The 119,922-nt window shown below is 42.9% G+C and overlaps 1 protein-coding gene across 1 annotated transcript; it reads left to right on the top strand.

Annotated features, from left to right (window-relative positions):
* Nucleotides 1-13,646: 13,646 nt before the first annotated feature.
* Nucleotides 13,647-115,589, top strand: SPPL3 (signal peptide peptidase like 3). Its single transcript, XM_058158691.1, has 11 exons — nucleotides 13,647-13,780; nucleotides 80,624-80,701; nucleotides 86,789-86,877; nucleotides 89,961-90,080; nucleotides 91,483-91,561; nucleotides 94,646-94,758; nucleotides 103,295-103,401; nucleotides 104,798-104,961; nucleotides 105,154-105,353; nucleotides 108,052-108,161; nucleotides 114,804-115,589. Exons 1-11 carry the CDS (start codon nucleotides 13,758-13,760, stop codon nucleotides 114,873-114,875), a joined length of 1,155 nt encoding a protein of 384 aa, XP_058014674.1. The 5' UTR covers nucleotides 13,647-13,757; the 3' UTR covers nucleotides 114,876-115,589.
* Nucleotides 115,590-119,922: the final 4,333 nt, after the last annotated feature.

Consider the following 119,922-nt stretch of genomic DNA (forward strand, 5'->3'; position numbering starts at 1 on the left):
CGGAAGATACCGGAGGAGGAGCTTCCGTTGTCTGCTTCAAAGCTTCAGGAGGCCAGTAATGGCAAATAGAATCTTGTCATGGAATGTTAATGGCTTGAATTCAGCTCAGAAAAGAAGGAAAATATTTCACTACTTGAAACAATTTAAAAATGATGTGATTTGTTTGCAAGAGACACATATAAAATTATCAGACCAAAAATATTTAATTAATTCAAAATTGGGTAACCATTTTGTTGCATCAGCTTTGGAAAAGAAGCATGGAATTGTTGTATATATCAGGAAGGATATACCAGCTAAGCTAATTGAGGCAGATATTCAAGGAAGATTTATTGCTATTGAACTGGTGATAGATGCAAAAAAGACTTTGTTGATAGGTATTTATGCACCTAATCAGCAACAAGAAAAGTTTTACAAAATGTTACATGAGAGGTTGACCCTCTGGGATTATAGTTCGTTTATTTTATTAGGAGACTGGAATGGAGTAATTGATACAAGAAAGAGAACTTCCTCCAAGAAGATACCTATACATGCAAAATTACCAAAATCTTTTTTTGAAATGATGGAAGACTTTGAGTTTAGAGATATATGGAGGTTACGGAATCCAGATGAGAGAGATTTTACTTTTTTCTGATAGGCATCAATCTTTTTCACGCATTGATTTTATTTTAATTTCTAATGACTTGCTTTCTAGGGTGAAGAAAACGAAGATATTTTCGAGGTGTTTAACTGACCATAGCCCAGTATGGATGGAATTATTACAAGGGAAAAAAGGTGGTAGAACATGGAGGTTGAATGAAAATCTGTTTAGATATGAGGATAATGTAACTTATTGTAAGAAACAGTTAAAAGAATTTTTTGATTTTAATATGTACAAAGGGACACCTATAGGAACTGTGTGGGAAGCGAGCAAAGCGTTTATTAGACGGATATTGATTTATTTGGACAACAGGCAAAGGAATAATAAACAAAAGCAGCGTAGATATTTGGAAGAAGAAATTCAAAGGAAGCAACAGTTATTAATTCAAAACCCACAAGATCATAAACTTAAAGAGGCTATAAAAATATTACAGAGTCAATTTAATATGTTAATGGCAGACCAGGTGGCAACGAATATACAATATGCTAAACATAATACTTTTGTAATGCAAATAAACCTGGGAGATGGTTGGCATATAATTTAAGGAAGAAACAGAAAGCACGTGTCATACAAAAATAGAATATAAAGGTAAAGAGACATATCAACAGGATAAAATTAAAAGGCATTCTCAGAATTTTATACTGCACTATATGCAAAAGACAAAATATTGGATAGGGATATTTATGATTATTTGAAAGATTATAAGGTGAATATTCTAACATTAGAACAGAGGAGGAGCTGAACCGCCGATAGCTACTGGAGAAATAGTGGAGGCAATTAAACAATTAAAATGGGAAAACCCTGGTACAGATGGTCTTACAGCAACTTATTATAAAAAACACAGGATGAAATATTAGGCCCACTTAAAGAATTATTTAATCAGATACAATTAGGGTGGAATACCCCGTCATGGAAAACATCTTTTATTTCACTGATACCGAAGAGGAGCAAGACTGCTCTAAACCTGGTAACTATAGGCCGATTTCACTTTTAAATAATGATTATAAGATTTTGTAAAATAATAGCAAATAGATTAATGTTAGTTTTACAACAAAGAATTCATACTGATCAATCTGGTTTTATAAAAGGGAGGCAGATGAGGAATAATGTTAGACAGATTATTAATATATTGGAATATTTGGAAAGAAGAATACTTCAGCGGCACTTATTTTTTGGATGCAGAGAAAGCCTTTGATCGATTGCATTGGGATTTTTATTTAAATTAATAGAAAATGCAATTTGGAGACTGTTTTATTAGAATAATTAAAGCAATTTATGGAGAGCAAACAGCACAGATTATAGTAAATGGTAGTTTGACAGAAGTTATTAAGATTGCGAAAGGAACAAGACAGGGATGTCCCTTATCACCATTATTGTTTGTTTTGACTCTGGAACCATTATTAGATAAAATACGAGAATTAATGAAAATAGAGGAATTAAGATTAGACAATATGAGTACAAAGTTAGAGCTTTTGCAGATGATGTAGTGGTTACGTTAATGAATCCTATAAATTCAAGTAGATTTTTGTTGGAAGTAATTGATAAATATGGAAAGGTATCAGGATTTAAAATAAATCAGAAATAAACAAAAGTGATAATTAAAAATATGTCTATACAACAGAAACAAAAACTAGAGGAAATGACAGGATTTGAGGTAGTAAAAAAGGTTAAATATTTAGGGGTCTATATTAGCTCATCGAACAAGAAACTTTATAAGAATAATTATGACTTGCTATGGCAAAAAGTTCAGAATGATATGAATGGCTGGAAGAAATTGCAGTTATCCCTATTGGGAAGGATTGCGGCTATTAAAATGAATGTGTTACCTAGATTTTTGTTTCTGTTCCAGATGATACCTATAATTAAAAAGGATAAAAATTTGGAAGATTGGCAGAGTGGGATTAATAAATTTATATGGCAGGGTAAAAAGGCGAGGGTTAAAATGAAAATAATACAGGATTCACGGGAAAGAGGTGGTTTAAGAATGCCTAATTTTAAACTATATTATGAAGCAGTAACCCTCTCAGTAATAAGTGACTGGTTTAACTTAACAGAGGAAAGAATTTTGAATATAGAAGGTTATGACTTGTTATATGGATGGCATGCGTACTTATTTTATGGAAAAAAAGTGGATAGGGCTTTTAAGAATCATGTGTTGAGAAGTGCTCTTTTGGGGATCTGGAATAAATATTCCTATAATTTAGATTATAAGATTCCTATATGGGCGAGCCCTAGACATGCAATAGAGAATATAAATATAGAACAGAAACAGGAAATGATTACATATAAAGAACTTTTGTATGCTGAAGGAGGTAGATTGCAATTAAAATCATTACAGGTATTAAATGAAGAAGGGAGGAATTATACTTGGTTTCAATATGGGCAAATAAGTGCTAGATGGAAAGAAGATCAAAAATTGGTATAATGCAAAGGAGGAAAATTTAATAAAGCAAATTAGAAATCAGACCCAGGAGCATATAAAGAGATTGTATAATGTGTTGCTTGAAATAGATTCGGAAAAGGATTTGGTAAAGGATTGTATGATAAAATGGGCACAGAATATTCAGGAACCAATAATGTTGGAAACATGGGAGAAAATTTGGGTTAGAAATGTTAAGTTTACACAAGCACAGAATTTAAGGAAAATTTTTATAAGATGTTTTATAGATGGCATTTAGATCCCAAAAAATTATCATGTATGTATCCTAATATCCAAGCGAAATGTTGGAGGTGTGATTGTGATGATGCTACATATTTTCATATTTGGTGGACTTGCAAGAAAATTAAGGTCTTTTGGATAAGAATTTGGTGGATTATTCAAAATGTACTGAAGAAGAAGATAAAGTTCCTGCCACAATTTTTCCTTTTGGGAATTATAATGGATTGTACAGGGATTGAGACTAAACTGATTTTGAACTTAATAACAGCAGCAAGACTGTTGATTGGACAATACTGGAAGAAGAAGAATACTTCAGCGGCACTTATTTTTTGGATGCAGAGAAAGCCTTTGATCGATTGCATTGGGATTTTTTATTTAAATTAATAGAGAAAATGCAATTTGGAGACTGTTTTATTAGAATAATTAAAGCGATTTATGGAGAGCAAACAGCACAGATTATAGTAAATGGTAGTTTGACAGAAGTTATTAAGATTGCGAAAGGAACAAGACAGGGATGTCCCTTATCACCATTATTGTTTGTTTTGACTCTGGAACCATTATTAGATAAAATACGAAATTAATGAAAATAGAGGAATTAAGATTAGACAATATGAGTACAAAGTTAGAGCTTTTGCAGATGATGTAGTGGTTACGTTAATGAATCCTATAAATTCAAGTAGATTTTTGTTGGAAGTAATTGATAAATATGGAAAGGTATCAGGATTTAAAATAAATCAGAATAAAACAAAAGTGATAATTAAAAATATGTCTATACAACAGAAACAAAAACTAGAGGAAATGACAGGATTTGAGGTAGTAAAAAAGGTTAAATATTTAGGGGTCTATATTAGCTCATCGAACAAGAAACTTTATAAGAATAATTATGACTTGCTATGGCAAAAAGTTCAGAATGATATGAATGGCTGGAAGAAATTGCAGTTATCCCTATTGGGAAGGATTGCGGCTATTAAAATGAATGTGTTACCTAGATTTTTGTTTCTGTTCCAGATGATACCTATAATTAAAAAGGATAAAAATTTGGAAGATTGGCAGAGTGGGATTAATAAATTTATATGGCAGGGTAAAAAGGCGAGGGTTAAAATGAAAATAATACAGGATTCACGGGAAAGAGGTGGTTTAAGAATGCCTAACTTTAAACTATATTATGAAGCAGTAACCCTTTCAGTAATAAGTGACTGGTTTAACTTAACAGAGGAAAGAATTTTGAATATAGAAGGTTATGACTTGTTATATGGATGGCATGCGTACTTATTTTATGGAAAAAAGTGGATAGGGCTTTTAAGAATCATGTGTTGAGAAGTGCTCTTTTGGTCTGGAATAAATATTCCTATAAATTAGATTATAAGATTCCTATATGGGCGAGCCCTAGACATGCAATAGAGAATATAAATATAGAACAGAAACAGGAAATGATTACATATAAAGAACTTTTGTATGCTGAAGGAGGTAGATTGCAATTAAAATCATTACAGGTATTAAATGAAGAAGGGAGGAATTATACTTGGTTTCAATATGGGCAAATAAGTGCTAGATGGAAAGAAGATCAAAAATTGGTATAATGCAAAGGGAGGAAAATTTAATAAAGCACATTAGAAATCAGACCCAGGAGCATATAAAGAGATTGTATAATGTGTTGCTTGAAATAGATTCGGAAAAGGATTTGGTAAAGGATTGTATGATAAAATGGGCACAGAATATTCAGGAACCAATAATGTTGGAAACATGGGAGAAAATTTGGGTTAGAAATGTTAAGTTTACACAAGCACAGAATTTAAGGAAAATTTTTATAAGATGTTTTATAGATGGCATTTAGATCCCAATAAATTATCATGTATGTATCCTAATATCCAAGCGAAATGTTGGAGGTGTGATTGTGATGATGCTACATATTTTCATATTTGGTGGACTTGCAAGAAAATTAAGGTCTTTTGGATAAGAATTTGGTGGATTATTCAAAATGTACTGAAGAAGAAGATAAAGTTCCTGCCACAATTTTTCCTTTTGGGAATTATAATGGATTGTACAGGGATTGAGACTAAATTGATTTTGAACTTAATAACAGCAGCAAGACTGTTGATTTGACAATACTGGAAGAAGAAGAGATACCTACAATAGAAGAATGGATATTGAAAGTTATTAATTTGGCTGAGATGGCTAAAATCTCAGCGTTTTAAAAGACAATACGCAGGAAAGATATTTAATTGAATGGAAAAAATGGATTGATTATCTACAAAACAGATATCAGATTAAGAAATATCAGATTGCCTTTGAATAATTAGAAAGTTATTTTATGTAATGGGGAGGGGGTTGGGAGACGAAAAGCTTTGGATGTGGTTATTTGGATTGGACTTTACCTTGTGATTGACCCGGGAAGCCGGGGGTGGGGGAGGGAGGGGGATGTTTTGTTTTTTTTTTTTTTTGGGAGGGAGGGGGAAAAAAGGGGGAAAATGTTTTTGTTTTTTTTAAAACTCTTTCAATAAAAAAAAAAAAAAAAAAAAAAGTTGCTAGGGTTGAGAAGCCCCTCGCCAACCCTTCTTAAACTCAGCAGCTGGGTTCTACGTAGCAAGAAGCCACAACATGTGCTAGTTTCTGCTCATGTGCAGTGTTCTATATGAATATTCAGGGCTTGTTTCACAAAACATAGTTATAACAATAACAATAGCACTTAGACTTATATACTGCTTTACAGTCCTCTCTAAAATGTTTTACAGAGTCAGCCTATTGTCCCCAACAATCTGAGTCCTCATTTTACCCACCTCAGGATGATGGAAGGCTGAGTCAACCTTGATCCAATGAGAATTAAACTGCTGATCTGCTGGCAGCCAGCAGTCAGCAGAAGTAGCCTGCAGTGCTGCGTTCTAATCACTGTGCCACAGCTCAGAGTTTAGTGTTGGCAAAGCCAACCATTTGAATACAAGTAGTTCTCAACTTGCAACCATTTGTTTAGATCATCAGATATCTGTACAGTTAGCACAGCCCCCCCCCCCCAAGGCTGTGTGCTCTCCCCACTTCTCTTCTCTCTGTATGACTGCATCTCTAACGATCCATCTGTTAAACTACGGAAGTTCACAGATGACACAACAGTGATCGGTCTCATTCAAGACAATGATGAATCCGCATACAGACGGGAGGTTGAACAACTAGCCTCGTGGTGCGACCGGAACAATCTGGAACTGAACACACTCAAAACCATAGAAAAGGTGGTAGACTTTAGGAGAAACCCTTCCATACTTCCACCTCTTACAATACTAGACAACACAGAATCAACAGTAGAGATCTTCAAATTTCTAGGTTCTACTATATCGCAAGATCTAAAATGGACACCTAACATCAAAAAAGTCATCAAAAAAGCACAACAGAGAATGTTCTTTCTGCGCCAACTCAAACTGCCCAAAGAGCTGCTGATCCAGTTCTACAGAGGAATTATTGAGTCTGTCATCTGCACCTCTATAACTGTCTGATTTGGTTCTGCAACCCAACAAGACACACACAGACTTCAGAGGATAATTAGAACTGCAGAAAAAAAAATGGCTACCAACCTGCCTTCCATTGAGGATCTGTATACTGCACGAATCAAAAAGAGGGCTGTGAAAATATTTACAGTCCCCTCACATCCTGGACATAAACTGTTTCAACTCCTACCCTCAAAACGACACTACAGAGCACTACACACCAGAACAAATAGTCACAAGAACAGTTGCTTTCCAAACGCCATCACTCTGCTAAACAAATAATTCCCTCAACACTGTCAAACTATTGATTAAATCTGCACTACTATTAATCTTCTCATAGTTCCCATCACCCATCTCCTTTCACTTGTGACTGTATGACTGTAACTATGTTGCTTGTATCCTTACGATTTATATTGATTGGTTCCTGTTTGCTTATTTGTACCCTATGACTATCATTAAGTGTTGTACCTTATGATTCTTGACAAATGTATCTTTTCTTTTATGTAAACTGAGAGCATATGCACCAAGACAAATTCCTTGTGTGCCCAATCACACTCGGCCAATAAAATTTTTTTTTATTCTATTCTATTCTATTCTATTCTATTCTATTCTATTCTATTCTATTCTATTCTATTCTATTCTATTCTATTCTATTCTATTCCAGTGACCATTCCAGATTACAACCATTGAAAAAAGTGACTTATGACTGTTTTTCACACCACCATTGCATTGGTCTATTGTCTATTGTTACGTGATAAATACTGGGATGCTTGGCAGCTGGTTCATATTTATGATGGTTGCAGTGTCTGGGATCAGGTGATCCCTTTTGCAACGTTTTAACAAGCAAAGTCAATGGGGATCCTTGATTCACTTAACAATATTACTAACTTAACAACTGCAGTGGTTCATTTAATAAGTGTGGCAAGAAGGGTCATTAATGGGGCAAAATTCACGTAACAACTTGCTTAGCAACAGAAATTTTGGGTTCAATTGTGGTTGTAAGACAAGGGCTACCTGTACAAAGATACAGGGGTTATTTTTTCATTAAGATTAAAGATTGTTTTGTTAACTGTGCAAGCATAATATAAATGAAATTCATTTAAAAACAACCAAAGCTACTGGATTCTAAATCCAATTTTCCTTTATTCTTCAGTTCAGCTTAACTGATGACAACTGACCACTTTAATTTTTTTGGGGGAAAAACATGAATGCCCTTGACCCATGCTGCATATGTTCTCACAAGCTAGGATGAATGTCTAGATGGAACCATGAGGAGACAGGTGTTCTGCGCCTGATACAAGCATGTTTTCATCTGCTGAGGGCTGCACTTCTTTGGATGTATTTTGGGGTTGTTGAGGGACAGATTCAGCTGGTCAAAAAGATCCCATCATAGGTGCCATGGGATAAGGGTGGTAGTTGATAGTAAAATAGGGAATAATTTTTCCCAGTCTTTCTCAGACATGTTAAGTCTATCTGTTGGCTTATAGATGTCCAAATTCTAAGCACGGCAGCAAATTAGATCTTTTTACAGTGTGCAATTTAAAATAAATGTTAGGTGTTTTTTTTTTAACTCGTGGCCTTTCATTTGCTGCAATTCTTTTCCTTTCCTTTCTAATTCTTTTTAATCTTGCTCCTTTCACAATTATATTTGTCGAGATTATTTGGGATGAATTTGACCCTGTGGCTCTTGAGGACGTGGACAGGTTGTTGGGGAGGTTGAATGCCACCACATGTTTACTGGACCCGTGCCCCTCCTGGTTGGTATTGGAGCTGGCTCCGGGGATTATCAATGCTTCTCTGTTGGAAGGGGTTTTCCCTGCCGCCTTGAAAGAGGTGGTGGTGAGACCCCTCCTCAAGAAGCCTTCTCTGGACCCAGCTGTTTTGGGAAATTACCACCTTCGCTTTGTTGCGAAGGTTGTTGAGAGTGTGGTGGCGCATCAACTACCCCAATACCTGGATGAAGCTGTCTATCTAGACCTGTTCCAGTCTGGCTTCCGACCCGGATATAGCACGGAGACGGCTTTGGTTGCGTTGGTGGATGATCTCTGGAGGGCCAGGGATAGGGGTTGTTCCTCTGCCCTGGTCCTATTAGATCTCTCAGCGGCTTTTGATACCATCGACCATGGTATCTTGCTGCACCGGTTGGAGGGTTTGGAGTGGGAGGCACCGTCTATCGGTGGTTCTCCTCCTATCTCTCTGACCGGTCGCAGACGGTGTTGACAGGGGGGCGGAGATTGACTGCGAGGCGCCTCACTTGTCACAGGGGTCGATTCTCTCGCCTCTCCTGTTCAACATCTACATGAAGCCGCTGGGTGAGATCATCAGTGGTTTTGGGGTGAGGTACCAACTGTACGCTGACGATACTCAGCTGTACTTTTCCACCCCAGGCCACCCCAACGAAGCTATCAAAGTGCTGTCCCGGTGCCTGGAAGCCGTACGGGTCTGGATGGGGAGAAACAGGCTCAAGCTCAATCCCTCCAAGACGGAGTGGCTGTGGATGCCGGCACCCCGGTACAGACAGCTGCAGTTGAAGCTGACTGTTGGGAGCGAAACATTGGCCCCAGCGGAAAGGGTGCGCAACTTGGACGTTCTCCTGGATGAATGGCTGTCGTTTGAAGATCATTTGACGGCCGTTTCCAGGAGAGCTTTTCATCAGGTTCGTCTGATTCGCCAGTTGCGCCCCTTCCTTGACCGGGATGCCCTATGCACAGTCACTCACGCTCTTGTTACCTCCCGCCTGGATTATTGCAATGCTCTCTACATGGGGCTCCCCTTGAAGAGCACCCGGAGGCTGCAGTTAGTTCAGAATGCGGCTGCGCGGGTGAGAGGGAGCCACACGTGGCTCCCACGTAACACCACTCCTGCGCAAACTGCACTGGCTACCTGTGGTCTTCCGGTTGCACTTCAAGGTGTTGGTCACTACCTTTAAAGCGCTCCATGGCTTAGGGCCAGGGTACTTACGGGACCACCTTCTGCTACCAAATACCTCCCACTGTCCCGTACGCTCACACAGAGAGGGGCTTCTCAGGGTGCCGTCTGCCAAGCAATGACGGCTGGCGGCCCCCAGGGGATGGTCCTTCTCTGTGGGGGCTCCCACACTCTGGAACGAGTTTCCCCCTGGATTACGCCAACTGCCTGACCTTCGGACCTTCCGCCGTGAGCTCAAGACCTATTTATTTATCCGTGCGGGACTGGCTTCGTGATTTTTAAATTTTATAATTTTATATTTTTAGAGTTTAATTTTAATAAGATATTGTTTTATATCTCAGCCTATATATAATAAGTTTTTTAATTGTTGTTTTAATTGTATATTGTTCTATTTTTATTATGGCTGTGAACCGCCCTGAGTCCTTCGGGAGAAGGGCGGTATAAAAATCTAATAATAATAATAATAATAATAATAATAATAATAATAATAATAATAGTAATAATAATAATAATAATAATAATAATAATATATCTTGTGTTATAAGACAGAAGAAAATATTCTATTAAAAATTTGACAGATACTTACTTACATACTCGTCCCAGAATATGTGGTAGATACAGATAATAGAATTCAATTGGGCAAGATTTTATCTATAGACACAAAATAATAAAGAACTCAGCTTGGAACAATCACCACTGAATCATCATTCTTGGCTTTGGACCCAACAGAAGATCACTTGGAAGCTGCGCCTTGATTTGTCCATGGAACACAACTGCTTTGAAAGTTGCAATGCTTACCTGTTCGCCTCTGGGAAAAATTCAAAATGAATTTGGTTGTCACCTTTAAAGTGGGTTTGTGCTATTAGATTGCAGAAGGGACTTCATCCAGGGTCCTTCTTTTAAAGAATGTGAGCTACAATGTGTTAAGTCTTGTATTTATCATTGGCCCCATACTCTGAAATAGCCTCAAGATTTGACTTGCTCCAAGCTTATTGGGATTTAAGAAGGCAAACAAAACCTGGCTAGGACTTGGAAAGGAATTGATTTAGAACAAAAAAGATACAATAACATAGTTGGAAGGGATCTTTGAGGTCTTCTAGTCCAACCCCCTGGCTCAAGCAGGAGACCCTAGACCAGTGTTGGCAAATCTTTTCGGCACCAAGTACCAAAACGGGAGCGTGTGTGTGCGTGCTGGAAACTGGAAGTGCAGCTGATGCAAGCTGGAAACCGGAAGATCATCTTCCTGGCATGTACATGTGCACTGGGTGACTGCTCTTCCTGTTTCCGGCACTCCAGCACGCATGAAGACCAACTGGCTGGCCCGCCGGAACCCAGAAGAGCAACAGGTAATGGCTCGCGTGCCCGGAGACATGGCTCTGCGTGCCACTTCCGGCACCCGTGCCATAGTTTTGCCATCACGGCCCTAGACCGTTTCAGACAAGTTGAAGAAGAGACTGGACAGCCAACTTTTGAAGGCAAGCCTGGTTAATTGTTCCGATCTCCTCACAAACAGCAACAACATAAGCAAAGCTGTGTTTATGCATTGGGGAGCTTAAGGGTGAATTGTGCAGTTGGAAGATGCTGGTCTAGGATTCTTTGAAATATTTGGCAAATTTATTTAAGTCATTTATATGGGCACTAATCTTACAAACATGACTTTTGGGGGCTAACCATGCAAACAAATGAAAAAACCCCAAAGTTTTGCAAAGCAGCCAGGTCTCAAGACCAGCAACCTCTGCTCGAAGACCCCGGCAAAGTAGATTTCGCCACTTTGTGTGGAGAGGCTTCCATTGGCTTCCAGCTTGATCCTTCAGGAAGTACTGCCTGATGTCTAGCTTGAACTTGAAGCTTGAAATAAAGGTTTGTACATAGTATGGAACCTTGTGGTCAGTTGTACATGTCGAAGGAAAGGTGAATCAAAAGTGTGACCCCAGGAAATAAATATAACCCCAAACTGGATTGTATCCCTCGATTAGATACCACTCAGACTGGGCCTGTCCTTGTGGCAGAATTCCACGGGCAGAATTCCTGACTGACATGCTTTTTGTGTGATGCACCATGCACAGGTCTGCGCTGTTGCTGTTGTTATCCAACAGGCTGAAATAGCAGGGATTAATATACTGGGTTTTAAACCCCTGTATGGATTGGAAGGTATCATCAATACCAGTTGATGCAGCCTGGGATTGTATTTATTCCCTGGGATCAAATTTTTGACTCACATTCCCTTTGATATGTACAGCTGACCATAAGTCATGCTATATCCATGCCTTTATCTTTTTTCTATGCAAATGCAGGATTTTGCATTTGCTCTTATTGGAATTCATCCTGCTGGTTTCCATTTATTGTTCCAGCATCCCAAGATCCTCTGAATCTTAAACTTATTTTCTATGTCTCTACTTTGTGGCTGATTCTTGACCAAATAAAGAGTACCGGTACTTGTAGCTTAAACTAGATACTGTCTTTTAATGAATCAAATATGACTTCAAAAGAAAGTATCTGGTTCATCTGCAAACCAGATAAATCATATTTCCTAACTCATCCAAGGCATTAATTTATTAAATTGAAGACCTACAACAGACTCCTGTGGCATGCCCTTTGACACTTTTTTCCAGCCTGATGCACAGCAACTGATGTTAGGATAATAATTTTATAAATGTATATACTGTCCAACTCTCAGCGATGTTATAAATGGCTTATCAATGGTTAAAAACGTTTAATCAAGAAAACATTTTTCAAAAGTGCTGTGAGCCATTGCCTACTTCCCAGGGCTAAGGGAGTGAATGGCCCAGTCTCCCAGCTGGCTTTGTGCCTAAGGGAGGACTAGAACTCGCCGTCCCCCAGTTTCTAGTCTGGTGCCTTAACCATTGCACCAAATGGGCTCTCCACATCGACTGCCCCTTAGGCCAAGCAACATTTTGCTGGACTCAATCCAGTAAATGGGAGCCAGCTTAAGACATCATCAGGCTAAAGACTGGGAGGCTGCGAGTTCTAGTCCTCCCTTAAGCCCAGCTGGGAGACCTTGAGCCAGTTGCTCACTCTCCGCCCTCGGAAGGAGGTAATAGCAAAGCACTTCTGAAAAACCTTGCCAAGAAAACTGCAGGGCCTGAACGGGAGGAAAACATGCCAGTCAATGGGAGAGTTGTAGGGGGCTGGCGGGGTATTTTCCTCAGCTCTCCGGCCTGTCTCCAAACAGCCAAAACCCCTTTCAACCCCCATTCGGCATTTCTCCTCAGAGGGGACTGGACTTCAATTCCCAGAATTCCCCAGCCAGCAGGATGAGGAACACGGCTCGGCTTTGTTTGGACATAGGAAGGACGATTCCAGAGGGATCCTTCTGTCCGGAAAGCGAGAGATATCGGAACCCCTGCGTTTCCCGCGCTGGCCAGCCCAATCGGCGGCCCGGTTACGGGCCCGACTCGGCTTCCCCACGATCCCCCTCGGGAAGGCCTGGAAAAATCCACGCAAGCGCAGTAGGCGCCAAACCGGCTCCTCACGGGGCGCAGGCGCAGCTGGGTGGGCGGGGCCTCCTCGTTCCTCCCTTTCTCCGCCAGGCGCCACTGGCTTTCCCGAGGCGCTGCGTCGAGGCACGTGAGCCTGTTTGGGCCACGTGACGCGCCGCCGGCTGGCGCTGGGTGCGTGCGTGCGTGCGTGAGCGGGCGGGCGGGCGACGCGCCTCTGCCCCGCCCCGCGCCCGCCGAGCCCCGCCCCCTCCGCGCGAGAACGAGCGAGCGAGCGGCCTCCCCTCCGGAGCTCGCCCGGCCCGCTCCGCTCCCGCCGCCGCTGCCCTCCCGCTCGGTTATGAGGCGCGCCCGCCGGCGCTGGAGCGCAGCTGGGTCTGTGCGGCGCGGCCACCGCTGAGGCTTTGCCGCCTCCGCTTGGGCGGGGACCGCCTTCCCAGCCCCCGCCGTCGCCGCCGCCATCGCCGCCAGGATGGGCCGGGAGTCGCAGCCGGGCCGCCGCTGAGCGCGAGACGCGGAGGGAGCCGAGGAGGAGCCGGAGGAGCCGGAGGAGGAGGAGGAGGACGACGACGACGAGGAGGAGGAGGAGAAGGGCCGGCGCCATGGCGGAGCAGACCTACTCCTGGTGAGCGCCGCCGCCGCCCCCCCCCCGGCCTCCCCGCCGGTGGCCGAGCCCCGGATCCCGCCCGCCCGTTCTCGGGCCGCCCGGATCTGCCGAGGCGCCGCGCTCCGGTTGGGGGGGGGGTGGGCGGCCCGGGTGCCTCCGGCCTTGGCAGCTTTTGTCCCCCTGAGGAAAAAAAGGGGCCGAGCGACCCCCCCTCCCCCCCCCGGCGCTCGCCTGGGCCTGGAGCGCACCTGGAGGGCCCACCTGGCTGGGCAACGGTGGGGGGGGGGTCCTTGGCCACGAGCGCTTCCCTCTCCCCTCCGCCCAGATCGAGCCTCGGGGCCGAATCGGGGCCTGTTGTTGGCCTAGAAAGTGGGCGATTTGGGGGCGCTCAGTCGGGGGGGGGAGGAGGAGGAGGCCTCGCGCGCGCCTGTGTGTGTGTGTGTGTGTGGTGCCGTGTTGCCAGACCGGCTTGGGAACCCCGCTGGGCGGGCATCTGAGAAAAGTCCGGGATGCTGCCACCGTCTCCTCCGTCCGGGCTTAGGAGCAGCCGAGCATCCCACCTGCACGCACATCGCACCGGGCTGCTGCCTGGCTCCATCGCTCTGCTGTCGGGGCAACGGCTCGGCGCGCCTTTTATGGCAGTCTCCGCGGTGCCTCCTGCCAGGAACAGGTTTGTTTGGGTGGAGAACCCAAAAGCGAGTGGTAGCCGAAGGCCATTTTCCGAGAGGAAAGGGATTAATGGCTTCCCTATTGCCATGCTGATGGGGGCTCCTAGCCACTTGTCTAGTTGTGGGGGCAACCTTGCTTTGCTTGTGTGATGCCTGGGGAATAACGGGGGCTGCAGCTTTGCACGTGTCTCACAATGGCTGTTCTCTCTGAGATCTGTAGTTATGAGAAGAGGCAGCACTGTCCTTTCTGTTAATGCCTTCTTAGGGTGAACTCCACACTAAGCCATAATGTAGCTTAATTTTATTATTTATTTACTAATCTTACAGACTACTATAATCCAACAAAAAACAAAAGAATATTTAGAATATTCCTGTTAAAAGATCAAATTTGGATAAACGGTACAACTGATAAAAACAGTAGGTATATATTTTCATTATTGGATCCTGTAAACCCAAGTATTGGACTTTGTAAATGATGGTATATTGTTTAGCTAAGATCGAGCGGGCTTCATTTGTAAGTGAATGCACATAATATTACATCATGTTTTTAAGTTGGGAATTTGGTATTTATACATAAGGTTCTCACACAAAGCAGTAAATGGAAAAACTTGTGTTAAGTGGTGCTCTTTCATATTCCTTTGGTGATCTTTTTGTAAGGTTAGGATCAGTTATTTGGTTAGAGCCATTTTGGTCTAGTGGTTAAGGCACTACCTGGAGATTGGGAGTTGCCTGAAAGCTAATTTAGTGACTTGGGGCCAGTTGTTCTCTAAGCCCAACTCGCCTCACAGGGATGTTGTGGGGAAAATAGGCAGAGGAAAGATTGTTAGGTATGTTTGTTGCCTTAGTTATTGATAAAAATAAAGGGATAAAAGTAAATAAATTAAACTGATGTCACATGGCTGAAAATTAGTCTAATGTAGGCTTAATTCCAAAGCTGGATGCTTGTGAGGCAATGATACCATTGGCCTGAGTATAATTGTTAGAGTGAATTGTGGTTAGATTGAATAACTAAATACTTAGAAAAATATTTGACTTGAAATGTTATGTTTTGGCCATTACATGCCAATTAAAATGACCTATTGCTAACATCCTAATTGAGGTTTCAGTCCTGACTCCCATGATAACTAATGACATTCGTTATTCAACAAAGGAGAATATTTGTAGCTCAGGGTTGAAACAAGGGGTCCTGGGGCAGTCAGAACTTCTTTTCTTGCAGATGTTTCATTACCAACTAGCTAACATCATCAGGTGATTGAAGGAAACAACCAAGGTTCCCTCATTTCTTTTTCTATTCAATTGTGTCTTGATTCTTGGAGACTGCCTGGGCAAGTCCCTGTGGTTTTCTTGGTAAATTTTTTTCAGAAGTGATTTGCCATTGCCTCCTTCCTAGGGCTGAGAGAAAATGCCCAAGGTCACCCAGGCGACTTTGTGTCCAAGGCAGCACTAGGAATCATGGACTCCTAGTTTCCTACCTGATGCTTTCACAACTACCCCAAATCGGCTCTCAATTGATAAAGTTTAAAAAAATTCTTGAGTCACAACAATATTCACTTGGAAGTTCTTAAAGAATTATTCTTTCAGAAATATTTCTGTTTAAAGTTGACATTTTTTTCCTGAAAACTAGAAAATCATTAACTCCAGGTTTTAAAAGGATGTAGGGAGGAGGCAGGATTGACTGGCATAATATCCTTTCTAAGTAAATGATAAAAAGCATTATTGAAGAGGCAGTAATTAAATATACATACAGAAGAACAAGCTTGCTCTAAAGAACCAACATGGCTTCTACAAAGAGGTCAGCAAGCATGTAGACTGGTTATAGTCAATAGATTGTATATTTGATATTTCAAAAAGCTTTTGTTGGTCTCCCGTATCCAAAGCTCTTATAAAATCTTAAAACCATACAATAAAAGAGCAGGTCCTGCCATAGATGTTCAAAATGGACACAATATTCCAATGCTTTTAATTTATTTGGATTTAGAATTGAGTAGAGAATTGGCCAGTTTGCCAATGATATCGGTTGTAAAATCAAAAGAAGACCGTGGGAACTTCAAAAGGATCTCTCTAAAGTGGATGAATAATGAAAGATGCGGTTCGCAATTGCAAAAAGCATCTGGCACATTTTTTTCCTCAAAAATTTCACATGTGTACAATGATGGGATCCAAACTGGTGATGAGTGACAAGGAAGAGTTTCTTGTAGACAGACATAGTCATTATTAGCCAGAGTATTATGGGTACTGTGAAAAAGTTAAGTTCCAACCAGTAAATTCTTGAAGGAACCAAAAATTAACTAGCCATTATAATGTGATTGGACCACACTTGGAAATTATGTGCAGCCCTGGTCGCCATAATACCTGAAAAATGGGATATTGTATAATAGGAAAAGACACAACAAAGGCATCCAAAATGATTAAGGGGCTGGAACACCTTCCCAGTGAAGAAAGTCAGTGGCCTAGGAGTGAACCTAAGATGTGATAAAGATAAAATTATGGAAGAAGTGAGCATACGTTTTTCCCCCTCGCAATATTAAAGCATATGTTTATCTATTAAAATTAAATATAGGGAAATTCAATATTTAAAGGGGGGATCTGTTTACATAATCCATGATTAAAAGTACAGAAGCCCTTGTATTCTGATGTGATAGCTTGTGGCCTGTTTAGGGGGTTGGATCAAGTCACAGAGAATCAATTATTATTGAATTTATTTTATGTTCTGTTTCCAAAAATCATGACCAACTGATCTTAAATACCAGATTGACCACTGTGTGATCTAGAATGCTAAATTAGATGAAGTTGACATGATTTAGTAATCTCTTCAATTTTTGTGTCAGTGTGCTTAGGACTGCAATCTGAATTTTATAGTGATGTAATTGATCCAAGAGGTGAGAATTCCCAAGCTATAGTGTAGGACTAATGTGGTATTTTGGATAGAGAAAATGTGTTTCAAATTGCTCTTTTAATTAAAAATTGCATTTGGCATCTGTGGACATATATTGCGGTGTTCAGGTTCAGATTTTGAGTTACTCTCATTTCCTTGTAGAAATTTTGTTACTTTTTTTTTTTTTTTTTACTGTATCCACATTAGAACAACACTGACTTCCAAATCAGAAAATGGGGACTTTGTCATTTTGATTCTAGATTGCTGAAAACCTGTAGCTCTTATAGAAATCATCTATACTTAATAGACTTTGTTTGGGTTTGCTAAATTTGGACATTCCATTGTTGAAACATTGCATTTTTGTACATTGTTTTACAATTGTGTCAAAATTATTATGCGACTGAAAATGACCACAGAAGCAGATTCAAACATCAGCAGCTGAATGTCATCAACTTTCTCTCAGTATTAAGCTGCAATACGGGTAAGTCCTTGACTTACGATCAAATTGGAGCCCAGAATTTCTGTTGCTAAGCAAGACAGTTAAGTGAGGTTTGCCCCATTTTATGACCTTTCTTACCACAGTTGTTTACTGAATCACTGCAGTTGTTAAGTTAGTAGCGCAGTTACTAAAGTGAACCTGGCTTTCCCATTGAGATCACAAAAAGGGATCACATGACCCCAGGACACTGCAACTGTCCATAAATATGAGTCAGTTGTCAAACTTCTGAATTTTGATCACATGACCATGGGGATATTTCAATGGTCATAAATGAAAAAATGTCATGTCACTTTTTTCAGTGCTGTTGTAACTTATAAAAATCACTAAATGAATGTCAGTCAAAAACTGGCTGTACTTGTAAATGAAACATTTATTTACTTACATTCGGGATTCTGGGCAAATTATTAACAGAGTACAGATATGAAAGAATACAAAACATTTTATAAAAACTAGAACACCTCCCCCGAATGTTTCAATGGAATGATGGCCTCTGATCCAAAAGGTAGCACTGGGATCACGGCAGAGTTAATTTAAGCAAGGTGAACTCTTTTCTAAAATCACTGCACTGGCCATCAGTAGCACTTGGGGGCCCAAGTCAAAGCGTCATTATTACTACAGACCATAAAGCACCAGGATAGATTCAGCACCTCCTTGCCAGGATGGAAACTTCAGAAGGCCCACAGTGACTCACCCTTCCAACAGAGTTTGGTAGAGAAGTACCAGACAGCAGGCCCATTCTGTTGTGGCCCCCACAGGTCAGAAATCTCAATTCCCAAGTGACTACCCAGCCCCTCCCCCCCATTGGTCCTATGCTGGGGTGCCTTATGCAGTCTATATTAAATAATTAGCTGGATAGTGGTAGAAGCAGGTTGGGTCACTGCTGACACATCTGAGGAACCTGGGCAAAAGTCTCCTTTAACATGACTCCCAAGAGGGCTCCCAAACTGTAAACCAATTCCTTTGGACAGAGGATATCTCCATTCAGACAGACTAGTGGAATCAATATTTCTGGACACTTATTGACATACAGCAACTCAGCCTTGAGGTAATGCCAGACTTAAAATATGGAAGTTTTCCTTGGAACTTTTATTGGCACATTATTATAGATAAGGCTCATGTGTAGCTACTGTTCAGTGCCTAGTTGGAACCTTACATTTCTTTTACTACTAAGGCTTATGTTCCATCTTGCATTCCAAGTATATTAAGTTGGGAGGCAGCATTGACTTAAGTTGAAATGGGTGCATGAACGTACATCATGGCATGATGGCTGAAAAAACTCATAGGTATTGATGAGTTTTTTCCATAGCCCATCCTTGGTCATATCAATTCATCCTATTAGATCTAGTAGAGAAGGCTCTGCCTACACTTGGTGGGTCCCAGTTTGATGGGTGCCTCCTGGAACATGCTTCCCCCCCAAAATGAAATTAGTTCCATCAGTTTTGCCATTTCGGAAATCCCTCAAGATCTGATTATATTGTCATGCCGGGAGTTCCCAGGGAACCAGAGAGATGCTTACATGGCTCTGTTGTTGAAGAGGCCATTCTGATCCTCTCTCCACTTAGGATTTGGGTGTGTGCGTGTATTATAATGGAGATCTTTATATTTTTATATCTGTTGGTTGTTGTATGCCGCTCAGAGTCAGTTTTGGTGAGACGAGTGGCTATACATGTTTGATAAATAAATAAATGAACATTGAGGACAGACTGAGGTGGTTTTACAGGTAGTCCTTGAGTTATGGCTGTAATGAAGTATGCCCATCATGGTCAAATGCATGAGAGTCATAATAACCTTTTTTGGTCATAACGATGATTGTGGCAGTCATTAAGCGAACACCATGGTTGAAGAACAACCACCACAGTTGTTAAGTGAACCTGTGATTCACTATGGGCAGTTTCACCATAAACCAGAAGTAAATCCCGTTTTCAACGTCATAAAACACTGTGATGTGACTGTGGGTTGCTGCAAAAGGCCCTAATCTGTGGCCTGGTAGTCAAGGCTTAAAGTGCAGAACATTTTTATTTTATTTATTTATTTTATTTGATTTTTATACCGCCCTTCTCCCGAAGGACTCAGGGCGGTGTACAGGCATAATAAAACTGACAATACAATATACAAGTTTAAAATACGATTTAAAAAACTTATTTAAATTAGCCCAGTGATTAAAATTTACCATACTAAAAAACCCCGTTTAAAATTAATAAATTTAACATTAAAATCCCAATTTAAGCCAGCCCTGCGCGGATAAAAAGATGAGTCTTGAGTTCGCGACGAAATGTCCGAAGGTCAGGTATTTGGCGTAAACCCGGGGGAAGCTCGTTCCAGAGTGTGGGAGCCCCCACAGAGAAGGCCCTTCCCCTGGGGGCCGCCAGCCGACATTGTTTGGCGGACGGCACCCTGAGAAGTCCCTCTCTATGGGAGCGTACGGGTCGGTGGGAGGCGTGTGGTAACAGCAGGCGGTCCCGTAAGTACCCAGGTCCTAAGCCATGGAGCGATTTAAAGATCATAACCAACACCTTAAAGTGCACCCGGAAGGCCACAGGCAGCCAGCGCAGTCTGCGCAGGAGCGGTGTTACATGGGAGCTACGGGTAGCTCCCTCTAAAACCCGCGCAGCTGCATTCTGGACTAACTGAAGCCTCCGAGCGCACTTTAAGGGGAGCCCCATGTAGAGAGCATTACAGTAATCCAAGCGAGAGGTAACGAGCGCATGAGTGACTGTGCATAAGGCATCCCGATCAAGAACATGACTGGAGGGAGGGCAACTATTAGAATCCAGATTGTAAGTATCCTTCAGGTAAGTCAGTCACAATTTTTAATGGTTGCTAGGCCACTGATCATAACTTAAGGACTACCTGTGTAAATCTCAGAAATCTCAGTTTTTCTAGGAGGACATCCATTGCAGTTAGAGCAAACACAGGTTTCATTCAATGACTATCTTGTTTAGCGATCATTTGCAGTTAAGGTGATGAAAAAGTAACTCGAAGCAATATTGGAAGAAAGAAGACCTACAATTGAAGAATGGACACTTAAAGTTTCAAACTTAGCAGAAATTTCTGTGTATTTGAAAGACTACTCACAAGAACGATATATAGTAGAATGGAGAAAATGGATTGATTATATTCAAAATAAGTATCAGACTAAAAAGTATCAAATAGCTTATGAGTGATGGTAGGGAATGTATTGTATTTGTGTATTTGCTTAAAAGGGGAAAGGGGAGTTAAAGGATCAATGGGGGAGAAGGGATTATGGGTTATGGTTTTTGTAGTATTTTAGCGTATGTTTGTTAGATTATACCCTGTATTTTGCTCTGGGAAGTCTGGGAGGGGGGGAGGGTGAAGGGGGGAAATTTTTTTAAAAAAATTTGTTTGTTGTAAAACTTTTACATAAAAAAAGAAAAAGAAAAAGTAACTCAATGACCAGTCTTCACTTTTTCAGCCAGCCTCCAGAAACAAGAGGAAGTTGAAGTCCAAGCAGAGGTTTTCATTCTTGAGTTGAGAGCTAGTGTCATGAGGTAAGGGGCCTGGTATGCCTTAGTGGATAGAGAGGCCTGGTACCGGCTGCTTTCATCTCTCCACTTAGGGGCTAAAACTCTGCGTGGATTTTGGCAGGGATGATTTTCAGCTCCTGAGTGGAGAGACACTTGTATGAGACCTGTGCCAGGCTTCCCCTGAGGCGCCCCATCCTCCTTATTTGGCACTCCATTCGCTTAACAACCAATGAGATTTTTTTAACAACTGGCTGGGGATTTCTGGGAGTTGAAGTTCACAAGTCTTAAAGTTCCCAAGTTTGGAGACTCCTGTAAATATCCTAGGGACAGCCTTACATCTCCTTTCTTGATAACACCTCAGCTATTCTGGTCATTTTTATGTGTGGTTACTAGTATGAGATGATTATGATTTAGTTTGCTTGGATGTACCAAATTCTGTTATATGGCCTGTAAAATTAGCACACTGATTACCCATCAATCTGCTGTCAATTGCAACATTCTTGTCCTGTTTTGTATTTTTAATTTTAATTTTTATTCTAAAGTGTTTTGTTTAAAACTCTGATTTGTAATAAATTTGGAATGGAAATGGCCTTGAAGGGAATATTCAAAAGCCCCTTACAGAAACCAGAAGGGCAGAATTGAGGAGTTAGTGTTAGGAAGCAGCTCTGGTTGGTTCCTTCCTGACTCAGTGAGGTGTAAGAGGGACAGAAAGTAAACATCAGAATGCAAAATTATGCTACTGTAGCCTATCTCAATACAGTATATTCTTGAATGGGTCCCAACTCCCAGGCCGTAGCCCACTACCAGGCTGCAGCCTATTGGGAACCAGGCAGTGGGTGCTTGCGTACAAAGCTCAATTTCTGTGTGCCCCTGTGCAAAGGGAGGTGCGCACATTCACACAGGTGCCTGCCACTCCCCACTCACCCCTGTGGTCTGTTAAGCCGGAAAGATTGGGGAGCTGCTGTTCTAGTTTTTCTGTGGAGTCAGATCCGATCTGCCTCGTGAGATTGACAAATCTGCCAAAACTCAACAGTGTTTTGTTTCTCTTAAATTGTTGTTTTTAAAAAGTGAAGGCGCTTTAGCTTATAACATGCCCTACAAATTGCACACAAAATACATGCTCTTGATTTTGTGCCTGTACTGCAAGCACCCTGTGAGGGAGATTATGCTGAGAGGCTGAATCCTAAGGTCCACCAGAGAGCTTCTGTGGTTGAATGTGAGCTTCAATCTGGTTCTTATAGAATATAAGAATATATAGAATATTGTAAGCATTCTATTCCTCACATTTAACTTGTATTTCATTCATTACATTCCTGTTTAATGCTTTTGGCTGCAAACGTCCCTGGTGATACCCTTGGGTATTTGCCAAGCTCTCTGCCACACCTGATTTTAAGATTCTTTTAATTAAAAAAACAAAAACAAAAAATGGAAACTAGTATACTGCAAAGCAAAACCTAAGCTTAATTTATAATCTCAGTCTCCAAGAATTCCTCTGGGCCTGTAACAGCTCCCATATATAAAATATAAAAATGATAAGCGGCTGCTGTCTAGAGTTTTGTTTGGGAGCGTGCCCACCTGCCCAGAAACACAGTAGCTGGAGAAGGAGAGAAGCTGTAGACCTTGGTGAGGAGCAACTTCAATAGCTTGCCTTTGGCTAAATGGGAGTTTTGTGGTTGGCAGTGATCGCTTACATCAACCATTTTATGCAAGTTCCTATACGTTCCTTGCCTCCCAGAGTCATTTTCTGAAATGGGCAGCTATCAAAATTAAATAAATACATAAAATAAGATGGTTTGGAAATTCCAGATGTGCCCACCAGCCTATAAAGGCTGGGGATTCCTGGAGTTGTTGATTGGATGCATTGTTGCGTCACTCGCCCTAAATGCACATACATTTTATTTATTTATTTATTTATTTATTTATTTATTTATTTATTTATTTATTTATTTATTTATTTATTACATTTTTATACCGCCCTTCTCCGAAGACTCAGGGCGGTGTACAGCAGATAAAACAACAATAATCCAGAAATTTTTTTAAAATACAGTACCAAATTTAAAAATCTAATTTAAACACCGTATGTTGAAAATAGTTAAATAAGAAAATTACAGAAAGATAAAAACCCCTGTTAAAAGCCCACTAAAAACCCACAATATTTAAAATCAATCAGGCCAGCCCTGCTTGGTGAAAAAAGAAGGTCTTGAGCTCGCGCTTAAAGGTCCAAAGATCAGGGAGAAGATGGAGTCCCACCGGCAGCTCGTTCCACAGGGCCGGGGCCCCACAGAGAACGCTCTTCCCCTGGGGGCTGCCAGCCGACATTGGTTGGCCGACGGCACCCTAAGGAGGCCCTCCCTGGACGCACCAGACGATGGGAGGTAACTGGCAGCAGCAGGCGGTCCCGTAGATATCCCGGTCCAATGCCATGGAGCGCTTTAATGGTGATGACCAACACCTTGAAGCACACCCGGAAGACCACCGGCAACCAGTGCAGCCTGCGCAGGAGAGGTGTTACATGGGAGCTACGCGGTGCTCCCTCAATCCCCCGCGCGACCGCATTCTGTACCAGTTGGAGCCTCCGGGTGCTCTTCAAGGGGAGCCCCATGTAGAGAGTAATTATACTTACTTTGCCATCAAAACAGATTTATAGTTAGCAGTCGCCATAGTAAGCCCAATTTAAGTGTCATCAAGCTGTTAAAAGTCTGTTATTGCCAAAAGAATTTTATCGCACCTTTAAAGTTACTAATGTATTAAATCTTAAGCATGTCCTTCATCTGATGGGAAATTAGGGTTGATTAAGGAGGGGAAAGCAAATAACCATAATAGGCAAAGTAGTTTGTTTGGTTTACTTTTCAATTTAACATACTTAGAGGGAGAGGACATCCCTGCCAGGGACAGAAAAGACTTCATGGATTACTATATCTTCATGTAAACTAGTCTATTAAACCGCAGAACGCTTCATAGGTTGAAACATTTGACTTCCAGATTATTGTTTCAGGCATCTATGGGGAGAGATGGTTCCTTTAGTGGTGGTCTCCTCCTCCTCCTCCTCCTCCTCCTCCTCCTCCTCCTCCTCCTCCTCCTCCTCCTCCTCCTCCTTTTATTCTTATAGAAGGTATTTATGAGATGAGTCCTTGCAAAAAATCACTATCAGTTGAGGTAGATACTAAAGGTTTGAATGTATGATATGTATGGGTGTATAATCAGTGGGGAGTAACTGGTGGGATGAACTCTGACGATGTCATTCTTGAAAATGGATGTATAAAATCTATATCGTATTGAAATAAATGACTTGCATTGTTTTTAAGCTATGTATAAATATAATGTAGATTGTGGAATTAACATGATTTAGGAACTCTTTCTCTAAAATTTCTCTAAAAATGGTGCTTTCTGAAATATTTATTTCATTTATTAAACATTTATTTAGCCACCCAACTCACACAAAGTGACTCTGGGGAAATTCGGAAACAATTTTTTAAAGGACATCTGGGAAACTGGCTTATGTTTCATACTAGATTCTTTAGAAGTATCATGCAAATACTTGCCACCTTCTTTTTTGAGATTTAAATCACTAGCAACATTTGCAGAAGTGGAAACTTGTACCATGTTCTGAGCCAATTTGGGATTTCACTTTTGAATTAGGTTTTGTTTTATCCATAATGGGGTTTAGTAAGCCATAATTCCTTGCAAATCTCACTGAACTAAGTTTAAATATCATGCTAAGCTAAAACCAGACAACCCACATTTCCACCTAATGTATGTATGTATGAACCTATAAATCATTCATTCCCATGATGGAGGTAGTCGTTTTATACGGAGGTACTCTGTGGCCAGTAATAAGCCATATTGTTGCAATCCATGGTTCTAGGACTTTATAGTTTGTTTTCTGTTCTGTCTCGCATGAGAATAGTTGTGTGCAAGTACCTAATTCTAGCTTTAAATTAATCATAGTTCTGTGAGTTTGGAATGTCACTGAGATATATTTAATTTTAAAATTAGAAGCAGATGCTTCCAGTTTACATGAGATATAAAAAAATGAGAGCATTTGGGATTGTCGCTGTATGTTGTTTTATTCCTATATTGAGAAAAATCAAGGGTTCAACACCTCAAAATATTCCAGCCTAATAAGGGCTGTTTTCTGTATTATAAGTTATAAATAGAACGTGATCTCAAAATGAACTTGGTTGTTTTGAAGAGTGTTATTCCAACAGTCTTGATAATATAAAATATCTTAAAAATTGAGCTTTTGTTTTGAGCTTGAAATAAATGCAAATAGTCTTTGATTTATGGCAGGATGTTAATTGCTGTTTGCAGTTATGGCTGCCCTGGATAAGGCATTTTATGGCTGTGATAAAATATTGCCCCCCAGTCACATGATCACATTTGGGTGGCAACCTGTTTGCATTGACTACTGATTGCCAGGTGCCCTTCAATCATACGTTTGCCATTTGCAGTCTTCTCTGCTAACTTCCCTAGAAAGTCGGTGGAGAAGCCTGCAGGGAAGTCGGCAAGTGGACGGGATGGTGGAGTTTATTTTTTTATTTATAATTGCATTTGTATACCGCCCTTCTCCCGAAGGACTCAGGGTGGTTCACAGCCAATTAAAAAATACAATAAATGCAAGTTAAAAACAGACTAAAATTTATATAAATAGTTGATGTCTCCCATCTGCTGGAGGAATGGACCTGAAATCTGGTAAAAACACTAGTGGACCCCAGCATTCTGGAAGCCCAGATTGCAGCTGTTTGCTATTGTTTCTTCCTTCAGAGAGGTGGAAACGCTAGCAAGTTCTGGAAATGCTAGCCTGCGTTCCGAGCCATCCAGAATGATGGTCTTCATGATCATTCTCCCCAACACACCCTCTCCCTACCCACCCCAGTCTGGGAGGTCTGGGCCCTCTCTCTGGTGCTTGGCTTAGTCACCCATGGGATTGCTTAGGAGTGCAACTGGAAGAGCTGGGATTGTGGTCATTAAGTGAAGTGGTCACATGGTTTCTCACTTTGCATCCAATTTGCTCAGTGACTAAGATTCTGGACCCAACTGTGGTCATAAGTGGAAGACTTCTTGTACTCAAAAAATATTTTTCATGAGACTTCAAGTTTTGTTCCGATGGATCATTAATATGATGATAGTGCCCTGCGTTATTTCAGGCTTGAAATAAATCAGATTTTTAATTTTGTATGTACTTGTACATGTTTAAACCAAGTTTACGTATGATACAGATAGCATGGTTCCATACTTTATAGATATGTTGATAACTGGCTTAAATGTTTAATTGTGATCGTTTTATATTTGGCTATGCTGTTTGTTGTCTTGAGAGTTTAAAAGCTGCCCTAGTAATCTGCTTACAGCATAGGCTGGCTTTGTGATGGTGTAGTTTTTAAAGCAAATGAAGACTGGATTAGCCTGGCTGGACACATTTGGATTCTGTCTCTGTATGCTTGCATATCTCTCCAGACATATTAAATGTTTTATTAAGTTTAAATGTGCCTGGGAAGAATTTGGGTGTCACTTATACTTGTGTTTCCTGAATTGATCAGGAAATTAATGTTCCTTGACTTCCATATTGATTTTTTTCTTTACGTATAGTTATTGCTTGAAGTTTTTTATTTGCAATCATGTCCATTATATTTTTATTAAATTGTGCTGCATTTGAACATGCCATGAGGGATATTGCTAGGCGAGAAGGTGTTCTAAACATCCAATTAGTAGTAGTAATAATATTAGCTGCTGTTAGTTCTGGTATATCACAAGGGAGGCAGTAGAGCCGGTCTCCACTTTTACACCATATCCAGCAGAAGAGTGGGAAGCTTATGCAGAAACCATAATCACGGCTATGTTTCTGTATGTTTCTGAGGAGCAAAGGAAACATTGGTAAGCTCTTCAAAAAGAAATAACTCCTTTCACCTAAAATGCAAAAAATGTGTTTCAGAAACCATATGAAACAATGGGATAAATTCATTCTGAACACTAGATGTAGGTGAAATTGCTGAAATAGCTTTTTGGAGTCTAAAACCAGATTATGGCAACATGGCTCCCAAATACAAACAAGATAGTTCTGTACTTGTTTCCTTTGCAGTTCCCCTTTTTGAAAATTTAACATGATCAACTCTGCAGCTATAAGTAATGTGGCACCTTCTGAAATTAAAAACACAAGTTTGTTTGCATAGTGATTTTTAACCCTTTCTGTAATGTTGGAACATGGCATAGGAGCTTTTTCATTATGGATATTTATCTTCTGTATCAAGAAAAACACAGGAGGAGAATAAAGGAAAACCAGATCAATACCCCAAGGATGTCTTTCCCAGTTTTACTGATCATTTACACTGCCAGAATGCATTCATCCCCAAGAGAATTGCATAGGTTGCAGTGGGACTTACTACACAGTAATGCAGAAGTTCATGTTTGCTTTCACAGTGTCTATAGTTTGTCTGTTTATGAACTTGTGTGTTCAAAAGAGAGATTGAATATTGAAGAGAGGCAATATTTGTATTGGCTAAGGGAGCTCAATTAATTTACAAATGACGTGCCTTATTTTATGCAAATTTATTTCAGTTGATTTTTGGTCTTGGTCATTTTTTTAGGTGGGTGGTAGGGTTTTGTGTCTCTGTGTGTGTGTTTGTGTGTGTGAGAGACAGAGACAGAGACAGAGAAATGGCCAGTCATGTACATATTTGCCTGCCCACCCATCTATCTGTCTGGATCACATGTTCACAGTTGTTCCAAAAAACAATATACAGGGTAGGTTTCTTTGGAAATTGACAACCATAGCTAGCAAGGGAAATTGGACAGAGTACAGAATTTTTTAAAAATCCGTTTATAACTTTTTTTGTTACTGTTAATGAAGACTTAAAGACAGGAGGGTTGTCTTAAATTCAGAGTTATTTTTTCCTTTGTGATAAATAAGGTGTGCGTGCAATACAGTATGAGTATTGAAATGGTTCTTCATAGTGAAAAATGTAGTTCCAATTATCTGCAAGTGAATGCTGGTCTATGGAGAACAAACATGCATGTATCTGACTTCATAGCTGATGCATATTCATAGGAAAGGTGCTATGTATTGTTTGCATTACAAATTGCTTCTATGGCACAAAATACCCTTTGTTGGCATAGGCTGGTAACTGTGACCCTATATGAGAATGCAGAGAGAACCTTATACAAAGCTTGGTGCAGACCTTGTCCACTCTAAGTATCTATTTGTTTTTGGCATGAGCACTTGGCCTTAGGCTCTGGTGACATTCAACTTGAGAGCACTAGTCTCATATGGCATTTTATACATGGACTAGCAATATCTCTTAGCATTTCAGCTAGGTTAATGGAACCCAATAAAAAATAAATGTTAAAAAGATCTATGTTCAAATTATATTTTTTAAAAATCAGATAAGACCCGTGGTGGCGCAGTGGTTAGAATGCAGTACTGCAGGCTATTTCTGCTGATTGCTGGCTGCCTGCAATTTGGCAGATTGAATCTCACCAGGCTCAAGATTGACTCAGCCTTCTATTCACCCTTCCAAGGTCGGTAAAATGAGGACCCAGATTGTTGGGGGCAATAGACTTACTCTGTAAACCGCTTAGAGAGGGCTGGAAAGCACTGTAAAGCGGTATATCAGTCTAAGTGCTATTGCTAATGCTATTGGGCCCGTATAGGCCCTCAGCTCACAGCCAGTCACAGTTTGATGTGGGATCCTGCAGTCACACTGAGGGGAGGATGCTTTGGCCCGTTTATACAGAATCCTGTTCAGGATTGTCCATTGCTGACATGATAGTTCAAAGCCTAGCACCCCTTTTGTGGGGTCATATGTTCTTCCTAGAACTAGGCATTCAGCAACCCATTTGGCTTGAGATCACTATAATGATCTTTAAAGATTGGTAACATGCCATGGTTATTAGAAATTATTAATGGGAGTTGACAGTTCTATCAGGATATATTTTCTTAAAATGTATTCCAAAATCTGTAATTCTTCACCTATTAGAGCTTTTGTAGTCAGAAGCACACTTTTTATAGAATACTCTCATTTCTGAAGAGCAGCAGAAATCTGAACAAAGTGCTTAGATTTTTTTTTTTACTAAAAGTATGGCTAAAAAAACAAACGAATCCAAAAATATAAATTTTATCTTAGTGCATGCTGCTGAGAGACAATAACAGTTAGCAGTTTAACAAGCTCAATAAGTAAATATAGTGCATGCATTGAGAAGTAATCAGATACCATTTGGAGAATTTCCATGCCAGCAAGACGCCACGGTTATCCTTGGAAAGACAGTATTGATCTATTTTATTGCCGTGCCTGGTAATTACCACTTATATATAACAAAAGAATTATCAATGATACATAATTTTTGATTAAAGGATTTTGATTACAATAGTAAAAACTAAGACAAAAACAAATACCAAAAAGAGCAAGAAAAAAGAGAGAAAAGGAATATGATAAAGAAAACAAAAGTATATAAAGAAGTGACTTCCAACTTCCATTACAACAAATGTAGACAAGTTTATAAGATTATAGGTTACATATATGTCTTCATCCCTTATCTATAAAGAAACCTATAAAATATCAACTTTTCAATTCTGTCAGCAAAAGGTGCTAAAAGGTTCCCAGAACTAAATATCTTAATTTAACCTTGATAAACCTGTATTTCTTCTTTTTACTTCTAACAGTCTAAATTATAGTTCATCCAAATATTGTTGTAGGATTTAATTTCTCTTCAATTATTTACCCCACCACAGACTTCTTCAAGAGATTAACAAGCCTCTTTTTTGAATCCAATAAGAAAACATTTTCCTTTGGTTTGGCATTTGTATTCCCACTTTAATTTTTAAAACTTCAGGCAATTTCTTTTGTATATTCAGTAAAGCAAAGCACCCTTTTCAAAATCATTATTTTGGCCTGTCATTTGTAATTTCACTTTCAGCAGTTTATCTTGTCAGGAAAAAAATGTTCCATAATCTGTCATTCCCTCATTGAATTCTTTTGGACATAATCTATCCATAGAATCAGACCTTATTACTGACACTAGGTTGATATTGTAACTTCTAATTTCTTCAAAGTTCTCCTTTAATATTTCCCTTGTTAATGATATTTTGTGTCATTTTGTAAATCCCAACTAACTGACATTAAAAACTGGTTTGTAATCCCCCCCTTCTTCTTAGAATTTTTAATTCCTTCTTAACGTCCAGTTTCTAAAAAATTTAAATATACTTATCTTTGCTTTGAGCTAAGGTAATTAAAATAAGTCTGCTTCCCATGAGAAGGCTATTTTTTATAGTTAATTCCAAAATCTTACAATAAAGGTAAATATTTCAAATTTAGCTGGACCTTTAATCCATTTGTAGTTTTCTTAGATCAAAATCTTATTTACCTTTTTGCTATTGGTTTTATTTTTTATGTTCTTAAATTTGCAATTAATTTTTCTTTTGTTCAGCGTTGAAGCTAAACTCACTCAGATGACTTATTTCACACTTACTGTTCCAAATAACTTTAATTTCTAAAAGTGACTAGAAGATGAAGCTTGTGAACTTAGTGTCCGTCATGGCCCAGAACTCAGACATTGAGGAAAAGGTGCCAGCAGAGCTTTTAGGATGTCAGCCTTAGAAGACACAGTACTAAGAATAATCTGAGGCTGATCAAACACAGGAGCAGCTGGAGGATTCAGGTGAATTTCATGACATCAGAACACAGCCCCCCTAGAGGGAAGAGCAGAGTGACATCATTCTATTAGTCTTCTGGCCAAGCAAGAGAGTAAATCTTTGATTGATAACAGCTGGTTGCAGCCTCATTTAAGAAGCAGTTCTGACCCATGTTCCATTTGCTTGGAAGCAACATCTGGTCTCTGGCTCATTGCTTATTTGTGTAACAAACCCTGAACCTGAACCCCTGCTCTGACAACTGGCAGACAACTCTGACCCAGCTCTCGGAACATTAGATTGATTCTGGACTATTTTTTTTTGTGCTCCTATTTGAAAGCAATTCATTCAAGCAAGCACCAAGACTCTTGAGTTGGTTTGCCTGTTTGTTCTTTTGACTTTGAGCAAGCTGAAAAATAGCATACCAATTATGTGTGAGTCAATAATTGAAAGAAACATTTGAACAATTTAGTTCAAACAGTTGAACTGAAGCAAGACAATTAAAGCAGGAGTCCTTTAAAAAGCCTCTGCAGTGGTTGTGAGCAAGATGTCTCCTGGCACTCAAGCCCATAGAAGACTGATGGCCTTGTGGTCTCCTCAGGAGGAGGAGCTGCCTAGAGTGGGTGCAGTTATCCACTGCCCTCTCTTACCTGGAGAAGATTCCCCAAAACTTGTCTATTTATTGGGTCTTTGGACTTTGCCACAGTTGTCAGCTCTGCTTTTCCAGAGGCATCTAGTTCACCATGTGTTCTCTGGATGGCTGTAACATAAGAATGATCAATAAATGTATTGTTAAGGTTTGAAATGATTACAGTAAATGACATTTTAACATCATAGAAATAGCATCAGATTAGTATCCTAAGCCTATTTCTTTTGTGAAAGAAAATAATACTATTTAGAGAATCTGTCGGAGAACAAACTTTATGCTCTTCCATCAAAATGATTAGGTATACTTTTTGAGAAAAACATATTTTTAAGACACTTTAATATTCCAAAGCCGTGTTCTTCTCTTATTATCTATATATGTCAAATGTCTTTCCTCATATTAATTGAAAATGTGAATTTGTCAATATCAAGTCCAGATTATCCCAGAAAGTTCTGATTTTTAAAGATGTGTTCCAAAACGCATGCGTTCCAAAATGAGGACAGGTACAGAAACTCTTCAATTGCTTATTTATTATTCAAATTTTTATTATTATAAATTTTTATTTATTATTCAAATTTGCCTCCCACCGACCCGTACGCTCTCACAGAGAGGGACTCCTTAGGGTGCCGTCCGTCAGGCAGTGCCGACTGGTGACACCCAGGGGAAGGGCTTTCTCGATGGGGGCCCCCACCCTCTGGAACGAGCTTCCCCCAGGACTTCGCCAACTTCCTGACCTTTGAACCTTCCGCCGCGAGCTTAAGACACATCTATTTATTTGTGCAGGGCTGGCCTAGGGTTTTAGTTTTAAATTTAGTTTTTAAATGGGGTTTTCTACTATTTTAACGATAGTTTTAAATTTGGTCTAATTTAATAAGTTTTTTAAATGCTGTTTTTAACTTGTATTTATTCGTATGTTTTTATTAGGCTGTAAACCGCCCTGAGTCCTTCGGGAGAGAGGCCGGTATAAAAATTTGAATAATAAATAAATTGCTTATGAACAAATTATTGGAAAAAATGTGCCAAGTTTTAGGGCAAAAATGGTGGCTTGACTGAAATGATTCCTGTCATCATGTCTCTTACAATACTTTGCTTTCCTGTTAAAAATAACCCAATTTGCTCTTTAATAAAATGTATGTATTATAGTGAAACACATTATGTCTGCAGAATGTAAGTCCATTCTATATTAGCAGAGCTTGCATTTAGGAGAAAATGTATTTCCTCTGTAATTTGTATAACTGGATGTGAAACATCATCAGTTACCTCCAATCTGGGGTATACAATTTGTCCTGGCCTTCCAGTTTTACAACCGTTGTAAATTAAGTGTGAATGCTTTTAATGAATCATGCACAGGGTTCCTGCCAACAAACTGGGTCCAAAGGGGAAGCTGGTCAGTGAAGCAGAGATTCAAGATTCCCAGTGATAGACTTTGCATTGTAATCATGGATTGTGTGGCAACACAGAGACTGCTCAAAACCGCATCCTGTACTGTAAAGCTGAACAAATTCAGTAGTCAAACTCACCATGAACTGAGGTGTATGAGAGCAAGTTGTAGATGGAAAGTTTTTCCAGCATTTAATGGCATGTGGGCAAATCTTTGTCTAGCCAAATCTAATGCCTGCCTCTTTTCTTCTAATTATTATGGAGCCTGGCATTTTCACACACACAATTCATTTCTTCTAGCTAGTAATATTTCAGTGGATTACATGATCTGATATCTAATTTAAAGTCAGATCTGGTAGCAGGGCCACATCGCTCTTGGAACAATGTTCTTTTGAGCTAGCAGAGCCCAGGTATATTTGCCCGGCTAGTGCTGTAATTCCTTCAAAAAGGAATGATAGCTGAATCAAGGGTGAAGTGATGGATCATTGAACCCACTGGGATTTGTATTTATACATTCACGAAATGACCAAATAATATTTGTGGGTAGACTACTGTATTTTTCAGAGTATAAGACACACTTTTCCCCTCTCTAAAAGAGGGTGAAAATTTGGGTGCGTCTTATACACCGAATGTAGCCCCGCCCACTCTTTGGCCTCTGCCTCCCAGCAATTTACCTCCTTGCAGCAAACAGCCCGTTTCAGCTTTAGCACAGTCTGATTAGCACAAGCAGTTGATTGTGGTTGGATCAGCCTCCTGACCCTCAGCTGTTTCAGACTGCAGGGATTGCCATTGCCTATTGCCGCGTGGGCCTCCGCTGTTTGCTGCAAGGAGGCAAATTGTTGGGAGGCAGATTTTTTTTCTTGTGCTAAACAGACTGTGCTGAAAATGAAGATGAAACTAAAGCAGACTGTTTGCTGCAAGGAGGCAAATTGCTGGGAGGCAGAGGCAGATTTTTTTTTCTTGTTTTCTTCCCCAAAAAAGGTAGGTGCATCTTATAGTCCGGAGCATCTTATACTCCAAAAAATACGGCAGTTATGTTAATTTTGTTGTTAATAGATAATCATCCTCTTGGCAGCTGTTTTGTGAGCATTTCCCCCCCCGGCACATTTTCTCATCTGCTGAAAATGTCTTTAGTTGTCCAGGTACAATAGTTTCAAGCAAACGGCCAAGTATTAAAGTAAAATTTCATTGAAATACTTTGCTGTTTGCGCTCATGTTAAAAGGTAGCAGATCTCCCACAGAAAGCCAATTAATTGAGAATGAGAGACATTTCATGAAACTGACTGACTTGGGAATAGCAGAACAATACTTTCACATGGAATGTGCATGTTACCACTGCCTGAAAGATTTTTTTTTAAAAAAAATCAACTGCTGCAATTTGAATTAAAAAATGGTGAAAAAAGAGTTTATGTAAAATCCAAATCTTCCAATACAGTAGACCTTGACTTAGGACCATTCAATTTATCGGCTGCCCATCTTACCACAGGGTAGCTCTAGAGCAGGGGTCTCCAACCTTGGCAACTTGGACTTCAATTCCAGAATTCCTTAGCCAGCAAAGCTGGCTGGGGAATTCTGGGAGTTGAAGTCCTCCAGGCTTAAAGTTGTCAAGGTTGGAGACCCCTGCTCTAGATGGCTTACATTTACCATTTGAGGGCTTCCCAGTCAGCTTCTGACAAGCAAGGTCAATGGGGCAACCTGGATTTGCTTAACAACCATGATGATTCATTTAATGACCATATCAATTATCAACAGAAAGTTCCAGCCCCATTGTGGTGGTAAGTCGAGGGCTGCCTGTAAAAAAGATGAAGCAGACAAGGGAGAGGAAAGTCTTCGCATTTTACTGTGGGAAATAAGGATTTTAGGACTAGGTCAGATCTGATCAAAGAATTAAACCGAGATTGAATGGCAGAATGGAACATTAAATCTTTAGAATATAAAATTTTAGTACTCAGAGAAAATAGCTGATAAAAAAACCGGTAAAAGAAACAGTGAATCAGATTATATCAAGAAGACAGCAGACAGCAAGGCAGGCGTCCAGGGCTCACTGCTTTCCCTGGTCATGGAAGGCATCCATTCCTCTGCATATCTAAAAAGTAATCGTAATCTGTCAGGTTTACATTGTCAGCTGTTTATCTAAGCAGTAAGTAGCCTAGAAAATCAAAGCTTAGGCAAATCAAACGCCAAAGCCAATGTGGGGGGGGGGAGAGGAAGATTTCTCGCTCAAATGGGTTTTTAAAAGGAAGTGGGGAGAACCAGTTCTGTGTAGCAGTGAATCAGGCTAGAAACTGGGAGACAGTGAGTTCTAGTCCTGCCTGGGGCATGATAGCCAGCTGAATGACCCTGGGCCAGCCCTTCTCTCAGCCCTAGGAAGGAGTTAAAGACTTGAAAGGGACCAAAAGGGAGGGGAGCCCCCCGCATTCTGTCCTTGTTTTTTGCTTTTCCTGGGAGGAATGGGAGCATCTCTTCCAGGCTGGCTTAGGGCCAGGTAAGCAAAAGCCACAAAGCCAGAAATCTCAGGGAAGGCAAAGCTACTGTATTTAGGGCAAGAAGAAGCTGGATGCAGGTTGGCATGTTGATTGTTCAGTTTCACTTGTTGCTCTTTTGTTTTGTCTTCGGGGGGGGGAGGTTGCAGGTGAGCAGAAGGAGAAAGGAGGAACAGAAAAAAACCCTTTAGGCGTTTTTGTTATTTTCTTGGTATATATATTAAAGAATTGTACTGAATTGGCAGTTTCATTCTGAAAAGGTTTGACTTTAGCATCCGCATCTTCCTCTGCTCAGCTAAGTTACAAAGCAGGACATAAAAAGAGGAGGAAGTAGCAAGTGAGTCATTTAGCTTCAGAGAAGATTCCTCCAGGGCAAAGTAGCTGGTGGCAGCGGTTGTTGAAGTCCAGGAAAGATTATGGGGGTGAGATGGACAGATTGGCTGTATTCCTTGATTTATTAGATCTGTTACAAGGACTCTATTTATGGATTATTCACCATGGACGCTATCTGTCTATTTCCTTTGGGTTTATCATCTTTGTCATCATGTTCCAGCCGTTATCTATTTCATCTGATAACTGGACATCCATTGGAGGTTCCATTGGAGGTTCCATCATGTATGACTGTTCTGCCAACCTGGGATTTTATCATCTTATCGTCTTTCGCTGATTCTCATTTCTTCTATGCATTACTCTGCACATGAACTCTTGTGCCTGCGAGGTGCCCCCGCCTCGCAGGAATGGCCCGCTTCGTTACCAAGGGCCGGCCTCAATGATGGGTCTTGGGACCCACAGAGGTGGCATGCGTCGAGAAAGAGCCTTTGGGGTTTTTTAAATAGGGAATTTTTAAGGGGAGGGAGGGTTAGAGCGGGTGTCGGGGGAAACCCGTCGGGGAGGGTATGTCCAGTCCCAGCGCGTGCTCACGGCATTACTTTAGTTGGTCTGAAGTCAGGGGGGGAGGGGAGTGTTCAGAGCGTAGAGTGTCATTCCATCTGTACGGTAAGTGGGAGAGGCAGATATGGCGGAGGCAAGGGGCCGTATCGTCCTTTGGGAGCACGTGTTCGATGTTTAAATGCGATCACGTGCTCCGGCCCCTCAGTCCTTACTTGTTCCCCAGATGGTCAGGACCCTCAGGGCCTGGGTCTTCGACTGATGCTGTGCAATGCCCAGTCCGTGGCTAATAAGGCTCCCCTGATTTGTGATCTTATTCAGAGGGAGTCCGCGGACTTTACGGGCATTACGGAGACCTGGTTGGGCACAGAGGGGAGTGTACCCCTGGTTGAACTGTGCCCTCCAGGTTTCCGTGCATTCCATCAGCCGAGGGCCCAAGGTAGGAGTGGGGGGGTGGCGGTTGTGATTAAAAGAAAGCCTAGAGCCGAGGGAGTCCACTGTACCTCAGATAGCTGGTTGTGAATCCCTCCTTGTGAAGTGGGGCCATAGGAATCAGATGGGTCTGTTGATCGCGTACCTGGCTCCTTGCTGCGTGACTACAGCCCTGCCTGAGCTACTAGAGGTGCTGGCCGGGATGGCGGTTGAGATCCCCAGACTTTTGGTCATGGGGGATTTCAACTTGCCATCGGCCGGCTTGTCATCAATGGTGGTTCAGGAGTTCCAGGCTTCCATGACGGCCCTGGACCTGGTTCAAGTAAATGATGGCCCTACACACATTGGGGGAGGCGCACTAGACTTGATTTTTATCTCTGGACAGTGGTTTAATGATCTGGAATTAGGAGATTTAGTGATGGAACCGGTGTCATGGTCAGATCATTTTCTCCTTCGCCTAGACTTTCGGACCGCCGCTCACCACCGCAGGGAGATGGAGTCAATGCGTTGGTTCCGTCCCAGGCGCCTGATGGACCCTGAGAGGTTCCGGACGGAGCTTGGGCCATTTCCTGAGGATCTTGCCCACGGCACGACTGAAGAACTAGTTGCGGCCTGGGAATGGGCCGCGGCTGGGGCTTTGGACCGTGTCATGCCTTTGCGGCCTCTGACCCGGCGTGGATCTCAACTGGCTCCTTGGTTTTCCGAGGAGCTGAGGGAGATGAAACGCCGGAGAAGACGCCTAGAGAGCACCTGGAGGTCTAGCCGTTCCGAGGCTGATCGGACACTAGTGAGGTCTTTTACTAAGACCTATCTAGTGGCAATGAGGGAGGTGAAACGTTCTTATGTTTCCATCCTCATTGCATCGGCAGATAACCGCCCGGCCGCCTTGTTTCGGGTGGCCTGGTCCCTCCTTCATCAGGAGGGACGGGATGACCCCTTACAGGGACGTGCTGAGGAGTTTAACGGTTATCTATACGATAAAATCGTTCAGCTTCGGGATAGTCTAGACCAAAATTGCGATGTTCCAAGCGAGATGACGGAGTCACGTCTTGTTGAGGTGGTTTGGGATGACTTTGATTCTGTGGCTCTCGAGGATGTGGACAGGTTGCTGGGGAGGTTACATGCAACTACATGTTTACTGGACCCGTGTCCCTCCTGGTTAGTGCTGGCTACTCAGGAAGTGACACGAGGCTGGCTCCGGGGAATTATAAATGCTTCATTGCTGGAAGGGGTTTTCCCCGCTGCCTTGAAAGAGGCGGTGGTGAGACCCCTCCTCAAGAAGCCTTCCCTGGATCCAGCTATTTTGGGGAATTACCATCCAGTCTCCAACCTTCGCTTTGTCGCGAAGGTTGTAGAGCGTGTAGTTGCATGGCAGCTTCCCCAGTACCTAGATGAAGCTATCTATCTAGACCCGTTCCAGTCCGGCTTCCGGCCCGGTCATAGTACGGAGACAGCTTTGGTCGCGTTGGTGGATGACCTCTGGAGGGCTAGGGATAGGGGTTGTTCCTCTGCCCTGGTCCTATTAGATCTCTCAGCGGCTTTTGATACCATCGACCATGGTATCTTGCTGCGCCGGTTGGAGGGATTGGGAGTGGGAGGCACCGTTTATCGGTGGTTCTCCTCCTATCTCTCCGACCGGTCGCAGACGGTGTTGACAGGGGGGCAGAGATCGTCCGCGAGGCGCCTTACTTGTGGGGTGCCTCAGGGGTCGATTCTCTCGCCTCTCCTGTTCAACATCTATATGAAGCCGCTGGGTGAGGTCATCAGTGGTTTCGGGGTGAGTTACCATCTGTACGCTGATGACACGCAGCTGTACTTCTCCACCCCGGACCACCCCAACAAAGCTGTCGAAGTGCTGTCCCGGTGCTTGGAAGCCGTACGGGTCTGGATGGGGAGAAACAGACTCAAGCTCAATCCCTCCAAGACGGAGTAGCTGTGGATGCTGGCACCCCGGTACAGTCAGCTGCAACCGCGGCTGACTGTCGGGGGCGAGTTATTGGCCCCAATGGAAAGGGTGCGCAACTTGGGTGTCCTGGATGGGCGGCTGTCGTTCGATAATCATCTGGCGGCCGTCTCCAGGAGGGCCTTTTACCAAGTACGCTTGGTTCGCCAGTTGCGCCCCTTCCTTGACCGGGATGCCTTATGCACGGTCACTCACGCTCTGGTCACATCTCATTTGGATTATTGCAATGCTCTCTACATGGGGCTGCCCTCGAGGTGCACCCGGAGGCTGCAGCTAGTCCAGAATGCAGCTGTGCGAGTAGTAACGGGAGCCACTCGTTGCTCCCATGTAACACCACTACTACGCAGTCTGCACTGGCTTCCTGTGGTCTTTCGGGTGCGCTTTAAGATTCTGGTTATCACCTTTAAAGCGCTCCATGGCTTAGGGCCCGGGTATTTACGGGACCGCCTGCTGTTACCTCATGCCTCCAACCGACCCGTACGCTCACACAGAGAGGGTCTTCTCAGGGTGCCATCTGCCAAACAATGTCGGCTGGCGGCCCCCAGGGGTAGGGCCTTCTCTGTTGGAGCTCCTACGCTTTGGAACGAACTTCCCCCTGGTTTATGCCAAGTGCCTGATCTTCGGACTTTTCGCCGTGAGCTGAAAACGCATTTATTTATCCAAGCGGGACTGGATTAAAAGTTTTACTTAACTTTAACTGGGGTTAGTTACCAATTTTTAGGTAATGGGGTTTTATCATTTTAATTGTAATTTTTAAATTTTGGCCTATTTAAATAAGTTTTTTAATTAATGTTTTACCTTGTATGATATTTGTATTTTATCGGGCTGTAAACCGCCCTGAGTCCTTTGGGAGATAGGGCGGTATAAAAATTTGATTAAATAAATAAATTAAATAAATCTAGGGTTAGATGCCCCCTCATGGGACCCTATTACATTCCAAGTATATATGCATTTGCCTACTCAGAACACTGACAGAGAATAATGGTATTGGCAAGAAAAAGTTTATAACACCAGATTTCCCATGCTTTAAAACAGTGATCTCCAAACTGCCAACTTTAGGACTTCTGGACTTCAAATCCCAGAATTCTCTAGCCAGAATTCCCATTCTGGGACTTGAAGTCCAAAGGACTTAAAGTTGCCAAGTATAGAAGTACAAAACAAAATTTATAGATAATGTAATTTATATGGATGGAGTTTGTTTAATTATTATTTATTTATTTGGTGTATGATGAGAGTTTATTTAATAAAACATTTCAGGAAATAGGAAATAAACTATACGATAGAAGAATTGATTGAGTTGGGAGACAGTAAAGCAAATTTTAGACACACATTACCAAACTAGGTAACCTCATCATTTCTACTAAGGAGGGGAGGTTGCTCTTATACTGGTACCCTATCAGGGTGGGAGGGTTCCAAGATTCAGGTATTGTTCCACCCAACCTGTTCATGCTTATTTATTTAGGTAAATTAGCACATGTCAGAAATGTTAAAAAGCACACAATTACATTCTCAATGAGTAAACATGAAACTGTTCTATTCACAAATTCAAAGATAGACTATATAGTCAATACATGATGGAGTTTCCCTGATGCGCTCACAGGGCAAAGTTCCACAATACGTCGCACTGTCTGCTTTGAAGTTCGACCAGTTGCCAAGCACCCCGATCACCATTCCCCAACCTTCCTCGCTGGTTTGCTCAGAAAGTGAACAGGGAAGCTAACGGGGACATTACACAAATCCCTGGGGTAGGTCTCCCCAACCGGCACATCCTCTCCCAGGCCTGGTGCCAGTCTAGCCATATACGCACATGCACCAATCCCCCCATGTACCTTCTGAACCCTCCCAACCTATGTGCTGCTTCTTGTTCACCCCCTTGCCCCCTCCCCAACCCGTGCCTCTTGTGCACTTACCTGCACTGTCTGCAACCTACATGGTGCCTCTTGCGCACACTCATGAACCTGTTGTGGTCCGCCAGAAGCCTGCGCAGCTGGGAACGGAGTTGGACAGCGATGAGGCTGAGGTGAGGCCAGGGCCAGCAGAGAGTTGAGGTGCAGACTCCAGTCTCCAGAGACTGATAGTAGTGAGGCAAAGGAACGGGAAGAGCCTGTTCCTAATGCACGCATGAGAAGAGCTGCCGGAAGGCAAGAGCAGCTCAAGCAAAGAGGACAACTCTGGAGTAGGGCCAAGAGATGATTGGCCTCTCCCATAAGGCATAAAACTCTGGAGGCTTTGCCGGAAAACAACATTAGTAGCTTTGTCTTCTGCTTCGTCTACGTCTTGCATTTATTTTTGTGACTTCTGAACGTTTGCCAAGAAAGACCTTTGACAGTTTGCCTAATTAGACCAAGGTTTGTGATAGGACTGAGGAATTTGTGTTGGGAAGAATTTGTCTTAATTTAGTTGAACTATGCTGGAAATGAAGTAATTCTCAGCTTTTCGAAGTAATTCTCAGCTTTTCGAATAAAGTTTTTTCCCCCACAGACTGAGTTTCCTACTACCTACTTGTGCTTGGGTCACAACAGAACCCTTCCCGAGCCTCTTGCTCCCTTCCCCAATTGGCATCAGCCACGTATCTTCCAGGGGGCCTGGGATTTGCAACTTCCTGCTTGTTTCCCCATTCACTTTGGTTTGAGGAGATGGTCTTGCCTAATGACTGTGGGATTCAGTTAACGATGCAAAGGGAAGCCCTATCTGCAGCATGCAGGCAGCGCATGGAACCACGCCCCCTCCGGCCTGCAGAAAAACCTCTCCACAGAACCGGTCCCTGGTTGGGGGCCACTGAGCTACACAATAGATGGTGTTTTATTAAGTCTTGCTGGAAGTTTTCACAGTAATGCATTAAGATCAAGCTGAGAATTTGAAATTCCAGCCGATTAATGGTGCAACAGTGCAAAGATACATTGATAAAAAGAATAATTGATATTGAGGAACAGCTTCTCCAATACACAGCAAAACAGATCTTTCTGCATTTGAAGAAATCCATGGTGATGAATGCTGCATACTACTGCAAGAAGACTTGTTAATTGATTAAAATGCCATCAATCTGGATCAGTTCTTCGTGACCGCAGGATAGATTCTCTCCAGGGTGATCTGTCTGCAATTTGATCTTCACGGTTTCTCACATGTGGACATCCATTGACAACGTAATTGAGTCTGTCCACCATGATCATTCTTTTCTTCAAATTTTCCTAGCAACTTAACGAGGAAGCTAGGCCTTCATGTAATAGGTCCAAAATATGATCATTTAAACCTGGTCATTTATGCCTCAAATAAAAATTCTGTATTGATTCATGCTGTGATGCACGTTAATTTTTCTAACTGCTCTACAAGTCTTTTCCAGCACCCGAATTTGAATGCATCAGCTCGTTCTCCCTCCCTCCCTCTTTTTCACCATGCTCCTTGATGTTCATTACTAGACTCTCTAGATCACTGGTGTCAAATTCAGTTTCATTGAGGGCCGCTTGGGTGGGTGTGGCAAGCTCGGTGTCACTCGTGTCAGGGGTGCCTATGGTGGCCTGAGCCTATGCCACCGAAAACGGGTTCCCGAGCTCCATTTCCAGCTGTGGCGACCTCCTGCAACCCTCTGCCAGTGACAATAGAGCTTGGGAGAGCTGCACACGGCCTCCCAAGCTCTGTTTTTGCTGGCATAAGCCCCACGGGCTGGTCCTTCGATGTTTCTGTGGGCCAGATCTAAGCACCCTGCGGGCCGAATCCAGCCCCTGGGCCTTGAGTTTCACATCCCTGTTCCTAGATAATTTGCTTTCATGTTTCTTCCTCTGATCCATGGTTATCTTGTAGTCCAGCTTCTCTCAGTGCATATTAAAAATATTGATTGACCTAATAAGATGATAGTATATAGCTGTGATGGTGAACCTATGGCACGCGTGCCCCAAGTGGGACACCGAGCCATGTCACCTGGCACACTTGGCATTGCCCATTCCACTCCGGGGTTTCTGACGCGCATGCACATGCAACAATCAACTGGCCTTTGTGCGTGCAGCAGTGCCAGAAACCGGAAGAGCTGGTTTTCCATTTTCTAACATGAACATGCATGTTGGCCAGCTGATTGGCGCATAACAGGAAAAGTTTCTGACAAGCGCGCATGCGTGCGCAGGAAACCAGAAGTACCTCATCCAGGATGCTCCTCTTCCTCAGTGCCAAAAAGGTTGGCCATCACTGGTATATAGGTTTGTCTCACTTCTTTGCTGGCCTAGACTTGGTTTGTTGCACCTGGACATGGAACATCCTGTCCTTTATGTAAATTTTGCATGACAATAGTGGTGATGTGAGATTCCCATTTTTCTAAGTACATCTCACAGTTTAACATGGTTCAGCCGAAGTTACATTTACTGTAGTCATTGAAGTACATATTGGCTTATTTGGGGTATTCTTCGGCTTTTTCAGTTATCCAGCGTGATCAGTAATGTACTAGTGGCGTTTTCTAAAGCTACTGTCATTTCTCTTTCTATGTAAGGCTCTAATCTGTAAATTAAAAAATCCTTAATATTAATACAAAGCAAGAATTGGTGTTGCCACTTTAAATGTATCCTTTTAAAAAAGCATCACAATTCACACTCTTAACTCACAGCCACAACTCAGCCCAAAACAAAACAAAACAAAACAAAGTTTTCAAAGGCAGTTGTTAAGTGAGCTTTGTCCAAAGCCCAAAGGCAGTTGTTAAGTGAGCTTTGTCCAAAGCCCAAAGGCAGTTGTTAAGTGAGCGTCTTATACATTTTATGACCTTTTGTGCCATAGTTAAGTTAATTGTGCAGTTAAGGGAATTTGACTTTTCTTTTCAGAAGTCAGTTGGGAAAGTTGCAAATGGTGATCACATGGGCTTTGGAACAGTGCAAACGCCATCAATACATGCCAGTTGCCAAGTGCCCAAATTTTGATCAAATTTTGCTGAGAAACAGTTTTGCTGAGGTTTTTCACAAAAGAACTTCAGCACGATAACAAAATACTATGGATTTATGGCAGTTTTGAAGAAGGAGGTTTGAGATGGGTTTTTCCTGCACTCAGTGTATAAATGTACAGAGACATCTTTTTGTAAAAGATATTTCTTTTTTGTAAAAGATACAAGTCAGCTATTTCATTTATTTTGTTAAGATTACGATAAGCATTTTGATAATTTGTTATTGCATCCAGATGTTCGGTAGCTTTCTCAAAGTGATTGTTTGACACATTTAGTAGATTTATAACAGAAATCAAATACACTTGAATTTCAAGTACTACAAACAAAATTGGCATCTGTAGAAAAGTTTTAAAAAATGAAAAAAATATGTTTTATTTGACAGAAGTATCTAAGTAGCTTAATAACATTAATTTCATATTTAGTTACACTTACTGATTTTTATCTCTGTATTTTTTGACTATTCAGGCAAGAAAATTCTGTCAACTATTCTCAAGCAGGTTAAAACTGCTGACATGGAGAAATTTAGAAACCACTTAATGTGCTCTGACAATTGACAGGAGGGCTGAGTTCAATGGCCTAAGAAATTTGAAGGGTGATGGTAAATACACTCAGGGAAAACTGTGCCACAATGACAAATGAAAGCTTAGTGTGTTCAAGGTAGAAATTTATAGTTTCAGCAGCAGCCGCCAGAAGCCGATGCTCTTTAGCCACAATTGTGGAGTAAACTTTAATTAAAGCTGCCAGTTTTACAACTTTGTACTTAGTTGAATCAGGTTCCAGTGCAGTCAATCTTTTTACAAAGGAAACTTATTTTGGACTTATCTTTTTAAAATAAATAATATGTTTATGTGAATAATGAAAAAGTGTTGTTGGTATGAAAATTGATTTGATAGCCACTAAAGAGAAACTCTTTAAATTAAATAAAGCTTCACATGATTTACAAAACTGAAATGTCACAGGGGAATGAGAGTAGTAACTATTTATAAAGAGGTATAAAAACCAGAAGTGTTATATAGGTGGGTGATAAAATCTATTGCAAGCGTAAGAATATTGAAAGATGGGGAGCTGATTGAAAACGGATTTTGCACTTCATCGCACTTAAGCATCCAAACAGGTATTTATTTATTTATTTATTTATTTATTTATTTGATTTTTATACCGCCCTTCTCCCGAAGGACTCAGGGCGGTGTACAGGCAACAATAAAATACAAACACCACAGTATACAATTTAAAATGCAAGTTAAAAAACTTATTATAATTAGCCTAGAACTTTAAAATTTATAAAACCAAACCCCATTTAAAATTAGTAGAAAATTTAAAATCGATAAAATTTATATAATTTAAAATTTAAAATTTAAAATTTAAGCCAGCCCCGCGCGAATAAAAAGGTGTGTCTTCAGTTTGCGGCGGAAAGTCCGAAGGTCAGGTATTTGACGTAAGCCTGGGGGAAGCTCGTTCCAAAGTGTGGGAGCCCCCACAGAGAAGGCCCTTCCCCTGGGGGCCGCCAGCCGACATTGTTTGGCGGACGGCACCCTGAGAAGTCCCTCTCTGTGAGAGCGTGCGGGTCGGTGGGAGGCATGCGGTAACAGCAGGCGGTCCCGTAAGTACCCAGGCCCTAAGCCATGGAGCGCTTTAAAGGTCGTAACCAACACCTTAAAGTGCACTCGGAAGGCCACAGGTAGCCAGTGCAGTCTGCGCAGGAGCGGTGTTACGTGGGAGCTACGCGAAGCTCCTTCTATCACCCGCGCAGCTGCATTCTGGACTAGCTGAAGCCTTCGAGTGCACTTCAAGGGGAGCCCCATATAGAGAGCATTACAATAATCCAAGCGAGAAGTAACGAGCGCATGAGTGACTGTGCACAAGGCATCCCGATCAAGGAAGGGGCGCAACTGCCGAACCAGGCGGACCTGGTGGAAGGCCCTCCTGGCGACGGCCGTCAAATGATCTTCAAACGACAGCCGATCATCCAGGAGGACACCTAAGTTGCGCACCCTATCCTTTGGGGCCAATAACTCGCCTCCAACAGTCAACCGCGGAGATATTGCCTATGGATGGGAGTTGGGTGGCATATAAACTTAATACATGGCAGGTAGTCCTCGACTTACAACCACAACTGAAACCCCAAAATTTCCAAGGCGTTCGTTGAGTGAGTTTTGCCCCATTTTTGCCCCAGTTGCGAAGCAAACCCCTGAATCTGGCTTCCTCATTGCCTTTGCTGCTTGGACCTTGGTTGGGAAGGTTGCAGATGGTGACCACCTGAAGCGAGGACCGGGCGGCTGCTATAAATACAAGGAATGCCAATTGCCAGCATCTGAATTTGGATCACATGACCAAGGGGATGCTTCAGGGATCATAAGTGGGAGAAATAGTCATAAGTAACTTTGAACGGTCACTAAATGAATGGCTGTAAGTCAGGGACTACCTGCATAATGCATTTTTATTACAGCTGATGCTTTAAAAGCCTCTCTTGTATTTAGTGTGAATTCTATGAATTTCAACCCCGTTCTTGTTTTGCTGTCAATAGGCAAGGCGTATGGTAGCCTTTTAGAATTAGAATTAGAATTCTTTATTGGCCAAGTGTGGTTAGACACACAAGGAATTTGTCTCCGGTACATAAGCTCTCAGTGTACCTACAACAGTAGTGACAGATTATTATCATAGTATTGTAAAAATACATTCATCATAAAACATTAAATACAATACTTAATGATAGTCATGGATACTAAATAAGCAATTGACATAAGCCATACTAGGATACTAATTAAACCATTTAAATAATAAGATACAAGCAACAAAGTTATTGTCATAAGAAGATAAGGTGACAGTTAATAGGAAGGATCAGAAGAATAATAGTAATACAGTCTTAGTAAATAGTTTGACAGTGTTGTGGGAATTACTTGTTTAGCAAAGCGATGGCATGGGGGGAAAACTGTCCAAGCGTCTAGTTAAGTGATGGCGAACCTTCGTGCAGAAATATCAGGTGCATGCGCACCAGGGTCGAACTCCAGAAAAGCCGAAATTCTGGGTTCTAGTGCGCATGCGCACCCGACGATTAGCTGGCAGGTGCACATGCACAGGCCGGTTTTCAGCACTGTTGTATGCGCAAAGGGATTGCACTCTGGAAAAGCTGAACTTTCAAGTTTTGGTGCTCATGCTGTGCGCGTAAAGGACAGCTGCATGCACGCCAGAAACCCGGAAGACAAACAGGCAAGGCCGTGCATGCCAGGGGACATGGTTTCATGTGCCACTTTGGGCATGCGTGCCATAGGTTCACCATCACGGGTCTAATTGTTCTAACAAGCAGTGCCCTATAGCGTCATTTTGAGGGTAGGAGTTGAAACAATTTATGTCCAGTATGTGAGAGGTCTGTAAGAATTTTTACAGCCCTCTTTTTGACTCGTGCAGTATACAGATCCTCAATGGAAGGCAAGTTGGTAGCCATTGTTTTTTGTGCAGTTCTAATTATCCTCTGAAGTCTGTGTCTGTCTTGTTGGGTTGCAGAACCAAACCAGACAGTTATGGAGGTGCAGATAACAGGCTCAATAATTCCTCTGTAGAACTATATCAACAGTTCCTTGGGGAGCCTGAGTTGGCGCAGGAAGAAAATTCTTCATTATGCTTTTTTTGATGATGTATTTGATGTTAGGTGTCCATTTTAAGTCTTGAGATATTATACAACCTAGAAACTTGAAGGTCTTTACTGTTCCTACTGTGTTGTCTAGTATTGTGACTGGTGGTAGTGTAGGAAGGCTTCTCCTAAAATCTACTATCATTTCTACAGTTTTAAATATGTTCAGTTCAAGATTGTTTCGGCTGTACCACAAGGCTAGTTGTTCAACCTCCCATCTGTATGCAGATTCATTGTTGTCTTGAATGAGACCAATTGTTGTATCATCTGTAAACTTCAGAACTTTAACAGAATGATCCTTTGAGATGCAATCATTGGTATAGAGCGGGTATCGGCAACCCGTGGCTCCGGAGCCACTTGCGGCTCTTTCGTCTCACTGCTGTGGCTCCCTGTCGGCTGAACCCACCACTGGCTGGCCCCCGCCTCTTGCCCTTCCTTCCCAGTCATTCCTTGTCTAGCCTTAACTGTTCTGTGAGCTCCTTGCGCAGCCCAGTTAAATTTAGCGTGCTTCACAATGGGGGAGACGTCATCCCCTCCTCCTGGAGCCTATTATGATGTGGAGCATCGGCCACAGCTGGACCGGGCCAATGTCTTGGGGCGGAGAGCAAGTCACGCGTCTCCCTGAGTGACCGAAGTGCATGCAGCACCAACAAGTAGCGCCCGCAAGAGGAGGCAAGTGCAAGGATGCTTCTCTCCTGCTTTATAATATGCAACAAATCTCCATCCCCCGCCATCACCTTTACCTTCTCAGGCCAGGCGAGGAGTGACTGGGAGGAGAGGAGAAGGGGTGGGGCCAGCCAGTGGTGGGTTCAGCTGACAGGGAGTCACAGCAGGGGGACAAAAGAGCTTCATTTATCTGGGAACCTGAAATGACTCTTGATTTAAATCATATGGTAAAAAGCACCCAAAGAAGAAGACATAACATCATCAGCAAAACAAAAACAAAAACCTTGCCTGTTTTTGGAAATGGTTCAAGAGGGAACACACACACACACACACACACACACACAGAGAGAGAGAGAGAGAGAGAGAGAGAGAGAGAGAGAGAGAGAGAGGAACGAGAGACAAATGAGAGACAGAGAGATATGAAAGAGAGATCAGAGAGAGAAAGAGAGACAGAGAAAGAGACAGAGATATCCATTTCCCACAGAAAAGAAAACACTGAGAGCCACAAAGCATGGGTAGGCATGGCTGGGTGGGGTCCTGTGGCTGGATGAGAGTGAGTGATGTTGAGTTAGCCAAGCCTACCCAGGTTTTGTGGCTCCTGGTGTTTTCTTTTCTGTGGGAAATGGATCCAAATGGCTCTTTGAGTGTTTAAAATTGCAGGTCCCTAGTATATAGAGAGAAGAGAAGTGGGGAGAGCACAGGGCCTTGGAGGGCCCTGTGCTAATTGTACAGGTATCTGATGTGATTCTGCCTAGCTTCACCTGCTGCTTCCTGTCTGTTAGATAATTGTACTTGTGTCATGTGCAGCCGAATATGCTTTAGGCTTTTCTTTCAGGGTTTTCCCCCCCAAGCCCTTTATCCTCCTGCTTGCTTTGCTGAACTCTTTCACACTTTTTTTTTTGAAGGGTGCTGCCAAAAATGGGTCACGCTGGACTTCGATCTAACCAATGCAGAGTTTCCTCTCATGCTTTGCTTGCTGTTCATGAAGCTCAAGATAGCCATGGACTTTCCAGGGTTGCTCCACTCTCATTGCTCGTTCAGCAGGTGATGTGTTCCTGGCTACTTCTCACACAGAAAGTAGCCATGTCACATTTCTCCAGTGTTAAATTGATGCATTTGAACTTCCCTGTCACATGCAAAGTTGTTATGGTTAAATTTTGTATTATGTTCAAGCATGTGGGATAATCCAATTCCCCTATTTTGGCCATTGATAAGCAACACATCCGTTTGCATTGTCTGTTACTTGTAAATAGGTTTTAGTAGGTAGAGATGGAGCCCCAGGGGACCCTCAGAACCGCCTTACAGTATGCTGAAGAAGCATTTATAAAAACGCTTTGGGTGCCGTGGTATAAACCGGCGCAAATCCATGGGACTGTGATTCTCCATAGGAGACGTTGATCAAACATTGCATCTGTACCAATCCCTTGCATGTTTATTATGGAAAGATACAGATTTAGGCTTGCTCGGTTTTTGTTGTTGTTGAAAAACAGGTGCTGGTTCCTGGCTCCATCCCGGCTGTATTGCTGATAGTGTGTTCTAGTATTCCATCAGGGGCAGCTGCTACCGGTGTCTGTGGTTCCTACTGGCTCTTTTTGAATAGTGGAAGTGCTCTTCTCCGGTCTTCTGGCACTTCACCAGTTCTCCGAGAAAGTTCAGTGATGGTCTTTCCATCATTTCTGGTATCTTCTTCAGCATCCTGGGATGTATAATTCGTCTGGTCCAGGATACCAACTTGCTAAGGGTAAAAATTCAGCTTGCTGCTTGAATCCTTGGATTCTCTTTCTTTATACAAGGAAGTTTAAAAGAGCTCTCCTTTTCTGAGAGAAGAAAATAGCAATAGCATTTATATACCACTTCACAGTGCTTTCCAGCCCTCTCTAAGCAGTTTACAGAGTCAGCCTCTTGCCCCCAACAATCTGGGTCCTCATTTTACCCACCTCGGAAGGATGGAAGGCTGAATCAGTCTTGAGCCTGGTAAGAAATGCAAGGAACGTACTATGCCTTGTGTATTCTCTATTAGCACTTCCTCACTTTTTCTGCCAACAGATCAGCTTCCTTGACTCTTATTTTAGACATAAACTCTCCCTGCCTCTTACATTTATATTGTGACTGTTGTTATCTTCAGATGATTTTAAGTTTTAGCTTTCCAACTTCATCCTTACAGCATCGACTCTCAGTTTGGCTTCTGAAGCCTGGCAGTTGTTACTGTGCGCTGAAAACACACATGCAGGCCTGGTGCTTGATGGCCCTTGTTTCTGGCAGCTCAAATGTTTGTCTTTCAGGGTGTCTCCAACATATATTATTGACTAAGCTGCCCCAGATATTAATTAATGCTGTAATGCTTGTAGGAAGTGATTCTACTTTAAAAGAGGCACTTGGGTTGCTTGAAGAGCTCTGTGATTTGGAACCAGATCAATCCATCTGTGTTTTGCTACTTGTACTTGAAATATCCTGGGTTGATTTGGGAAATGATAAGAGTTGTACTAATCCTAAAAGTGCGAAGTTGTTTTCAGAAGTTGCTCCAGGGGATTGATGTTTGATCGCTTGACTTTTTATGCAGCTTTGTATCTTCTAACATTTGATGTTATGTTTTTCAGTGGAATTGTACAACTTATATGTTATATGAAAGGTGGAAAGATTTCTGAAGTGATTTATCTTTGCATTTTGTTTTATACATCAAAAATGTAGCATTTTAACAGGGGTGTGTAGACTTTTTATATCTACTGTACAATGTTGCTTTTTAACAATCCTAAAACTATACTTAATAAAAATTTGATGGTGGAATTAAACAGAAACTATCGTGCATTGGAACAACAATTTCACGTTTTCTTCATTGGCTGCTGCCTGTTCATGTTCCTTCCCAGTTCTGGGTGCAAATGGCCAAATAAGCTTTTTGACTGTTAGAGTCACTTAGTAGATGCTTTTGATTCTGGTCTTCCTGCTCTTGAGGTGAAACTAATGGGACCAAAAATGGAATGTTTTTGCTGCTATGCACTGTCTTTAGTGAAATTATTTCACTAAAATCTTGAGTTTCTACTTTGTTATCTTTCAGGCAATGTTTTTTTCTTCAGTCCTTTTTCTAAGTGCAATATTGTTTCTGTGCTTTATTATGTGCTGTTTGTTGCTTAGATATAAACCACCTTAGAGTTAATTGATGGGAATATACACATTTCTAAAGTAATAGCTTTTTTGAGATACAATTGGTTGAGATTTCTCCTTATCTGAAGAAGCAGATTGTCTTTTTTACACCTTCATTTTTTTCTAGCAGAAAGAAAGCTTTTAGCAGGATTTTAATCTCTTCAGGATTTTAAAAATTGTTTCAAATTGCCAGCTCATTGTTTTAAACTGTGTTTTTCAGTTTCTGTTCTTTCATTGTTTTATTTGTTTAGTATTACACCTCAGTAGTGTAAGAAATAAATCAAGTGATGTTTACCAAAGAATACAAAAAGGCACTTCTTGTTCATAGGTTTATAATCTGAAAATACACAAAATGGGAGGAACAGGAAAAAGACAAAAGAGATACTAGTTCTTAGGGCAACAGAGTTCTTGGCATGTCTCTCTGCTGCACCTGACGGCAAGTAAGGTAGGAATTTTGGAATTGGAAAAGTTAACAAAAATTCATCTGATGAAATATTTATATAGATTGTGCTTAATACAGCTGTTACACACAAATCTGCATGTTCATGGAATCCTACAGTGGAATTGAAGGAGTCCATTTAAATCGTTGAGATCAAACTTTTGGCTCAGTTCAAGAAGTCATATTAAACTATCCCAAACAAGTGGTCACCCCAGCTTGGTTTGAACACATCCTCTGAAATGAAGCCATCACCTTTCTGGCATTCAGTTGGAGGCTGCCTTAAATCCATTATTCTCTAATGGAATATTCTGGGAAAAAAGAGAACAAGCTTCCCAGTCTTGAATTAAGCCACCATCTTGCTTGGATTTTTCCACGTCTAAATCCTGACAGCCTCCAGGCATCGAATCATGACTTCTGTTGTAGTTCTCATTGAGGTCGGGTTGAAATGCACAGCTAGGTTTCATTAGCGTACAAATGATGCCTCACACCTAACCAGAAGATGACTGTCCCAGCAGCTTCATGGAGCTGCTGAATGGACCAAAACATGATCATCCATGAGAATGACCAGAGAATGACCATCCCTCCGACTGCAGCTGAAGCCAGACTGCCATAAATCAAATAATCAGTTTCTTCTACCTGTTCTCTATAATTGCAGTGACCCTGCTTTTTTTAAACGATCTTCTCTAAGAAGAGAATAGTGGGGAAGGAATGGTAGGCTGCATGCTGTCCTGGTTCCTGCAAAGTGGGCAGAGTGGCTGGAACCTTACCTTTTCTCAGCTCCAATCCGGTTCTCAATCCCTTCCCTAGCTGCTTTCAGTAGCCAAGTGAAACAGGAATCCAATTCACAAGTGACGGAAGAACTGAGATCCCAGAGCCCTGTCCATTTCCTCAAGATTTCCAGTCTCCAGCACCTTCCACAGGGTGTCACCTCTATCATCTTGCTAGATTCTGTCCACTTGTTTTTGCTCCGAGCCAGAATGGGAACGATTTTATTCAGAAAGTGTCTAAGCAGATTATGGCAATTTAACCTAATAGGTTTTTCCAGTCTATCTTTTCTTACTAGGGATTAGCACACTCTAAATAGTAGTGCAGCCGGCCAACATTCCACAGATGCAGCAAGGGCAGAGAACTCATTCTGCTTGGCCACCCTGATTGCCAGACACAGGCTCAGATTTGAGCTCAGAGAGGTGCTTAGTCACACTTCTTTCTCATTTATACCAGTGGTCTTTGCCCACTTTATTTCTCTGAGCATCTCAGAAAACCAAGGAAATTTAAAAACATTGGTTGTAGAAGAGTTTGCTGGAAACAGCTCAACTCCTTTTTCACTGAGTAGGAATGCCCCCTTCCTCAGATTAAAATATTCTTTATTCTTAATATTAAAAGAAGCAGGATAAAATATTTCCCTAAAGGAGAAATGGAGAAACGGGTTCTTAAAGGCAGAAAGCAGCCCCAGTCTTCCTGCCATAGGAAAACTGCCTCAAACAGAAGAGACTGGTCTTTGGAAATGGAGATTTGGTATCCATTCAGGAAGACTGGATCAATCTATTCATAAACAAAATGCATAGACAGAAGGTTGAAGCTGATGAGATTAAAATCTGCATTCCCCACCCAAAATCTAAGGACAGGATATGACCTCTAGAACATAATAGGATTAACCCACTGCCATTAGAATAGCAAGAGGCACAAGGCTCACTACATTGCACAACCCCCTGGAACATCTCAAATCAGAACCCTATAAAGATCCATCTAACTCAGCCATTTGGTCAGCTTGCTTTCTATTTGTATCAGTCTAAAGCAAAGGTCCTCCAAACTTGGCAACTTTTAAGAATCGTGGACCTCAATTCCCAGAATTCCCTAATGAGCATGGTTGGGGAATTCTGGGGGTTGAAATTCACAAGTTTTAAAAGTTGCCAACATTGGAGACCCTGGCCTAAAAGTTTGCATGGTATAAATCCTTTGCTGAAGTCAAGGCTTCTTAAGTCCATAACCTTCCCTCCATTTTTAAGAAAATTAGTGGGATGGATGTATATAAAATTTGGAGATTCATTAGATGATTCATTTGCAGACTCCATGCAGGCCCGGTATGACATTGGTGAAGTGTATTATCTCTGTAGAAAATTAGCACCCATCCCTCTCCTAGAAGAATGAAATATTTTAGGAAATATTAAAAAGGCAGAATATTATATTTCCCTAAATAAGAAATAGAGAATTATGCTTTTAAAAAGACAGAAAACAGACTCAGTCTCCCTCCTCCCAGCAGATATTTTGTGTCCATTAAGAAAGACTGGGCCAGCCTATCTACAAAACAAAAGACCTTCAGCTCCAGGGTGAAGGGATTAAGACATGACCCTTCAGGACATAATAGGATTAACTCACTAAGACACAGAGCTCATTACATTGCACAATCTCCCAAGGACATTGCATCACCCTCCAAACGTCAACCAAACTTAGCTCAGACAAACATGATCCCTACATGGCCCCATCGGAGTATGACAACAGCCAATAAAATACATGTTCTTGCACAAGAACAGGAAAATCAAATATGAAGCCCAGAGAAAGTATAAAAGCCACCCACTCTCAACTCCATCTTGTCAGCTGGCCAGAACCATGTGCTTGAACCATTAAACCATCTTTCCAATCAGCCTCCAGTCTCCATTTTGTCTCCAGTGCCTTTCTGCTGGCTTGGAACTGAACCAGATGGATATTTCTTCCAACAATTGTTATGTACCATAGTCAGAATGTGGATGGAGGTATTAGCAAGATTATTCAAATTTACTGTTATCCTTTCCTCTTAATCCATTTGGGATAAATGATAGATCCAGAAGAGATCTTAAAAGAATCTCGAAACTACAAGGTGTAGGAATGTGAAGGCACAGATAGGGGTTTTTCCCCCAACCCTGTATCAGACCTTTATCAGACAGAAGCCTAGAACCCTGTATCAGACCTGTATCAGACAGAAGCCTAGAAGTCAGCAAATGGCTATGCAAATAAGATCATTCAGAAGGACTTAAAGTGACAGTGGTTTATTTCCTTGGAAGAGGTGAGATATAGCTTGTAAAAACAGAAAAGAAAGCATTTGGCAGCATCTTATCAGTCTCATCAGGAGAGATTTCAACCACAAACAAAGAGGCTGAGTGGCAGGGACCCAGAACCAAGTTTGCAGCCAAGCACGGAGAGCACAAAAGGGCATCATAAATGGAGAAATGGGAAGCCAGGATGGAGGCTTCTTCATTCCTTAATAAGTAAAAACTTGGTTGGTTTTATTTGTAAATTCAGTAAAAGTCAATCTTTTTCCATATCACTCTTGTAATGTGGCATTTTTAATCTAAATCTCAAACAGATTAATTCTCAGTTGTATCCTCTTTTATCTACTCTTTTAAACGCATTTTTATGGTATCAGAAAATCTTAAAGTTTATTAGTAGTGCATTGTTCCCAAGTGTCCCTGAATTTCTCTATTCTGTATTAGTAAATCTTTCTTTAATTATAATCTTTAGTTCTTTCTGCTTGCCTCTAGTGTCCAGCCTTCAAAGTTTTCTCTTATCATGTTTTTCTCTAAGCCACAAAATTTTCCCACAGGAAGGTTTCTTACACTTAAGTTCAAAATCTTCATATTTTTTAATGGAATTTTAAACAACCCACAGGAAGTATTCTTATAATGAATTTCAAAATCTTATTTCTAAGCTATCTGCCCTTTACTCCAAAATCAATGCCCTAATCATCAATTTTCTGTTTATTTCAGAATATTGTGTTAAGTTTTTAAAGTTATATAAAACTTCTTTTGCCGACGATTGATGGAAAATCACTCGGTGATGGAATGTGCAGCTGGAGAAGGACTTTGAGGAGGGGGGAAGAATCTCAGCAATCCCACCCTGGTTTCCTAGGGTCTAACTGCACAGTCCCTTCCTTTGACCTGATGGTCCTGCCAGAAGAAGTTCCCAGACATGTACACTGAACTGGGTAGCCCTCACAGAAGGGCTGCTTTAACGTTTGGAAAGGAGGGTCTTCATTTGGAAAAGCGGTCTTTGGGAGTGCCCTCTTTCACAACTTTTTCTCATTGTACATTGAACAATGTAAATGTAAGAAAGAAAATCAGATCCTGGAGGAAGTTTTCTAAGGCATTATAATAATTAGGACAAAGAGTGGGTAGGCTGTTATCTTGTGTGTTTGAAGTTATAACAAAACAGTACCTGCCTCTTGAGACTCTTCTGTAGAGCTGGATGGCTGCCAATTAGGTTCGGAGGTTTTTCTTCTTTTTCTGAGAAGTGAAATGCTGGGATCCTGAACCTGAATCCTGCACTGTGGTCTTCCTCCACCTTCTTCTACACTCTGCCAGCTAAAAGTTCAAGGAACCGGCCTCCTGTGCAGCTTCTGGCCATCTGTTCCTTCTCTTGGGATGTCTCATAGGGCAGTAGAATAGTTGAACAGAAAGACTGACGTGGTTCCATTTCTGGAGCACTTTCAAGCGATCTGGAATTGTTGCTTGGAAACTATAACCGTCTGACTGTTTATTCCTTCTGCATGCCTTGCTTGGGATATTGCTTTTTGAACCTGCTCTTCTCCCTGCACCTTTCACATGTATGGAGACGCGTGTTTTGTGTCCATCACTGTCTTGAAGTGGCAAATGGCTTAATTATTCATGGTAACTGGCCTGATGGGAGATCCCTGTATAATGCAGAACTAAGTTGCAGGACATGGTGACCTTGGAAATTTGAAAAAAATTAATTGAGCAAATAAGACCCACATTTCCGGAGACGACTTCCGGTATCCAGTGGCAACGGACGTCTGGAAGGTTTCTCCTGCCTCCAGCGCCCGAATCCGGCCGCCGCCGAGGCCCTCAGGGGCCAGGTGTTCCGAAAAGGACACCTGCCGTACGGACGGCTCGCCAGGGGTCTCCCAGCCGACATACAGGACTGTGGGGACCGATGCTGGCGCGTCCTAGGCTTGGCGGGGTTCGGAGGCCACAGGCCGCGGCCATTATTTTGGTCGTCGCCTGGGCCGCTGTGCCCGGTGACACCGGGGCATTGGATTTATAACTGCAGCAGCCTGGTGGTGAACAGGGCACGGAGAAGAATTGAGGAGGAGAAGGAAGGAATATCGGTGGCGTGGTGGAGTGCTCCGGAGTGCGGGGGTTTTCTCCCCTGCGGTTGGAAGGAGCACGAGTTATTCTGGAGAGAGGAGAACTTAAAATAAGAAGATTACGGTTTTGTGGAGCTCTGGAGAAGAGGTGATGGAGAAATTTAGGAGGGGAAGGTTTGAGGCCCCCCCTCCTTCTGGGGAACAGTGGTGGCGTCCAGCTTCCGCCTTCACTATGAGAATTTTGATGACATCACTTCCCTTCGGTTTCCTGGTTGACTAACTGTACTCTGGACTCGTTGCTCCTGTGAGTGCCCCCTGGTGGATCGGAGGAAATTACAAGGATACTGTGCTTGCCTGAGGATTTTGATTCTTTTTTTTCAAATGGCAAAGGTCAGAGACCAACTGCTGGAGAGATGGAGAATTCTGGAAAAGTTATCCAATATGGACAAGAAACTGGATGATTTGCAAAGAGGCCAAGCGGAAATAAGAGAAGAAATTGTGACTATCCAAAAGGATTTAAAGGATACTCAACAAGTCTCAGCAGAAAACAAGCAGAAAGTGGAAGGTCTGGAGGGTGAAATGCGGGCAGTGCAGAAAGAGAGGAGGCGACAGGCAATGCTGTGCTTGGACTACAGATGGATAAAATGTCTTATTTCCTTAGGTTTCAAAATTTGGAAGAAGTGGACCAAGAAGACTTGAGAGATGTTGTGACTAAATTGTTGGGAGAATTTCTTGGGAGAAGTGTTGATTTCATGAATTGGGATGTGGATCGAGTTTATAGAGTTAATTAGCAATATGCACGCACGCATGCAGTTCCCAGAGAGGTTCATGTCAAATTTGTGAGAAGAGGCGAGATGAAATTCTTAGAAAACATAGGAGTGGGGCACTGATTTACAGGGGCAGGAGATAGCCATTCTGAGGCAGATTCCCAGACAGGTGCGTGAAAAAGAAAGAAATATTATTTTTGTCAAGCAAATTGTACCAGAAGGAGTGGGCTTCAGATGGCTGATGCCAGAGGGATTGATGATTTTCGGGAGGGCATTACGAAAAAAATCAGTACAATTGCGGAGGCTACGGCCTATGTGGAGGAACACAAAGCCTTCCTGGAATCAGATGACCCAGGAATTGAAGAAGGGGAGGTTATAGATCATGGGGCTGAGCGGCTGCCGCTGTTGCGCCCTGGAGTTAGGTCAGGCTGAACCCAGAGTTCTGAGATCCAAAACTAGGAAGTGATAAAGATATTTGGGATTGTGTTGGTTTTCCTTATTCTCTTTGTACGATATTCTGTTTATTCTTGACTCTTCTTTATTACGTATTTAAAATTTGCAAACTTTGCTACTTCGTGTCACCTGCTTGCCTTATGGCTGTTGTATGTGTTAAAAAATTTGAGTAAAATTCTTATTTTAGATAAGAAAAATGAAAATTTACCATACCTGATATGTATTTGTATAAACCTTTTTTGACTAATAAAAACTTTTGAACAAAAAAAAAAAAAAGACCCACATTTCCTAGATGCGACTTCCGGTATCCAGTTCTCCTGCCTCCAGCGCCCGAATCCGGCCGCCGCCGAGGCCTCAGGGGCCAGGTGTTCGAAAGGACACCTGCCGTGCAGACGGCTCGCCAGGGTCTCCCAGCCGACATACAGGACTGTGGGGACCGATGCTGGCGCGTCCTAGGCTTGGCGGGGTTCGAGGCCACAGGCCGCGGCCATTATTTTGGTCGTCGCCTGGGCGCTGTGCCCGTGACACCGGGGCATTGGATTTATAACTGCAGCAGCCTGGTGGTGAACAGGGCACGGAGAAGAATTGAGGAGGAGAAGGAAGGAATATCGGTGGCGTGGTGGAGTGCTCCGGAGTGCGGGGGTTTTCTCCCCTGCGGTTGGAAGGAGCACGAGTTATTCTGGAGAGGAGAACTTAAAATAAGAAGATTACCGGTTTTGTGGAGCTCTGGAGAGAAGAGGTGATGGAGAAATTTAGGAGGGAAGGTTTGAGGCCCCCCCTCCTTCTGGGGAACAGTGGTGGCGTCCAGCTTCCGCCTTCACTATGAGAATTTTGATGACATCACTTCCCTTGGGCTTCCTGGTTGACTAACTGTACTCTGGACTCGTTGCTCCTGTGAGTGCCCCCTGGTGGATCCGGAGGAAATTACAAGGATACTGTGCTTGCCTGAGGATTTTGATTCTTTTTTTTTTTCAAATGGCAAAGGTCAGAGACCAACTGCTGGAGAGATGGAGAATTCTGGAAAAGTTATCCAATATGGACAAGAAACTGGATGATTTGCAAAGAGGCCAAGCGGAAATAAGAGAAGAAATTGTGACTATCCAAAAGGATTTAAAGGATACTCAACAAGTCTCAGCAGAAAACAAGCAGAAAGTGGAAGGTCTGGAGGGTGAAATGCGGGCAGTGCAGAAAGAGAGGAGGCGACAGGCAATGCTGTGCTTGGACTACAGATGGATAAAATGTCTTATTTCCTTAGGTTTCAAAATTTGGAAGAAGTGGACCAAGACGATTTCAGACATGTTGTGACTAAATTGTTGGGAGGATTTCTTGGGAGAAGTGTTGATTTCATCAATTGGGATGTGGATCGAGTTTATAGAGTTAATTAGCAATATGCACGCACGCATGCAGTTCCCAGAGAGGTTCATGTCAAATTTGTGAGAAGAGGCGAGATGAAATTCTTAGAAAACATAGGAGTGGGGCACTGATTTACAGGGGCAGGAGATAGCCATTCTGAGGCAGATTCCCAGACAGGTGCGTGAAAAAGAAAGAAATATTATTTTTGTCAAGCAAATTGTACCAGAAGGAGTGGGCTTCAGATGGCTGATGCCAGAGGATTGATGATTTTCGGGAGGGCATTACGAAAAAATCAGTACAATTGCGGAGGCTACGGCCTATGTGGAGGAACACAAAGCCTTCCTGGAATCAGATGACCCAGGAATTGAAGAAGGGAGGTTATAGATCATGGGGCTGAAGCGGCTGCCGCTGTTGCGGCCCTGGAGTTGGGTCAGGCTGAACCCAGAGTTCTGAGATCCAAAACTAGGAAGTGATAAAGATATTTGGGATTGTGTTGGTTTTCCTTATTCTCTTTTGTACGATATTCTGTTTATTCTTGACTCTTCTTTATTACGTATTTAAAATTTGCAAACTTTGCTACTTCGTGTCACCTGCTTGCCTTATGGCTGTTGTATGTGTTAAAAAATTTGAGTAAAATTCTTATTTTAGATAAGAAAAATGAAAATTTACCATACCTGATATGTATTTGTATAAACCTTTTTTGACTAATAAAAACTTTTTGAACAAAAAAAAAAAAAAAAAAGACCCACATTTCCTAGATGCGCACTGCTTGATGGGGCTAGCAGAGGCTAGTCTGATCTTGGTGATTTGAGGAGTACTTGAATGAGGGATCACCAGCAAATGGCAGGTCTACAGAGTAGTCTGGGAAGTGGAAAAAACTCTCTGAAGAAGACAGTGGCAGCCACTTCATTGCTGTTGCCAAGAAACAAGACAGCCGCACCCGCTGGTCACCTGGAGTTAAGGAACTCTTTACATCCAGAAACAGAGCCGCAGAATCAGTTCTCACTTTCTCCTGCCATGGTTTTTCAGTTAACTTGCTAGGCAAACTTTGTTTACAGCTGCACCTGTGGTTTACTTGGTGGGGGGTTCTTTTGTCCTATTTGTGTATTCAGTGTGCTTGTAATTAGTTTCCTTTGTGCTTGCCTCTCCCTCCCTGCTTTTGTGTCTTCAGTGTGTTTCTCATTCTTGCAATCTGCCCAGGCAATCAGTGGTTTTGCTTAAGAGAGCCAGTGTGATCTAGTGATGAAGGCTCCAGGCTAGAAACTAGGATACTGAAAGCTGGAAGAGCTGAAGAAGCTTCTTGGATGAGAAGCAAAACGTCCTCAAACAAAATCCAGAAAGTCCAGTTGCCACTTGAAAAAGCACCTTTGGGACAGGAGACTGGAAGTTCTAGTTTTGCATCAGGCGCAAAAGTTAGCTATACTGGTTTTGAGCGAGTCCCTCTCAGCCTGATTCTCAGTCTCAAGCAACAAGTTGGTTGATCAATTCCTATTGCAACCAATGGATCAATATTCAGTTCATCCGAAAATGAAAAAGGATCTTGCACTTGTGGGAAAAATACCAAGTTTAAAAAAACCCCAATGGTTTCTCTCAGCTGGCATGTGATGAAAAGAAGGTTCAATAGAACTCTCCCCTTACCTATCCATTTGATCTATTTCAGGAGAAGCGCAGTGGAGGTGAGCTTGGAAAATATGTAGAACATGATTTGCACGTTGCTGTCAGAAAATAGGAGGATCTTAAAGCAAGTGGGGGATGAAGAGTCTGGTTGCCATGCAGGCTGAGCAGGCATGTTACATCTCCATGACCAATTATAAACCACCAAACATACACACACACACCCCTACCTGTTGACGGGAAGGAGCCCAACATTATGTCTTGACTAGTATTTGACTAAATTATAATGAATAATAATGGTGAGTTCTCATTCAGATTATTACTCACTCTGCATCTGCACATACGTATTCCTTTGCAATGTGAATTTGAGTTGCTCTTTCATTTTAAAATTCCATTTTGTATAATTTATTTTGTTTCTCGTTTAGAAAGCTAGACTTTCCAAAGGAGCCTAAAGAAACTCTGAACAAAAAGTTCATTCTTTCTATATTTATGATATATTTGTTAAGTGAGTTTTGCTCCATTTTGCAACCTTTCTTGCCTCAGTTGTTAAGTGAATCATTGCAGTTGTTATGTTAGTAATACAGTTCCTAAGTGAATCTGGTTTTCCCATTGACTTTGCTTGTTAGAAGGTTGCAAAAGGTGATCACATGACCCTGGGACATTGCAACCATCCTAAATATGAGTCAGCTCCCTAGTGTCTGAATTTTGATCATGGGGCCATGCTGCAGTGGTCGTAAGTGTGAAAAATGGCCATAAGTCACCTTTTTCAGTGGTGGTGTAACTTCGGTCACTAAATTAAGTGTTGTAAGTGGAGGTTTTACCTGTACCAATTTCCTTGTAATTATTATTTAACTACGCACTTTATTTTCAATTTACATCATATGTACTATTTGGATATATAATTTCAACATCCCCCACCTCAAATATTGGGGAACTGTGCATACTTCCTTCCCCCATCATGACTGTGATCCCTCTTTGAAAAGCATAAGTAAGAAAAATATTGCCTGTAAATTGGAAGCCTTTTGCAAGCAGTATTCAAAAAGAAGAAACTGACTTGGAGTGTATGTGAGGGTCCATGTCACACATGTTGCACTGCCTTAAATCAGATGTGCCTTTTCTTGAAATCCCATGACTGCTGCAGTGTAAGTCCAGGAAGATGGGCGGCATGTCTAAGGAGTTGCAGTAGATGTAACCTTCTTGTTCATATACATACTGAATCCCCCTTTCCTTGCAGCTCAGCTCCCCATTTGTCAAATAGTCAGATCTCTTCTGTCAGTCAAACAGTCAGAACTCTCTTCTGTTTTTCTGTAGTGTTTTTCACCAATATTCTTGTTTTTTCTTTATTTATTTTTAGACCTGCCACCTCTCCATATTCTTCTATTTGTTCTAATAGTTTAGGACCTGTTGTTTGAGGTTCCTTCAAAATAAAAAGTAAATCATCTGCAAAGGCTTGTAACGTATTCTTCTTTTTTAATTTTCATTCCTTTTATGACTTCATTTCGTCTTATATTTCTATTTAATACTTCTAGTATTAAACAAATAATAAAGGAGATAACTGACATTTTTGCCTTGTTCCTTTCATTATATTAACTTTTTCTGTCATTTCTCCATCATTATCTTTGCAGTTGTTATAAATTGTTTTTATCATATTTATGAATCTCCCCCCAAAGTCCATCACCTGTAGTTGCTTTATCATAAATTGCCAGTTCACATTATGGAAGGCCTTCTGTGCGTCTAGAAATATTATCTTCCAGTTTCTTTTGTGTTTATCTTTTCTTTTTATTCTTTTTTTCAAAATACGTTGTTGCCAGGCCTCTAATATATGCTTTCACTGTGTCCTATACATTCTGAAATGATGTATCCTCCTTTTCGTTTATTTAAAAAAAAGTCCAATTCTTTTTTCATAAATTGTTGAAATTTTTTTTCATTTAAAATTGTTTGGTTCGAAGTCCATCTGAGCTTTTTCCTTTGTCCTTTCCATATTATTATAATTGGGTTATGATCTGCCCAAATATTTGTTTCAATGTTTACTTCTGATACATTGTCTATTAAGTCTGTTGACATCCATATCACGTCTATCCTAGACCATGACATGTGCCTGAGTAAAAAGTATATTGTTTTTCTTTCAAATGTCTATTTCTCCATACATCTTGTATGTTTTAATTCCTCTATCAATGTGAAGAAAGTCTTCAGAAGTGTTTTTCTGGGTTTCTTATTTAATTTTGTCGTTTATAGTCCAAATCAGCATTTATTACAGCATTAAAGTCATCCATTATACATATATTTTCATATCCGAGTTCTAATATTTTTCTGCGTAGCTTTCCATAGAATTCTTCTTGTATATCATTTGGTGCATATAGTGTTACCAAAAATACTTGTTTAAAGTTCACCATTACTTCCGTCAAGAATCCTCCCTTCTTCATCCACAAATATTGGCTTAGGTTATAATTTTTCTTTAATGTATAAAACCACACCTCATTGTTTTGTTGTATCAATGAGGTAAATAAAACTCCTAATTTTGAATATTCTAATAATTTTGAGTGATGTTTTCTAATATGTACTTCTTGTAAACATAAATTTCCATGTTTAATCTATTTAATTTATTTAAAATTCTATTCCTTTTTATTGCCGAATTCAATCCGTTTACATTTATTGATATTGCTTTTATTTCTTCTTACATAATTTACTTATTACTAACTTTTGATCTTGTCGCTCTTGTCTTTCTTTGTTCTTTTGCGTCTTTTGCTCTTGCTCCTTCTCTTATTGCTCTTTCTTCCTATTCTTTTGTCCTTCTTTCTCTTTTGCAGTTTCTTCCTGATATCCAGTCTCTGTTGCTTCTCCCAGTTTTTCATCATCTAATGGTCCCCAAAATTGCTCATAGAATAATTTCGCTTTTTCTATAGAATCTAATCTGTGTCTTTGTTCTTGCCATGTCACCAGTATTCCTTCTGGTATTAGCCACCTAAAACTCACTCCTTTTGTAATTAAAAGTTTTGTTAAGAAATGATATTCTTTGCTCAGATCACTAACTCTTCTGGGTATTTGTCTCAACACTATTATCTCTTCATCTTTATATTTCATTGCGGAATTTCTTGTTATTTGTAATATCACTGTTTTTATTGCTTTCTTTGTAAATCTTACATAAACTTCTCAGTAGTTTATTTCTCATTGCGTAAGTTGTATGTAGTCTGAATCCACGTCAATCTCATTTAATATCTTCTCCTTGGGTTCTTCATCACTTGCCAACATCTGTGCCATCACATCTGGCAAATTTTCCCTCTTCTCTTCCTCTATGTTTTGAAATCTTAAATAATAATCAGAATGATCCATCTCCAAGGCAATAATTATTCTCTCTTGATCCACTGATGTCAATCTTTCTTCTAGTTCTCCCACTTTTTTTCCTGTCAAATCTGCTTTTTCCTCTACTTTCTGAATTTTTTCTTCTTCTCCTGTGCATTGCTTGTTGAGTCCAAGCATGGGTTTTCTAATCGTCTGATTGGCCAGAGACTGAGTTGGAAAATCTTTGGCTATGCCTCTTCCTGCTGGCTGAGCCTCAATTTTTTCAACTCAGTCAGCCTAGAGAGACGCAATTGAGTTTCCTCTTAGTGTTTTGAGTTGAATTGACTTTGATTCTTCAAAGTTTTCCTGGATTTGGTTGCTGAGCTTGTTAGTAGGCCGGGGAAAGTGTGCCTTGCTGTAGGTAGAGCAAGCGGCCCAGCAGTGCTCAGATCACTGTCAGAAAACCAGCTCTGATGATTACAGGACCGGCCATTTCCAGCATACAGTCCGGATCAGAGACGGCGCACTGAGCGAAGTTCTCAAAAAGACCGAGGCTTCGGTCTTCCGTGAGTGTGGGCCGACGGTCGGAGTGCTGAAGAGCCATTTTGTCAGCTCTGAACCATCTAGGGAGTTTTTCCCCTGTTTTTGTCACCATGTTGTCGGTCTCATGCTGCTGGTTGGAGGTGTGTAGAAGCCATTTTCCAGCTAGGAACTCGAGACTCCAGGCATGGGGTATCACTCTGTCTTCTGGCTCTATGAACTGGGTTCAAACTGTAGAGATGCCCCGTCTTGATGACGCTCTCAGTTTCAACTCAGTCCTGAGCTCGTTAGGACTTTTTCTGGGGTTCTCTTTAAAATTTATTAGAGCAATTTGGCAGAGGATTGTGAGCAGGATTTCTGAGACAGTTTAGGAGTCTGGTGATGTATATGAATTTTCACAGGTTGATTGGAGCCTTTTGGTGAGATTTGCTTTCCCCATGGTTTTTTGTTTTTTTTTTAAATAAAGGAGCCTTCCCTGATCCTTGTATTAAGGCTGCCGGTGTTTTGGAGTGTTCAGGAGTGTTGGCTGCCGCCTATCAGCTGTAGAGCAGCGTTTTTTTCCACATGGCAAAGAGGCACGAGGTGTGGAAGCCTGGAGGCTGTTTATAGAGTCTTCAGCCTGACTCTTTTCCAGGGATCATGAGTACCGGAGGAGGGTGGTAATTGGCAGCATGGAGCCTGTGAACCGTAAGGAAAGAAAAAAAAAGTTTTTGTTTTGTTTTGGAGCCAAATAGATGAGGCTTTTTGTGGGGATTGAAAAAATGAAATGAAATAATGAAATGAGATGAATTGAATTGAAATGAAATGAAATGCAATGAAATTCAAGGCAATGCAAGGAATTGCAAGACAATGCAATGGAATGCAATGAAATGCAGTGCAATGAAATGAAATGCAAGGCAATGAAATTCAAGGGAATGCAATGAATTGCAGGGCAATGCAATGCAATGCAATGCCATGCCACGCAACAGGAATGGAAAGCTGTGATAGGGCTCGGTTCTGCAGAAGATACTAGGCTGCAACAAGATCTCAATAAGATTATAGTAGCAGTTCAATTTTCGGCCGACGCTACATTGCATTCTGCTTGGTTTGCCTCCAAGTCCATGGCATTTACTGTGGAGATTCGCCAATTACTCTGGTTCAAAACTGGCAGGCGGATACCCACCATAAGTGACATCTTGCTTCTGCCTCCTTTACCGGGGAGAAATTGTTTGGTGAGGCGCTGGATCCGATTCTCATGGAGATAAAAGACAAATGGAAAATCTTGCCTTTCACTCAACACAGGGGGGAGACCCAATTTAACCCACTGATACGTCGTTCCCAATTTAGGGGATCCGATTTGGAGTTTGGGTTCTCCAGATTCCAAGGGGGTTTCTCCCCAAGACAGAGAGGACACCTGGACAGGTCCACGAGAGGTAGACCCTTTTGATGGAAGTTGTTTGTTCAAACGTCACAGATAGATGCATCTCCGATCCTCCCATTGGTAGCAGACTGACCCTATTTGTTGACTGATGGGATGAGATTACATTGGATGCTTGGGTCAGGGACACTGTACGATTTGGTTTGTCTCTTGAATTTCTCTCCACCCTTCGGAGATTTTTTTTATACACTGCCCAGGGTCTAAAGACCGGACAAAAAGGGCCCTCATGGATTTGGCAGTTAAACATCTCCTAGATATCTAGGCCATTCAGCATGTGCCAGAGGATCAGCTTGGCCAGGGGTTCTGTTCACTTGTGTTTCTAGTTCCCAAGTCTTCGGGGGGGGGGGTTTGGGGGTGGAGACCTATTCTAGATCTAAAGCAGTTGAACCGATACCTTGTGTATAAATGGTTCAAATGCACTCTCTTAGATCCATTCTTGAAGCCATCAGGAAAGGTGACTTTCTTACTTTGATCGATTTGACTGAGATGTACCTGCATATACCGATTCTTCCCTCACATAGAAATATCTTATATTCTATTATGCAGGTTGCCGCTATCAGTATAGGGCATTGCCCTTTGGGCTTTTCTCAGCGTTCCACACATTCACTAAAGTTCTTGCAGCCTTTGCCGCTCACCTCAGGGCTCGGCCTATTCGTTTCCGATGTTACTTGGGATGATACTTTAGTTCTCTATTAACATAGAGAAGAGTCAATTGACTCCTTTGACCTGATTACTTCACCTTGGAGTGGTGATAGATTCTATTGAAGGCAGGGTCTATTTGTCACAGGAACAGCTGGATAGCCTCAGGGAGTTAGCTAGGTGAGTTCAGAGAGAATGTAAGGTGTTCTTGTTCTTGCTCTCACAACTCATGGGCAAATGGTTTCAACCATTTCCATCGTTCCATGGGCGCAACTTCATACTAGAGACCTTCAATGGTTTCTTTTGCCTTTCCAAAGAGCGGGCAGAAGCAACTCTCCTGCCAGGGTTCGGGTCTCCACGGCAGTCCTGCAATCTCTCCACTCGTGGCGATCTTCCAAGAGCCATGTTGACTAGTGGTGACAACGGACGCCAGTCTATCTGGTTAGGAACCCTACTTTCAGTCGCAGATGGCCCAAGGCACGTGGAGCGCTTGGGACCGCCAGCGAAACATCAACTGGTTGAAGCTGTGAGCCCTTCTCCAATTTCACCAATCTATTTCCAACCGCCATGTTTTGGGGCTCACTGACAATGTGGCCACAGAGGCTCACATAAATTGGTAGGGAGAAACCAGGTCCAGGTCGCTGATGTTGGAATCCAAACATCTTGGACTCTGGGCGGACTCTTGACAGCAGAACACATCTCAGGTGTGTCAAACATACAGGTGGACTGGCTCAGTTGTCAAGTCATCGGCCATGCGGAGTGGCACCTGCATCTGGATATCTTCTGGACTCTGACAGACTGGTTCGGCAGACTGGAAGTGGATTTGTTTGCCACACCTGCAAATTCACAGCTCCCAAGGTTCTTCTCCCATTTTCCAGCGCAGGGAGTGGAGTCAGTTGATTCGCTCCACAGTCCATGGCTACCAAGCCTCCTCTATGCATTTCCTCCTCTTCCCCTCCTACTGAAGGTGATTCGCAAGATTCTGGACGAGCGGGCAGAGGTGCTACTGTTGGCTCCACATTGGCCCAGACGGCCATGGTTTGCTGCCCTCAGGACTTTGTCAGTGGCTCCTCCATGGCAGATTCCGCAGGGAGTAGCGTTGCTCAGCCAGGGGGCTTTGATCCACCCGGACCCTCAATGGCTCCAGTTGACGACCTGATGCTTGAGCGGCGCACTTTGAGGGGCTGCAAATTCTCTGCCAAGGTCAGAGCTTCTCAGAGGCCTTCCACAGAGCGGATTTATTCCACCACATGGTAAGCCTTCTTTGAATCATGTAAAGGCTCTGGGTTTGATCCTCTCAAGGTTTTAGTTCTCCAGATCCTGGACTTCCTTCAAGCGGGATTAGATAAGGGATTTTCCCCTAACACTCTTTATAGGCAGGTGGCAGCCCTCTCATCAGTCCTGACTTGTGGTTCTCTGGACTCGCTGTCTCAGCACCCCACTATTTGCAGGTTTCTCCGAGGGGCTACTAATTTATGCCCTCCAGTGGTACACAGGTACCCTACTTGGGACCTGTCTGTCTTGCTGAAATCTCTCACTGGAGCTCCATATGAACCCTTACAGTCTGCCAGCTTAAAACTTTTATCATGTAAGTCACCTTTCTGGTGGCAATTAAATCTGCTAGGCAGATATCTGAGATTGCCGCTCTTTCAGTGTGCAGTGATTTATGTGTGTTCCATGCAGATTGGGTAATTCTCCGCCTAGATCCTTCCTTTATCCCTAAGGTTAACTCTGCCTTTCACAGGATGCAGGAACTGGTCTTACCTAATTTCTGCCTTAATCCTTCACACCCATTGGAAAGGTAATGGCATACACTGGACGTGCGAAGGGCTCTTCACATCTATCTTAAGTGAACAGCTATATTTAGAAAGAGAGAGTCGTTGTTTATTTCATTTTTCCTAGCTTCCTTAGATTATAGGGTTACGCCCTCCACGATTGGCCACTGGCTTCGATAGACGATTGCTAAGGCGTATGAATTGCGTTCTCTCCCAAGACCTTCACATGTGACAGCACATTCGACCTGGAGTACCTCGACGATGGTGGCGTGGGCTACTCAGGCATCGCTGATGGAGATCTGCAGAGTGGCCACTTGGACCTCTCCTTCCCCATTTATTAAGCATTATAAATTAGACATGTTTGCATCTGCAGAAGCAGCATTTGGATGCAGAGTTTTGCAACGAGTACATGCAGAGGGAGAGTCTTTGGACCAGCCTTGTACCCACCCGTAATTCTGGGATAATGGGCTTTGGTATGTCCCATTCCTGGATGCTTTCTCCACCTAGAGGGAGAAGGGGTGTTGGTCTTACCTGATACGCACCTTCTTGTCGGGTGGAGACAGCATCCAGCCCCACCCTTATGGGCCCCACCCTTATGGGCCTGCCAACAAGTCAAGTTTGTTCTTCGTCTTCGCCAAAAGCTGGAACGCCCTGGCAAGGGGGCGGGATTTAAAGTTTAACAGATTCAGTCCTTCATCTGAATAGACAGAGTACAACCCGTTCCTGGATGCTGTCTCCACCCGACAATAAGGTGCGTATCAGGTAAGACCAACGCCCCTTTTTCAATACTTTTCCAGGCCGTTTTCTGGGCCTGAAAACACCCCAGAAAACGCCCCCAACAACGGCCAAAAAACAGGTATGCATGTGCCAGCCAGCTGGTCTTCGGGTTTCCGGTGCTCCGGCACACGCAAATGCAAATGCAACGTGCGTTCCGGTTTGGGCAGTCAGTGCCGAAAAGATTTGCCATCACTGCTCTATACAAAAGGACAGACAGAGGGGTGAATGCAAAAGCTTCAGTGCTTTTGCATAATCGGTTAAATATGCCTGTTGAAGGTTTTGACAAAATTATTATTGAAAAGTCAGGAAATGTAAAAATCAGAAAACCATTGGGAAGGGCCGTGTCACGCTGAGGGAGCGCAGATCAGACATTTGATCTTCAGCGAGTTATTTAGAGCTGTGTGCTGATGAAAAATAAAGTTTACTGTGTACTTGAAAAATATTATATGCTAAATTGAATTGGCTTGAGTGGGTCAGTGTCAGACTGCCAGACAGGCTCAGATGGTGTCCTGCTGGGCATTGTGCCTGTAGATTGAGCCCTGGCGGAGCCTTCCCCTGCCAACCCCAATGCCTCTTCAGGATCCTCATTGGCCAGCACCCTTCCCTCTGGCTAACATAGTGCCAAGTGGTGGGGAAATCCCCTGGACCAAGAGTGCTGTATCCTGTCAAATTGAGCACCTTGTGAGTAAGCAGCCAGTTGCTGGCCCTGCAAGCAAACTAAGCATTTAATTAATTATTGGCAGCTGCTGAACAAGGGAAGCTTTAGCTGGGTGCATTCAGCGGGCAGAGGACTGCCTCCAATCGCTGGAAGCAGCTTTGGGGTCTGGCTTTGTACTTCAGGATTTCTTGCTCCTGGCTCTTATGGTTTTGGCCAAGCCTTGGCCTCTTCCACTGGCCTTTTCCAAGAAATGGTGTGTTTTCTGATTATGGACCAATTGACCTGGTTTATGCCTCCTTAGCCTCTATTAAGCTAATATGTGCACAAATGTTCCTTCTTAACTCTACTCCTGTTTTCTCATCTACCCACATTGGTACACTCCTCATGCCTCATCTTTGCCCTCCAGTTGTGTTTCCACCAGCCAGATTCTCCTGACGCTTCAAAATGCCTCACTGGAAATGCATTGTTCTCATTGTACATATATGGACTCTTCCCTTGGCTGTCCTTGCTTCTCTGCTGCCCAGTTCCATCTTTGGAGTCTGTTCCCACCGTAGCCCTTTTGCAAGGCCTACATGTGGCTGCTTGCACTGTGCCTTTATTTTGCCTGCTAATTCCATGGGTGTTTTGCACCTGCTGAAATTAGGATGTGAAAATGTTCTGCGTAAATATGGAAGTAGAGCATGCAGGCAGGAGATGCTTAGTTCAGTACCGAATGGGGAATAAGACTTGAGAAGGTAGATGAAAGTGGGTTGGCTGTCTTAAGACTTAATCTTCACCACCCAGGAGGATTAAGCTAGCCGATGAAGTAAAGGTAATTGTGATAATGCTGTCCTTGAATTTGTGATGTTCAGAGGAGGAGTAATTAAATTTGTATACGGAACTTCAGAAGCGCAGTTGTTGATGAACTCCCTGTAGTTTGGATACAATAGCTTGAAATCCTATTTTCAAGGAGAAATATGTCCAGAAAAGATAGAATATCCTATGGAAAGAAATTCCACAACCCCATGGAAAAAGCACAATCTCTACAAGAAGGAAGATGAGAGGACTCTGCATGAAAGAGCTCAGCCTGAAAGTAGGTATTGCTTGTGGAAATGATGAAGAGAAAAAGGAACAAGGACAGAAAATGGAAGGGGAATATAACCCAAAAAAGACCAGAAGGTTGTTCCCAGAAACTGTAGGAGCTGTCTCTGGGAGTTCATGCTCATTGCACACCAGTGGTGCGACACAGCTGCTCAAAAGCAAGTTGCAATCTTAAGGTTCGTTCCCAAGAGCACAGGGCCTTTTGATCACAAGAAGTCGTTTGATTCTACTCTGTCCTGCTCAGATCCACAAGGAGTACTGGCTGGCATGTCAGTTCAAAAAGGATCATGGGAAGGGTTTTTCTCAATCAACTGTTTGGTGTATTGTTGAAGCCAAGGGGGTGCACGTGTGCTTATATATTTATTAATATGCGGACCATCTCAGTATCCAAAGCAGGTCAGAATAAAGTAGATATTTTTTCATATAACCTTTCCCATTGATCCACACTTTGAAATTTTGCATACATTTTATCATGCAATTTTTAGTCCTGTTTCCATATCATATTTCAGTAAGTTTGTGAATACACTATAATGAATGATCTTAGTTTTATGTGAATGCTTCAGATTCTGTCATTTTTCTCAAATTCTGATTATTAGTATTTTGCCTACAAGCATCCGTCAAAGTCAATGTGTCCATGTGTTGGAAGACTTTTTTTGTGTTTGTGTGTGTGTGTGTGTGTGTGTGTGTGGATCTTTCCTCCCCGCCTCCCGAAGTGGTTTATCTAAATTCAATCTAGATCTCCATTCCTGTCTCTTACAGAGGGGTGATTTCCCCCTCTGCATTTCTACCAGCATGTGGCAAAATCTTGTATGAAATTATTAGGCAGAGCCCTGCATGGTTAAGTACATAAACAAAGCAAAGGAAAGGCCCTATAAGTGGCCCAGCCAGGATTAACAGCTGAAAAATAAGGTGCTGGTGTCATCTTAGAAATTTAATGGCTTTGTTAGCAATTATAAAATAAGATAATGAAAAATATGATTATGTGAATCAAAGTTTTCTAAGGCAGAATTTTGAGAATCACCTGTTTTATATTTACTGCTAAGTTATGATGAGGTTTGCTTGTTTTTATTTAGCACTGTCAGAAATGTTCTCTTCTTCCCACACCCAAGCTGTGGTTTAATATGATATGTGAATCAGGTTAGTAGTCAGCCCATGGCTTAAACGATTCTGATTTAGCACGATATGCGAATGCCTTAGTCTGGTTTTCTCAGGCTTGTTTTGATTGCAGCCTTGGAATTCTTCCCTCCCGCCTGTTTCCTGCGGTGCACAACTGCTTTGTCCTCTTTATTGAACCTACTTCTTCATGCTCAGCCCTGTGTTTCTCAACCGTAGCGACTTCAAGTGAAGTGTGGACTTCAACCCCGGGAGTTACTAAGTCCACACTTTGTAGAAGTGACTCCGTTGCCAGCCTTTAATTGATATGCAGCTCAGGATCAGGGCAATTGCTTCACTTACAGTAAGCTGCCTGTTTCCAGCAATTTGGCTTTTTCTTAATGTCTCCTGGTGCAGACAGATAAAAATGAGTTATGTCACCTTTTCATCTACTCTCAGCCCTCTCAGGTAAAACAGCAGGAAACAACTAGATGAGCTAATTTTATTTTATTTTATTTTAAAAGTACATTAACAGAATCTTTCAAGACTGAAGTCCTGCCATCCCTTTTAACTGTCTGATCCATTAGGGCAGGACCCAAAGTACAAAAATAAACTTCGGACTTCTGATCTGAGTTACACTTTTCACAATGCAGAAGGATGCAGTCTGCTTGAGGAGGAAGGATCCTGTTGTGACTCGTCCTCCCTTTTCTCTTCAGCCGGGCCCCTCCGGTCTCCAACCGGGTCTGTTATCAGACTCCGAGTCTGATAATGAAGATGAACGGCCTGTCATGCCTCCAGCCCCCGGCCCTGGCCCCATGCCCGGAGACAATTCCAGGAGTGAAAGGAGTAGCTCAATAAATCTCACTCATACAGCATGTGTTCCTTTGGCTCAGCCCTCAGAGCAGGAAGCCAGCCAGGTATTGGAATTGCTCGGGCCTACTCCTTCTGACCCCTCCCTTTCCCAGACAGCAGATTTAGCTGAAAACGATTCAAAGTGGGAGGAGCCTTGCTTCCGGAGATCTGAGAGGCGACGCCAGCAGAAGGAAGGGAGGGGCAGGCCTGGATAAATGCTGAGTCATGGAGCCACACCCCACAGCCTATATAAAGGACCTGCTTTTGGCATTCCAACCTTGAGTCAAGCAAAGTCTTATCGAGTTTGCTGATACTGGACCCTATCGCTGAAGTCACAACTTGGACTCCTGCCTGCCCTGATAAACCTCGAAGGAACTTGGCAAGCTGCAGAGCTTCGTTGACTCGTTCGTCGGAGTGGGGGGGTGGGACACGACAGATCCCTAGAATTCAGTTTGAGCAGTTCCAACTGAAACTAGCTTGACCGATCAGTACAGTACAGACAGCAAATTATGACATGGGTGTTTTGTGCGTAGGACATGCAGTGCTTTAATAAGTAATTTCACTTCTGGGATAAGGAAGAAAATATGAAAATAATTTAATTACTATTTTTTTACATACCCTTCTTTGGGTTAAGAAACAAATTTATTTTGAAACATAAAGCGCAGATTTACTTAACATTTAATAAATGGTTTTACATTGTTCCAGAATTCAAAACACTATGAATTTTTACTGTGTATTTTAAAAATTTGTGACGTGAACAAAACCTGCAGCAGTCATAAACATTTAATTGAGGCAGATAAACCTTTTCACACAAGGGAAACTGAGCAAAAGAGAGTACTAAGCTGCATGACACCTGTAATTTAAAATGTTCACCTCATAAAAGTCAAACTCTGCAACAAAAGTTTGCAAGTCTGACCATAAGGCAGACGTGACTCCATTCCAGGATTTCTTCACTGCTTTGAAACTGGTTATCTCCTTCAACCAAGCACTTATTTCACAGGAAACAAGTCGTTGATTTCCCCAAATCATTCAGAAATTAATTTATCTTAAATGAATTGTTCTTCAAATTAATTTCCCACAGATTTATTACCTGAATAAATTACTGATTAGCTATCTCTCAATATAATCATTTTCTTTGTGGCTGCCAACTCATCTTTCCCAGCTTGCTTCTCTGTCTGTCTGTCTCCCTCTCTCTGTTTGTGTGTGTATGTGTGAAGCCATGCTATTGCATCTTTTGAGAGAGGAATGCACACTCCTCAGGTGTATGTAGCCACCTCATCATCTCGGGGGTTCAAACCCTGCGTCGGGAGTTGAGCTGAAGGGCTGTATGCAATTTAGGCGACAATATATAGTAACATCCATCTCTTTTTCTGAGAATTTAAAGAAGGAAGTGAGCGGTATATACCATTTTAAACTCCCATAAAATGATCCGCATACATTTCCTCAGTTATTGAACAGATACTTTAAAAGAAGTATGTTCTTTTGATGTGAAACTTCCGTGGTCTGCTTTTATTCTTGGCATGGAATCCATCCGTTTTCTGCAGACCCAACTAAGTATTCAAATATGCTCTAGAGCAGGGGTCTCCAACCTTGGTCCCTTTAAGACTTGTGGACTTCAACTCCACAGCTTTGCTGGCTGAGGGACTCTGGGAGTTGAAGTCCACAAGTCTTAATGGGACCAAGGTTGGAGACCCCTGCTCTAGAATGCCAAACAACCTTCCCCAAGGGGTGTACACTGAAGTGCAACATTATCCCTAGTGGCAACAGTGGCTGAGCTTGATGGGAATTAAGTTCCCACCCAACTGGATGTTGTGAGCTTGGGAAAACCTGATTAAACTAGCACACAAACTCTTCTACTATCTCATCCGCACAGCAACATCTTCAGTTTCATTTGTCTTCTAGTTGGTCTTGTGTATAGGGGGCAGTTGTAAGCAAGAGTTTCACAGGGCTGGAAGGCTGAAAATGTAAATAAGCCACTGCCAGGCGCACCTAGTGTGAGAAGTGGAAAGCAGGATTCCCATTAAGTGATGGGAACTTGTAAAGATACTTAGTTGTGGATTTTTCAGGAATAGGATTTGGCCAAAAGGTTTTGTATACAATACAGAAAAGAATAGCTGATCTGCTGAAACAGGTTGGTGATATGTTGATGAAGATTCTCAGTCATTCAGATACAGTTATTTGAAGGTTGAGGCATGGCGACTGGAATTATGCTTCTTTTTAGTTTGAGACATTGCTCATCCAAGCAGCAGCTAGTTAGTTAGGCAGAGAGTTCTTGGAGATACCAACTCCTCACGGATAAACCTCAGGGGTTTCTTCCCCAAAGTGCATAGGTTGATTGAGGGGAAACCTTTGAAGTTGATCAGCCAAATGTCTCAAACTAAGGAGAAAAATAAGTTCAGTCCCCATGATTGAACCTTCAGATAAGTTGCTGATGAGTGTCAGTGTTGGATTAGCCATTTTTTTGGGGGGGAGGGGCAGAGAATGATTTGCAAGCATCTGATCAAAGATTTGGGACTTCTCAATAATAATTCCCCCCTTCTTTTTTTCCTTGCTGCTAATTTTATGACTATTGATTTCGCTGATGCCATGCATTTGTACCTTTTTTTATTTGTGAGCATTGTATTTCTACAATAGGGTACTTTTTATAAAACCCTACATGGACAAGCCAGGCATCAACAGCGAATTCATCTTATTCTGGATCAGAGCTCGTATCATTAAAAAAAATATATATATTTTTACTGCTGCAGTTAAAATCTGAGCTCTCCCATGTAGCAAGGGGTTAAAAGATATATTTCCAATATTATTATTTTAGCTTATACATTTTATAAAAATTATGTTTTAATACTGTTTTTACAAATATTAACTGTATTAGTCAGCAAGCATTGTCAAAAGTTAGCGTGAAAGAGAAAATGTCTAAACGCATACCTTGCCACCTGAGTCATTTCATTTCATTTCATTTCATTTATTTGATTTTTATACCGCCCTTCTCCCGAAGGACTCAGGGTGGTGTACAGGCAAATAAAAACAAACAAGACACTATATATAAAATGTAAATTAAAAAACTTATTATAATTTGCCTAAAAATTTAAAAATATATAAAAACTAAAACCCCGTTTAAAATTAATAATAATCTCTAATGTCATCTCTAATGTCTAGAAAGCTGTGCTTGTTACATGCGTGCGGGCTTGATTTTGATCACGTGACGACAGTGGTGCTGTAACAGCACTGATTTTGAGCCTGGGTCAGAAGTGCCTTCACTCGGCACCGTTGTAACTTATTGCAGTCGCTGAACCAATGATCCTAAGTCAAGAACTCCCTGTAGTCCTCCGTCTGTTGCTTACATCCATGCAGATGTGTCCTCCAGTGTTTTCCCCAGCTGTTCTTATCATCCCCCCCCCCCCGTTTTACTATGCCAAAAAGCATTTTGGAAAATGAAAATGATGCAGCACGCCATCATTGTTAACATAGCACAGGCAAAACTTTGCTGTACACCAAAGAAGCTATCATGAAGAAGGCAAAAAGCCGCCGCATGGGGCCTCCAGGCACCAGAGGGAGTCTGGGGATGTTGTGGAATCTACTGGTGATGGGAGAGTGGCTCTAGTCACAGAGGCCATTAGGAGATTGCACGTGTTCTCTGAGCGGGAGATGGGCGGTTAAGGAGTGTGAAATATTAAATTCTACTTAGGGTCTTCATTTATTATTTGTTTAGCACAGGGGTGTCCAACTCAAGGCCTCCAGGCTGGATCTGGTCCCCAATATGGTTAGATCTGGCCCGCAGGGCTGCTGTGGAAACACGAGGGGCTGCCTCCCGCCCCCCTGCCCCAGCTCAGCTGGGTGCTCCCCTAGGGTGCGTGCACAGGAGGCAGAGAGCGCACAGGGGGACTGGTGGTGTCTGGCAGCAACTGCAGCAGCTCATTAGCCCCACTCCGTCTCATCCTGCCCAGCCTCGCCTTGCCCCGCAGTGGCACCGACCGCAGCAGCAGGCCCGAGGAAGAGGGAATAGGGCTGGGCTATGGGATCCCAGTGCCCCAGGAGCTCGAGAGCCGGCCACGCTACCTGGCCATGTCTGCCTCATAGTCTTACTTGCACCTGGCCTCAAACCATAATGCTGATGTGACCCTCAATGAAATTGAGTTTGAAACCCCTGGTTTAGCACATGGTGTCTGCAGAGATCCTCATTTAACGATTATTCAACGACCATTCAGAGTGAATGGAACTTACGCCCGTTCCTTGAAGTTTTGGCTGTTTCAATGCCCCCACAGTCACATGATCAAAATTCAGCTGCTTGGCAGTCCACCCACATTTATGACCAGAGGGGCGCCTCAACTTCCCCCACAACTGTATCTCCCCCCCTCTCTCTCCTTTTGGCTACGCTGCACTCCACCACAATTGCAGCCCCAACTTCCTCCCATTACTGAAAAGGCGTGCCAGCCTAGCCCTATTGGACGCAGCCACTGGCCGTGTGAAACTTCAGAATACAGAGTAACAGAGTTGGAAGGGACCCTGGAGGTCTTCTAGTCGAACCCCCTGTTCAAGCAGGAGGCTCTATACCATTTTAGACAAATGACTGTCCAGTTTCTTCTTGGAGCACCCACTTCTGGAGGCAAGCTGTTTCACTGATTAATTGTTCCAACTGTCAGGAAATTTCTTCTTAATTCTAGGTTGCTTCTCTTTTTGTTCATTTTCCATCCATCACTTCATCAGCCTTCTGGTGCTTTGGAAAATAGGTCCTCCCCCCACCTTCTTCCTCAGCCTGCCACGGCTGCCTTGAAATTGTGTGAGGCCTTTGGCATTCTTATGAGGGTTTGTAAAGGCCATGCATCACATCTCATGAGCACTGAGAGGAGGAGGACGTAGGTCATTTGGGGGTGGCAGGCGATGGAGTGCAGGGTGGGTTGTGCACTCTCCTGTCCTCAGCAGCAGCCACTCCTGGCGGAGCTGCACCCTACCTGCCACTTACCTGCCTGCTGGCCTACTTATGAGCCTTCCTGGACTCTCAACTTCTGCTGGCTTTCTCCATAATTTGACTACTTGTAAGCAGGAACTCATGAGGTTGCTTCAGAGACCTGAGTCCTTCCTTAACAACATCAACACAGAGTGCTGTCACTAATTACCATGTTTCCCCGAAAATAAGACCCGATCTTATTTTCTTTTGGGCCTCGAAATAAGCACCAGGTCTTATTTTCGGCTTAGAGCCGAGGTGGCGCAGTGGATAGAGTGCAGTACTGCAGGCTACTTCAGCTGATTGCTAGCTGCAATTTAGCAGTTCAAATCTCACCAACTTAAGGTTCACTCAGCCTTCCATCCTTCCAAGGTCAGTAAAAGGAGGACCCAGATTGTTGCGGGCAATAGGCTGACTCTGTAAACTGCATTATAAAGTAGTATATAAGTCTATCTGCTATTGCTATTCAGGGGATGTCTTACCTGCTTTATTTATTTTATTTATTTATTTGATTTTTATACCGCCCTTCTCCCGAAGGACTCAGGGCGGTGTACAGGCTTACCTTAGGACCACCACAGCCAGGCCTCCCAAACCCTGATACCTGTCACGCTGCTGCCTTACTTCTGCAGCTCCTTGCCGGTGCCACTGCTTACGACAGGAGGCTGTGTGGCGCATCGTGCTCTTCCGCGCACGAATGTGAGCATCTTGTGATGTGCCACGCAGTATACTGCAGCGAGAAGTGCCACTGGTGCCATGAGCCACACATGGCACTGGCAACGCACCACACAGCTTCATGTGGTGAGCGGTAGCACCACTGCACATGGCATCTGGTTGAAAGCAGCCACAGAAGAAGTCAGCCCACAGCACAACAGGTGTCGGAGCTGGAGGCCTAGCTGCAGCGGTCCTAAGGTAAGCAGGTGCAGGGAGCTTGATTTTTACGCATGTGTCTCACCCCCACCTCGTACAACCAGATGGTGGGCAGGGCTTAACTAGTGCTTATTTTTGGGGGTAGGGTTTATACAGTAGAACCTCTGGTCACGATCATAATTCATTCCATAACTTTGGTCGCATCCCGAATTGCTCGTGACCCGGCCCTAATTTTGGAAATTTTGCACTTACCAAAAAAAAAAAAAGGCACGGAAAGGGAAATCGGCCGCAAAAACAATTTGTGCATTTTTTGTTGGGAACCCAATTTGGTCATGGTCAGAAGCATTCGTGACCAGAGGTTCTACTGTATTCAGCCCAGGCGTGAAAATCAGGCTAGAGCTTGTTTTTGGGTTAAGTTGTATTTTCAGGGAAACACCGTAGCATGGTCATGTGATGTCACACTTTATGACTGCATCATGTAGCATTGGATATTCCAGTCCTAGCTACTGTCATTACCCAAGGACTACCTGTACTTAAACAATTAGAACATGGAATAATAGGTTTCAAAGGGACCTTGGAGCTCTTCCGGTCCAATCCCTGTTGAACTTCATGTTACCGTCTAATAGAATTGAAACAGGAATATGCAAGTGCCCTTGGCTGAAGTCTTTACCACTTCAAAAGTGCCACAGCAGGAGCCCATTTTAGGGGTGCGCTGAAAGCATTTTTTTTGCTTTAAACCCCCCCCCCCTGTAATTTTGGTCCCACCTGCTCTGCACAATACAAAGGTGCTGCTACTTAGGGTTGGTTACCTTTTTAATGCTTTTAAATCTTTGATCCGCCTAGTAATTGTTATCGCATGTAGAGGTTGAAAATAGCTTGGAGTAGTGTTTCTCAACCGTGTCAACTTTAAGAGGAGTGGACATCAACTCCCAGAATTCCCCCAGCCAGCCCCTTTTAAAGTTGCAAGTTTGAGAAACACCGACTTGGAATATTTCTGTAGCCTTTAGGTTTGTCTCACTGTATAGGCCAACCAGTTAATAAAGGTGTGGTTCTTCAGATTCTTCTTGCTCTGCTGTGAATATGTTTTCTTAATGATATTTGTATATTAATGAGTTATTGTGAATCACCCTGGAGATACTAAATTGAAGAGCCAAACAAAACTATTACCTGGCATGAGGAAGAATTAAATATTTCAGCACTATTTCCTTTTTTAATTGAAGATGCTGCAGAATTGGGTCTTGAGCTGTGAAGTCCAACCTGAAGCCGATTGCATAAGTCCTCCGTATTGTGACACATTTTATATTCTGAATCATGAAGTGGTACAGCTGGAAAAAGGCCATTTAGGGCATTGTGTTCAGCTTTGTACTTGGTGTAAGATTTCAAATGACAGCATCTGCAGTGTTGAGCCTCTGCTTCGGCAGACAATAAAAGAGGGAGCCCAACTGTGGATCAGTTGTTCCCATGGCAGAATTGTTTTTCCGCAACACCTAATGAATCTCTTCCTTCTTTGTCTCTGTATCTGGAAAGATAGCGAATAGTTCTTGGCTTTCTTCTCCATGGCAGCCTTTAAGGTATTTGAGACAAGTCCCCTATCCCCTCCACTCCTCTGGTCTTCTCAAAGTGAAGCCTTTGAAGCACCTTCAATTTTCCCTGAACGTGGTCATCCTTGTAGCCCATCTCTTCCAGCAATAGTGTTCTTATAGTTCTCTTGGGCTGCCCACATTTGGAGTCATAATGTCTGGTAAATGGGTGAATGTTGAGTAGCTGAAATTGTGCCTCACACAATTTCAAGGCAGCCGTGGCAAGCTGAGCAAATAGACCCGCTAGATATTGCAACAGGTGCTTTGAGGCTTATTTTGAATCTTCAATAAACCTTTTGCCCAATTTTGGAACGATCACATTTTAGATTGGAATGGTTCATTATTGTAATATGCTGTGTCTCTCTTACCTTTCAGGGCTTATTCCCTTGTGGATTCCAGTCAAGTATCCACGTTCCTAATTTCCATTCTTCTCATTGTTTACGGCAGCTTCAGGTAAGGCCATTGGCTTTTGTATATTGCCACTCCTCCCCCTCCCCCCCCCCTACATCAGGCCTATAAACCTAGCAGTTCTGCTCACCGTGTGAGCCCAGGAGGAGATAGGACGGTCTACCATTCAGGTCTCAGTGGGCCGTTCTTTCAAGTAGGAATGTATATTGATGCTATTTCCCTGAAATGTAGAATTGCAAAGCAGGCCAGAACTGAAGAGCCGGTCATTTAACATGTTATTTGTTCCTGAAAGCTTTCATGGAAGATTTTTTTTAAAGGTTGTGAAGAAGCAGTTACTTTTATTGTGACTTATTTAAAGGTGAAAATTGAAGCATTTGTCAGTTTATTCCTAAGGCTCATTTTAATCCAACCTGCAATAAAAATTGCAATCTGGCTCTTTTATCTGAAACATGCCAGATAATTCAGGGAAAGAGTGACATATTTCTTGAATTTCTAAAAAAAATAATAAGCAAAGACTCTAGAGCTGTTACAGAAGCCTGGGAAATCTAAAAATAACACAGTATTGTGCAGTTGCTGCTCTTCTTCAGTCTTGTTTTTGTTAAATTCACAGAGATTAGATACTTTGGGGAAGAATTGAAATGTTCTAAAATTGCTATTCTTGTTACACTGAAGAGGAAGGAAGCTTACAGGGAAGGTAGGTAGGTAGGTAGGTAGATAATTTATTGATCGTTTAGTTTTATGACCTGTTTTAAAAAATAAAAATAAAGATTAAATACAAGTTAGGCTTCCAAAATAAAATAGGTAAAAGCAAATACAATAATAAGATATGTGCTAATTACAAACTATCAACATTAAAAGTATAGTAGTTTAATATAATTTAAATGCTGCTCATCTCACTCTACAAAGCAACTCATCACTTTTACATGATACCCCGATCTGTTTTATTTTTTATTTTATTTATCAAATTTAGAAACAGTCTATCTCCCTTACAGAGGACTCCAGGCAGTATACGAATAAAATATTAAATCCTAAAAAACAGTATATACTCTGATCTGTTCATTATAACAAGTTCTTAGCTGAACTGCCTTGTCTATCAACTTAGCAGTTCTGTTCACAATGTGTACATTAAAGCCCAGAAGGAAATAGGACTGTCTACAATTCAGGTCCCAGTGGGGCTGTCCTTTCAAGGTGGAATTTTAAGTATCTAAACCTAAAAGGCATACAGCTGATAATCAAATAAAACACAAACAATATCTATGATGGTTGGGGCAATAAATATACACATCTTTTCATGATATCACAAGTAATAAAAATGCTCCTATTTGGCCATGGAATTCAACAACTGAAATCTTGCTCTAGAAAAGGTTTTTCTTAGCTTTGGGTAAAACTTATTGACTGGTGTTTTTCAGTTTGGAAAGTGATTTTGTTTTTAGCCAACCAATTTAAAGATCAATTGTTTGCCAATAACTCTGTGTCTGTTTAGAAAATGATAACTAGGACTCTGTTTAAAAATTGCCTTTGTGTGGGCAGCAGTTTTGAGATGGCATTGGATGGAAAACCCATGCTGTAAAATAACTTTAGTATGTTGACTTACCCAGGAGTTGGGCTGAGTCATACTTACGATGAGGAATGGCAGGATTTATATTTTTTGCAGTCATTTACCCAACACAGGGTCATGGGCAAATCATTCTAAAAAAAGCTCAGTGACATAGGTACCAAAAATCATCTATGGAGATTTTCAGTCATCTAGGATCTCCCAAAGGTGCGTTTTCTGTATTGGGTAAAGATTATTCCTAAATAGATGAAAGAATTCAGTTGTCCAAGAAGTTTCCCACCCAGCAGCCAGTTATATGTCACACTTTTAGTTTTTGCTGAATAGCACCACTTTAGATTTTGTTTTAGTGATGTTTAAAGAATTGAGCACACAGTAGGTTTTTAGCTTCTGCAGCATTCTTCTCAGTACTACTTGGGAATGTGCCACCAGAAATGTACTGTCAGCATATAAGAGTATATTAATAAATTTATCATGCATCCTTGACATATGAGTGTCTAGAGCATATAGGAATCCTGGGATGATGTTGTCATAGAGGCTTAAAAACATTGGGGCTAGAACATTACCCTGTCTAATATCTTTATTAGAGTAAGCCTAGTCTGAGTTAGAGAACCATTTACACCAATACACACTGGGTGTTTGAATACAGGGCTTTAAGCTGGAGTAAGAGTTAACTCCAACTTTTATGTCTTGATTGATTGATTGGTTGGTTGATTGATTATGGGCCATTGGGTCAGTTCTTAGCAACCACATTCAGAGATTCTGTCCACAACCTGATCCTTTAGGTCTGATGTAGACGTGGCTGCTCTATCTGAGGCCATGCTGGTTGTCTTCTTCGCTGTCTTCCTTCCATCTTTCCAAGTATTATAGACTATTCCGGAGATCTAAGTGTCCACACAATGTGTCCAAAGTGTAATAACAAGTAAAAACTTTGGATTAGTTTGCTCTTACTTTTGCAGAAAAGGAAGAACTTTTTTCTCATTTTAGGTCATGTGTTTTAAAACAAAAGGGAGAGGAAAAAGAAGGGGAAAACATTAAGACAAAGAGGAAGAAAAGAAGCCCCCAAACCTGCAGATATGCAGGGATGCCAAGTAGGGACAGAGAGATCATCTCAGCTGGCCAGGCAGATTAGTAGAAAGCAGCTTTTTTACCACCCTGGGAAGTTGGGGGTGGGGGCATTTCCCCACTTCTGCCCTCAGGTGAATACAGGGTGAATGAGGTCAGCAGAGAGTTCCAGATTTGCTTCCTCCTTTCTCTTTACTGAACTGGGTGAACTTCAGGCATCCCTACTTAGGAGGCCCAGGGAAGGCCAGGCTTCATATTGAGACCAAGTGCCCGGTCCTTCCCTCCAGGTCGAAAGGAATAACCAGGTCAAAAGGACAGTTATGTGATATGGAAGATGGAGACAGTATTCAGGCACATAACTTTCATAAGCTGTTTAACCTGGATTCCTACAGCATGGTAATCAAAAACCCAACAAGAACCTGAAACATGGATTCTGAGAACGCTTACCAGTAGCACCAAAAGGACCAGGGGGAAGTCAGCTGCCTTCCCTCTCTTGTCTAAACTGTATCTAAAATTTCATGATGATGACGGTGATGATGATTTTGCCAGTAAAATATGGACAGAACCCATTTCTGTTTGGGAATAAATGAATAGCTATCCTAGCACTGACAATCCCATTAGAGCCCTGGTTGGTCTCCAAGTCAATCATCCAAAGATGGTCTCACCCTCCCAACAGAGGGCCGGAATAGCTCAGGCTGGTAAGAAGCCTGTTATTAGAACACAGTAGCCTGCAATTACTGCAGGTTCAAGCCCGGCCCAAGGTTGACTCAGCCTTCCATCCTTTATAAGGTAGGTAAAATGAGGACCCAGATTGTTGGGGGGGCAATAGAATAGAATAGAATAGAATAGAATTTTATTGGCCAAGTGTGATTGGACACACAAGGAATTTGTCTTGGTGCATATGCTCTCAGTGTACATAAAAGAAAAGATACGTTCATCAAGGTACAACATTTACAACACAATTGATGATCAATATATCAATATAAATCATAAGGATTGCCTTAAGTTGGTAAGTTGACCTTAAATTGATAAGTTGACTTTGTAAAAAAAATATACAAATAGAATGAGACTATTGCCTTATACACTGTAAGCCGCCCTGAGTCTTCGGAGAAGGGCGGGATATAAATGTAAACAAAACAAAAAAAGAGTGCAAAGCTTACTTAGGTGGATACATGAGGCATCATCACTAATTATTAGGGCGATGACCATGTGGGATTTCAAAAGTGCTTTGGATGGCTCCAAGCAAACCAAAACATTTAAGAGAGAAGGTGTTGCTAAAACTCTCAGATCAGTGGAAAAGGTAGAAGATTTGGCTTTGACTCCCCAGCAGTATACAGCCAGAGCCATGACCACCAGAACAGCAGTGCAACATAGGTTATGGTGAGAGACAGTCAAGTGAGAGATAGATCAGCACCTTAGTTGTGGACAAGGTCTCTATGTTAAAGAAGCCGGGGACCAGATCCATTTTGAAAACGAAGGCAAGAAGGAGCCTTCCCTTCAGAAGTTGTGTTTCCCCCATCACTGGAGACTTTTAAGCTGAGCCTGGACAGCCACTTGTCTGAAATGATAGAGGGTCTCCTGCTTGAGCAGGGGGTTCAACTAGAAGACCTCCAAGGTCCCCTTTAACTCTGTTATTCTATGTTTTAAGAGCAGGTGCTGTTTCCTAGAGTTCTAGGCATTATGTTTCTTTCTTACTTTGAGTGAAAGGAAGCGGTAATATTTGAAGTGATATCACCACCCCCCAGTTGAATAGGTGCCTAGAGCATTGGGCTACAAGCAGACCTTACTTGCAAACAAAGATGGTGCTGGATTGGACTTTGTTGTAGAATTCAAAGCAAGACCAGGAAATATGTTCTTATCATCTCCCTTCTTTCAGCTGAAAGAAATGAAAAAATGTAAGGGAGAAATACAGGTAGTCCTCAGCTCTGTCACTAAATAATGCAGTCATTAAATTACACCTGATTTTATAACAGTTTTGCTGTAGTTGTTAAATGAAACATGCAATCAATGACAGGTGCAAGCAACCCAAGCCGCTTGTAAATAGCTAAAGTAAGCAACTTTATTGTTCCCTACCTAAGTTACAAGAATCTCCCCAGGATGCTTGCCTTCTGCTGGCAACAACCAGATAAAAAGCTTCCTTCCTTCCTTCCTTCCTTCCTTCCTTCCTTCCTTCCTTCCTTCCTTCCTTCCTTCCTTCCTTCCTTCCTTCCTTCCTTCCTTCCTCCCTCCCTCCCTCCCTCCCTCCCTCCCTCCCTCCCTAACTCCCTAACTCACTAAATGAATGGTTGTAAGTCAAGGATCTTACAATCTTCACAGAACTGGAAACTCTTGCAATGGAACAGATACTGACCAGGGAAAAGAACTCTGCCCTTATTCTTTGCATGGGGCTGAAGAAGACCAGGGCTTGGAGAGCTTCTTGAAATTCAGATCTGTGAACAACTTCAGAGACATTTATAAGGCAACAACTTGGTCAGGGTCTTTTTCCGTTATGAACCATTAGAGAAGATCACATCCAATGGATGTCTAATTTGATTTGATACTAAATCTTTTTTTTAAATTTGAATTTATATCCCACTCTTCTCTGAAGACTCAGGGCGGCTTACATTGTGTTAAGTAATAGTCTCATCCATTTGTATATTATATACAAAGTCAACTTATTGCCCCCAACAATCTGGGTCCTCATTTTACCTATCTTATAAAGGATGGAAGGCTGAGTCAACCTTGGGCCTGGTGGGACTTGAACTTGCAGTAATTGCAAGCAGCTGTGTTAATAACAGACTGCATTAGTCTGTTGAGCCACCAGAGGCTCCAGTTTGCTACTAAACTCCAGTTTAGCAGTAAAATTCAACTATGTGCATATAAGGGCCAAATATTTAAGACCAGATGTCTCTTCAGATACTATTTTATGAGTCTAGATAGGTGGGCACTAGATCTGTTGAAAATCTTCTTGGATTCCATGATCTGTTAAGAGGTCGTTGTCTTACCATCTGAGCTGAGCTTGTGTGCCCTGAGAGGAAGCATATTTTTTATTAGTGTTGTTCAGCTGCAGAACAATCTCCCTAGGAATGTACAGCTGATCCTAACTAAATCTGAAAATTGAAACTGGCTTCATACTGATTTTATAAGTTATTATGATTGATATTGTTATAATATCTTTATTGTTTTGCTTCTCTTTCTATACAGCAAAGCTAGAAAAAATGTCTTTTGAAGGATGCAGATCTTCAATAAAAACAAAATTAACTCTTGTGCATAAGGATGTTTTAATGAATCATGCTGCTAAGTTTGATTATGTGATTACTAGCATTTACACTGCTAGAATTTCATATTTTTCTGTATTTTTTGTTTTTGTTAATACATCTACTATTTGTGTAAGATGCTTGGAAAATTCTACCAAAAAGTGGGTACAAATTTTAAAAAAACATGTTTTGATTGCACTGATATGCCATTTAAGGACACCAAAGTTCGGGCCCTTCCAGATGTAAAGCAGATATTTTGCATGTGCTCATTTTCTGCAGGTCTCTGAACATGGACTTTGAGAACCAAGACAAGGAAAAGGACAGCAGCAACTCGGCTGGACCCTTCAATGGCGGGAGCACCAATAACAGTAAGAGGCTTCTTTCAAAGGCCAGCTTTCATAACAGAGCTACTTTTGGGGGTAGACTGTGACTAGCACTGGGCGCTCCCCACAGCTGGTCAATCCAACTTTCAATGTAACCTTGCCGGAAGAAATGGGACTGAGGCCCGCTCTGCAAAACTGGGATGTTTAAAAATCTTCCGTTAATGGAAAGGGGTAGGGCTTTCCCAATAGTAATTAAGGCAGGGGTGGGCTGCTACCGGTTCGGCCGGGTTCGGAGAACCCATAGCTAATATTATGGCTGGTTTGGAGAACCTCCAAATCCCACCCCTGGCTGGTCCCTCCTATCCCGCCCTTTCTATCCCGCTCCTCCCACCCTGCCCCTCCCAGGAGTCTCCACGTGGCCCGTTTTGGATGCGAGGTAAGTGCAGGGCCCATGCGGAGGCTCGGGGAGGGGGAAAAATGGGCATTCGGGAAGTTCCAGAAGGCTGAAAATGGGGGCGTTTCCGTTTCCTGCCTCTGGAGGGCCTCCAGAGCCTAGGGGAGGCAGTTTTCGCCCTTCCAGAGACTTAAAGAAAGCCTCTGGAGCCTGAGGAAGGCAAAAACAGCCCCACCCCCTGGCTGTGGTGCAGGAGGCCGACTAGGCCACAGCCACCATGGCCAAGCTCACCCAGCAACCGGGCAGAGAACCCATTGCTGAAATTTTTGAAGCCCACCCCTGAATTAAGGTTAGACTCCACCCCCAAGGTATTTTTTTTTGACTGCAGCCAATCTTTTCAGTTGGGTTTGGAGGGTTCAGGTCTTTCTTCAAGTAGCCTTCAATTTTGCCCATCTCTGCAAAAGTATATAAAAAAGGAAAGTACTCTAGAATCGTTTGCCCAAAGTGAGAAACACAGAACCTACAATATCATAAAACAAGGAATAACTTAGTTGAATGTTTCTTTTTATATACTTCTGGCATATGCAAGATGCAAAAATGAGCTTATTTGTGAAAAGGAGAAAAATAATAAAAGGAAGGCAACAATGACAAACTCCAAAAAAAAGTCAGAAGTAAAGTTAGTTGAATCACAGGTTGTATATGAGGTTCAGCAACTGCAGAAGCAACCACCGTGCCTGTTTGTCCCAGAAGCTCCGGATGAGAAGTTTTTAGGAGGATCCAGACTCCGGGATTGTGAGAGCCGTGGAAGCTTATCTCTTAGTCCTGTGGGGAGAGTAACTGGTTTGTCCAGTTCTGCCATCTGTTTCACGTGTTAGTGATCTAGACAGTAAACCTTAAAATTATTGCATGGCTGGGCCCACCTATAATAAATGACACATTCCAGGAGCATGTTGAGGAATTAAAATGAAATTTAGCCTACTCAGGTTACCTTGCATGAACTAGAAATGTAGAACAATATCAATATTTTATAAATCTTTTACTATCTTTCCTTGTAATAATTATATTCGCCCACAATCAATCTAAAATTATGCATTTTTAATATGTTAATAATGGTTATTATTTCATTTTGAAGTAGCAGTGCTGTTGTCTGTGAAATATAAATGAAATATTTTAAGAAAATTAACCTCAACTTGGAAGTTACAAGTAGTAAAATACAATGCATCTTTACTTTGAAGAAAGGCATATGAAATATAGTGGGATTCATTTCATTTTTAACATTTTTAGTTTAAGAAATGGTGGTATGTAAGTAGGTTAGTGCAAAGTATTGAACTGTCTCCTAATAGGTTCTGAGCTTTTATTTTTTTAATTATTAGAATTTTAAATAAAAGCATTGAAACTACAATATTAACAATTAACAGATTAGAATAAAAATAATCATGGACTTCAAATAATTGAATAGAGTAGAACAGACTGAATTGCGATACCACTTTAAATCCTACCCTTCAAAACGGTCATTCATTTTCAGCTCTCCGAATCTACATTATTCTTGAGGACAAAGTCTTTTAATTGATTCTGAATTTATATCAAAGGGAACAAAACCTTCTCAGGCTGGATTAGCCAAACCGGATTTGCTTAATGATCCCAGTGATTCACTTCATAGTGAAAATGGTCACCGTAAATGAAATTTACAAGAATGGTCATAAAATTGGGTCGCACATTGCTTAGTGACTGAAATTCTGGTCCCAATTGTGGCCATAAGTCAAGGACTATCTATTTTATACCTCTTATTTTTCTCCTCTTCTGAACATTTCCTATTTGCAATTTAAAAATATGCATATCTAGCCTGTCACTTTAGTTTTATTTGTTTGTGTGACATCAAGAGGATCTAAGCCAGTGATGGCTAACCTTTTTGCCATTGCGTGCCAGAAGGGGATGGGGGGTGGGGTCACCCGCGCGTTCCCACAACCATAATTTTATGTGCCCTGTGCATACGTGCGTGACCTCCCCACTTCCTCCACTCCAGTCACGCAATGGCCCGGTAAGCCCGTTTTTCTCTCTCGCCTGACTCCAGAGCCTTCCTAGGAGTCGTGGGGGGGAAACGGCCTCCCCCCCCACCCCCGAAGTCCTTCGGAGGCCGAAAACAATCCGTTTGCCAACTTCCAGTGGGACTGGATGGCCCATATTTTTTTTGCTGTCTCCAGCCTCCAGGGCCTCTCTAGGAGTCTGGGGAAGGGCGAAAACGGCCTTCCCCACATACCTCCAGAGGTCCTCCAGATGCCAGAAATGGCCCGTTTGCCAACGTCCGGACCAGAAGTTGGCAAATGGGTCATTTTCAGCCTTCAGAGGATCTCTAAGGGGGTAGGGAAGGCTGTTTTTGCCCTCCCCAGACTCTTAGAGAGGCAAAAAATGGGCCTCTGGGGCGGGTGGGGAAGGTCATTTTTGCCCCCCCTCCCAGACTCCTAGAGAGGCTCTGGAGTCAGGTGAGAAGAGAAAGATAGGCCTTCCTCACCATTACCAGAGGCCCTCCAGAGGCAGGAAACAGCCTGTTTCCCTACTTCTGGTGGGCCCAGAAGGCTCGAGGAGCTGAGCTCGCATGCCCACTGATATGGCTACGCGTACCACCTGTGGCACGCATGCCATAGGTTTGCCATCACGGATCTAGGCTGATGCCCTTGTAGCTATGGCTGTTATGTGATGCCAAATAATTGTTACCTTTCCTCCTGTTTCCCTGCAGGTATCCAGACCATTGATTCGACACAGGCGCTTTTCCTGCCCATTGGGGCATCTGTCTCTCTCCTGGTTATGTTCTTCTTCTTTGACTCGGTTCAGGTGGTTTTTACAATATGCACAGCAGGTGAGTCTGGCTGTCGCATGGAGAGGTTCCCCATTTGATTCATGACTCAGAAGCTGTTAGCTGTAAACCAGGGGTGTGAAATTTGCGGCAACGTGTTGTCCTCATGTAACGGATCACAACTTTTCCCCCTTTCTAAACCACGGGTGGACGTGGCCAGTGCATGACATATCTGGCCCCTCAGGCTGTGAGTTTGACACCCCTCCTGTAAACTGATTTTCTGGAAGCCCTCATTAAGAAATGCAGTGGTAGTGACAGAAATTGGCACACTTGTTTTATTGATTTGGTTTTTTATTTGATTTTATTTTTTAATTAAGGGCATTTATATGGCTTCCCAATTTACTCATGACTTCAGGCAGCTTAAAGAAATAAAATCCCAATACAGAACCCCAATAAACCTCCACCCACCTCTGGTGACAACAGTCAAACCAACCACTTGATGGATTCTGGGTCCCCAGGCTTTTTCGAATTCCTCAGAGGATCCTGAGGTTCCAAGGAACAGCTTGAAAACCCTGCTGTAATATTTGCCAAAAGTCTAGTTAGCCTTGTGTGTATATCCAAGAGGGCTGAATAAACATATTTATTTTGTCAACCCCAGACACCATGACCAGAAGTGTGTTGCATGCTGGGAGTTGCAGCACAAACTATTTGGGCACAACTAAATTGTCAACCCTTGATTTGGAAGTACTTAGCACAGCAGCGATCCCTCCCCAACCCACCAAATGCCTGATCTCACCTATTTCTGCTATTTTAAGGATCATTTTATGTTTATTGTGGTTCTCTTGTTTTTATGCTGCTTTTTATACATTGCACTGGTTCCGTTTTACCTTTTTACGGACTAATGTGTTTTGGTTTTTTTTGTAAACCACCATGAAATTGAAGGGTGGCCATATACCTGTAGAATAAAACAGTTTTAAAATGAAATAAATAATAGTACAACATAATCTGCTGGGAAGCTCTTTCTAAAACTATATTAAGCGGTTAGAAACTCTGCAAGAGCCCCAGGTGCCAATTTCTTTCAGTGGAGCTGCGGAGAAGAACTTGGAAGATTCGAATCAAAATGTGCTGCTGATGTTGCTAAACTTTCCCACTTGCATCTTAGTCACCCCGAGTCCGTGGGCTGAAAGTTGGGCCCAGTCACAGAAAGGCAACTTCTGGTACACTGGGCACAGTTTTTTGCTCTTCTGCCAAATGTCACGCATGCGTTGCCATTTCAGAAAGTATTTCATGGGTCTAAAGTACTGGATAGCAAGCGCCAAGGGTACTGATATTCTTCTTCAAGAAACAGGACTCTTAAAAACAAAATTGTCTGAGTTAATTGTGGATGTCTGCTTTCCTTGGATTTTTTTTTTTTTTTTGGCAATAATGGTATTTCTCCCCCCCACCCCTTTCTGTTTCTCTGCAGTCCTTGCAACCATAGCCTTTGCTTTCCTCCTGCTCCCAATGTGCCAGTATTTAACACGACCTTGTTCACCTCAAAACAAGTAAGAAGGAAGTTTGGTCATCTTCTGTGTCATTAAGAGATCCTGTTGGACTGGTAGTGAAATAGCTTAGCCATGAATTCTGCAGGGGCTTTTCATGCATGCAGAGAAGGTACTGTGTGCAATCTTTTCTGGCACCAGACAAGAAAACCAAAGTTCCTTTTCCCTGGCGATGTGGGGCAGTGATGGTGCCCAAATAATACTGAAACACAAGAGGTCCTTGATGCTTTCTGAGCTTGGTGGTTTTCTTGCAGATGTTTCATTATCCAAACTAGGAAACATCTACTTGATGTTAACTGTGACCATCCTAGACAAAAGAGACCAAAACACCTCCCCACCAGCAATTAATACCCAGATGAGCATAGATTGACACCAAGAGTAACATCAGGCCAACAATCAAGAAGAGCACAATTTGGCACAAGGAACTGCCAAATAACAGTAACAGTCCAACCAAAGAACCTCCAAGACCACTTCCACCAAGACAGATAGGACAAGCCACTAGAAGATAAATTGAGAGCAAACCCCACACTTCACCATCACTGAAGATGTTACCCAGTTTGGGTCATGAAACGTCTGCAAGAAAACAACTAAGCTCAAGAGCACCAAGGACCCCTCATTTCAGCCCTGAGCTACAAATATTCTCTTTTATCAATACTGAAACAAACATTATTGTCTGTAAGTCAATAATGCTGGTCCAATCCCACAACGTTGTTGTATAAAAACATCTTTATATAAAAAAATTACAGTATGACAGCATAAGTAAAAATGGTTAATTATTCAAATAAAAAAATGGTTAGACATCAAAGGTCTACTGTACTTAAAGGAGAAGGAGCTTCCTGGAGTCCAGGGGAAAGAGAGGAACATGCCTGGGGGACATAGTCACTCATGTGGGGCCCCAATCCAAAAGGCCACCTTCTGTCCACCGCCATGCCTTTAGGGAGAGAAGAACAGCTACAGTTCTACACCATCACTTAGTATTGGCTTCTCCACTTGGGCAGGGACATGGAAAAAATGCCCCAGTCTACGGGATTGATTGGATCCATGCTCTCCTCTGAAAAGGTGCTCTTGGTGAATAGGAAGGAAGGAAAGAAAGAAATAGAAACAATAAATAATAATTTTAAAAATCGAAAAAGCCAGCTGGGTGATCTTAGGCCAGTCACATTCTTGCCCTAACCCACCACCCGCTGTGGAGAAAAGAGGAAGAGGATAGAATTTAGATCTGCCCGCTGCTTTGGGTTATTTATAAAGATAATGAAAATGAGATAGCATCCTGAAGTGGGAGATGCATGACAGATTCTCTGGCCCTGCTTGTAAAGCTACAAATATTCTCTTAAGAGAAAAAGGCTCATGGTGTCTTCAACCCACCTGAGCCTTTCAGAACTGGGCCATGGAAGTGGTGGGCAAGTGTATGTGTATCCCCACTCACACACACACTCCATTTGCACAGACGGGTGTGCGTGCCTTCTGCTCATGCAAATGGAACTGTGTGTGCCTGCCGCACGTAAAAATGGAGCTATGTGCACATGCTTGCCCACCGCATATGCGGAACCATCCCCATCTTCCCCCCTCCCATCCGTCCACAAAGCTGAAAAGCTTGGGGAAGTCTGCTTTACAGCCCTCTCTAAGCAGTTTACAGAGTCAGCCTCTTGCCCCCAACCATTTGGGTCTTCATTTTACCCACCTCATAAGGAGGGATGGAAAGCTGAGTCAACCTTGAGCCAATCAGAATTGAACCCCTGGCTATGGACAGAGTCAGCCTGCAATGCTGTATTCTAATCACTGCACCATCAGGGCTCCTAAAGTTACCAGGCTGTGCAAGTCAGTTCTGTATAGGTATTTTTGCACAATAATTCTTTCATTGCTTATATACAGTAGTGGGGGACTATGGTCCTTTTATGACTTGTGGACCAACTCCCAGTATTCACAGAATGACTTGTGAACTTCAACTTGTGGACTTCAATTCCCATGCTGGCTAAGGAATTCTGGGAGTTGAAGTCCACAAGTCATAAAGGGTCCATAGTTCCCCACCTCTGGCTTATAACGTAGCCAATTGTGTAGCGTGTGCAATACTGTGGGAATTGATGATGCTAATTGGGCTAAAATTATTCTGTTTTTTGTCTTGATCTTATCAGCCAGCAATGTATATCTGTCATTTTATGCTTTTTAAAGTAATGCATAATTAATTTTTAAATTTGGTTATATATCTAACTCACAATGGATTTTCAATAAACTGTACAGAGGCTTTCAGAGTTTAGAATTTAAATTTATTTATAGCTCTTAGTTACCTTATTACTATTTTATTGTAGTAATACATAGATTTTAGATTCATAGTTACTCACTTGAACTTTGTGATTAATTACGTTACTCGCTTACATTATAAGTTGTATTCATAGATATTTTATGGCAAATATATTTTTTACTAACATCCAGCACTGTGGGTATAATATCAATTTTGCGATTAATTTTGTTTTGTTTATTTTATATCTGGTTGAAAACAAATAATTTAAGAGAAGTGTAGTAGAAAGGAACATTTAAGTTTAAGCTTCCAAATTAGTCTAGTAATTTTAATAGTGGTTTTTTTAATTGTAGTTTGCTTTAGAATGTAGATATGGCACCATTATGAGCCACAGTGTCGCAGTGGTTAGAGGGCAGTACTGCAGGCTACTTCTGTTGACTGCCAGCTGCCTGCCATGTGGCAGTTCAAATCTCACCAGGCTCAAGATCGGCTCAGCCTTCCATCCTTCCGTGGTGGGTAAAATGAGGACCCAGATTGTTGGGGGGCAAGAGGCTGACTCTGTAAATCGCTTAGAGAGGGCTATAAAGCACTGTGAAGTGGTAAATAAGTCTAAGTGCTACTGCTATTGCTAGTATACAGTCATATTAATTACACCTTCTGAAAAGCAGAAAACTAATGGCTGATCCAAAAAGAGCTTTTGTGGTTCCCTTTTAGTGCTTTTTGGAGGACTGATCTTTCTGTGGGGCACTTTTCTTATGCTCTGGTGCCCTTGGAGTTCACAGAGATGAGAGTTGGAGATGTTTTCTCTCCTTTTGTTGAGCGGATCTTAAACTTGTGGCCGTATTTTCCAGGATTTCCTTTGGATGCTGTGGGCGTTTCACTGCTGCAGAGCTGCTCTCTTTCTCGCTCTCTGTGATGCTCGTCCTTATCTGGGTCTTAACTGGGCACTGGCTTCTCATGGATGGTAAGTGCAGGAGATGCAAATGAGAAGGCTCAGACCTTCCTGGATTTCCCCTCACCTTTCTCGTGGAGTGGAGTCTTTTATGCGGCATTCATTCCTGGATTGGAATAAACCCTGAACCCTGGATTGGGTTCAGAGAACTTCAGAATCCTTGCACAGACTTGCCTTCACTTGTTTTGTATGCTTGTTCTCCGTTAGGTTTGATGGGCCACCTAGATCAGCCTTTTTCAACCTCAGCAAGTTTATGGTATGTGGACTTTAATTCCCAGCATTCCCGATGGGCGGCTGTTGAAGTCCACATACCATACTGATCTAGAGATATGCAGGCGCTTTGAATCTAACCTATTTCAAACTTGAAATGCCCCAATTCAGCTCTTTCAAGCAGGAAATGGGCTGCTTGCCTCATTCTGAAAGTATTTCAAAGACAGGCCTGTTTCGAGTCTGAGACATGCTATTCTGAACTCAAAACGCAGACTTTTTTAAAAGGACATTTTTAATCTGAAACACTTCTAATGTATATAAACCCCTGGATTACTAGATGCAGAGGGGCAGCACAGTTCAGAGTGCAGAAAGTGTCCCTCTGCAGGCTCAGGCAGGCAAAGTTGCAGTACGTGGGCTTCATTCTTCATTTGTAGAATAGAAACATGAAGCATGCCTACATTTTCAGTGCAGGAAAAGCCATGGCTCAGCTTTCAGAAATCTCTACTTCTCTACTATCCCAAGCATTTGGTGACTTTGTCTTCCAAACAGGGTTTGGATTTTTTGTTAGTACTGACTTATGGCATCCTGGTGATTTCCAGTGACCAAATTCACCTTTAGTGAGTCGTCTTTCTCTCCTCTGGGCCCAACATGAGGAACAAGCGGGCACCGTGGAAAGACAGTTCTTCATAGTTCAACTGCCATATTTCAGCCAGTAAAATTTTAGCTAGTAAAATTGTTTTTATAGCAAATAGTTTGGATTTGGAAGGGCCTGTGGTATAACGTCTTGACCAAATAAGCCTATTGCACCATTGCATGCTTCTGTATTCCTTGCGGAGATGGTTCTTTTATCAGTTCTTCAGCGAATTAAGAATTTCGGGCATTGGGAGCTACCCACTTGCTTCCTGTGAAAATAGTGCTGTTTTATTGTACCTCATCTAATATTTGCATTTCCCTTTAGTTTTTTCTTCTCCAGACACTGCCTGCTGGTGTCTCCAAACATTCTCCATCCATTTTGTTTTGTATGCCTCTTGTTTTCCAAAAGCAGTTGAGTTTGTTATTGTCCTTCTCAAAATCCAATCATCTTGTTTTAATGACCCCATAATCCCTTGCGGGGTAGAGTCTGGCCAACGGATGCCTTTCCTGTCGACAATGCAGAAATATATCCCAGCAGATCTATTCTCATCGTGCCCAGAGAAATATCTGCCTCTACCTAGGATCAGTCTCAAAATCCAACGCCAGAATAGAATCCAATGTTCTTCTAGAGCAGTCTGGCCAAGAAAGAAAACTTGGAGGCTTTTAAGAGGAGACTGGATTGCCATTTGTCTGGAATGGTCTAGGTTCTCCTGCTTGAGCAGGGGGTTGGACTAGAAGGCCTCCAAGGTCCCTTCCAACTTTGTTATATTCTGTACTCTGTTGTTGACATTGTATTTCTCTTGATGCAGCCGAGGATTACATTTGCTTTTTTTTTCTTTATAGTTGCCACACGTTATGGGCTCACAGTCAGCTGGACATGATGCCCTAAGATACCAAGATCCTTTTGCATGTACAACTTTATTAATCATGGTTCCCTCCTCTGTTGCACATATAGTTTTTCATACAAGAATTTGGGGCTCCTAATTAGTCCTTGTTGAAATTCATCTGGCTTGCATTTGCCCAGTGTTGCAACTTACTGTTCCCTGAGATACTTTCCATCTTTCTATTGCTGCAAATATGATACAGGTAGTCCTTGACTTGGAGCCATTCATTTAGTGATCGAAGATACAATAGCACTGAAAAAAGTGACATGACCGATTTTCACAGCTACAACCATTGCAGCATCCCGGTGGTCATGTGGTCTAAATTCAGACTGTTGGTAACTGACTTAAGCTGGGCAGCCCCCAGCCAGTAAGGTGCTGCCCCGTCTCGATCTTTTAACCTCACAGGGTGCGTGGGTTGAAGGTCAAAGCTAAAGCAGATTGATAACTGCACCATGCATCAAATATAAGAAAACTTTAGCCCTAAAGTTGGGCACTTGGAGTGTTCGGACAATGACCCCTGGCCTTTCTGACGATTTACAAGAAATAGGTGACGTAGGTAAGACAGCTGTCATCGACCTGGAGCTGAGCAGATTGCAGATGGACATTGTTGCCCTTCAAGAGACAAGGCTGTCAGACTCGGGATCACTGTCAGGCTGCCTCTGATTATATCTAGGAAAGAATACACCTTGACTTCATTTGAAAATAAAGAAAAGTACTTTTACTAGGTACATCTGGATTGCAGCAGTATTAAATTGAATCTGAGACAAAATATGGCTAACAATCTATAACCCCCCTATTTCTCCCTCCTCTTCCCCAAGAGGTCATCAGGTCTGGTCCAATGCCAGCTCCTTCCCTGGGTCCCGGGGTAATCTTCTTCCGCAGGTCTCTGGCTGTCAATCATATCAGGAATGCAATGTCCGTTAGAGTTCGCGCTCAAACATTCCTGTTGAATTCAAAACATTAATCTCCGCTCCCCCCTTAATTATGTCAGACCGACACTCTTAAAGGGCCCTCTCTACTTAACTTGAATCCAAGAGCTATTTACATTAGAAATAAAATCCCATGTTATCTAACAACTGAATATAAGGAATACAAAGAGATATGAAGATTGGAGTGGAGGCTGACAATCTGTTAAGGAGAGAAACGTCTCGTTCTTCTGGCAGGGAAAACCATCAAATGAGTCTAGGGAATATGGGGTTGGTTTTGCGGTCAGAAACACCCTACTAGGATTCATTACTCCACCTGCTGCAGGAAGTGAAAGAATTCTATCTTTGCAGCTCCACTCATCAGCAGGGCTGGTTACTCTTATTAGTGCATATGCACCGACATTATCATCTTCAGTAGAATCCAAAGACAAATTCTACGACGATCTGGCTGCTACTATCAAGAAAATCCCTGAGAAAGAAAGGCCCACTTGTTTAGGTCAGTTCGGCATCGGGAAGATGAACGAAAATGGCCAATGCCTGCTGGAGTTTTGTTGCTACTATGGTTTTTGTGTTAGCAATACATACTTTAAAACAAAGCCTCAACACAGAGACATCCAAGAGGCTCCAGGTGAGTATCCAGAATCACAGTGTGGATTTTGAGCCAACAGGTCCACTACTGACATGGTATTTTCCCTTAGACAATTGCAGGAGAAATGCAGGGATAAAAGACAGCCACTTTTCATAGCCTTCATAGATCTTACAAAGGCTTTTGACTTGGTAGCAGAGACGGCCTTTCTAAAATTCTCCCCAGGATTGGATGTCCACCTTAGCTCCTCAACATCATCTGGTCCTTTCATGAGGAAATGAAGGACACTGTAGTTTTTGATGGCTTAACATCAGATTCCTTTGACATTTGAAGTGGAGTGAAGCAGGGCTGTGTCCTTGCACCAACTTTATTTGGGATCTTTTTTGCTATCATGCTGAAACATTCTTTTGGAACTGCAACAGAGGGTATCTATCTCTGGACCAGATCAGACGGAAAACTCTTTATTAAAACTCTAGATTGAGAGCAAAGTCTAAAGTTCAACTGAAATGCTTACAGGATTTCCTCTTCACCGACGATGCTGCCATTACTGCTCACTCTGCTGAAGACCTCCAACAACTTACGGGACTGTTTTAGCAAGGCCTGCCAAGACTTTGGACTAACCATCAGCCTGTTGTGTCTTGCCCGCTCTCACCACAGCCGGGGTCTGCTTATCTGCTTCCGAACGCTGAAGAATGTCCTAGCATGCCTCCCGGCCCCAGCCCTGGCTCCATGCCCAGACAGGCTGAAGAAGAGCAAGTATCTCCAGCCCCCAGCTCTGGCTCCATGCCCAGGCAAACGGAGCAACTAGACCCCTCCCCCTTCTCCACAGCATGTGAGCCTGAGGAAGGTCAATTACCAACAGCTGCTGATTGGAGTGACCCTCGCGTCAGAAGACTTGATAGGCGGAGGCAACAGAAGGAAGGGAGGGGCAGGCCTGGATAAGTGCTGAGTCATGGAGCCACACCCCATGACTTATATAAAGGATCTGCTTTCTGGCATTCTCTGAGTCAGGCAAAGTCTAAACATATCTTGCTGAAGTCACTTTCTGGTCTCCTGCCTGCCCTGAGGACTTTGCTAGGACTTTCGCAGAGCTGCAGAGGAACACCTGATTCGGATTTCCCTGACCCGGCCTTCAGCGGAGGAGTGGGACACGACATCGTCTGAAAAAAAGCACAAGTCATGGGTTAGGATATGGATTCACTTCCGTATATTACAATCTCTGCACAAGAACTGGGGATCATCCATGATCTTGTGTACCTTGGCTCAACTATCTCCAGCACTCTTTAGATATTGAGCTGAATAAATGTATTGGTAAAGCGGCCACCACATTTTCCAGACTTAGAAAGAGCGAATGGCTTAATAAGAAGCTGACGGAACATCCAAAGATCCAGGTCTATAGAGCCTGTGTCCTGAACACACTCAGGACAACCCAGCTTGGCGTGGACCCACTGATGTATACTTGCCTGAGATATGATTATTCAGCCAGCCCTGCTCTGCCTTCTGATAGGCCAGGCCAGCCTACATTTGCTATCTTCTCTGCTGGAGTCACACGGGTTGAATGCTTTCCAAAAATTAAAGCACGTTGAGCGGGCTGCATTCCTGGGTCAGCTCAACTGGTGACTATCAGAAAAGGAGATCAGGTTGGTTTGGCAGGATTTACTCTTTGTAAACCCCTACTGGCTTTTGCCAACTGATGCATTCTTCTGTCAATGCACACAAGCCAACTGCTTAGTCATCGGTTCCAGAGTTTTGGCCAGGATTCACATCAACCTGGATGGTGCTTTGCTCTCCATTCTCCTCCCCCTTTTTTTGAATGTGGGGCAGCTTTTGCCTTCTCCAAATTTCTGACGCTCTAACTTCCATGGTTCCTCAGCTGCACCAGAAAATCCTCCAAGACAACACCCACAAGTCCCTTTGTGCCTCTTGGGTGATCTGATTTTGTAGCCCTGAACCTATTTGCAGCAATCTCTCATCATCTCTTTACTGCCTTTTCTTTACCATTCCCTCCTTTTGTCCACCATCCTACTTAGAGCCCTCTGAGTGCAATTCCAAGAAGCCAAGTAGGAATTAGGCCCCCTCCCCATCTTGCCTTCCCCTCTTCCCAGCAGCCCACCCCTTCCTCCTCCTGGTTTTATCACCCCTAGAGGGGTGATGAAGGGGCTTTTATTGCTTTCAGCTTCCCTTGTGAGCTCTGCTCCTTTGGCCCTTCAGGGGTTCCGACTTCCTGCATTAGCTGCTGTCAGACAGGCTTCCTTTGGGATTGACACCCGTCTCCTTGTCCCTTTGGTCAAAAGCTCCTTGGGCATCTTGGGTGGTTTCCTGAGCTGCTTTTTCCTCATTGGTTGCCCTCTTAGCTTTTGAGAAGTTCTCTTGCACTCCCTTTATCAGAGAAATTGTGTCTGCAGGATTCTGCCTAGTATTTCTCTAAAGTTTTTGGTCTCCTGAAATCTAACGTGCATGTATGGCTGTGCTCCCATTTTCTCACTCTGAAATATCTTGAATCCCAAAATGGTGTCATTTCTGCCCAGATTTCCACTGTTTTTTCCTCTTCTGCCAACTCTTCCTTTTGATTAGGATCAGATTGAGAAGAAGCAATACCTTTGTCTTCTCTCTAGGCTTCTGGAAAACAAAAGTCAGCAAGACCAGGGAGGGATTTAAAGGGTTTGCAATCATGCATGAGCTAGTTTTTGAGCAGATGTGCAAATAATTGAAATCTCCCTTAATTCTCCTCTCTCTCTCCTTCTGAAAGTTCTTTTTTGTGATTATGCAGGTCTTCTGCTTGTCTTTGTGGTTGATAGCACATTTTCACAGTTGTTTTGTCTCCCCTTCCTTATATTTTTACCCCAATCCCTTTGAATAAGTTCTTATCTTTAAATTACTGGAACTTTGAATATTTCCTTCACAGTTAATGTTAATTTATTTTCTGCATGTTGAAAGTATTGTACAATTTTATAAACAAAAGATACATTTCTGGAATTCTGTTGGCACTTTAAAAATGATGTTGACAAATTTAAATAAATACAGAGGATGAAGAGTCAGCAGCATAGAAAGCAAGTTTTACAAGAAGAGGTGAAGTAATTATCTGGGCTTAGTCTAGTGAACAGAAGGGACAAATCCTTGTAGTCTCCCATGAAGACTTAAGATTTGTTAACTGGTTCTGAAAGCTGAAAAAACGTGAAGAACTTTCCGTCTCTTGAAGAGTCTTAACAGTGGGGCCATTTACACTTGGTCAATAAAGAATTCTATTCTGTTCTGTTCTGTTCTGTTCTGTTCTGTTTAGCCTCTGCTATCAGTTTTCAAGCAGAGACCAGATAGGTACCTACTTAAAGTGCACCATCCGTCTGATTTTGTGCATAAAACTAAGACGGACTTCAGCATCCTGCCATGCTTTATTCTGTTTTTTCCACTTGAAAGTGCTGAAATACAGTGGGGAGGGACTTGCTTGCAAAGATTATAGATTTAAATGTTTGCCTTGCAAAGCAGCAGAACACAGAAAAAGAAAATGTGTGTGTGAGAACTGCTAAGACTGACGGTGGGATTTAAAATTCATTTTGAAAGTGTTGAACCAGCAGCTTGCCTTATTCTTTGGGGATTTTGGAAGGCTGGTTCTTAATTGAAATATTTAAAGGTGTTTAAAACATCATCCGGAGCAGCACTCTTGACTGACTTGAGGAAACCCACTGTGACTTCATAAGTAATGAAAAAGTGTCTTTTTCACAAGCCCCCTTTGCACAATGGGAAAGCTGCTTAAATTGACAGATGATTAAAATAAGGTTGCACGAAGGTGTGTGGGATGATCACATTTCTTGCCTGTTTTGAGGCAACGGCTTCTGTGCCCAGGGAGGAAGACTGCAGAGGCAGCAGGCTTGGGCCCAGGAATGCACTTGGCTTGTCAGCAGTTAAATTTGTTTGTCTTAACTATGTTTGATACAAGCCACCGCATTTCCCCCTCAAGATTAATGGCACCACCAAAGGGAGAACAGAATTAAAGCCTCTAGAAAATAAGCAGGGCAACAACTGGTACCCAAAGCTTTCCAAAGTAGCTGCCAGGCAAGCTGGACATTAAAACACTACAAGTGTTCTCCTGAGCTGCTTCCTCTTGCAGAGTTGGGCTTCCTGGGAAGGAGGTGATGGTTTTTAGAAGAGGTTGGAGAGCCATATGTTCAGAATGGTATAGAACAGGGACATCCAAGCTTAGGAACTTTAAGACCTGTGGACTTCAACTCCCAGAATTCCCAAGCCAGCCAGGGGAATTCTGGGAGTTGAAGTTCACAAGTTTTAAAGTTCCCAAGGTTGGACAGCCATATCGGGCCTCCTGCTTTTGAGCAGGGGATTGGACTAGAAGACCTCCAAGGTCCCTTTTGTTGCTGCCCCTTCCTCATCTCAAACACTCGGCTCTGTCCAAGCACAAAATGGCAGAGCTGCCCTCATGTTGGGCTGATGAGAAGTGGCAGTGAAATGAAGAGGAGGCCTGGGTGGCTTTCAGTTGACTCTCCTTTTCGGCAGCACTGCTTGGAAAGAGACACTTTTCTCTGATATTTGGCATTGAAATTTGAAAGGGCCAAACAGCCGCTGCACTAAATGAGTTGACTGCTGGGGCGGGAGGGAGGTATTGAGAAGATCCTGGTAAATTTGCCCAGTTCTGACTTGGACATCTTAGCTGTTGACGTTTGAAATTTGAAGTTTGTTTCCCATACTATATGCAAGTAGTGCTTGACTTAATGGCCGCTCACTTAGTGACCATTTAAAATCACAATGGACTTATGATCCCGATTCAAAGTTCCAACATCTCCTCCTCCAGGTGTGGTCACCTAACTGCGTTGTGGCACTTGGTAGCCTGCATGTATGTGACTGTGATTTGTGGTGGGTTGTTTTGTTTTGTTTCAAGAAACTGGCTTTTACTTCCGGTTTCCAGCTTTTTTCATCCCATAGAGAACAGTGAGTTCAGTCAACAATCACAACCATGTGTTCGCTTAATGATCGCTGCAAAAAAGGTTGAATTAGGAGTTTGGTTATGGTCATTAGTTGAGGACTACATACCCGTCTCTCATGTTTCATACAGGAGGTGAAGGCATGAGAGTGGAGAGTTCCTTCTGCCAGCCTCTTTTCCCTGACCCTGGGCCCCCTGGGAGGGGGTGGATCTGGGAGAAGCTGCCTGCTCAAAGCCCCTCAGAAACTTCCGGGTTTCCCTGCACCTGGTTCAACAACCTCTGCCCCTGGCCTATGTCTGCCCTGGACCTTCTCCACTGAAGACTTTTCTTTCCCCCAGCGCCTCTCCTTCTGCCTGATTTCATTCCTTCTCTTTATAGCTCTGGCCATGGGCCTCTGTGTGGCAATGATTGCCTTCGTCCGGCTGCCGAGCCTTAAGGTCTCCTGCCTGCTGCTATCAGGGCTATTAATTTATGATGTCTTTTGGGTGAGTTTTTGAATACATATCTGTATTTCTAGATATATGTATCTGTTAACCACAAGCACAATATTCTTCCAGCTTTAGAATTTGGCTTGCAGAATTTAACATCACAGCTATTTTCATTGGGTGTTATGGAATGCCTCTACAGCATTATATTTCAGAATGCTTTGCATTCATCAACTGTCAAAATGCCTTTTCATTTATATAAAATGTATGGTCAGTTTCCCCCCCCCCCCATATGCATTCTCCTGAGCCTCTCATGTTCACTTCAGCTGGGAAAAATATGGAAGGATCTGCAATCTTCATTAGAGGAGCTAAATATACATCTTAATGTGTACATCTTAATGCACTTCAGAGTTTGGGAAATTAAAAGATGCTACATGATGTGCATCATAAACCAGGCTCATCATAAAAATCTAACATTTTATTTCTAAACATTTGTTTTTCTATTCATTCATTCATTCATTCATTCATTCATTCATTCATTCATTCATTCATTCATTCTTTCCTTTGAGCTTGAAAGACCGTATTAGGCATACCATATCAACAGCTGTGACTTCATGGAAAGCCAAGCTGCTGGAGTTTCTGGGATGGGAACAGCCACACTTAAAAAATCCCTTGCCCAGCTTTTTGGTAGCTGCTACCCACAGGATGCTTAGATCCAGCCCTCAGGACCACCCTGGAAACAGCAGAGGCCTGTGATGCCTCTGCCAGAATGGGAGAGCTCTGTTTTTGCTGGCAGAGGTTGCAGGAGGCCATCGCAGCTGAAAACGGAATTCGGGAGCCCATTTTCGCTGGCAAAGTGCTTGTCCACCACAGGCGCCCCCAACACAAGTGATGTTGAACTGGCCACACACCCCCAGGTCAAACACAACCCTGATTCGGCCCTCAATGAAATCAAGTTTGACACCCCTGCCTTAGAGGCATAGGGGGTGGGCAGGCTTCACCTTCCAAATCTCCAGGCTGAAGCAACATCAGTGATGAATGCCCAAACGGCGCTGGGCAGGTCTTTGACAGGGATCTGTTATTGGGGGGTGAAACGCCTGGCACGGTCTCTAGTTTGCTGTTGAGTTTTGCAGAGCTGTCTCACTGTGAAGAACCGTCTTCTTGGAGGCTGGGCTGTTTATTCTTCAGAGTTCTTCAAAGGGTAGTTATAAGCTGGACAAGCCTCCCGCCTCCTTGTTCACTGCTGACTGGTTATGTTCTTTTATTTAAGGAAGGGTTCCAAGTGATAGAGCTGAATGATGCAAGTGGACAAAGAAATTTGCCCACAGAACGTTTCCGTAGGCCTTTCCCACCAGCACAAGGCTGCTCAGCCTGGTCCCTGAGACCTGGTGGGTGCATCTGCTGCAGGTCCCAAGTTGGCTGGTGGGGAGTTCAAACTCGCTCGTTCTCCCCTCAGGTCTTCTTCTCGGCCTACATCTTCAACAGCAACGTCATGGTGAAAGTGGCCACGCAGCCGGCAGACAACCCCCTGGACGTTTTATCTCGGAAGCTTCACCTGGGGCCGAGCGTTGGCCGAGACGTCCCCCGCTTGTCGCTGCCTGGCAAACTTGTATTTCCAAGGTAGGATTGAGCCCCTTTGTTTCCGGTCCTCGGCTTCTCGACTTTGGGAACTGCTTTCAGGCCCTGATTGCCCTTGCAAAAGAGAGCCTGGCTTTGTTCATCAGCCTGGCTTCCCTGGCCAGTTTGTGGCTGTTGCTGGCCAAGAGGGAATGGCTGGTGCTGGGGGCCTTAATGCCACTTGCTCTTTTGCAGTTCTACGGGCAGCCATTTCTCCATGCTGGGGATCGGAGATATTGTGATGCCAGGCCTCCTGCTTTGCTTTGTTCTGCGTTACGACAACTACAAAAAACAAGCGAACGGAGATTCCTGTGGCACAGCAGGACCCGGGAACATTTCTGGCCGGATGCAAAAAGTCTCCTATTTCCATTGCACTCTCATCGGATACTTTGTAGGTAAGAGAAAAGGACAGCTGGAAAAGGCTGTGACAACTGTGAAACATGTGTGTGTGTTGTGTCTCGCTCGCTTTCCCCGCAGCCGGGTCCCTCTTATCTCCTGCCGAACGCTGAGGAATGTCCTGGCATGCCTCCAGGCCCCAGCCCTGGCACCATGCCCAGACAGGCCGAACAAGACGAAGGGCTTGATGTGCCTCAAGCCCCCAGCCCTGGCTCCATGCCCAGGCAAACAGAGCAACTAGACCCCTCCCCCTCCCCCACAGCATGTGAGCCTGAGGAATGTGAATTGCCAACAGCTGGAGCCTGGAGAGATCCTCGCTTCCGGAGAATTGATAGGCAGTGTCAGCAAAAGGAAGGGAAGGGCAGGCCTGGATAAGTGCTGAGTCATGGAGCCACACCCCATGGCCTATATAAAGGATCTGCTTTCTGGCATTCTCTGAGTCAGGCAAAGTCTAACTTGGATTGCTGAAGTCACTTCCTGGTCTCCTGCCTGCCTTGAGAACTTTGCTAGGACTTTGGCAGAGCTGCAGAGGCACGCCTGATACGGACTTCCCCGACCTGGCTGTCAGCAGAGGAGTGGAACACGACAGTGTGTGTGTGTGTGTGTGTAGAGGTGTTCATTGGATGCCTCCGCGGAAAGAATATGCTTCCCTCTTCAACATTCTTTGTAGTATTTTCCTGAATCTCTCCCTCTCACAAACTTGGGTTTGCCGTTGTTCATCATTTGGAGTGGTTTATGTTTAGCCATCTCAGAGGTCATTAAGCAGATGGACTTCCAGGTAAGGAACTGCAGGTGTGGGAAACCCTGGGCAGGACACACAAGTTGGAAGTGCTGTGGAGAGGTTTCTCCCCTCGGGCTGAAGATCCTCCCTGCTAAAATCCAAGGAGGATGGTCAGCCTCTGAGCAAGGAGACACTTGCACATGGTCTGTGCTTCAAGGGCTTCTTCCACTCCTGTAGCCCCACTCACTCCTTACCCTTCTCCTCTGGCACTGAAAATCGTCCTTATCCAAGCAAGTTTTTCAGTGCTAGTAAGGATAGCTGACCTGCGCTGACTTCCCAGGGTCTCCCCCACCCCTCTGAAGCACCCCATGGAAAGCCTTGACTTTCTGGGGAAACTGGCAGGGAAGATTGCAGATGGCAATCACATGACTGTAGGGCACTTACCCATGCTCCCAAGTGCCAAGTGCCCAGATTACCATCACTTTTTGAGGGGTGGGGAGTTGGAATGTTTTGTGACCATAAAGCCCCCTTTCTGAGGCATTGCTCATCTGAACCTCATTAACATGACACCGTTTATGGAGAAATGGGGAAATAGACCTATACATGTGTGTGTGCATTTTTGTGCCTTTTGAGTCAGTTTTTGGCTGCAGTGACTCCCCGGACAAGTCCCTGCTGGTTTCTTGGCAAGATTTGCAAGAAGTGGTTTGCCATTGCTTCCTGCCCAGGGTGGAGAGAAAAGGCCAAAGGTCAGCCAGCTTACAGCCTGGTACCTTGAGCAATTCTCACGAACGTAATACATGCAGGGTGAATTTCTAAGCCGTTTCCAAATGGGACTTCTGGCAATCCAGAGGCAGAAAGAGAGCAGGGACCTTCAGAAAACATCTTTGTCATTGTAACGGCCTGGGGCTTGCCACTTCCTGCCGGCTTTCCCAATCATTTGATGGTAGGAAGCCAGCAGGAAATTGCCCAGCCTAATGGCGTTCACTTAGCAGCGGCACCCGCAGACTGCCTGGATTGCCATTGCTAAGCAAAGCAGTCACACTTTATGAGCGCCTTGCTCAGTGACGGCATTCCCTGGCCCGATTGCCAGGATGAGTCGAGGAATTCCTGTAGACTTTTTAACCAAACTTAGAAGAGGATTTATGCTGGACGTTCCAAATAGAGTAATTGAGTTCATGAGGTATGGTAGCTTGAAGTTTTTTGTTTAGCTTTTTTTTTTTTTAAACATGAGGTTTTCTAAAATGTAGGTAGTCCTCGACTTACGATCACAATTGAGCCCAAAATTTCTGTTGTTAAGTGAGTTTTGCCCCGTTTTACGACCTTTCTTGCTAGAGTTGTTAAGTGAATCACTGCAGTTGATAAGTTGGCTAACCCGGTTATTAAGTGAATCTGGCCTTCCCATTGACTTCCCTTGTCAGAAGGTTGCAAAAGGTGCTGACATGACTCTGGGACACAACAACGGTCATAAATACGAATCAGTTGCCAAGCGTCTGAATTTTGGTCACGTAATTGTGGAGAAGCTGCAAAGATCATCACTGTGCAAAACGGCCATAAGTCACATTTTTCAGTGTCGTCGTAACTTTGAACAGCCATTAAATGAACAGTTGTAAGTCAGGGATCACCTGTACAACCCTAATTTTTAATTAGTTTTAAACATACACATATAGACTAAGGAGCTCATAGCACGACTAGCTGAGAAATGTCATTTTGGAGCCGTTATTAACTCTTGGAAGCTTTTTAATTTTTAATTGGCAGCCAAGCTGGCTGGGGAATTCTGGGACCTTGACGTCCACAAATCTTAAAAGTTGCCACAGTTGGAGATCTCTGGTTTGCAGATAATTCTGTTTGGAAATGGGTAGGAAAGCAGAGCCAGCAAAGACAAATCTCCTCTTCAGTCCCAGGCCTTCTAGGGATAGTAAATTTCTCCAGGGGTTGAATCTGCTGAGTAAAAATGAATTTTCTTGCCTCCTTTGCAGGGCTCTTGACAGCAACCGTGGCATCTCGCATCCACCGGGCAGCCCAGCCGGCTCTGCTCTACCTGGTGCCCTTCACCTTGCTGCCGCTCCTCACAATGGCCTACTTAAAGGTAAGTGGGGCAGGAGAAAGACCAGCTGGGGGTTGCCCCCTTTGGAGCAGGGGTCCCCAACCGCAGCAAATTTAAGACTTGTGGACTTCAACTCCCAACAAAGCTGGCTGAGGAATTCTGGGAAATGAAGACCACAAGTCTTAAAGTTGCCACGTTGGAGACCTCTGCTTTGGAGAGTCTGACCTGTAGCCACAGAGGCAGCTAATTCCTAGAAGGGCTTCTCTGGACACTATACTTCCTGCTCAAAAAAGGAAAAATGCACTCGTGCCTTGAAAGGGCTGTGATCTTAAACCAGCTTTTTTTTTATGTTAAGTTTTAAATATATCTTCCTGCAATTGCTTGAGACTGCCCACTGCCTGAAAACTTAACTCCTCAATTAATGCACGCATGTTAAATATCTTTACTTCCTTCTTGAATCCTTTGTCAGGATGACCTGCAGCAGCAGGTAACTTACCTGCTTACCTCTGGTTGTTTACTGACCATTCAAATGGTCTTAGCCTAGCAGTTAAGCAGGGTGTGATGGAGTGAGCGCTCATTCTGGCCCCAGCTCTTGCCCACCTAGGAGTACAGAAGCATGCAAATGCGAGTAGCTAAATAGGCATCATAACAATTAGACGGGGGGTGGGGGGAACGTTACCTATGTTTTTAAAAAAAAAAAAACTTGGAAAGGGTGCTGTTGTAAAATACCAGTTACACTATTGTCTGCTGGGTGCTTGGCAATTGGCCTATGTTTACAACTGATTGCAGCGTCCTGTTGTCGTAGGGCTGCAATTTGTGTTGCTTTTTTATTTATTTATTTATTTATTATTCGAATTTATATACCGCCCTATCTCCCAAAGGACTCAGGGCGGTTCACAGGCATATAAAACATCAATATCAATATACAAATTAAAATAATCCTTAAAAAACTTATTCTAGCGCCCGAATTATTAAAAATAGAAATATAAATATTAAATATAAATATTAAAATCAATTTAAAACCCCTCTAAATTTAAAAATCTAAGCCAGTCCTGCACAGATGAATAAATGTGTCTTGAGCTCGCGACGGAAGGTTCGAAGGTCAGGAAGTTGACGGAGTCCTGGGGGGAGTTCGTTCCAGAGGGTGGGAGCCCCCACAGAGAAGGCCCTTCCCCTGGGCGTCGCCAGACGACACTGCCTAGCTGACGGCACCCTGAGGAGTCCCTCTCTGTGAGAGCGCACGGGTCGGTGAGAGGTATCTGGTCGCAGTAGGCGGTCCCGTAGATAACCCGGCCCTATGCCATGGAGCGCTTTAAAGGTGGTCACCAAAACCTTGAAGCCCGTTTCCAGCAACAACAACAATAACAACAACAAAGTCTATTTAGGAGAACAGAGTTGAATTTACAGCTATATTTTTCTCCTAACAACTGCCATAAAAACCAACAGAAAATTGGTTCCAGTCACATGGGTGCCTGGGCGTACAACCATCATAACTCACAATTAAATTCTGGTCACAATTGTAAGGAGCACCTATATAATACTAAAAGTCAATACAAGAAAATGTCATTAATTCAAATAATTATAAGCTGCCTTTGAGGCCAGGCCATTCTGGACAAAACATACATAGGCAAAACATAATACAGTGAAGCCTCATTTTAACAGAGGGATGTCCAATAAATTTAAACTGGTGCAAATCATTTGGTGACTACAGGATTGATGTATTTATCTCATTTGTGTCAATGTATACAAATATATGATTGATGCAAATGATATAAAATATAACAGATGTAATTATGCACATTGGACAAATTACATGGACGGACTGGCTTTGGAAATGATGGATTGGAGACTAAAATGTTGTCCATCTGAACTCTTCTAAAGGGTGGGTGGCTGAAGAACTGATCTTTCCTGGTGTTGTCCTGTGGCTAAACAAAGTCCCTGGCTTAGCTACCACCCGCTCAGGAAATACTCAGAGTTACAACAGTGCTGGATAAGGAGACGTAACAATCTGTCCTTGAATAGCATCCCCAGGGTCACATAATCATGATTTTTTCTTTTATGTACACTGAGAGCGTATGCACCAAGACAAATTCCTTTTGTGTCCAATCACACTTGGCCAATAAAAAATTCTATTCTATTCTATTCTATTCTATTCTATTCTATTCTATTCTATTCTATTCTATTCTATTCTATTCTATTCTATTCTATTTTGGTGCTTCAGACAAGCAGAGTCAATGGGAAAGCTGGCAGGAAGTTAAAAGACACAAGCATGAGCCGTGCATGATTTGCTTAGTAGCTAGAACCAACTTCTTAGTTTGACTTTACAACCTTAGCAATTAGCAATGGGGTTGCTGTTTCCAATGACAATCATTAACCTGTTACTTCTTGCAACCAGAGGCATCACTTTGCACACTGTAACTCTAAATGACACCGTAGGATTTCATCAGGGAGCAACATGAACCACAGGGCCCAAAATACAAAGAAGGAAGGGCATCGAAAGGCAAAATATCCGGAGGGCAGTTGTGAGGCCTCTGGGGCCATTTTCTTAGAATAAAGCCAGGATGGTGGTTGAGAATAAGCCGTTCCTGATGCCTCCCAGGGCAGCAGGTTCTTTTTTTTCTACTCCGTCTGCAGCTAATGAGATGTTCCGCTAGGCTTGTTGGCTAAAATGGCCCTTTAGGTAATTAGTCCCCAGCCATTTCCTTTCAGAGGTTCACACCAGCACTTTGCATGGGGCTGTGAAGTGTATTGATTGCCTCTGCAGGGGGTCCCTGCCAGCCTGTCTTCAGAGCAGAATCTGTAGGTAAGAAATGGAATGACTTTATAAAGAAGTCAAAATTGGGGGAAACTCATAGTATGCCCATAATGTTTTCCCAAGATGCCCCCCCCTCCGTTTCTTTCTTGGAAGGAGAGTGCCGCTCTCCTGTGACCTTAAGTTTTGAGGGGGCTCCTCTCGCCTTCCCTTTGACCGGTTTGTCAGTGGGAGCCCCGTGGCTCACCTGGCCCAGGACTCTTCCCTGTCTTGCCAGGAGTCCCGTTAGGAAAGACTCCAAGGTGTGGCGCAGCTCTTTTCTCCCTTCCTGGCCAGGTCCTTTCATAGGAAGGAGTGCAGTGGAGCTCCCTCTGCCTTGACCACCTGCTCAGAATAATCCCTTGCAGAGCCTCCCAGCCGGCCTCCTTTGTTTCCTGTGAAGGACGGGCGTCCCTGGTGAGCAGCCACTCGTTAGCTCCAGCCATCGCATCAGCCGGGCAGCCACGGGATCAGGATCTGTGCACTTGGCAACCGGCTCACACTTAACGTTGGTTGCAGCATCCCACAGACCACCATGTACAACTTTCCCTGCTAGCTTCCTTCCCACAAGCAAAGTCAAGGGGAAAGTCACCAGTCCTTTTGTTTTAAATCTCTCCCCCCCCAAGCCCCGCCCCACTTGTGCCACACCAGCCCCTTATGCGCCCCCACTGCCCCTCCTCCACCCGGCAGCAGCTCTGTACCTACCAGCCAGCCTGTTTGCAAGCTGTCCCAGGCTGACAACTTCCTGCCAAGCTTCCCATTGACTTTGAGTGTTAGATGCTGGTAGGAAGTTGCGACGAGGTCCTCCCTTAATGACCCACAAGCAGTGGGCACTGCTGGGATTGTTGCTGCTAAGTGGTGATGTCACACTTCATGACTTTAATGCTTGGCGATGGAAATTCCTGTCCCAATTACCGCCACTTACCGAAAACACTCTGTAGCAGAAAAGGATATTTGTCAATGAGAATCTTGCATGGCGTCCCTATAGGTGTGGCCCAGGAAAGCAGCCCATTTCTCTTGATGGGATAGTCGGATCCGTTGCTTCTCTCGCTCTCAGTAAGGAGCCCCCCCCCCCACCTTGCCTCTTCCTGAGAGATCAGGACTCTGCAGAATCCTCTTATTTGGTCTGGGAAGTTTGTGGCGGCTGCTCTTTATCCCCTGCTTTCCTCGAAGTTTCTGGATGGATGAGAAGGGAAATGTTTTCAAAGAAAAAAACCAAAGTGCCCTTGGGACCCCCTGGAATGTCTTCTGAAGTTCCAAGAGAATTAAGAGCTTTTCTTGAGAGCTTGGCCATTGCGACACCATCCTCCACTTTTGGTCCCTTTTTTTTGTTTTGTTTCTAGAAGCATTTTTGTAACTCTTGTCTATCTGTAAGAATTTTCTGAGTCTGATTTAATGATCCCAAGATAACAGTTGAAAGTGGACACTTTGCCTCCAAGCAATCCTTTCCCAGCGCAGCTGTATATATCTGCACTTCCAGTACTTGTGGCTTTGGGGGTTTTTTTGGGAAGAGAACAGACACGGCTCCTGCTTTCCAGGTCCTGAGAGCAGCTCCTCACATCATCTCAGGTGAACAGTAACCGTCAGACAAAGGTGCCCCCTCCGCTTGGCTGGCTGAGTGAGCCTGGCTGCCTAGGGAGCCTCCCTTACATGCCTCCACTAGGCCAGCAGCAGCCCTGCTCCAGTGGGCATTGAGCAGTGCAATGCAATCAAGAGCAGCCATCTCTCCCTGTCCTCGTTTCTCCTCTTCTTTTTCTCCCCCTTCAGCTAAACTCCCTGCCAGACTTCGGCTTCTCTTCCTGTTTGTTTGCTCAGCCAGCTCACTTCTTTGGGAGCTGCTTCTGAAGCTGCCTCAGCCAGGTCCCCAGAAAGCAGGGCTCCAACGACAACGACCAGGGCAAGGAAAGGGCAGCATCAGTCAGCAGCCAATCCCTCTGCTTGGTTCCTCCACTCTTCCTCTTCCCTTCTGCTTATTTGAATTCTCCTCCTAGACTGCTGCTTGCTTGGGTTTTACAGATAGCAACAGCACTCAGACTTACTGCTTCACAGAGCTTTTCAGTCCTCTCTAGTAGTTTACAGAGTCAGCGTGTTGCCCCCAACAATCTGGGTTCTCGTTTTACCAACCTTGGAAGGACAGAAAGCCGAGTCAACCTTGAGCAGGTCAGAATTGAACTGCTGGCAGCCGGCAGTCAGCAGAAGTAGCCTGCAGTGCTGCATTCTAACCACTGCTGCCCTTCTCACTGATAAGGCGACCCTGGGCAGCTTACAAACAGTAAAAAGATAAATATAGAAACAATTGAGATTACAATTTCAACACTGTATAAAAAACTATATTTATTTATTTATTTATTGTTCAAATTTATATACCGCCCTATCTCCCACAGGACTCAGGGCGGTTTACAGGCATTTAAAAAACAGATAAATACAATCTAAAAAACAATTAAAAAACTTATTATAAAGCCTAACAATTAAAATAATTAAAAATATAAAAAATAAAACCCCACTTAAAACCCATTAATTAAAACCTAACTCAGTCCTGCGCAATGAAATAAGTATGTTTTGAGCTCACGGCGGAAGGTCCGAAGGTCCGGAAGTTGACGAAGTCCCGGGGGCAGTTCGTTCCAGAGGGTGGGAGCCCCCACAGAGAAGGCCCTCCCCCTGGGCGCCACCAGACGACATTGCCTCGCTGACGGCACCCTGAGGAGTCCCTCAGAATTACTTTAGCATGATAGCATTCTTCAAATTGGGTGACATCACTGAGAAGGCCCTGTTGCCATCAGGTCTGTTTTCAGCAGGAGCCGGGTCTTCAGTTTAGGGTATGACATCATTCAGGAACGCAGCTGAGAGAGAGCTCATCTCTTGAGAGGCAGTGCCTCGAGTGGGGACAAGAAGCAGGCTCAGGGGAGGAGGGTGCCTGGCTTCAGCAGAGAAACACCTTCAGTGACAAGTTTTCCAATGCTCATTCGGTCCTCAATGTGTGACCATAATTGAGGCCACAGTTACAGTCGTACGGTTGTGACGGTGGTTAGGATCACGTATTTCGCCCAATTTTTACAACCTTTTTTGCAGCAGTTGTTAATGGGTTCCATGTTGGACCCATTATTATGGGTCAATTATTATTTTTTTGCTGAAAACTGGAAGTAAATGCCAATTTCTGGCAAACAAGGTCATAAATTGTGGCCATGTGACTGTAGGATGCTGCAAACGGCCATAATTACACATAATGTGGTCAGAATCTGCAGTGAGGGGCCCAGCAGAACATTAGATCTGGATTGTCAGCTCTTGGGGGTGGGGTCTCTCATAGCTTTAACAGTCACTAAGCGACTGGTCGTAAGTTGGGGACTATCAGCAGCTGGCTTTTGATTTTGATAGGGAAATGGATTCCTGGTGGAAATCCGTTAATTGTTTTTCCTCTCTTAAACCAAATTTTCTTCAGGAAATCTTTCTAATGAAAGGACCCGATCTCTTTTTCGGCTCAACTCCAGGAAGCCCCCATTGGCCCTTCCACAACATCTGCCCAACAACTTTAATATTCAGTTCCCAATGGGAAGCCAAATGGTCTCCGAATGCCCAGTTCTAGGGAGAACAACTAAATGACCCCACAAAAAGGGTGCTAGGCTTTGAACTATCACGTCAGCAATGGACAATCCTGAACAGGATTCTGTATAAATGGGGCAAAGCTTTGAGCTGAGGTCCTATACGGGCCCAGTATCGGCTTTTTTAAAAATAGAAACGATGCTGCTCTTCAATGGTTGGATGGCCTAGGCACTGGTATTCGAACATAGATTATTTTAACATTTATAGTTCCATTAGGTGAAACGTTAATGTATATATTGCTAGTCCATGCACGATACGCCCTACGCAGTAAATAACTAACCCGATCTCTTTCACAGGGCGATCTGCGCCGCATGTGGTCGGAGCCGTTCCATTCAAAGTCCAGCAGCTCACGGTTCTTGGAGGTATGATGGAGCGGACGGACAGCGGCCAAACTTCTGCCTGGTCCTTTTTTCACTCACAGCTTGCTTGCCGGTGCCTGAAGCTGGGCTGGTACTTAGGAGCATTGCCAGTTTGTGGAACTTGTACAGATGGACTTGCTGTATTTCCAGGAGGAGAGGGCAGAGCTGCAGGGCTTCCTCTCCAGCCTCCCTTCCTCCTTGTGACTGGAGACCCCCCTGCCCGGCTCCCTTCTCCTCCCGGCCCCCCTCCTGTTTACAACTCAGTGCCAGACCATCCGCTGTTCTTGAGGGGGGCAGGAGGAGGAGGAGGAGGAGGAGGCGGCCGCAGCAGCTTAGTTCAGAAAACGGCACCACCGGCTGAGTCATTGAGGAACTTGTGAACACTACAAGGAAAAATGGCCACAGCACTTGGAGTTTCCTGGAAAACCCCACCAGTACTTTGGATCCTGTTTTTCCATTGGACTCCAGTTTCGGAAAGAACTGAATTTCTTCTCTCACTGTACTCGTTTCCCCCCTCCTCTCTCTTTCATTTATTTTCTCCTGTGGTGTGAGGTGACCTATGACATCCACAGACATTGACTGACTTCTCGCAGTTATTACACCAGATTAAAAACTTTGTTATAACAAGTTACATTTCCACCCTGATATCATAATGCAGTGAATAAGAGCACCACACACACACACACACACACACACACACACACACACACGCTCCTACACTCCTCCTTTTGTACACCCTAAAGGCATATGCACATATAGCATTGTATATGTGTGTGAACCAACACAAAACACAGACCGCCACCCACACTGCAAGGGTAAACTCTGCTAGGCTCATGCTTTGTAGCTGAGAGGGGCTTGCTGTAATTTTGAGCATGTAGAGCAGTTGACAATGGCTTTCTTGTATATGGATCTGCAAACAGCCCAACGCCTCCCTGTTCCTCCCCACCAGTGAAGCTTCCCGTTTCGTTTTCTTTTAAAGGTGTCGTATGTTGTACTGAATGTCCTCCTGGATTTTAGGGGATTTTCTTTTGATTTGCAATCAATGTAGCAAACTTAGGGGAGGAAGAAAGACGAAGCCTTTTCCTTCCTGCCCCGTTTTGTTTGTGGGTTTGTTTTTTTTACAACTTGTCCATTACAGTTTTTAGTAGCTCTCTTCTTGACTTAATGCATGTATTATAGCAGCTGTTGTCTTCGTGTGTTCTGATCATAGTAATGTATGACTTGTAAATACATTTTTTCTATTTTCTATTTTTTGGTAATTTCTTTTGCATTGTTTCATTAGTGTGTTGTATTTCTCCCCATTACCCAGTGTTTAAAAGTGGGGGACCCCACCCTCTGCTGTTGTGATGGTCAACGTTTATGATGACTACTTTGTACCTGGGAGTCTCTTAAAAACAAGGACTTTTCTAAACAAATTGTCCAGGTTCTGTTGTGTTAACCGTGACAGATCAACCGTTTCAAAGTTTCCCGGCATAACGATCTCTTTCTGATCAAAAGAAAAGTTTCTGGTTTTCTATTTGAAAGGTTTGTGCCTGTAAGATCTCAAATCCCAGGAGGTTGCAGGCCTTTCCTAGGCTTGCTTTGAAGAAGTTGGAGCTGAAATGGTTTATTGCCCTTCAGTCACACATGGACGGTCATCTCCTGCCTGGCATTCCACTCTCCCTCATCCCTCTGTGTTCCATGTTGCCTTCGTGTCCAATTGGAGAGCTTCCTGGAAGCATCTGGTTTAGGTGCCTGCAGGAGATGGTGGGGCGGACCCCACTCATCTGATCCAATGGATCACCTCTGCGTCTTCTGTTTAGGAGGCACCTTGAGGAAAGTGACACAGGAACACAATTCTTAAATTAAAGGAACCCCATAGCTTCCCCTGAGAAGTTGTGGGTCTCCATCACTGAAGGTTTCTAAAGAACAGATTGGCCAGCCATTGGTCTGGAATGGAGAAGGGGGTTAAATTATCCAACCTTGGGAACTTTTAAGACTTATGGTCTTCAACTCCTAGAATTCCCCAGCCAGCATAGTCTTAAATTTCCAAGATTGGACCCCCCAGGATAGGGCCTGCTTAAGCAGGGGTTGCCCTGGAAGACCTTCAAAGCCTCTTCCAACTCGGTTATTATGTATGTGTATTTCATCTTTTCTCCGTCACAGAACTTGCAGGCCACCCTCCTTCCATTTGGGCCCTGACCACTCTAAGAGCTGCTTGACTTCTAAAGATGGCTGCTTCTCTGGTCTTTACATGCGATCCAGGTCAAGTGGTCTGTCTGGAGCATGTTGAAATTTTTGTTGTAAACAAATCCAGGACTTACATAATTTCCAAACAAGGTTTTGTACCGTGGATTGAAGACTCACAGTTTATCTTGGTTTAGTTGACTAATTGGAGCCAATCCTCAGAATTCCTCGCACTCAACTCATTAGGCCAACCTCTGCTGTATCTTGGTGTTTGCTTGCTTTAAACTTGTTCTTTAGTCAGTTTTACTATTTGAAGAGCACAGATCTTTGAAAAAGGAGCCACCTTGGAACGAAGGTTTATTTTGCATTTGTTCACAGGGCAGGAATTCACTTCCAAGTACAGATTCTCTTAAAAGCTTTCATTAGCAGCCGGTGTCCATTTGCATATGTGACAGCACTAAAGACGCTGGCAGGTTGCTTAGGGAGGAAAGATTCTTTTATGAAGGGGACGAAACCCTTCTCTCATTGCCGGTCCATTAATTTTGCATACTGGGTCTTTGCATCCCCTACCTGCCCCAACCCACAAAGCCCTTGATGGGCCTGGGCTTGAATTTGGAGAATCCTGGCTGAAATCCTCAAGTGATTTGCAGTTCAAAGTTCTTGTCACTTTCAATCATTTTTCAATTCTCAGAGATCATTTTCTTGTTCTTAATGATGGTGATGTAATCACTTGTCTTAAAATCCGTTTTGGTGCTCCTAGGAGAATTTACCCATTTGCATGGAGAATTGACGTAAGTTGCGGGTTATGAGAGAATGTGAGGAACTTTTTGAAGCCATGATAATAATTTGTTGGGCTTTTCTTGTCCCGGCTCTAGAGGGCTGGGAAGTGGCAGGCAGGAGGCCCATCTGGCCGCATGAGGCAGGGCCTGGTTGAAGGGCCTGGAGGCAGCTGGGAAGCCTGCAAAGATCGGGGTCTCGTGGTGTCAATCTGCCTTCCTTCTGGGGGGCCTTGCAATGTGCTGCCATGGGTTAAGAGTGACTGGGATTTTCACTGCGCAAGAAGCGCAGATGTGGTGTTTATTTTGCTCTGCTCAGATCCTGCCTTTCTATAAAATATTCCCAATGTACGCATATTTTTAAACCATACTTTTTAGAAGTCATATTTTTACAAGTCCATTAAAAAGCAGCTCCAAAGTGGATGCTATACTTGTACTATAATTAACATCCCAGCATCTTATAAAGTATATATTAATTTGTGCTTGTGGCTCTAATTTATTTAATGAGATGTGTCGAAATTATATGTCATTGAGGCACTGATTATCAGTGTCTGGTTTCTTTAAATCCATTTAAAAATGTTTTCGTTTTTGATCCCTTAAAAGAGAAAAAAAAGAGGGAGGCAAAATTATGATACAGGCAGTCGATGCTGGGTTGTCTTATATCAAATTACACATTTTACTTTCTATTTAAAACTCCTCTCGTTTTCTGCTTTCAATCGGCTCTGTGGGAGGAAACAATGGCTCACTTCATGTTCTCCCACCGTGGCTGTAAAATGACTGGATGGTGGCATTTTTGTTATTTAAATTCCCCAACTCTCTAGGCGAGATCGAGGCCTTTTTCTACCAGGATTTTAGCAGGGACTTGAGTTTGAATGGCGGCCCAGAGTAGCTAAAGGCTGTTCTCTGGGGCAGAGTGGAGGCCCTTTTCCTTAGAAAAGCTGCCCAAGTGCATGTGCAGATGCCAGCTGAGGTGGGCAGCGTTGAAGTAGGTGGAGATGGCTCTGCTAAGCCCTGCCAGTCAGAGACATCTTAGTGGCCAGAAACCTCAGTCAGGGTCTCCTCCTCCTCTGGATTGAGTCCCTGCTTGTTGGCTCAGTTGCCCTGCCCAAGCACTGTTTCAGATGCCAGCTTGGCCAGCCTCTCTGGAAGGATTCCAAGGTGGCTGGAGAGATGGCCACGGAGAGGCCCAGAAAGTCTGACAAGATCACAGTCTTTTCATTCCCAGCACGGGTTATCCCTCAAGGCACCCAAATTCTGTTGCATGGCTGGGCCTCCCAGAAAGCAAGGATAGTTTACATTCAGCAGCTCTCTAAAGTCAGTCTTGCTACTCCCAGCCTTGTGTGTTTTAAGACTTGCTGTACAACAGTGGTTCTCAACCTTCATAGTGCTGCGACCCCTTTAATACAATTCCCCATGATGTGGTGACCCCAGCCGTAAAATTATTTTCATTTTGAATTTATCGCGCCTGAAGCTGTATTGGCTAGCGATCTGAACTGCTTGCGACTGCCTTGAGGACGGAGGCATTAAAGCGGAGACTCCTCCCCTATTAAGTTTATGGCGCCTGAAGCCAGATTAGGCTAGCGATTGGGAGTGATTGCAGCTGGCTTGAGAGGGAGACATCAGAGCAAAGATTTCTCTCTTTTTTAATTCATCGCGCCTGAAGCCGAATTCGGCTAGCGATTTGAAGAGCCTGCAGCTGGCTTGTGGAGTCAACCATTGGAGCGCGATTCTTCGACTCCCAAGTATACTTCCCATATTTCCGATGGTCTTAGGCGACCCCTGGCAAATCATCATTTGACCCCCAATGGGGTCACGACCCACAGGTTGAGAACCGCTACTGTACAAGGTGTTGTCTGGGCTCTGATGTATCGGGAACCGAGGAAGAACCTGCCGGAGGAGTCCCAAGGATGATCCTTGAAAAGTTTCTGAGGAGCAGCAGCAGCCGCACATTTTGGCGACTTGATTAAACATTTCCTTAAATATTTTTGATTCAGAAGCCCTTACTTTCTTTTCCTGTGGTGTAACTGCACAGGTAGCCCTTAACTGAATTCGGGTTGCTAAGCAATGCAGTCATTAAGCAAATCATTGTGACCAGACCCAATTTTATGACTATT

The sequence above is a fragment of the Ahaetulla prasina genome, chromosome 15 (assembly GCF_028640845.1).
Source record: "Ahaetulla prasina isolate Xishuangbanna chromosome 15, ASM2864084v1, whole genome shotgun sequence".
In the NCBI taxonomy this organism is placed as follows: Eukaryota; Metazoa; Chordata; class Lepidosauria; order Squamata; family Colubridae; genus Ahaetulla; species Ahaetulla prasina.

Excerpts from the sequence above, each read along its gene's own strand:
- SPPL3 (XM_058158691.1), top strand. The coding sequence starts at position 13,758 with ATGGCGGAGCAGACCTACTCCTG. Across the intron at positions 91,562-94,645 it reads CCTTGTTCACCTCAAAACAA|GATTTCCTTTGGATGCTGTG; the intron begins GTAAGAAGGAAG and ends CGTATTTTCCAG. Across the intron at positions 108,162-114,803 it reads TCACAATGGCCTACTTAAAG|GGCGATCTGCGCCGCATGTG; the intron begins GTAAGTGGGGCA and ends TCTCTTTCACAG.